The 106,867-nt window shown below is 49.8% G+C and overlaps 1 protein-coding gene, 1 long non-coding RNA gene and 1 other non-coding gene across 3 annotated transcripts; all 3 read right to left on the bottom strand.

The window, feature by feature from the left end:
* Nucleotides 1–7,815: 7,815 nt before the first annotated feature.
* NDRG1 (N-myc downstream regulated 1) lies at nucleotides 7,816–62,962 on the bottom strand. The gene is made up of 16 exons (XM_068984025.1): nucleotides 62,860–62,962; nucleotides 50,549–50,629; nucleotides 46,617–46,652; nucleotides 33,693–33,798; nucleotides 31,853–31,973; nucleotides 28,136–28,198; nucleotides 27,350–27,410; nucleotides 25,861–25,947; nucleotides 23,542–23,598; nucleotides 20,693–20,796; nucleotides 18,909–18,965; nucleotides 18,020–18,071; nucleotides 16,655–16,702; nucleotides 15,500–15,535; nucleotides 12,842–12,893; nucleotides 7,816–9,663 (listed from the first exon to the last, which is right to left on the bottom strand). The coding sequence occupies exons 2-16, from the start codon at nucleotides 50,609–50,611 to the stop codon at nucleotides 9,452–9,454; spliced, it is 1,155 nt and encodes a 384-aa protein (XP_068840126.1). The 5' UTR covers nucleotides 50,612–50,629; nucleotides 62,860–62,962; the 3' UTR covers nucleotides 7,816–9,451.
* Nucleotides 62,963–66,620: 3,658 nt separating this feature from the next.
* TRNAC-ACA (transfer RNA cysteine (anticodon ACA)) lies at nucleotides 66,621–66,693 on the bottom strand. Its single transcript has one exon. It is a non-coding gene; the product is annotated as a tRNA-Cys (tRNA).
* Nucleotides 66,694–67,777: 1,084 nt separating this feature from the next.
* LOC138088759 (uncharacterized) lies at nucleotides 67,778–69,304 on the bottom strand. The gene is made up of 4 exons (XR_011145729.1): nucleotides 69,040–69,304; nucleotides 68,528–68,659; nucleotides 68,014–68,155; nucleotides 67,778–67,870 (listed from the first exon to the last, which is right to left on the bottom strand). It is a non-coding gene; the product is annotated as an uncharacterized lncRNA (long non-coding RNA).
* Between the last annotated feature and the right edge of the window lie 37,563 nt (nucleotides 69,305–106,867).

Here is a 106,867-nt window from a genome sequence, read left to right as displayed (position 1 = left end):
GTGTCCCTACATGCATTCAGAAGATCTCTTTCTTCCAAAGATACATGACAGTCTAATTTTTATCAGCCAAATCTGAAATGCCATAGAAAAAGAGACATTTAATATCAAAAGAAAGGCACGTGTTTGTTGAAAGAAAAAAAAGCCCGAGTTCTTTCGTGAAGAGAATTTTGTTGTTGTTCAGGTGTTCAGTCGTGTCTGACTCTTTTTCAACCCCCATGGGCTGTAGCCCACCAGGCTCCTCTGTCCGTGGGATTTTCCAGGCAAGAATAGTGGAGTGGATTGCCATTTCCTTCTCCAGGGTATCTTCCCAACCCAGGGATCGAACCCACGGTTCCTGCATTGGCAGGCAGATTCTTTACCACTGAACCACCAGGGAAGAGAATTTACTCCATGAATAATCTTTCCTGTAGGTCCACGTGGATCATGTTGGATTTTTGTAGAGTGAAATCACTTGCCACCCACAGCTTCCAAGGACCAGGTGAGGGCTGACCCCTTTTGAAATTCAGCAGACACCCAAGAACTAGGTTCTTAACTGAATTTGCTTCCCAATTCAGGAAAGTGAACGTGGCTTCCAAGATCATAGGAAGCCTGGATGAGGGACTTGGGGCTTTCATCCCCAGGATGGGTGAGATGGGGTGGCCAGAATGCCCTGCTTTGAGAAATGAATCTGTCCTGTGCAGGCCCTGGAGAGGAAGTCTCAGTTTCACGCTTTGAAGTCACGGGGAAGGAGACAGAGCCGTGGTGCGACCTGCTCCAATAAAAGTTACCAGTCATGATGAAAAAACACCTCTTTATTGAATGCTTACTTGGTGCCAAGCTGTCTGCTAACTTTTGAATTATCTTACTAATCATGGCAGCAATTTTAAGCAAGCATCTCTTCCCCATTTTATAAATGGAAAGTCTGGGACTCAAAGAGGCTGGGAATCAGCCCTCAAAAGTTGAAACCCAGATCTCTGCTTATTCCACTCTGGGCTTGCTCTGGGAGATGGTGAAGGACAGGGAAGCCTGGCGTGCTGCAGTCCTTGGGGTCAGAGATGCAAAGAGTCAGACATGACCGAGCGACTGGACAGCAACAAGAAGTTGATTTTGGGGAGGCCTCCAGGCAGAGCCTGAATGAGGCCTGTTGGAGTGTCCACTTCAGTCCCTTGTAACCCCATGTCCTGGGATAAGGGAAAGGTAAACGAAAGAATAGTCAACCTTTGGTGGAGAAATTCACGTAAGTGCTTAGAGTGACTATGTGTTGCATGCATAGATGAGCAAGAAAAAGGAGACCTGAATTTACCATGCCACTAATGCGTGCTAACCTTTAGCATAAGCATTTGGTGAGCACTTACCAGGCTTTAGGCTAGGTGCTTTACTGCGTGCCTAATTTAATCCTCAGAGCAAGTCTAAGAGCTGCGGCATTATCATCACTTCCCATTTTAGAGATGGAGCTGAGGCCCTTAGAAAGTATTTGCTCATTGTCTTCACAGCCAGTGAACTGCCAACCAAGGTTGCAAACCGAGGTTAGTCTCACACCTGAGCCATCTCTCCTGATGCTAAGCCCAGTTAGCCTGCCCTCCGCCCCCACACCCGTGCAAACCAAAAGGCATCAGACAAAGGCTTACTGGCACAGCCGCAACATTAACTTTGAAAACGATTCAGAGAGTGATCAAAGAAAGCAGATTCAAACGATATGATTATCTAGGCTCTCATTAACATTTAAATACTGTGTATTCCTACAAATTGCGGGGAAGTAATGCAACCTGTGACTATTACATTAAATTAGGTCACTGATTTTTAAAGACTTATCTTGACCCAAAGTAACTGAAGTAATAACTCTGCCCAGCTGGGAGTCCTGAATGGTCAGAATGGCCTGCTGTGTATTTCTGCATGTGTGTGTATGTGCATATGTGTGTGTGCATGCGTGTGTGTATATCTGTTTTCAAACTATGACTTAATATTTAAGGATTCCGACTGCCATTTTCAGGCCCCCTGGTGGCTCAGACGTTAAAGAATCTGCCTGCAATGCAGAAAACCCGGTTTCGATCCCTGGGTCAGGAAGATCTCCCAAAGAAGGGAATGGCAACCCACTCCAGTATTCTTGTCTGGAGAATCCCATGGACAGAGGAGCCTGGTGGGCTACAGTCCATGGGGTCACAAAGAGTCAGACATGACTGAGTGACTAACACCCACACACACACTGCCATTTTTGTAAGTGACTAAAAAATACATATGAAGAAATGTCTTAGAATTTCCCCATACAGGGAAAATAGCACTTGGGCAATCTGTCATGTTTTTCAGCATTCCTCATTCTTCTCTTGATCTATGTCACACAGAACATGTTTATCTAATGTGAAGAGTTTTCATTGCTCTAATTCCCTATTTATAGCTTTTTGCCTTGAAGCAATAAATCATCAGCAAAGTGACTTACTGGACTGGGTGAGTTTTCCTGTATTTTCAGTTATTATGAGGCAATGATGGAACACTGAACACTTTCAGTAAATGTGCAGATGGTGGACATTAGGCTCCCAGATATTTTATACATGGCAATAAAAATGGCTAAAAGTTTGAAAATGCACTGAAAAATGGGAATTCTGATATACAGAAAAGACCAGGGGGACAAATGTGTTGAGATTGGAAAACATCTCATGTAAATATAAAATGAACATTTGGCATTCATTCACTTACTCATTTATTCAATGTCTTTTTATATTCCCAAGTACCCTGTGGGTGGGCTTCCCCAGTGACTCAGTGGTAAACAATCTGCCTACAGTGCAGGAGCTGCAGGAAACTCAGATTTGATCCCTGGGTCTGGAAGATCCCCTGGAGAAGGGAATGGCACCCCACTTTAGTATTCTTGCCTGGAGAATCCCATGGACAGAGGAGCCTGGAGGGCTCCAGTCCATGGGGTCCCAAAGAGTTGGACACAACTGAAGCCACTTAGCATGCATGTATCCTGTGGGTACCTGGAGGTCTGGGACCGTGACTGCATCTTCTAAGCCTAGTACATATCAGGGCTTGGGGAGCAGGGGTTGATGGATGGATAGAGATCTACTGGGCTTCCCTGGTGGCTCAGATGGTAAAGCATTTGCCTGCAATGCGGGAGACCCAGATTCGATCCCTGGTTCGGGAAGATCCCCTGGAGAAGGAAATGGCAACACACTCCAGTATTCTTGCCTGGAAAATTTCATGGACAGAGGAGCCTGGTGGGCTACAGTCCATGGGACTGTCACAAAGAGTCGGACATGACTTTTCTAGAGATCTATTGCCGGGTGCCTTGGGAACCAGGGGAGTGAAATGAAGTGTAAGGAAGTTTGCATAAAGAGGAAGAGGAAGCTGCTAAAGGCTGGCTTATTGATAGCAATGAGAAACATATCACCCTGCCAGAAAAGGAGACAGAATTAAGAACCAGATAAAACCGTAGAAGCAGTTCACTGCCTGGGTGGGACTAATTAACAGGTGGACAAACGTCCCTGCAGGCAATAAAAGCGATAAGGTCCTCCATGTTGTTAGCCCCAGGAACTAATCCATGTTCTATAATCTGAAGATGCCAACAGGTGGTTGTGTGAGTTATGTGCTCAGCCAACTGTTTTCAAAGGCGAGAGTGATATAGTCCATTTTAGAAATGGCTGCAGAAGCCATTTCATCTCTGTGAGCTTTTTATCTGTGAAGTAAGGATAACTCAGCCTCACAGATAAAAGATAAAAGGGGGAAAGAAACCATAAAATATGCTAAATATGACTGTTATTAGTGATACCATCTCTGCAGGCTGTCCTTATCATGAAGTCACATGGTCGGTGCTTTCTGCAGAGGGCGGGACATTCAGGAAATTTTTCAGAGCAGGAATGAGGAAGGGCCTTTTCGTCAACAGTGAGTTTGCCAGTCAATGGATTTAATTTCAAAAGACATAGCAATTCACCTGCTACAACCACATCTATTACTAGGAATCCCTGCCGTGTGTACGTGGGGTAGGGGCCAGAGTAGCATGAACTAACCTCTAACCGCAACAGAGCAGTGACCCAGTTCTATCCCTGCGCCAGGAAAATGCCCTGGAGGAGGAAATGGCAACCCACTCCAGTATTCTGGCCTGGAGAATCTTATGGACAGAGGAGCCTGGTTGTCTACAGTCCATGGGGTTACAGAGTTGGACACGACTGAGCACAGTAGGGCAGGGACCCAGCCAATGACCTGTAGTGAGGTTGTGTCAGCAGCTGTGTGTGAACATAGTATTTCCTCCGACCCAAAGGTGGGCCTCCCAGTTGGCACTAGTGGTAAAGAATCCACCTGTGAATGCAGGAGACACAAGGAACACAGGTTCAATCCCTGGGTGGGGAAGATGCCCTGGAGAAGGAAATGGCAACCCACTCCAGTGTTCTTGCCTGGAGAATCCCATGCAGAGGAGCCTGGGTGGCTATAGTCCTTGGGATCATAAAGAGTCAGACACAACGGAACATAGCATAGCAAAAGTGGACCACAGACCCTAACATCACCAGTTGAAGTCATCTGGATTTTTCTTATCACAGTAGTGGCAATTATCTCGAGATGCTATTATGTTAATAGTTGATTGGACAGTGAATAGACATCTGAATCAGGCTGATCCCATTCTTCTCATTAAGAGACACAAAGACTTGATTGGTTCTGGGTCCCAGAACCAGAAGGTCAAGTAGCTTTTGGGTTAAGACCATAGTTTTATGCTTTAGAGACACAGGGAAATCTGATATTAGAAAGCAGGAGGCTCATCTCCTCACCAATCCCATCTTCAACTCAGAAAGCCAAACTTCCCCCTTCTGCCCTTGGATTCCATGTGGGACACAGTTTAAGAGTTTTCATGTAGCCCGAGAAGTCCAAGATGGATTTAGGCTACATCTAGGGCTTCCCAAGTGGCACTAATAGTAAAGAATACGCCTGCCAATGAAGGAGATGCAAGAGACATGGGTTCCATCCCTGGGTTGGGAAGATGCCTTGGAGGAGGAAATGGCAACCCACTCCAGTATTCTGACCTGGAGAATCTTATGGACAGAGGAGCCTGGTGGACTGCAGTCCATGGGGTCGCAGAGTTGGACACGACTGAGCACAGTAGGGCAGGGACCCAGCCAATGACCTGTAGTGAGGTTGTGTCTGAGAAGGGGAAGGAGGAAGGGGCAGATGGAGGCCTCTGTTGTCCCCTACAGAGCCTGCACGTGGTTGGTCTTGGTGTACACTTGGTCTTCCAGCTGCTGCTGAAACCCAAGGGTCCAGGAATCAAAACCAAAACAAGCAGCTAGGAGAACATAAATAGGTCCCCAGCTGGCAAATCATCTCTAAATAGCATCCGATACACGCAAACACCTGCAAGAGTTCACTGCTCTCGATGGAAGCCTGAGCTCCCGGGAGCTGATCATGGGCGGTCTAGGGGGCTGTGTGCCATGTATGCGCCCACTGCGATGGTGATTTCCTGCTGACCCTTCTGTGCCTGCGTTTCCTTTGTTCCTGTCTCTCACACAGGCCCCGACACAGAAAAGACATTTACTGTGAATGTAGAAAAAGAATGAGCCTGCATGCTTCTCCCCCTGTGTCTAAAGCAGGGCCCTGAAGCTAGAGGTCCCTGGGCCAGGGATCCGTGGATTAAATCCAGGGGTCGTGTGCTCAGATGAGGGGGAAATGCATCTTTGCTTTTGTCATTGTCATTGTTCAGGTATTCAGTTGTGTCCAGCTCTTTGCAACTCCAGTGACTGCAGCACGACAGGCTTCCCTGTCCCTCACTCTCTCCTGGGGTTTGCTCAAGTTCATGTCCACTGAGTTGGCGATGCTATCTAACCATCTCATCTCTAATAGCAATTTAGCATTTCTTCCTACTTAAATGTGGTCCACAAACCCTAACACTGCCAGTTGAAATCACATGTATTTTTCTTATCACAACTGTGGCCATTTTCTTAAGATGTTATTATGCTCATTACTACCTTGAAATTATATTGAGACCTGCCTCCACATTGCTATTTCGTTTATCAATAAAGAAACGCATGATGTTGTCACAGTTGGAACATTGGGAGAATTACACTGCAAAGTGTAAGCAGTGTCTCCTGCAATGCCATTCGCTGGATTTATTGTATGCATTAAAGCTCTTCCTGCCTCCCTCTCTGACGTGCAGCACACACGGTCACCCTCCCCGCCTTCTCTGCCCCATCACTTGCTCCATGATGATGGAGACTGCAAAAGTGTTGACAGCTTATTACAAACGCTAAGAAACTCTTCAAGGCATGTGCAGAAGAGCCAGTATAGGTAAACAAACAGCATGCTCGCTATTTAAAAGGGAGGAGGGTGTTCAGTGTGGGCTGCATTTAGTGACTTGCTTCAAAAGAACAAGTATGGAAAAGCAGAGAAAGTGATTCGATATCGGAGACACCTAACAAACATGACCTTGGCCAGGTGATCAAGGTCAACCTCATCCCTGTTAAATCACGTTGACCCGTCATACTGACAGCACAAGGCGACGAGGATGCCACTGAGTGTCTGCGTTCTTCATTCCCCAAAACTCAGAACCCCAAGTGAACCGTGAGAACATCAGGCACACAAACCTCAGTCCAGGGTCGTTGTGCAGCCTCTCAAAACCACCAAGGCCATCAAAAGCAAGGAAAGTCTGGGAAGTTCTTACAGACCAGAGGGAACAAGGGAGGCAGGATGAAAACCGACAATGGGGAAAATGGTGAAGTCCCAAGAAAGTATGGAGTTTAGTTAATAGATCAGTGATAACGTGTTAGTTGTGACCAATGAACCGTAGTGACAAGCGACGTTAATAATCATAGGGGGACCTTGGGGTGGAGTATATGCAAACTCTCTGTACTATCTTTGCAACTGTTTGTTAAAGAATTTTTACTTTTTGGCCACACCGCACAGCTTGTGGGATCTTAGTTCCCTGATCAGGGACTGAACTCATGCCCCCTGCCTTGGAAGTGCAGAGTATTGACCACTGGACCACCAGGGAAATCCTCTGTGGTATAAATTTTAAACTAATCTTAAATAAAAATAGAAGATTGTAGTGAAACCTGTTAACATTTTCAAATACAAGCGCAAACAGCATTATAAGTTTATCACTGGTGGTCTTTTCACACACTTTCCTATAATAAAAATAAAATGTAAAAAAAAAATATGTTTCCTTCTTAATTATAGGTTGAAAAGCTTGATTCCTTTGTCACTGTGTTATTTGGCTACTAAAGTGCCTGAAATGGGGCTGGTCTGAACTGAGATGTACTGTGATGTAAAATGAGTTTCCCAGGGGGCTCAGCGGTAAAGAATCCACCTGCCAAAGCAGGAGCTACAGGAGACATGGGTTTGATCCCTGGGTGGGGAAGATCCCCTGGAGGAGGAAATAGCACCCCACTCTAGTATTCTTGCCTGGGAAATCCCATGGACAGAGGAGCCTGGTGGGCTACAGTCCATGGGGTCTCAAAGAGTTGAGCACAACTGAGCACAGACATGAATGAATGTGATGTGAAAATATAGCCTGGATTTCTCAGTAGGAAGAAAAGAATGCAAGGCAGCTCGTTAATTGTTATATTGATTCCATGTTAAAATGTTAAGATTTTGGATATCCTGGCTTACATGTATTATTAAAATTCATTTCACTTGTCTCTTTCTACCTTTTTTAATGTGACTACTTGAAGATTTGAAGTTACATCAGTGGTTCGCATTGTATTTTTACTGGACAGTGATGCTCTGAAGAATTCCAAAGGTGAGGGGCATGTGGGCAGGAAGCCCCAGGTAAGGAAAGACCCACCTCAATGCATGATCTCTCAGGTAGGGGAAAAAGACACAAGCCACTGCAAAGTTACAAATTTATTGGTCTGGAAATAAATACAAATATCTCATTAAGAAACTCTTCTGGAAAGACTTGTACATAACAGCTTCTTGTTCTGATTCAGCCATTTCTGCCTCCCAGGTGGTAGGTGACAGGTAAACTGAGTCATAATCCCCCAAGCTGCCTGGAAGGCTTGACTACTTCCTCCCAGTAACCACCAGGCCCAGGTGGCTGATGCACGCTCTTCCATTCATCCTGATCAAAACTTGCTATACGAAGATCCATGGTTAGCCAAAATGAGATTGAAAGGCAGTAAGTAGTACAGGAACTCGACAGCTATGTTGACATTGCCCAGAAATGTCAGTGGTGCCACCCTGCTCAGGGAGAAGTTAGAGGGGCAGGGAAGAGAGGAAGGCGGGAGAGAGAAGGAAATCCCATGGAACACACATTTCAGACTTCGTACATCTTTTGGGCCACCACTCCCCATGTGAATCACACCCTCCAGCTGAAGATTCTGGAAGGTCACCAGGTCAGAAACCTTTGGCAGTCAAGTTCAGATTCACCCCCACATTGTCAAAGACTGGAAGCAGGATTTAACTTAATCACACATGATTCCAGGGAACCAGATGGGATCGGCTGAAATCACAACTGCACTGGATTCCATCACAACCACAAGGAATTCCTTACGTCTAATCACCAAAAATGCCACCCCACCCCAACGCCCCTGCCCCAGTGCTGCTGCCTGGAGACACATCACAGCCAGGCCCAGCTGTTTGCAATCTTTCTCTCCATTTCAGAGAAAACAACTACAAATCTACACACTCTTCCCCATGAATGAAATAACCACTCGTTCACGTATTAGGGGTAGGAAGTAGGGGCGATGGAGGGGGAGGCAGGCAGCTGATTCAAAGCTTTAAACACACAAATACCAAATGCCTGCCAAGACCGTTTCTTTGAAAAACTGGAAGGTTTTGTCCCCTACTTGTGTTGTCCATTAAAAAATGCCAGGAAAACAGGCTTGTAGGCGTCAACCATAAAAAGTGTATATATGCACAAACGTGTAAAAAAAAATCTATTTCTTCAAGTTAACTATGGAAATTTGCTTTTTCCAAATACTTCGGAGCCTCCATGTCAATTCCACCTCTCTCCCTGCTTCCTGTTTGGCTTTTTTTTTTTTAAAAAAAAGAGCTCCCCACCACTCCCTGCTCTCCCCCTCCCCAATCAGAAAGGGCTTGGTTTCCAGAATCTGGGTCTGTTTTTTCTTTAGTTGGAGAGGAAACAGGAAGTAGGCGGGCTGGGCTTCCAACAAGGTGTCCCTTTGCGCCAGGATGCTCTGGCCAGGCTAGCCTTGGATAGATCGAGTGTTTACTCTGCGCTGGTTTCTGGCAGTTTGGCGTCTCCGAAGGAGGGTAGGAGGGTGGCCTCTCAGCCCCTCGTTTGGGGGAGGGGGGCACTGAGGTGCATCTTTCCCTTTGGTCCACCCCGCCCTACCCTCACCAGAAAGGGCGACCCCACGAACACCCAATCTCACCGTGTCGTCACCAGAGCTCACTTGTACAAAATAAGCTTTGGATTAATACCGAGTTACGAGTTAACGTGCGGTTGGCAGGCAGGGGTGGGGAGGGGGGCCAGAGGAGGGGCAGCTACAGCGATCGGTCCCAGAGTCCAGGGGCGGCCGGCTGGCCCCGAGGCCGCCTAGCAGGACACCTCCGTGGAGTTGGGCCCAGCACTGCTCCCGGGGCCGCCAGAGTTGGGGATGATGTCCAGCCGCGTGCCCTCGCTGGTGTGCGAGCGGCTGCGGGCGCCCTCGCTGGTGTGCGAGCGGCTGCGGGCGCCCTCCAGGGACGTGACACTGGAGCCTGACGCTGTGCGAGACCTCATCAAGCGGGTCATGCTGGCAGAGGGCACTGGAGAGAGAGGAGAGAGCCCAGTGAGGGGGTGGGCGAAGGCCGGAGGCGCTCGCACCTCAGCAACGCAGCCTGCCGCGTGCCCCGCCTACCCGTGGAAACTTTGCTCCTGTTCGTCTTTAAGGCATCCAGCCGCTGGGCCCCCTATCATTTCCGTGCCTACTCGCAGAGGTGAAGAGCAAGGCTCAGGCTGGATGAGGACTGATGGGTCCCACTCTGGCACGGACCCACCAGCTGAGTCTTGATCGCAGCTTTCTGCCACTCGCTTACCAGCTGTGGGACTCGAAAAGTGTCCCTCTCTGAGACCCCGGCCCCAGAATACTACCACGGACCCCCGGGTATCACGCCCGAGTGCGTGCCCACCACCCTGTGATGTCAACAGTCTCTAGAGTCAGGAGGATGTTCATAGTTGGCCCGGCTAATCCCTGCCCGCCACAGGCTGGAAACTGAGGCCACACGGAGCGGTCAGCTGTCACCTCTTCCTGTGGGCAACCTGTGAGCTTCCAGGAACTCTTAATGGCACCATGCATTCCGAAGGACTTAAAATGCCCTTAAACATGGCAGGTGGCTGAGAAGATGGGATGAAGAACCCCACCTGTGCTGGGTTGAAGAGCACCCTCCCAAGTTCACGAGCACCAGAATCTCTGACTATAACCTTATTTGGAAATCGGGTCTTTGCAGATCTGTCTAGATGAATTCATCCTGGTTAGGGTGAGCGCTAATGCGATGGCTGGTTTCCTGCTAAAAGGAGACAGATGCACACGCGGGGAGCAGCTGAGTGAGAACAGGGCAGAGGTCAGAGTGGTGCAGCCACCAGCTAAGGGCTGCTGGCAACCACCAGAAGCTGGGACGAGGGATTGATTCCTCGGAGAATCCTTACAGGGAGCATGACCCTGCCTGCATCTCAGTTTTGGACTTCTAGCCTCTAAAACTGTAATACTGTGAGAGAATACATTTCCGCCGTTGTAAGCAACGGAGATTTGTTATGGCCACCCTAGGAAACTACTCCATCAGCCGACTGAAGCCTCTTTGTCAAGATCACGTTGAATAAAAGACGCCACACACTGAGGCAGTGATAAGTACAAATGCATGGAGGGGTTATGTTATTGGCTCAGTGGGCAATGTTACTGGCTCAATTGGCTCTGTTGGCTCTTTGCCACAGACACTGACAAACAGAATTTATCCTTGCGTACTGAATCTTCTTAAAGAGCCAGCTCCTGAATCCAGGAAAAAATCAGGATCAATCCCACACCTGTTGCTCACATACTGTCTCTGAGCCCCCCCCACCCTGTTCCTTGATCCCACATCTGGGGTCTTACTGAGCCTGCAGGCCTCTGGTGACCCTAGCATGGAGTCATGGATGCTAAGGGCTTGGCACACTAGCCCGCGGCTGTGAGCGGGCACTCGGGAAATAAACGATTCCTTCCCTCGTCTTTGGTGGATGCCTCTAACTCTTTCTGTTGTCTTTCCCTATGATCTGCAGGCTGCTTTCTGGAAATAGAAGCCGACATAGCGGGTGGGGGGCAAACAAGGCCAGCCTCCCACTTCTTTTCTCTCCAGAATGTACTTTCAAAGCAGAAATCCAAACCCATGGCAGGTTCAAGACAACTGAGTTGCAGTTTATGCCTGCAAGGAAAACAAAGCCCTTCTCAAGTTACTGCCTTTGCTGCACACTTTCCCAGAGGGGCAGAGACCCACAGGCAGATGTTTTCTGTTGGAAGAGGTCTATTTGGGACATGGTTCCTGCCTGGAGCATGAAAATCAGGCTTGCCTGCTCTCAGCTGTGCTAGAAACTAAATGTGGCTGAAGCCAATCTGAAGACTGCGGTCAGTAGACCAAACATAACATTACTATTTTAAATGAGCAAACAGTTTAAGCCTCAGGAAAATAAAGGGAAGAAAAAGGAAGTGACTAGACATTCAGACTTCTTAATTAAGAAGAGCACTCGAATTAGAAATCCAGGCAGCAGAGAGAGAGAGCAAAGCCAACCACATCGGGGCTGAAACTGTGGCTGACACACCAACATGTACCAACGGTGGATGCTCCCAGGAGTGTGGTTGAACTTAGGGTTGTCTGTCCCAGTCATGGGACTGCATTGCTGAAAAGGGGCTGTGTGCGTCTGAGAATAAACTGGAACCATAACGCAAAGAGGCTGCAGGCTCTTTAGTTATGCTGCTCTTTATCCTTAAATTCTCAAATCTAATGATTTAGCAGACAGGCTCTGCCTTGATTATAAGTGACTTTATCACCCATTTGCTCAGAGCTTTGCAGTTTTCGAAGAACTGTCACAGATCCCCACTCTGCTTCTTGCTTAATTTCTCAAAGCCTCAGTTTCATCATTTGTAAAATGAGGATAAGAGTATCTCCTAGGATTACTGTGATCGTTAAATGAGAAAAAAAAAAAAAAGGACTTAATGATTCTTCAGCACCACCACCACCATCACCACTCTCTCACCCGGAACCATCCTCACACCACCATCACCATCACCACCATCACCACTCTCTCACCCGGCACCATCCTCACACCACCATCACCATCACCACCATCACCACTCTCTCACCCGGCACCATCCTCACACCACCATCACCACCACCACCATCACCACTCTCTCACCCGGCACCATCCTCACACCACCATCACCACCACCACCATCACCACTCTCTCACCCGGCGCCATCCTCACACCACCACCACCACCATCACTTCCAGCACCATTGCCGTCACCACCATCACGCCCACCACCACCACCACCACCATTACCGTCACCACCATCCATCCTCACGTCACCAGCACCACCACCACCATGACCAGCATTACCATCCTCACAAGTCCCTTAGGGAAGCATGTAATCAAAATTAAAAAAGATTTTCATGGTTTCATGGGCTGTTGTCTTCTTGGTCCTCAGAGGGCTAGTCCTCATCCACACCTTAAAACATTCCCTGGTGTGAAACAGCTTCTGTTCACCAACGGAGGGAGAATGAGCCACTAGGGTATGAGGAGACACTGGAAGCTCTGCACTGCGGCCCACCCTCCACGCCCCTAAATACTTCTTCCCGGACGTGCCCGGCATGCGAAAAGCTAAAGCTGCCCACGGTGACACAGTATCCTCGGCCCAATCCGTTTCCAGTTCCCACCGCTGCCCCTCGGCCCACCCCCTGCTGGGAAAGGCCATACTCACTGTATCCCATGCCCTGCACGAAGTACTTGAAGGCCTCGGCCAGCTTGGCCGGCTGCAAGAGAAAAGAGCGAAAGTGCAGTCAGAACCGGAGGTCCGGATCACTCGGGGCCATCAGGACCCAGGCCTATGGTCACCTTCATTAAAGAGCTTGGCAAAAGACGGAAACACCACGTGTTGACAGGACAAAAATACAAAAGGAAAGCAAAGAACGGGATGATTATGGAGAACAAACTTAGCTTTGGCCAGGAAGAACGTTCAAATTCACTACATAGCTGGAGGAACTTAGTCAAGTTACATGACTGGTCTGAGCCAGCTTTCTCACCTATATAATATGGGCAGAGTGCTACACCTGCAACTGAGGATTTCTGTGAAGAATATATCATTGGATAAACTGATGTGTCCAGAACAATGACTTTATGAGGTTAGTACCATCTTCATATACATTCCATAGCTGAATAGATTTGGAGAGATAAACAATCCATCCAAGGTCTTCTGGTTAATTAGTGGGCCTGCACATTAATCCAGGATTTTCCAAATCCCATAGCAGCTTACTCTCACCCCAGTAGCAGGCAGGCTGGTGGCTGGCTGGATGAAAGGATGGTGGATACATGGATAGGTGAAAATGAAAAAATGTGGATGGAAAGAAGGAGGGAAGATGGATAGATGAATAAGAGAAGGATGGATGGTCTTAAAGAAGGAAGGATGCAAGGATGAAAGGAAAGGAAAAATGGAAAGGAAGAAGGATAAGATGAGAGGACGGATGGATGGATAGAAGGATGGATGAATAGACAAATCTCTTAATCAACTGGGCTACTTTAAATAAAATGAGTTGGGACTGCTGCAAACATACCCAGTTTGACCAATTACTCTCAAAGTTTAACTAAACCAGGAGGTGATGTTTGGGCAAAGGTCATATTTGAAGGCTAATTAATTCCAGCTCTCAAATGTAATGTCCTGGGTCTATTCTCACACCCTTTCACTTCACTGGTGAGCCATCATCAGAGTGGCCTTGCCCACCTCCACCAACTCCTGCCACTGTTCTCAAAGAGCCAGGTGATATTTAAAGAAGAATCTGTGCTAAAAGTGCCCTCTAGGAGTCGCGGGATGATAAGATAAAAACGAGAGTTGCCAGTTGGAGCTGCAGGAAGCCAAGGGCATCTGTGTTCAACATGGCAGACAAAACAGGAGGATGGGCTTGGAAACGAGATCTCGGCCCAAACTCAGCTCCCCTGCATGCCCATAGGCAATCTCTGCCGTCTGATAGCCTCAATTCCCCTTCTGTGGCTGCAGTAGAAGGCACGCTCTTCCTCTCTCTAAAGCTTATTGCAGGGATTGAATGGAATGAAGGATGGGAGTGCCCTTTGTAAACACACCCAACTTGCAAGGGCAGGAGAAGGCAGGATTACAGAGCCATTGGTTCTTGTTGGGCTGCTCTCCTGAGGGGCTGGGCTAGTTCAGCTCCTGCCATGACATTTAAAATGTGTTTTGGAACTTCTCTGACGGTTCAGTGGTTAGGACTCTGCGCTTTCACTGCAGGGGCCACAGGTTTGATCCCTGGTTGGCGAACTAAGATCTCACACCAAAATAAAATAAAATAAAACCTGCTTTAATTATGGCTAGGGTTAGAGTCTTCTCATTTCAAATAGAGAAAGGAATAAAGGAGGGAGAGAGGAAAGAATAATGGTGCCCCTTCTCTTCAGCCAATTTAAGTTGCACTGTCTCAGCAGGGTGTTGTGCAGGCTGCGTGGATAAATAGCCCATCATAAAATAGTGTGCAACTATTAACTCTTATTTACATCTAAGCAGGCTCTACTGGGAACCCATCTGTTCCCTCTGAAACTGAACCATCCCATCCTTCTCTGGCTACTCCCAGCTATTAAATAGGCAAAACCCAACAGCAGATACGAACGTGACAATACTTTGTTCTTTGCCAGTAGAAACAGAGAGGGACACTGGAGAGGGAGGCTAAGAGAGCCACACAAGGCCACTTGTGCCCGATTACTGCTGCATGCACACATAGACACACACATGCACACAAAGACACACATACATATACACGAGTGTGCACACACATACACATGTGCACGCATGCACACACATGCATGCACCCACAGGCACATACATTTACGCACGTGCATGCACACACACATATACACATGTGCGTGTACACACATACATATGCACACACATACATATATACATGTGGGTGCCCACAGACACACACATGCATATACACGTGTGGATGAACACACACACACATACACATGTGCGCACACACATAGGCACACACACACACACTTTGGCCCATCTCCTCTCTGTGCTTCTTGCTCTGGCCTTGGGCTCCAGCAGCCGATGGCTACGGCCTTTGGTCTTTGGGGTCAGGCACACCTAGATTCTGGTCCATGACTGCCAAGCTATGTCTGCCCAGCAAATCCCTCCCTGCCTTGAACCCAGTGCCATCTGCTCCACAGAGGCTCCTGCAGGAGGATCCGATACGTCCTGACGTGCAAGCACTTTTACAAATGGTAACAGGTCTACAACGTGTCATCAGACGTCACAGTGCGGGGTCAAGGGGGAGCAGGCAGTGAGGGTAAAGGGGGTAACAGGTCCCAGAGACCCCTGCCCTCCACGTGGGGAGTGGGGACAGGTGTGACTCACCTGGGAGATCTGCGGGAGGCCACCGCAATCTGCCATCTAGGGGAGACAGGGAAACCGGTCAGTGCAAGGCCTAGGTGGAGGGCATGCCGACGCTGTGGACTGGCTGCAAGTGGGCATCCACTCTGCCTGCTGCCCTACCCTGGGTCCTGCCCTGTGAGGGGACCTGGGCAGGTTGTGGGTGGGGAAACCCCCGCCTCACTCGGCTAGGCTGCTCTGATCACTAACCATGTCGGCGCTGAACTCTGCCTTCTCGGCACCATCACTTGCAGCTTATGACAGGCCAGGCGCTGTGGTAGGCCCTGTAGGCGGTTTCGCTCTGCCCCTCAAGAACCCTGGAAGGGATGGCTGTCCCACTTTAGAGGCAGAAACTGGGCCAGAGAGAATTGGAGGAACTTGTAAAGTCCTGAGCGGGGTCTGTCTGACCAGAAAGCGTTCACTGCACAAGACCCCATACACATGAGGTCTTTAAAGACCCCTCGGAAGGAAAATGCAACATTCAAGCCTTCCAGTCTGATGAGGCTCCTGGTTGGTCATCCTCAGTAAATGCTGTCGCTTCTGAAGGTCCTATTAAATCGCCACATCCAAAGTCATCGCTGCTTAAAGCCATTTCAGGCACGTGTGAAGATTTATTCAAAGCCTAGGGCTCTGGAGCACTTGGGGAGGAAAATGCGGATGGGATGAGGATGGGGAAACAGAGCTGGAAGTTCTCTTCCAGTGAGAGTGAGTGAGGTTGTGGCCAGCCTGCAGTCCAGGCTCAAGGTCAAAGTCAGCTAACCCGGGGAGGCCCTCAGCCTAATGAGGATGTAGTGACAAGACAAGGGAACTGAGCTCCAGGGGCCCATGAAGCAGGGCAGGGTGGTGCAGTGGGCAGAGTCTGTCTAGAATCAGGCCCTGCCCTCACAACTCCTGTCCATCCCTCTCCAGAGCACCTTGGCCAGCTGCCCGTAAGCTCCTGGACTCCCATACATAGATCTCTTCAACTTTGCAGTCTTGGGTTACCAGCCAGCACTCAGTCGGTGTTGCTGAACAGACAGTCATCATTTCTGTGGTTTCTGACCACCAGTTACACTATAATCAGGCACAACTCAATTCTGCAGAAAATTTTTGGTGTTTCTAAGAAAGAATAAGTGCAATCCCCCATTGTTTTCCCTGTACCTTGAGGAGAGTGGTCTTCGTTGGGTCTAGTTTCGAGTTGCACTCCACCTGGATGGGAAGAAGGAGAAGAAATTTCTAATTTCCTACCTGAAGCCAAAGTCATAAACTTTACCCCCTCCTTGCCACTCTGCTACCATCATCAGAAATTCCAATATTCCTACTGGTATGGAAGAAAGAACACAAGCTGTGGTATTAAACAGATGGCTTTAAATTCTAGCCCTGCTACCATGAGCTGTGTGCTCTTGGACAAGCTACTTAACCTGTCTGAGCCTCAGTTTCCTCATCAATAAAATAAAGAGAGTATCTTTTTCAAAGGGTTGTGATGAAGATTAGCTAAACTGTAGAAGGTGCTACAGAAACAGTCACTAAATGAACGGGCTTCTTTAACCAGCTGCTGCCAATGATTCTTCAGAGTCAACATCCCCAGTCCTGACAACTATTCTTCACATGAAACCACATCCACCAAACTGGTTTCTTTCTGCAGTTTCTCAGTGACCCTCTTAAAAGTGCATCCAGAAGTGGGAAAAATCCTCACTTGTGATGTCCAGGGTGCCTAAAGTAGAATTATCACCTCTCTTAATGTAAGCAATGTATCTTTACTGATACATCCTACGATTATGTCCAGTGGACTTAAGGTTAAATGTTAGTTGCTCATCGTGTCTGACCCTTTTTGACCCCATGGACTATAGCCCTCCAGGCTCCTCTGTTCATGGAATTCTCCAGGCAAGAATACTGGAGTGGGTTGTCATTTCCAGTGGACTAGATTGCATGGTTCATTTGGATGCCCCAGGTCTTTACTAAATGAACATTTGCAGACCCTGGACTAGCTCACCTCTCAAAGCACATCACAATTCTAGACTTTTCCCAATAGCCCCTAAGTCTCCCATGTCCCCAGCTGTAGTGACATTGGAAAGATAGAATCCTTGTTTTACCTTTACAACATCACAGATGGGAATTAAGGGGTGAACTGAGCCCTTCCTAAGCTCTGCTCCCCAGGTCCCTCTCTGCCCTGTCAGATGATAAGGCTCCAACCAGGTCTGAAAGTGCCACCTGACTCCCAAATGGGCAGAGAGTCTCCTGGCCAGGAGTTCAAGTGGCAGCATGCCCATATAAACAAGCCAGTGGGAGGCAGCTCGGCAGGTGAAGGGGCCTGGGAGATGAGTTAGAAGGCCCACTGCCAAGTCACCAGGGAAGGAAGCTGGTGGCTGAGCCCTCTGCCCAAAGTCCAATATGGCATCCAGAAGATGTCACTTGCTCTGATGGGAGCAGAGGAAGGGCAGAGGGCGGGCAGAGAGACTTCATACAAAGTCAACCAGATCTGGACCATAGATTTAAGCACAGAAGCTACTGGTGATTTCTACGTACCACAGCATCCACAGCAGGAGAACTGTCCCCAACCACCAACAGAGCAGGACACCTGGGGGCAGGGAGAGACGGGGAGTTAACACAAGGTTCATTTAAAGATTCTCATGCTCCCAGACCTGCCAGGCTGGGACCAGAATTCTTAAAAAAAAAAAAGAAAAAGAAAAAAAGAAAGAAATTATTTTGTTTTCCCCGTACTCTTCTCTCTTTTGCTGCCTTCTTTCTCCACCCTCTGCTTTATTCTTAGGATAAAATGGGTAAGTAGTCATTTACACCCTAGTATGAATTTCAGCCAGAGAATTTCTATGCCCTGATATTTTATTTTTAAGTACTCCTCAAGGAAGGATGAGTAGGATTTTGCCAGTCATCAAAAACAGAGATAAAAAGGACGCACCTAATTAAGGAAATTGCATGTGCCAAATTCAGGTGTCAAATAATATGGTTCATGTAAGGAACTATAATAAGACATAGTCATTACTGGTGGAATCCAGTTGGTCATACCCAGGACTGTCTTTTCCTTCTAGTTTTATAAAGCACTTCAAACTGGGTCCTGTGCCTTATTTGTCTCCAGACTCTGTGAAGCAAAGCCTCAAACGGTTGGGCGTAGAGTAGGTGTTTCATAAATTCTGTCGGGTGTGGTTATTAGCATGCCTTGTTTGAGATCTGAGGTCCCCCCAACCCTAGGTCTCGGGGACGCCCTACAAGCCAAACTCCTGCACAAACAGATGAGTGAGGCTGGGTCATACCCAGTCCCTGGCTAGAATCCACCCAGGTCTTGCCAACTGGGCTGTCCTAGCACCACGCAGGCAGTCCTGCCAAGCTCAGGGCTAAGATGCTGCCGGCACCGGCCAGCAAAGCTAAAGAGACAGCGCAGAGGGAAAAGGCAACTCACTGCAGGGTGACCGTGTGGGCTCCAGGCATCGGCCGCTCGATCTCCAGGTCCCGCCGGCTGCAGACAACAAACAGATGCACTGTTATAACAGCGTACCCTCCGCTGGATGAAGCCCCCTTCCACCCAGGCAACCCCCGGAGTCCTGCACTGGCCCCTCTGGCAAACAGCCACCCACATCCCAAGCTGTGTGGGGTCCCACCCCAGCCCCTCTGGGTCCACAGAACTGGCTTCAGGGGCAGCAGGACGCATACATTTCCTGTGGACTCCACCTTATTGTCCTCTGGGTTTTTTTTTTCCTTTTATGCACAAATCACATCCTTCTGTGGAGGCTTCCTCATTCCCACCTGTTCCCCAAGCCACAGCCTTCACCTGCCAAATGCTGTCCAGGCTTTTCTTTTAGTCTGAGTCTTACTCTCACGCCTAACTCGGAGTCCTCTACATAGTAACCAAACCATCTCTTTAGAACTCAGACCTGACCCTTTCACTCCCTCCTAATGCTCCTATGGTTTCTCACTGTACAGATGGCCACCAGCCTCTCCCTGCCTGGCACCTCCCAGCATGAGATACCCTTTCCCAGCACTCAGCCCGGAGCTGGTCTGGCTGGATTCAAATCAGGCTCCTCTGCTTGCTAGCTGTGTGGCCTCGGGCAGGGTGCTGAACCTCTCTGGGCCTTCGCTTCCCCAGCAGGAGATGACGGTGAGGGCACCCTCATCATGGAGTTTAGGAGGCATCAGTTCTTTCCTGCAGCGTGTGGGGCTGCGGGAGCTGCTGCTGGTCTCCTCAGTGCCCACCGCCCAGTCAAAAGCCTGCCCACCGCAGTCCTCGCTAGTGTCTGCTGAATGAATGGGTGCTCAGCCTCCGTGTCTTCAGCTACTCGCTGCGAGTATTACCTGGCCCTCATCACTGAGAGGCTGGGAGGAAGGTAGATGGGAAGGGACACAAATGCCCTTTGTAAAGTTGAGTTATTAACATGTGAGGAGACACAGAGCCCAGGAGGCTCATCCCTGACCCCTCTGTGGAGTGGCAGACTGAGTTCCTTGGGGATTCTAGAACCTTTGGCCAACATCAGTGGCCCCAAGCTGTCCCCTTCCCTAGCTGAGCCCCAGACTGTCACCCAGGCATGCTTGAGAGGGCTGCACCCTTGCCAAAAGCTAGGCTCAGTTGCTCCTTACCCTTGAAATGAGTCCCTCACCTCCCAGTAGCCTTTCTGGATTCTTCTCCATGTCCCTCTCAGCTCTCCTCACCTCTGGTCCTTCTTAGGGTCAGCCTCAGCACAGGCACATACATAAATCCACGTGCAAATCGTTTGCCATGTGACTGCATGTCACTCGTGCTTGTACCCCTGGTGATCTGGAGTGGAGTTAAGCTCCTTGCAAAGTACACATGTGCTCACTAAGTCATGTCTGCTCTTTGCAACCCCATGGACTGTAGCCGGCCGGGCTCCATTGTCCATGGGATTCTCCAGGCAAGAATATTGGAGTGGGCTGCCATTTCCTACTCCAGGGGATCGTCCCAACCCAGGGATCGAACCTGCGTCTTCTGTGTCTCCTGCACTGGCAAGGTGGATTCTTTACCAATGTGCCACCTGGGAAGCCCCCTTGCAAAGGATCAATACTCAAAACTCCGGGAGGCACCTGACTTCCCGGAGCCCTTACTGGGAACCCTGGTCCTGTTCATCTATATGCTCCAGGGCTGGTATTAACTTTCTGCTCCCCGCTCCCTTGCCCCATCTTAGTTCTGGACCTACAAAAGCGGCCATCGTGTGGCCGAACAGCACCGGGTACCTGTTGTAGGCGTTGATGAACAGGTGCAAGTTGCCTGGGTTCATGTCGTTCACGATGTGGTGGCGGTAGGTGTGGACTACCTCCACGTTATTCTGCATTTCCTCCTGCGCAGAGAGAGGAGAATGTCGTTTGTGGAAACTATGGCGCTGGCTGGTCACTACCCTCGCCATTCTTCATCTTTTTCAGGTACAAAGTGAAGATGGCAATGCCTAATCCATAGGCCTGCTATGGGCCTGAGGGAAGCTTTGTGAAAGTAGAAGCTGTACCCAGAAGCAGACTGATGTCTGAATATCAACTGCGAGGAGAGTGATCACAAAGCTGGAGGGGCAAGCATGCCTTTCTGGGCTCAGATTTTGGGAGTTCTGATCTGAACTCAGTCCTTCTGGGTCTGAACTTGGCTCCATCACTGTCCTTTTATTGTACAAGTGTTTTACCTCTCTGAGCCTCAGTTTCCTTTAATAATTAAAAAAAAAGAGTGGGAGTGACATCACCTACTTCAGCAAATTGTAGGATTTAATAAAGGTTGGGCTGTCTAGGAAGCCCATCGTAAACACTGATGTGACTTTAGCAATTACTATTAGTTTCTTTTTAATGGAAATAGATGAAAAGAAGTTTCTCATGTTTGCAAAACAAAACTAACCCATGCAATGGGAAGTTGCCAGAAAGAAGCTCAATCTTGATTCCCAAAAGGGCCAACCAGACCTTTGCAGAAGGCCGGCCTCAGCCTTCTCTCTCCCTGGTTCCTTTCTGAATGTGATTTGAGACAAACAAGTTATGAGCTTGTTCTGTTTCTCATTTGTACAATAGAGGATGCTGCAATTTCATGAAAGGGCCTAATGTAATTGACGACAACCAGATCAAGAGTGGGAGGGAGCAAAGAGGGGCCAGCGTCAGCCCAAGGCTGTGTCAAGACAGTCCACGATTACTGAAGCAACAGGGACCAACTAGCTCTTTTCCCAGAAAGAAATCAGGAAAGTCACACTCTGAGGAACTGTGCTGGGGTTACAGATCAAAACAACTGCAGTAAGTTGGGGGCACCAACAGACACCCCAAGTAATTTCAGGTACAGTCAGGCAAAGTTCTCACTCTATACTTGACACCCCCCTTCCAAGAAAATACAGACAGTGGCTCTGATCTTTCCTATATTCCTATAAGGTGCACATTATACACTCAGGGTGGAGAAATGTAATGGAAACTGAAATATAAAAAAACAGGACTTTGGCAGTCTGAAAGGTTGTCCCAGTGATGTGTTCACATCACATTCCTGGACCTTGTGAAGTTAACTTATTTGGAAAAAAAGGTTTTTGCAAATGTAATTAAGTTAAGGATCCAGAGATGAGGTCATCTTGCATTATCCCGGTAGGTTCTAAATCCAGAGATTTAGAACCAGCGTCCTTGTAAGAGAAAGAGGGAGATTTGAAACAGATACAGAGAAAGCTGTGCAGAGATGGAGGCAGAGACTGGAGTGAGGGACTACCCGCCAAGGAATGCTGAAGCTACCGGAAGCCGGAAGAAGCAAGGAAGGACCTTCCCCTAGTCCCATTGGAGGACTGAGGCCCAGCTGATACTTGATTTCAGACTCCTGGCCTCAGAAGTGAGAGAGAATATATGTCTGTTGTTTTAAGATATCCAGCTTGCGGTGCTTTGCTACAGCAGCCACACCAACGAACACAAGGACCAACACAACGCACACTGCAGCAGCCCAGCAAACATCTGCTTCCCCGGGTGTCATAAGGTCACGCTCTCCAGCCGCGGAGCAGGCAGTGGTGTGCAGGCCACATACAGGGGACAGAGCACATCACTCCAGGCTGGACAGGCAACGAGGGGCACTTCAGACCCACATCCGGCCCTCTCCCTCAGCAGGAGGAACAAGGCCAGAGGCAGAGGCTACGCTGGCCAGGGGACAAGGCAGAACCATGCACCACTCCCGTGTCACCAGGGGCTTGGCTCAGACCAGCCTCAGTGCACAACAGCCCATCTGAGAGCCAGGTACCAGCGGAGGCACAGGTGGCCAGCATCCTGCATTGGTTACGGGAACCCACGTTGGAGCCAGACTCATGGGCTCCAATTTCAGCCTCTCTCGCTGGCTGTGAGACCTCACACAGGTCACTCAACCTCTCTGGTCTCAGTTTCCTCCTCCACCACTGGGGGGGAACGTATATATATATATATATCCATAACTGGGAATAAAACGTCTTTCTCTCACGAATCACAGAGTCCCTTACGACTGAGGCTAACACAGTCCGTAGATGTGCTTGCTGTTGGCTTTGTCATAGCCCAGAACTAAAAAGAACCCAACGTCCATCAGTTGGTGAATGGAGACGCAACCTCTGGTCCATCCACACCACAGAACACCACTCAGCACAACAAAGGGATGAACTCTCAATATGCCCATCAACACAGATGGATCGCAAAATAATTAAGTGGACTGGAAGGAGCCAGATTGAAAAATTAAGGAGCCCATACAGTGTGATGCTGTTTACATAAAACTAGGGAATTCTGGCGAGTCTGCAGCGACCCAAAGAGGGTCAGAGGAAAACCAAGAGAAGGTGGCCCCGGGGAGGTCCTGGGGGGAAGCTGTGTTGTTAGTCACCTGGGCTTCAGTGATGGTTTTTACCGGTGTATACGAATGCCAAAATCTGTCACATTTTATAGTTTCAATATGTGCTGTACTTCAATAAAGCTGTTTAAAAACACTTCTGTTGAAGGGAGAGCGAGAGAGAAGGAATGACCTGACGACTGTGGATGAGTCACGACTCGCTGTTTGGGGAGGGTCGGGGGGTCGTCCCCTCGCTCCGCGCCCTCTGCGCAGGGCAGCACATGACTGAACAACAGAAGGCCACACTCACCTTCCCGAAGAGGTGCGACACCACCATGTCTGGAAGGGCTTGGGTCCATCCGGAGATCTGGGAGGACAGAAGCGGGCGGGATTAGATCGCAGGCATTTGTCGCAGCAGCCAGACAGGGTCAGCAAACCCCACTGCCCTGGGGCGGAGCAGCGGCCTGGGCTCCCCCGCATCCAAATCTGGGGTCACCCCCGTGATGGAAGGTGGTCTCCCGTCTCCAGTTACCTACGGGGCCGGGAGCCCTGGCAGACGTGGCCTGGCCCTCCATCCGTTCCTTACTCTCAGAGCCCGGGGCACAGGAGATGTGCAGAAAATGTGTCTGAACAAAGATCTCACAAGTTCCCAGCATTCACCAGGCCACAACTCACCAAGTCCTCAGCAAGAGGTGGCGGGGGGTGCAGAGTAGGGTGTTCTCTGTTGCTTCCAAACACACACTGAGTTGCTGGTCTATACGACAGGATCCGTTTATGCCCAACTATCCTTTCTGTGTCATCCTCCAGATTTTTCCCTCTCAAGCTAGTTTCCTCTCTGAATATTCTGACCTTCTCTTCTTTACCTGCTCCCACTGACAAAGCTAGAGTTCTACAAATGCTAGGCATACAGCAAGAACTCCGTAAGTGCTAAGTATACAATAGGCGCTCCATAAATGCTGGGTATACAGCATTTATGGAGCTGTATATACAGCTAGGTATAAATGCTAAGTATACAGTAGGAGCTCCATAAATGTGTGTTGACCAACTTCAGTGTCAGGCAGGGACTGGTAGGGGAGAGAAGCTCTAGACCTGGGTGTTCTCCTAGCTGTGTGACCCTGGGTTTGGGGGTCGCATCACAGAGCCGCTGGACCTCAGAGGTCCATAACCAGGGTACCGGGAAGCTCAGAGTCATGAGGCCAAGGCGAGGGTTACACGAGGCAACTACACATGTCCCAGGATCTGACCCCAGTGTCTGACACACACTAGACCCCCAGGAGAAAGGTCTTCTTCTACCAGGGCTGCAGCTGAGAAGGAAAGATACAGCGCAAACAGTAAAACCCACAAAAAGCGCTCAGGCCCACATCAGCCAATGGTCAACGGCCCAGCCCCACGTCTGGCACAGGACAGCTACCAAGAAGCCAAACCGGCCCACTGCAATGTCACTCCCTTTGCTGGAAAACAAAATAAAAAACAGGGAGTGTGTTCCGCTCTTGAATATCATGCCAGCGGGAGGAAAGGCCTCCCGTGTCCTGGCAGAATGTTCCAGGAAGAAATGAAATATCAGAGTGGCCAGGGTGGGGTGGGAGGTTGTGGAGGGGCATGACCTCTTCACACTCCCTGTCCCCGACAGCCACCCCAAGCTTGGCAAAAACACACTTTCCAAATGAGAAGCCAGGATAACCCCGGCTTGAAAGTCTTTGTCCTGTTTCCATTGGAAGAGTTTCCCCTTCTCCTTGGCAAATACTAGGGCCTTTATGAAAAAAAAAAACAAAACAATGATCATTTTTAAAAGATAAACAAGGAACCAGCCAGAGCTGAGCTTCCCGAGACAGCAAGGGCCCTTGCCTGGGCAGGGATGTGCCTGTTCTCTCTGCGTTTCCTGCCCTGTGGAGCTTGGCTCCAGGTGGGCACCTGGCACCTGCTGATGGAGGCGGGGCCCGCGGTGAGCCCAGCTCAGGGGTGATCTGAGGACCCCAGAGTCCAAGGGGTCCTCTTCGGCCCCAGTTCTCTCACTGCCCGGCTCTGTGCAACCCTGGGCAACATCCTAACCCTGCAACCCTCAGTTTCCTCCTCCATAAGACGGTCACAACAATCCCCACTCCTGGGATGACTGAGGATTGAATGAGGTCATGCAGATATAGCCACAGAGCATAGAAAGAGAACCTGATAAACACTCAACACATGTTAGCTAATTATTATTGGCGTAAAACTAAGTGGCATCAAATATATATATATTTTAATTAATCATATGTGGGTGACTGGGGTGGCAGACATTTGTCTTTTGTTTTGTTTGTCTCTAGGCTCAGCATCTTACTATAAACCCAACATATGCTACGTCCCCAGTAGATACATCTTAACCCAGGCTCTCCTTATCAAAGCTGGCTGGAGACCCACATCCCACTGGTATTATTGACTTGGACAGTAGTGTCTTGTTGAAATCCGAATGGCACATGGCTGAGATCATGTTCACTATTCAAAGCCAAGCAGAGGAAAGCAGCCTTCTTTGCTGGGGATGGTGGAGGGGGGTGCAAGGAGAGGTTCCCTGCAGTCTGCCCTCCAGGCAGAGTTGGGCACACCTGCCCCTCTGCAGGCTGGGATACCCCTGGCTGACCCAGGCCCCCAGGCTCACCTTGGAGGCGGCCCAGTCCATCCAGCCTTCCGCACACGGGTTCACGTTGATGAGCACAAGGCCCTCCACCATCTCGGGGTTGTTGAGCTGCAATTCAAGGCACAAGGTGAGAGAGACAACCCAGCCACAGGAGAGACTGTGAACTTTAAAATCAAACTAAAGACAGAGAATAGTCCAAGAGGGTCCGTGTGGACCCCCAGAGCAGGCTGATGCTCTGGATGTGCCCCCCAACTTCCAAAACTGAGGTTCCAGCATAGCAGACACTACATGGGACTTCTGAGAGAGTGCAAAGAGGAAACTGTAGGAGTCGAAGCACACAGACTTGGCAGACCTGCCTGGGACAAGTCACTTCACCCCGCTGCCCCTCAGCTTCCCCAGCTGTGAAATGGGCGCATCACACCACGGATGTCATAAATCAGACAAGGTACTCAGCTCTTCAGGAATCAGTAAGAATCCCCTTACTTCTCAGAGATAGAAATCTAAGATAGAGTTGAGCCTGTATTTTGTGGGCTCAGAGCCTAGACAGCCAGACCATTTTGTATTCATGCTACCATTCCTAACCTCTAGAAAGTCCAGCAAATAATAGGCCATCAGATTACATATGGTTGAATACAATGTCTGGTCAGGATACAAAGGACCTGAGAGCCCCAATGTGGACCCCGAGTAATGTCAGTGATGTTCATCATGCCAACACGCGCATCTCTGATTAGTTAAGCATCAGTCAGGGTCCAAGACTTTCCTGACTATAAAACCTGTGCAGCTGTCACAAAGAAGGGCCACAACACAACACTCAGTGATGTGAGGCCCTGGTCACAGTCAGGACGATGATAAAGCATCTGTCTAGTGAGGCACTTCAGTGAAGGTGAAAGGGCCACTGCTGTGTACCTAGGGGCACAGCCCTCACATGCCACGGGCATACAGAACTCTGGACCACACAGCCCCATGTGAACTGTGGTTCTCCCTTGGGAAATGGAATTATGGTTCATTTCTTTTTCCCCTTTGTGATTTTTTTCTTTATTTGTGGTTTTTCCAATTTTCTGCCTTAATCTTGAATTAATTTTATTTAAAACATATTTTTAAAAAATGTTTCTTGTTAACCAACAAGGACCTACTGCACAGCACATGGAACTCTGCTCAACATTATATAGCAGCCTGGATGGGAGGGGAGTTTGGGGGAGAATGGATACCTGTGTGTGTATGGCTGAGTCGCTTCGGCTGTTCACCTGAAACTATTACAACATTGTTAATCAGCTATACTCCAACAGGGGCTTCCCGAGTGGCTCAGATGGTAAAGAATCTGCCTGCAATGTGGGAAGTTCCCCTGGAGAAGGGGATGGCTACCCACTCCAATACTCTTGCCTGGAAAATCCCTGGACAGAGGAGCCTGGCAGGGGCTATAGTCCATGATATTGCGAAAAGTCGGGCACGACTGAGCAACTAACACACTATACTCCAATACAAAATAAAAAGTTAAAACAAGAAAACTCACAGCAAAGCGAGTGAGGATGTAGGCACCTGCTCCAGTTCCCATTCCAATGATGCTCTTCAGCCTAGAAGCAGAAATAAAAATTCACATCCCAGGCAGGGGAGCGATGTGAGGCCGTGCTGTCCTCACCCCCTGCCCTGAGGAGCCCCATCTCTCCCAGCGTTTGTCCTGGGCATTCCTGAGGGTGGCTGGCACCACGCCGCCTTACGTGCCCTGGAGGGCCTGCAATGCCATGCACTCTGTGGCCTCACAGAAGACCACAACCTCGGGAAGACTCCTCCCCTCCCTTCACTCTGCTCCTGACCGCGGCCAGGCTCGGACAGCGCCTGATGGTCATTTACGGGAAGGCCGAGTCCCTGGACTGCCTCTCCCCACCCTTCAGCTGAATTTTGGGTTCTAAAATTTGGAAGGCAAGTGAACTGGGCAAGAACTCTGAGGTGTTATCATCACATGAAAGGCTCAAGGAAGAAGGAAATGAGCACTGAAGAAATAAGGGCCTGCAACACATTCCAGAACATTCCATGGGAAAGAAAAAGCAATAAGAGAAGAGAGGTAAGGAAAGGGTGGGTTGAGTGGCTGCCATCATGGGGTGGATTCCTCAGGGAGAAGAGCCTGACTTGCAAGAAGCACATCGGAGTAAAGAGACTGTGAGAAAGATACTGTCTGCAGAGTGTGACAAGCTGGTTTCTTCCCTATCTTTAAACATTCACCTAGAGTTCAGTGGTGGGGCCAGATCAAGGCCCCAGGAGAGACAGAAGCTCGAGGTCACCTTTCTCTGCAAGCTCTTACCCAAACTGCTGCAGGACTCCCGGGAGCATTTCAGCCAACTGGTCCATGGAGGGATACATGTACCTTGGGAGAAGGCACACAGAGGCGGTTAGCGAGAGCTCGGACCCCGGCAGAAATAAACAGTGCAAACTGGAACACGCTTGAACGGCAGGGACGGTGTGACAACCTGCCTTGTGCACCCAGACTCCTCAGTCTAGTCCCTCCGTGGCCCCTATTCCAGGTACCCCCACAGTGCATCAGCCTGTTCCTCTGAGCAAGGGTGCTCTCCATCCTAATCCCCCCAAACCCTCTGCTTTGTAAAGTGGCCCCTTACAAACTGCTTCCTATGTCCCAGGTCCCACATCGAGCATTAGATGAGCATTGTAAACTCATTTGGCTTCCCAGGTGGCGCGGTGCTAAAGAATTCCGCCTGCCAATGCAGGAGACGTAAGAGATGCAGGTTTGGTCCCTGAGTCAGGAAGACCCCCTGGAGTAGGAAAAGGGCAACCTGCTCCAGTATTCTTGCCTGGAAAATTCCATGGGCAGAGGAGCCTGGTGGGCTACAGTCTACGGGGTCACAAAGAGTCAGACACGACTGAACGACTGAGCACAGCACATAGGCTCATTTAATCTTTACAACAAATCGCTAAGGTTGCTATGATTTCCTTTGTATAAAGATGATCAATATCACTGAAGCTAAGAGAAAAGTGACTTGGTTTCATAGATGAACAGGGACTTGGAGCTCAAAGGGTTTCAAAGGAGGTTCCCTGGCAGCCCTGCCGGGAAGTGTTCCTGATCTTACGGAAACCCCCTCTTAACTTCTCCCCCCAAGAGGTGCCCAGGACACAAGGTGGAGAACGCATACTACCCTGATGGGGTGGACACAGTGGGCTAATTCAGCATCAGGAAAGGAGGCCTGGGGAGTTCAAGGCACGAGACGCCTCAATTCACACATCCTCTGGGACCACAAACTTTGCCGACAGAGGGCTGGAGGAGCTCCCCTCTGTTCCAAACTGGCCCACGACAGCAGGGGCGCTGGAGGGTGATGGTGTGAGGGCTCACACTGGGGCGGTTAGGGAGCCTGCTCCACCTGACACAAAGAGCCGACTCACTGGAAAAGACCCTGAGGCTGGGGAAAACTGAGGGCAGGAGGAGAAGGGGGCGACAGAGGGCGAGATGGCTGGACGGCCGACTCGATGGACATGAGTTTGCGCAAACTCCGGGAGACAGTGGAGGACAGGGAAGCCTGGCGTGCTGCAGTCCTCGGAGGCCCAAAGAGTCAGACGCAACTGAGGACTGAGCAACAACAACAGCAGGGAGTCTGCCGGCCGCCTGGGTCTGACTTCAGGGCGAGGGCGTCCCCTCTGCTGGATGCAGGAAGCAACAGAGGCTCCCATCACCAGCTCCTCAGCAGGGCCTGGAAGGGATCTCTTGCTCCCACTGTGCCCGCCTTTCCAACGGCGACACGAGTGGTCCAACCCCCAGTCCCACACGGAGCCACTTCCCCGCCTGGCTCCTTCCTCTCAACCAACAGCAACCCTATCCACCACGTCACGCTGAACGCAGTTCTCCTTCCCAATCATCTCCCATTTCTAGGCTGGCTCTGCCTCCCCAGAGCTCCATGCCCACACTTACTCAGGAGGCCCCCACATGCAGGAAGCTGACTCCAGAGGCAGGAGGACCAGCCAGGCACCCCCACCCCCCATCCCTGCTTTGCCAACTCAGCGTTGGGATGAAGGGCGTGTACTCTGGAGGCCCGAGGAGACCCCCAACCACAGGAGGCAGACAGGAGCCAGACCTATCCCACCCTCCAACAAGCCAAAGGCTGGAATCGCATGGTGACTTTGGGGAACAAAGACCCGGAACCTTAAACTCTAGGTCAACTGAATAAAAATTCCTGGGAGTGGAGTCAGGGTTTCAGAATATTTTTAAAATGTCCCCATCAGGAGCTAAGAGCCACTGGGTCACCCTAACTCTTTCAATCTGGCCAAGCAAAGATATGCTGACAGACCTTTGTCTTCATCTGCTGCTTTACTAAGTTTATAACGTGTATGTTATATCTCTGGGTGTCCCTGCCCTTCCTCTCTGAGAAAGAGTAATGATTTAGGATAAATCGGTGGATACATGTATATGTATGGCTAAGTCTCTTCACTGTCCACCTGAAACTATCACGACATTGTTAATCAGCTATACCCCGCTACAAAATAAATAGTTTAAAATAAAATAGAATAATCTGAAATACGATGAATATATGTAGATGTATAACTGAATCACTGTGCTGTACACCAGACACTAAGTCACTCAGTCGTGTCTGACTCTCTGCGGCTACATGGACTGTAGCCCACCAGGCTCCTCTTGCCATGGGATTCTCCAGGCAAGAACACTGGAGTTGGTAGCCATTCCCTTCTCCAGGGGATCTTTCCAACCCAGGAATCGAACCCGGGTCTCCTGCAATACAGACAGAATCTTTACCATCTACGCCACCAGGGAAGCCCCAACACAATACTATAAATCATCTGTGCTCAATCATTTCTGACTCTTTGAGACCCCATGGACTATAGCCCACCAAGCTCCTATGTCCATGGGATTTCCAAGGCAAGAATACTGGAGTGGGTTGCCACTTCCTTCTCTAGGGGATCTTGCCAAACTAGGGATTGAAGCTGCGTCTCTAGCATCTCTTGCATTGGCAGGTGGATTCTTTAACACTGTGCCACCTGGGACGTCCTGCAAATCAACTATACTCCAACGAATTTTTTTTTTTTTCAGTTAAAAAAAACAAAAAGAAAGAAAGAAAAGGATAATTCAGAACAGTAACCAAAAAAACGAGATCTCTTTGTGGAGACCAAGAAGGCCTTTTCTGGGAGACTTTAAACCCAAGAACCTGTTCCCACCTTGGTTCGATCACACCGTGGCAGGATTCCGCCTCTCCTGTGTGACCCTGACTGTCCAGTACATTCATTAAGCCTGGCCTCAGTTTCATAGCCAGAACTGAAAGGCTGTGCCAGTCATACACCGCGGGGGAGCAGGAATTGTAGACACCCACGAATAAGGTAGTCTGATGTTCCCAAGAGGGGATGAGCCTTAGATTCAGCAGACTGGGCTCAAATCCGATCACCCTCCTCCTCCAGTTAAAACAGTCGCACAGCCTTGAGCAAGGCAGTCAACTCCTCCATGCCTCAGTTTCTCCATCTAGAGAATGGAGCTAGCAGCACCAGTTATATAAGGATTAAATGCAAATAACATTTGCAAATAAAGATGATTAAGCCTGGTCACAGGATGTACTTCATCAATATTACTTCCAACAATGATCTCCCTTTTTCTGCCCAACTTTCTAGTTCTCTCTGCTAACCGTTTCATCTTGTCAAGAACCTCTCCCACTTCAGTCCTGTCTCAGTCACAAACACCTACTAAAAAGTCAGCGTAAACGGGCTGCTGTGAGGCCGGGGACAGGGTGTCCAGAGCGGTGGGGGATGGGAGTTAGTGTATGATGCTTGTGGGGCTTCAGTTTAGGCTCATAAAAAAGTCCTGGAGATGATGGTGGTGATGGCTGTACCACAGTGTGAATGTACTTAATGTCAATACACTGAAAAATGGTTAAACACAGTAAATGTAAGTTATATACATGTTATCATAATAAAAAAGAATAAAGTTAAAACCTAAGGCCTCCCCCCACCGCCTGTTTCCACCCTGCTCGGCTTTCCTGCCCCCCTCCCGGGGCCCAAGGCTCCCTGCTCTTACCCCGTGGGGAAGGACGCAGCGCCGTCCTGCTGGCCGGGGGCGTCCACATGGCAGACGGCAAAGTGCTGGGTGATCTCTTGCATGTCCTCGGAGTTGAAGAGAGGGTTGTAGCAGGTTTTGTCTGGAGAAGAGGCAGGTGAGAGAGCAGAGGAAGAAGTTAGGAGAGAATGAAGTCTGTGTCTGTTCTGTTTCACGCCTACATGGCAGACGGAAGGAACTTTCAAGAATGGTCACCTTTTCTTTCCCACTGTCCTCTGCAGATAAAAGGCTAGAAGCCCGCACACCACAGTGAAGAGTAGCCCCGCTCTCTGCAACTACAGAAAGCCTGCACAGAGCAACGAAGACCCAGCAGAGCCAATAAATAAAAATTTTTAAAAAAGGACCTAGCTTGGGATCTGGTACAGATGGTTATGGCTATGCAGAAGACATGTTGGAAAAGAAGAGATTGATAAAAGAGGAATGAGAGTGAAGAAGGAAAACAGTTTTCGGTGACCGACATCATTCCTAGCCTCAAGGTATTAAGAAGCTATAGCGGGAAAAAAATGTCAGTCAGGCAGTCTGCTGATCAAGAATTGAGCAAACACCTAGCTTGCAACACACAGTAGACTAGAAAGGCCTATACTTTCCTCCCTAATCGTCACAGTACCATTTCTGCTTTCTGTAACTGTAATATTAAGCTGATCTTATTCCGGGCCCCCTCCATCAGTAAAAAGCCCACCTTTGGTAGCACTTCCTGGTAATCATAAGAATCCACAGTCTAAACATTCACAGCAGCAGCATGCAGAATAGTCAAAAGGTGGGAGCAGGGCAAATGCCCAACAGCTCAGAACAGATAAGCAATCCGTAATGGGTCCACACCTCGTGGTCTCATTCAGAGAACAGTACTAATACATGGTACAATGTGGACAAATTAAAAAAAAAAAAAGCCAGATAGGAAGACCACATTTTGTGTGATTCCACTGATTTAAAAAATGTCCAAAGTAAGCAGATCTTAGAGATAGAAGGTAGACTAGTGGTGGCCAGGGGTTGGAGGGTATGGGAGATTGGGAGGGTGACAGATAAAACGACAGGCTTCCCTGGGGGCTCAGACAGTAAAGAACTTGCTTGCAATGCAGGAGTCCCAGGTTCAATCCCTGAGTCAGGAAGATCCCCTGGAGAAAAGAATAGTTACCTACTCCAATATTCTCACTTGAAGAATTCCATGGACAGAGGGTATAGTCTAGGGGGTCACAAAGAGTCAGACATGACTGAGCAACTAACACTTTCACTTCACTTTTCAAAACTGCTCTAAAACGGTGTTGGTGGTTACACAATCCTGTGAAAATATTAAAGTCTACAGCTTGCTTTCGTTAAAAGCAGTCCCTGTCACACAGACTGATGCAGAGGGTTCCTGAGTTCCCAGGCTCTCCAGGCCCCTGGGCAGCACACTCCAGGCTTGTCCAGTCTGTAGCAAGAATTCTTCCCAGAACATCTCCAGGAAGTCCCCTGCATGCTAAATTGCTTCAGTCGTGTCCAACTCTTTGCGACCCCATGGACTATAGTCCTCAGGCTCCTCTGTCCATGGGATTCTCCAGGCAAGAATACTGGACAGGGTTGCTACTTCCTGCTCCAGGGAATCTTCCCAACCCACGGACGGAACCTGCATCTCACGAGGTCTCCTGCATTGGCAGGTGGGTTCTTTGTCACTAGCACTACCCGTAGTGAGAGTTCTTCCCAGAACAGCTCCAGGAAGTCCCAGCAAAAGAGAAAGAGCTGGACGCCCCCACACCCACCCTTCCTAGCTGACCGTGTCCCCCAGCCCTGGTGGGAGCTGGCTCACCCAGAACTCCTCGGAACTTACGGTTCATCCCAATGTCGTGGTAGGTCAGGATGACGGGCCGGTTCCCCTTGGGGGTCCCACACAGCGTGACGTGAATGGAGCCATGCAAAGTCTCGATGTCCTGCTCCTGGGGAGAGAATAGGCAGACCGGCCTGTCACGTGGGACCCGAAGCCACGGTGTGGCTGTAATTACTGCCTACAGACACCCAGCATGTGCCATTGCGGTTTGCAGAAGCTTCTCATTTGGTCCTGGGCTTTGAGTGGCAGAGCTCTCTCATCACAGAAATCACTCGCAGAAGCAGAGATGGATGAGGGGTGACCACAGAAACCCACCCCTCCCATCCCTTGTGGTCAGTGGTCGCCAATCTGAAGACCTTGACTCAAAAATAAAGAAATACACCCAAATTCTCAGGTTCCACCTTGAGAGCGGAAAAGCTCATTATCTGTGCTTCTAACAAAAACTCTCTCCCTTCTCCATCCATCCCTGGCTGAGTGATGCAAGGTCTCACAAGGCTTCCTCTTTGAAGATACCTGAAGCATCTCCTGGGCTTTACCCTGCTTCTATGAAATAGGAATAATAATAGAGCCTCCTGGGGAGGGTGAGTGCTTTACAGGGGATGATACTGCGTGTATCAGGCTCCCTCCTAGTGCCCAGGCCTGCCCTCAGCACAGGGGTCCCAGCCTTATGCCCCCCAGCCCTCTCTTCCTCTAAGTGCTTGCATTACAAGAGCTGGAAAAATCCACAGAGGATGCAGTATGGTCCGGCCCCCAGTGGGGGCCACAGGTCATCTGCCGGGCCCAGCCCTGGCTCTAAAGCCACCGTGGGAACAATGGTTCATTGTGGGGGCTGCATTCTCCATTGTCTCTTCAGCTGACCCACATGGTGCCCTCTAAAAATAGGCCAGGCCGGGCAGTGTCCCCACTGGCTTTGGGGCATCAGGGTTCAAACCCAAGCTCGGCCTTTTCCCAAGCCCTCTGAGACCCTGGAGATCCATCTTATAGACAGGAGGGAGCCGCCCAGCAGAGGAGATAACCTTAAACAAGGAAACAGCGCCAGGTGAGAGGGGGCTGTCCCGGACAGGACTCAGGGCAGAGGAGTTAACGTCCTCTTCCTTGTCGCAGCTTCTCCAGTGGCACAAATCTGCTTCTTAGCCACCTCCCCAAATGGCCTGCAGATTTCCACGGAGAAAGGGTGACTCTGCCCTGCACAGGGTCTGGCCTGGAGGAGGTGCTTAGAGATTTACGCAAAGGAGTCAATTCTAAAGGAAATTAACCCTGAGTATTCATTGGAAGGACTGATGCTGAATCTGAAGCTCCAATACTTTGACCACCTGACACAAACAGTTGACTCACTGGAAAAGACCCTGATGCTGGGAAAGACTGATGCTTGGAAAGGGCAGGAGGAGAAGAGGGTGACAGAGGATAAGATGGTGAGACGGAATCACTGACTCAATGGACATGAGTTTGAGCAAACTCCAGGAGATAGTGAAGGACAGGGAAGCCTGATGTGCTGCAGTCGATGGGGTCCCAAAGAACTGGGCATGACTGAGCAACTAAACTGAACTGAACCGTAGCCAAGGGTGGACAGAAGATTCAGTTCTGGCTAACGAGATGTCAGCAGAAGTTTCTGGGGCTTTGAGGAGAAACTTTTTTTAAAGAGTCAGACTTGGCCTTTTGAGTTTTTCCTTTCACCTGTCTACCTGCCTACTACTTGGAACACAGATGTGATGCTTGGGGATTCAGCAGCCATCTTATGAGCTTAAGGACAAAAGCACCATGCTCAGGATGACAGAGCAGGAAGCTGGAAGAAGGGTGACATTTGTAGTCTGCTATACTAGTCCTCTGGGTCAGCACAAATATCAAACCTTACCCTGTTTAGGGCACTGTGTGCTGGATGACATTAATGCCAATGCTACACTCACCCTGTGACCCTGGCCAAGTTACCAGACTTCTCTGAGAATTCCTTCCCTCGGCCATAAACTGAAGTCAGTAACAAACCCATCTGCTTATGGAGATGCTCCTGAGACTAAAAGCGTGGTAGGCACTGCACATTGCAATGTCTCCCTGCAGACTGGCTGTTCCAGTTGCCTCCCCAGAGACAATTACTGTCAAGCTACAAAGACCAGCTCCCAGGGTTTAAATCAACTGGCTGGATGATCTAGGAGAGCTCTGAGATCTGCTGCCGCCACCTCCCTCCATAATCCGCCTGCTCAGCAGGCCCTGGGGAGACACTGAATGCGCTGGACTCAAAGAGGATGACACACTTACCCAGGCTCTAAGTCAGCTGGCGCGCTAAGCTGCCCCTCCCCTCAGTCTAGCAAGCCTCGGTCAAGGGACAGCCTGCGGATGGAGGGCACCCTTGGGAACAACAGGCAAAGAAAGCTGGTTTGGGGCTCATAAGATGCAGCATTAAGTCAAGGCTTGTTGAGGCAAGAAAGCCAGATCATGAGAACAGAGGCTCAGGAGAAAATGCCAAGGGCTGGCCCCACCACCATCTTTTTGTGAAATAAGGTACCCTCCCCTCTTCTTCCCGGTCCCCTGCCTGGGCGCACGGTGGGGACGGGTGGGCCTGGCTGAGCCACTGATCTTGCCCTGCCCACTGGGTAAGGAGCACGTGAGTTATGAAGACTGACAGGGGAGGGGTGCATTGCGGAAGGAACGCAATCGTATTTGCACAGAAGGACCCCATCCACTTCTGGGAAAGCTCTAAAAAGCCAGGTCTGGATCCTGTGCTCCTAGGACAGCCATTTCACAGAAGACAAAAGCCAGTCCCGGGGGCTGAAGCCTAGCACCCAAAGGTACACAGCTGCAGGCCACTGAGTGAAGATTCTGAACAGACCCCTGGGCTTCTAAGTCTTGATCTCTGGCCCACTGGGACATCTAGAAGAGAAGGAGATCTCACAGAGGTCATGCCCCCTCCATTTCTCAGCTTTCTTCAATGTTGTCATCACATCAAGAAGCAGTCAAGAAGTTACAGTCAGGAAATGATCTGCAGTGGGTGAAAGGGCGACGGCCTGGGAATTCAGCTGGAGTCTCCAAGGAGGACAGCCTCTCTTGGATTACAGAAAGAGGAAGCGGGGAAGAAGGGCCATCCATGGAGCACAGGAAGGGACTTCCCTCATGGTCCAGTGGATAAGAATCTGCCTGCCAAAGCAAGGGACGAGCGTTTGACCCCTAGTCCCAGAGGATCTCACGTGCCAGGGGGCAGAGAAGCCCGTGTGCCAAAACTACAGAAGCCTACAAGGAGGAGCAGCCCCTGCCTGCCTCAACTGGAGAGAGCCTGCGTGCAGCAAGGAAGCCCTAGTGCAACCAAAAACGTAGGATCAGTTCAGTTCAGCCGCTCAGTCATGTCTGACTCTTTGCGACCCCATGGACTGCAGCATGCCAGGCTTCCCTGTCCATCACCAATTCCTGGAATGTGCTCAAACTCATGTCCATCGAGTTGGTGATGCCATCCAGCCAGATGATACGTAAAACAAAAAAGATTCTAACACATCTCTTTTCGAAAACATAGTCAAACAGAATCCTTGGAGTTAGTTCTTGGACATGAGTGTGCCTTCTCTCCAGATTGCTGGACTCCTGAATAAAGTAACCTTTCCTTTTCAACCAACCCTTGTCTCTCAAGGATTGGCTTTTGAATGGCAAGCAGCCGAACCCAGGATGCCAAACCTGTCTTCAGTTAACAGCATCACAGCAGATTTTTTAAAATTGATTTACTGCTCTGTTGCTCTCCTATTCTCCCCAATATTCAGAAGTTAGAAACATAAATTAATAAAAAAAAAATAGCTTATGTAGTCACTAAAAGAAAAAAAAAGATCCCAGTGCATCTTTAAAAAAAAAAATAGGAGGCGTGCGTGCTGAGCCTGAAGCAGTGACAGAGTGCGACTGTCATGACCCCTTGGGGACAGTGCTTCTGCCCCCATTGTTACAGATGAGAAGACGGAGCCCCTGGGAGGTCAGACAATGGGCTGAAGACACAGGGCTACCAGAGGCAGAGCTGACCCGCACCCGCCCTGTCCAGGACACCTATTTATTCCTCAGGACCAGGAGATGGGCGTGTACACAATGTCAGTCTGATGGCCTGGGCTGGACAGACCTGGCGAGCCGATCGGAGCCCCACCACGGGGCTGCTGGCAGGTGAAGCGTTCCCCACCCCTCCACCAGGACAGTGTTTCCAGGAAACCCGGGAGGAGGGCAGAGAGGTTAAGCCTCACTTGGCGCTGACCCAGATGTGTGCCACCGCCATCTGTCACACTGTCTCAGCGGCTTCCTCGGAAGTGAGGCTAGGGGCAGGCAGGGACGGGAAACGGTGGGTTGAGGATTTCCAAGCCTCTGAGTTCTGCCCACCTTCAGTCAGGGGGCAGGAAAACAAGAAGCAATTGTGTGCAAAGAAAGACATTCATAAAAGGTCACCGTTTCCATTTTCCCTGTGAGTTGATCTGCTTCCAAGAGATGGGGGGGCGGAAATCAACGTCCCTACAGGTGGGAATCAGACACCCCCCACCCCTCCGCAGGCCCAGCTCCACCAGACCGGGAGCTCCAGAGCAGGAGCGAGACCCCAGGAGACCCTCCAGCCCCCACCCCTCCTGCCCAGCCTCCTCCATCCCCTCCACCCCCAGGCCCTGCGGGTAACATCAGCTCATTGCCCGGAGATCCCTGGTGAGCACACAAACACAGATTCCCATGGAAACCACATCAAATCAAACCATCCAAATAACTAAAGATCCAGGTAGAAGGAATTAGAAAGGGCAAATCCACCAAGAGGGGCCAAAGGAAGTGACCCAGCCCCTGGGCGTGGGGAGCTACGAGCAGTGAGCTGAGATCTGCCTGCCCCCACCAGCTCGAGGGACTGAGTCAGGCTTTGCCATCTAGCTTATCATTGTGTGACCCTAGGCAAATCCCTTACACCCTCTCTGACCCTGTCCTTTCAATGATGATGCCAACAATACCTCTTGTAAAGGACTGTTTTGAGGGTTGAGATGATGCAGGAAAAGAGGTCAGCACAGTGTGTGACATACAGCTAGTGCTCGAGACGTCAGCTCTTACAGCACCCGAATAGACAGAGGGACCACCTTTAAGACTATCGCAGTAGTACCCTCTGACCAGTTTCTTAACATCTCCAACGCTGGTCTCTTACCTGCAAAGGAAAGGTCACTTCCCACCTTAGCAAGAAAGCCCTGAGACAAAGGGAGGACACACCAATACCCCCCATCAGGGGCTTTCCACAAAGCTTCCCCACCTGCAGCAGAAGGGGCAGGTCTGGACCATTAAGAATCTGCCAGCTCTGATAGTCCCGGATTCTAGAATTCTAGCCAAAGAAAATAAACCAGAACTCAAAATACTTCCACTTTCCCTACTCATCAAATTTGCAAACACTACTGCTTAGGCTGATGCCAGAACCTTCTCTCCCGAGCCAGATCAAACCACTTCCTTCCTGCAGCCCCAGCACCCCAGGCCAGCAGCCCACCCAGCTCCATGCTCTGAGGGCATCAAATCTCAAGAACTGCTGGCAGAACATCACATGCCTGGCCGGGCACCCATCGACCTGCCCTAAAACAGCACCCTGGACAGAACAAACTGCCCATTTAAGGTGACATCAGCCAGCATGAGATAAGGCCCAGACGCCATCTGCTCTGGAGGCTAAGCTGTCTCCTGAGACAGCAGCCGTGAGGCTATTTCTCACTGAGGACCTCTGGGCTAACTGCATGTATTTTGATTTGTGCACACACATACACACAAAGTTCTTGACCACTTTGGGAAAGGAAACGAGTCTGCCCCCATTTAGTTAAAACGCTGAAGCACCAAATATTCTTGAAAAATAACACTGGCTGCTTTGGGACACTCACAGTGAAGAAGAGCAGCCTCCTTTAACTCAGCCCCCAAGAACTGCCCAGAAGGGACTGCATTCCATGAGCCTTAAGGACCAACTAAATGAACACGTAAAAGTGGACTGCTGTTAAGGCACGTTGATGGTCCAGTCCTTACATCAGGACCCCGTCCAGGGTTTAAACATAAACCCACAGGAGCACTGTTTGGATTAGCTACCTGGACAGGTCTTTTCTGATAAAAAATTGCAAAGGTGTACTGACACCTAATCCATGAAACGTAGATTGGCCATTCTAGGGGTTAGTCCTGCAGTACATGTCCTGGTTGACAGAGTTGATCTGGGGCAGAGTTGGGTTCAATGGGGCCCCTTCACAGCTCTTGGCCATGGGAAAGCCTCGGTTTCCTCATCTGTCAGGCAGGCGTGAGGGTGCAAGTCCCAAAAGATTCCAACAAAAGAGCCTGGGAAGGCCTGGGCCTGGCCTGGCTCATCAGAGAAGCTGAAGCCCACCGCACGCAGGAGTCCCCGTGTGAAGCTGAGGTCAGGGTGTGCAGGCGAGTCCCTGGGCTGGGACGCCCATCAGCTACCCTTGAGCAAGCTGCTGTCAGTCTCTGCTCCTGGCGCAGTGAGCTGTAACCCGTCAGGACCCAGAGAACATCAGCCTTTACAGTACGATGCGTCTTCTGAAGGATGCCCTTCAGAAGTGACTCACACCCACGGTTTTAGAGACTGCTGGAAATCTGCGGGAAACCTTCATAAACATTGTGAGTCAACCGGATGCTGCGGCCAAATCCAAATGAATATAGTTTCATCCAAAGATCTTTTCGGAAGCAACCTTGACAAAGCATCACTTGGTACTTGGATTTAGCTCAGATATTGTGGGTGCCCCACTCCACCCCACCTTGGCTTCTAAGGACTCAGGAGGAGTGGCTGCAGTCTCAGCTTTATCCCCAATCCCCCTGCCCCGTGACCTCAGGGAAGTGACTGAACCTCTGTGCACTCAAGCTGTCCATCTGTCAGAAGCAGACGGGGTTCGTTGTGAGCAGCAGGAACGCCAAACGGGCAGCTCACTCAGAGCGGTGCTGAGCAATATACTCCTTTAGAACTGACTTCCCTGGAAATGGGGTCACTGCCTGACACACTCGCCCCTGTATCCCCAGTGCCAAACAAGATGCCAGGCACAAAGCAGGCATTTGTGAAAGGGACAAAGGCAAGCACAGTTGGAAAAATGCCTCCAGCTCCCAGGAGAGCTCTGGGATCCAGTGGGAGGGCTCGGCCCAGGCTGGTGACCCTCATCCTGCCTCCTGGGCCCCTTGCCCAGGCTTTCGTCCTCTGTGGTCTTCAGGTCCTCACTCTGCTGATGTCCAGAGGATGTAGAACCCCACCCCGACCCCGGCCTAGCCACCCTCAGGTCCACTGGTGCAGACGGGTGGGTGCAGATGGGTGGGTGCAGACGGGTGGGCACCTACCCTTGTTCTCCACTCTGCCTCCCACCTGTGCCAGGGACGGGAGCAAGTGGCAGAGCTCTGCAAACGGTCTCGAGTGACACAAAAGTGACGAATTATCTTCACAGGGAACAGGTAAACTACGTCTTCGAGGTTCCTCCATGACTAAAATTTTAGAAATCTATGGCCCACAAAGAGGTCAAACCAGTCCCTCCTAAAGGAAATCAACCCTAAATATTCATTGGAAAGACTGATGCTGAAGCTGAAGCTCCAGTATTTTGACCATCTGATGCGAAGAGCCAACTCACTGCAAAAGACCCCGATGCTGGGAAAAGACTGAGGGCAGGAGGGGAAGGTGTCGACAGAGGATGAGACGGTTGGATGGCATCATTGACTCAATGGAGCTGAGTTTGAGCGAACTCCAGGAGATAGTGAAGGACAGGGAAGCCTGGTGTGCTGCAGTCCATGGGGTCGCAATGAGTCAGACACCACTTAGCGAATGAACAACAAAAACGATAACCAGAGGACCCAATAATTTCACTTTTGGGTACGTACGCAAAAGGACTGAAAGCAGAGTCATGAACGGATGCTGGACACCCATGTTCACAGCAGCACTAATCACAACACCCAAAGGACGGAGGAAGCAACCCAAATGGCCACCAGTGGATAAAAGGATAAGCAAGATGCAGCCTAGACATAAAACAGAGCAGTAGGACTCAGGCTTAGAAAGGGATGGTGTGCTGGCACTGGCTACAGAATGGACGTTACATCAAGTGAAACAAGCTCATCACAAAGGACAAACCCTGAGTGATGCCACTTACATGGGGTACTGAGAGTAGTTGAACTCCTAGAAACAGGAAGCAGAATGCTGGCTGTCAGAGGATGCAGGGAGGGGGATGGGGAATTAGTATTTCACGGGGACAGAGTTACAGTTTTGCAAGATGGAAAGAGTTCTGAGGACTCCCCTGGTGGTTCAGGGGCTAAGACTCCACACTCCACGCTCCCAATACAGGGGGCCTGAGTTTGATACCTGAGTCAGGGAACTAGACCCCATGTCACAAGTAAGAGTTTGCGTGCTGCAGCTAAGACCCAGCATAGCCGAAGTCCATGGGATTTTTCAGGCACGAATACTGGGTGGGTTGCCATTTCCTCCTCCAGGGGATCTTCCCTACCCAGGGATCGAACCAACGTCTACTGCATCTTAAACAAATAAATATTTAAGAAAAAAAATCGGAAGAGTTCTGGGGGTTGCCAAGGGGTAGGAGGTGGGGTGAGGGATGGATTGGGAGTTTGGGGTGAGTAGACGTATACAGTTGTGTATATAATGGATAAACATCAAGGTCCTACCGTATACCGTATAATGGATAAACAGCAAGGTCCTACCGTATACCATATAGGGAACTATATTCAATATCTTGAGCGAAAGCAAAATGGAGAGGGAAAGAAAGTGAAAGTCACTCAGTCGTGTCTGACTCTTTGTGACCCCAAGGACTATACAATCCATGGAATTCTCCAGGCCACAATACTGGAGTGGGTAGCCTTTCCCTTCTCCAGGGGATCTTCTCAATCCAGGGATCAAACCCAGGTTTCCTGCATTGCAGGCAGATTCTTTACCAGCTAAGCCACCAGGGAAGCCCAAGAATACTGGAGTGGGTTGCCATTTCCTCCTCCAGGGGATCGTCCCAACCACACATCTCCTGTATTATAGGAGGAGTCTTTGCAGCTAAGCCATCGGAGAACCCCTACGTTACATATGTATTTCAACACAAAGAAACAGTTGGAAAAACCGGGTGTGTTATTGGGCCAGCACTGACTAGGAAACATCACACCAGGTTCCCTCTACACAAGCTGGAGTCTTGGTCCCCATGTGGCAGATGGGGAAACTGAGGCCTGAGGGAGGTGATGCATCTTTCTCTGGGCCAGGCAGCCAGGAAAGGGCAAACCTGGCTCTCGAATACGCCGAGTCTGGTGACTCTATGGCCTTGACCCTGGGGGAGACGGACATCACAGGGCTGCAGAAAGACAAAACCACAGACCTGATGGCTGCTTCCTGCGGAAGGCGGGGACAGGGACAAGAGCTGCCATTTCAGTGACAGAGAAAGTAGATTCATCTCCCTGCCCAGGGCCCCGCCAAGCCCAGCCCAGCCCCGAATGATCAGCCAGATCCTGGGACTGCCGCCCCAGCCCCACGGCCCTCGGAGCCCACCAGACAGCCAGGGCCACGGCTGCCGTAGCTGTTGCGTCTTTCCAGCCTTTCCACCCTGGGACCCTATTTTCACGATGGTGGGAAATGGCCAGACGAGGATCCGATGTCATCCCTGTTAGCTCCCCCACCGCACAGCATTGCACAAGCGATTCCCCTCTCTCTGTCCTTCAGTTTCTCCAGCTGTAGAAGGAGGGTCTGGATGAGCTAAACCCGGGATGCCTGGAGACAGTCTATCTACCTTGCACTGTCCCTGGTGCCCCCACGTGCCCAGTGTCCCGACACAGAGACCAGTGGACAGAGCTCTGACCTGAGGGTGGGGCAGACAGAGACCTCGGCCTGTGGACCACACAGTAAGAGCACAAGCTCCCTCTCTGCTTAGACAGATTTGGGAGTGATGCCCAGTCCCACCCTCCAGCCTCAGTTTCCCCATCTGAGCGATGGGGATAATGGCACTTCTGCTTATGCTATTGTTGAGGTGTTAAGTGAGATACTGGCTGGGGAGCCTTTAGTAGAGGGCCTGGCTCACAGGAAGCATCGCTAAGCCAGCAGCATCAGGCGATGCAGAACAGGAGGCTCTCAAAGCTGGGAGACAGAAGGCCCGGGGTCTGGTGCCACCTTCCTCTCACTGCAGGGGGACCTCAGGCAAGTGACCAGCCCTGATTCTCCTCTTAAACCAGTGCTATAAAGAGCATAACCGGAGGCCATGTCCCATGAGACCACACGCTCCTTGAGGACCAAGGGCTGTGTACTGGGTGCTAAAGCAGCCAGTGAAGTGAGGGGTTCAGGGCCCCCACCCTCTGATGGCCTCGAAGGGCAGGGAGCTGATAGTCTGTGTCACAGCGGGACAAAAGAACCAGACACAGTGGGTGATGGTGGGGGTGGGTGACTAGCCTTTGTCCCAGGGCCTGAGTTACTCATAGCCTCCACTCCTGGCTCAAGTCTCAGACCCTAAGGAGCAGCCCCACTCATCCCATGGCCTTCTCTAGGTTCCTCTGCACAAAAGGTGGGCTGAGCCCACCAGGTGGCCCAGCTTCCAGCTCTAGAGGGGCTGCAGATTCAGCCAAGACCATCCCGCTGATGTTCCCACTCGCAATGACCCCAGAGGAGAAAGTGTGCCTGGAAGTCTATCACATTTCCTCCCATTCCCCAGGTACCTGTGCTGGAGGGAGCTGGTGGCGCAGGAGGTCCCCAGACCCCGGAGTCTAATGGTCACCTCCACACATCCATGCGTGCCTGTAACCTGCATTCTTGCAGAGAGCATGGCCTCTGCTTCCTGAGCAGTAAACACAGCCCTGAACAGCACTTGAGTCTGAGTTACATCCAGGAGAGAGGGGAACATGAAATCCGGTGGGGGGCCCCTGGCTGTGTGACTTGGAGGCACTGCTCATCTGTAATAAGATGATAGCAGAACCCCCCTGCCCCCACCAGGGCTCTTATGAAGAGTAAGTGAACGTATTTGATTAAATAAGGGCAGGGTGCTTAGAACAGTGCTTGGCACACAGTTAGGACTCAAAAGCATCCATTCTTACAGTTGTGTTACAGACGGCGGGTAACAGGCTCAGAAGTTCTGAGTAATTTGCTCGAGGGCACATACCTTGGAAAGGTCAGCTAGAATTAAATCCGGTTGACCTGACTCAGAAAGGGTGGGGGGAAAGATGCTTTTGTTCAGGGTGCCACGATGTCTCAGTTGCAACCTGACTGTGGCAAGTCTCACTGTCTGGGTAGCTTAGTTTCTTCATTCATAAAATGGGGAGATGCCAGCCCTGGTCTGGGCACATCCACTGCAGAGGTACCGGGAGGCTGGGACAGCAGCGATGCTGTAAACCAGGCTGATGAGTCAGGGAGGTGCTCCTGAAGGATGCGAGGGTATCTCCAGACTCAGCTGCTTTTAACCACAAATTCCTAGGGTGGAAATGACCTGTCCTGGCCCAAGCTGTCCCTCTGGCCTGCCCCAGACACCCACTGACAGCGAGAGAGGCTCGAGGGCCCCAGGCTGGAAGGACCTCCCTCATGCAGGGAGCTTCCCTGCCAGCTCACAGAGCCACCTTCAAGCCAAGCCAGTGCCCCTCTGAAGTAAATGGCACATGGTGGCTGCTAACCATTGCTCAGGCCTCCTGCTCATGGCCCTGACACAGACGCTACCCGGAGGCTGTGAAAACAGGTTTCACGGTCAAATTGCAAAGAGCACAGTGCTGGCTGTGCAACCACGGGCCAGGCACACCTAACCTCTGAGCCTCAGCTTCGTAAACTTTAAGAATGAAGACAGTGACCCCGGCTGCCTAATGCTATTGGGGTTCAGTGGGGTGTGCCTGCGGAGATCCGGGGCCACACGTCTGCCTGGGTGTCCAGGGCCTGGTGACGATGATAGTGCAATCGGTGTGTTCTGAACAGGCAATATAACACAGTGGGATGTGTTGGCCTCAGAGGACAAATGGCTGAACAGAAACCAACACCTCCGGTACCCCAGGGGTTCCTGGGGCCCGAGGTCAGGGTGGGCTGCAGGAACAGCCAGGATGACCTGTAAACACACTGAGGCCCACGCACCTCGCCTGTACTCTTTGCATTCGCCTCCCTGACTTCACACCAGCCAGTGTTTCCAACCCCACTTCCTCTCTCCACTTCCTTCCAAAGACAACGCCAAGATTCACAGCCTCTGATGGATGGCAGGCCAATCACTGAAATACGAGATTCAGGAGGACCAGTAAGCTCTTTGTGGGGAAGGAGGTGAATGGTATGATAGAGTCGCAGGACTCAGGATGGGCAAGAAGCCGGGGTACCCGTGTGATGTGCAAGCAGAGGGCCAGGTGAGCGTGCCAGCCTGTGCCCAGCCTGTATGAGGCCCTGTCTTCTCCGGGAAGCCCATGTGACCTGGATGTGCTCAGGCTTCTGGCCCTGCCCCCAGGGCCCGGTACAGTGTGGGGGCCCACGCAGCTTTGGAATAAGGAGTCCAAGACTCACAGTCCCTGAGGTTCTGACCTACCCCTCAGCCAAAAGAGGTCAACCCCCTCTCCTGGAAGCTTGTTCCTGGACAAACCTCCAGAGGCACCACCCCCATCTTGCTCCCATGCCAACCCGGAGCAAAGAGGGAGCCGGAAGACCACAGAGAAGCTGGTTTCACTTTCCCAAGGGGAGCCAAGAACATCATGCTTCCCCCATCCCCTCGCATCACAGGGTCCAAGCCTACCCAACGTCTCGCCATTTCCTCTGCACATGCCTCCCAGCTCTGCCCATCTCTGCAAGGTCAAAGGGGCTGCTGGATCTCTGTCCAGCTTTCACAGAGGCTAACTGGTTCTTGCTTCCTTGGTCAGAACTCAAACCCACTTCTCTCTGGGGAGAAGGAACTGAGTGCAGGAAATCGGCTTCCATCTCTCCCCTTTGCCCTAACGTCTGAACACGAATCTAACCCATGGAAGAAAGGGAAAAGGAGAAGACAGAAGAGGCGAGGGGGAAGGGAAGCCACATCTACTTGCCTGAACATCAAACTCCTGCAGGAGGCCGGTGATGGTCTGTGGAGAGACAAGAGAGTTGGTCAGTTTCATCACTTTCCCAGGGCAGAGAAGTAATGTCCGAACACACAGACCTCCCCATGCCCTGAGTCTATCATCCCGACCCTAGGTCCTCTGTGGAGCCTATTTCTTTCCAGAGAGACTGTTTATCTCAAAGAATAGCAGTCCAACTAAAAAGCAGACACAGCTGATGGATTCCTCTTTGACTAGCACCTTGGTGAAAAAGATCTGAAGGTTTAAGCTAACCACAACTGCCTATAAACTGGTCTCGGTCTCCACGCATGTGCTACACTTTTAAAGCTCGAACTTGATCGTGTCACTGTCCTTACATTTCTTCCATGGCAGCCCACCATCTGGATTAAAATCTATCTCTCATGAGAGGAGAGCAGAGTATTCCCCAACATCCAACAATCCTGACTGTCCAGCTCAAATTCCACCTTTCACCAGAGTTAGTGGCAGGCCTGGCCCAGGAAGATGGGAAAAGGGCTCTCATCCCCCAGGTAGCAGTGAAAGTACAGGTCAAAGTTGGGGCTGGAACCACCCTCAGCCAACACCGGCACCCTTCCTCCCAGCTCAGGATGCAGTTCAAAAGCTGAGCCCCGCTGGATCCACCACCACCCACCATGAAAGAAGACAGCTCAGCAGAGCAGAAGGAGAAAGAGGTGCTGGAAAGGGCAAGGGGATCTGTTGGAACAGCCAGGGGTTGGGAGTTAAAATTGTAACACCCAACTGCTGAAGGAGATTAAAGTAAGGGGCGGGATAGGGAGTGGGCATGAGACTCAAGAAGGAGATGATATATGTACGATTATGGCTGATTTGCATTGTTGTATGGCAAAAGCCAACACAACATTCTAAAGCAATTTTCTTCCTATTAAAAAAAAAAAAAATATATATATATATCAATAGCTTCAAATCTCCTGGGGCCAGGGTTAAGAACAGAAGGGAGTGTGATAAATTCAAGTGGAAGCAAATGGCGGCCAACATACTTTGTGTGTGTGTGTGTGTGTATTGACAGGAGTAGAAAAGCTGCTTCGTACAACCCTAACCTTCACAATGTTAACACGAGTGCAGAGGTCATTCAGATTGAGGATGGACATCAGGAAGAACTTCCCAACAGCAAACCTAATTAAAAACACTTTGCTGAGTCAGTCTAAGGAAATGAAGGGCTTACTTCCATTCAAACCTGGAAAGAAAAGGCCAGTATCTACTTAGAGACAGACTGACATGTACCTTGGAGTTAATAACTTCCTAGATATTTATTTCAGAAATAAAATTTTCCAAGGGTAGCACTAGGCTGCCTAAAAATGTATAAATGCCGTGTGTAAACATGCATGTACCCTTGGACTCAGCGATGCCACTTGGGGAATTTATCTAAGACCTACACGTGTATGAAATGACGGACATGCAGGATCCAAAGAGTCTATGAATACCTGCAGCTCTGCTGGGAACAGTAACGTGGCCCCAGGGGTCCACATACAGGCCCCTGGTCAAACAAACGTGGTGGAGGACTGTGATGCTAGAAAGACAGAAGCAAGAGCCCTACGGACTGGTGTTGGAGAGGTCTTCAACACAGGTGATTAAATAAACAAGGCAAATGTGGTATACTATTGCCTGTGGTTTTTCAAAAGGGGAGGGATAAGAATATGTTAATCTGGGGCTCCCCTGATGGCTCAGGGGTAAAGAATCCACCTGCCCATGCAGGTGACACAGGTTAGATCCCTGGTCCTGGAGGGCCCCACATGCCTCAGAGCTGCTAAGCCCGTCACCCCAACTACTGAGCCCGTGGTTTAGAGCCTGGGAGCCACAGCTACTGAAACTGTGTGCCCGAGAGCCCCTGCTCTGCAATGAGACAACCCACTGCAGTGAGAAGCCCACACCGCAGCCAGAGGAAAGCCCAGGTAGCAACAATGAACCAGCAGAGCCAAAAATCAAATAAACAAACAAAATTATCTTTTAAAGATGCTAATATGTATTTGCATCACCTGGGAGTTTTCCTGTTTCTTTGTGTTTTTCTCTTTTCCCAAGACTGTGTCAAAGATGCAGACAGAAGAGGAAATGGATTTGAAGCATATATAGTGAAAAGTATTGGAGTTGGCCACCCATGGGCCTCTACCTTCCTCCACCTTCTTTTTGTAAATAAAGTTTTATTAGAACACAGTAAGCCCATTGGCTTCCATACTGCCTAGGGCGGCTTCCAGGCTGTAACTGTAAAACTGAGTAGTTACAACAGAGACCATGGGTCCTCAAAGCCTAAGACACCTTCCAACTCATCCTTTACAGAAGACATCTGCAGACCCCTCACGTGGGAATGATATCGAGGATTCTGCAGCTTCCGCTGGTCTGGCTTCTAATCCTATCCAAAGAACCTTGGGAAATTCTCTTCCCATCAAGATGAGTTTCCATGACTATATAATGGAAAATAGAAAGATGCGTCTCCCCTTTATTAAGAAAAGTCCATGACCTGCACACACTGCTGTATTTAAAATGGATAACCGACAAGGCCTGTATGATACATGCAACTCTGCTCAGTGTCATATGGCAGCCTGGACTGGAGGGGAGTTTGGGGGCGAATAGATACATGGAAATGTGTGACTGAGTTCCTCCACTGTTGACCTGAAACTATCACAACACTGTTAATCAGCTATACCCTAATACAAAATAAAAAGCTAACAAAAGAAAAGTCTGCAAAATAGTGGACCTAAGACAGAGCAGCCACGTGCAGTCATAAAGGAATTAAATGAATCAGTCCATTTACCAGTGGTAGCTGGCCTGAGTTTGGCTCCATGCCCCACACTTTGTAACCATGTGACCAACAGAGAAGGACAAATTAACCTCCCGGAAACTCAGCTTCCTCTTCTGTAAAATGGGAACAATCACAGAACCTAGTGTCTAATCAGCCACAGCCCTATCCTTTAATTTAGCAGGAAATAACCTATGAAGTATGATTAGTCCAGAAACCAGCATGCAGGGCAAGGCTCATGTATGTTAATTATTACTTTGGAAAGCATTTAGTTGACCTCAAAGTAACCCCACTTTTGAACCCAAGCTTTACATTTTACAAAAGGTGTCTCAGCATAAGCAGCCACAAAACTCAGTGAGAACTGGGATGTGAACGTGGTTGTAAAATACAGTGTCAACCGTGCAAACGAAAAGGTTTTTCACATCCATCCACAGCCAGTCCAGGACAGATCATGCCAGGCTAGGCTATACGGCAGGGGAGTCTGCTTCCAACAAGGAGGTCTTGTTGACTTGAAAGTTTTGGCCAAAAAAGAGGGTGATAATTGTAGCAACACAAGAACACGAGCATAGCTGGCCCCCTTCCAGGTGGACGAGGCTCTAACCGCTCCACGCGAGTTAGCCTACTCCATCCTCACCCCGGTGCCATGACACTAGTCCTAGGGTCACTGGTTTTTAAAGTTGGAGACCTGGAGCATGAAGAGGTTGAAGGATTCACCAGTGGTCACGGAGCAGCAGAGTGTGGCAGGCAGGGCCTGAACCTAGGCAGTCTGGTCCCTTAGCCACTAAGCTGGGGCAGAGCCGCTGGGCAACGGGCTTCAGGGGCAGCTTTAGAACTGCAGGATGTCAGAGGCAGAGGTGCTTGGAGGAACTCTGGTCCAGTGCCCCTCTCGTTACAAATGAGAGTAGTGAGGGCAGAAAGGCCAGAGGTGGGCGAGGTGCCTTAGCCCTTGCCAGCCAAGCTGGGGCCTGAACTAGAACCTCCTGGCCTTTTGTACTGGACAAGGTGACCTGTGGAAACCACAAAGCAGTGGACATGTGCGTGTGTGTGCGTGTGTGTGCACACGTGTGTGCATGGATGCGTGTTCCTACTGTGCACACATGTATGTCCATATGCGAGTGGGGATGGGAGGGGGCGTATCCAGGGCTTGTCCACTCACCTCCCCTTTCTCCACCAAAGGCTTCACCTCGGCGAGGTCCACGTCCTGCAGCTCCCGAGACATGTCCTTGTTGTCACGCACCTGCACAGAGACAGAGGCCAGGGGGTCAGCAATTCCGACTGAGAGGTGTTTCCAGACAGAAGCAAAACTGAGGCCAGGGAGGAAGCCTTCACTCCCCAGACCAGCAGTTTCTACCTTCCGCCCACCACCCCGGCCCCAGTCTTGCCCCTGGGGATGGAGGGAAGTCTGTTTCCTGGGACAGGAAACTGAGGCTTTTGGACAACTCATCAGTCAGTAAAGACTCTGCCTGCAATGTGGAAGACTCGAGTTCAATCCCTGGGTCAGGAAGATCCCCTGGAGGAGGAAATGGCAACCCACTCCAGTATTCTTGCCTGGAGAATCCCACGGACAGAGGAGCCTGACAAGGCTACAGTCCATGCAGTCACGAGAGGTAGACACAACTTAGCCACTAAACCACCCTGGCACTCAAAACCAGGCCCTGACACCCAGGCCAGGCCCACCCACCACAACAAGGACAGATGTTTCTCTCTGTACTTTAGAAGGAGACCCACGTCACTGCCACATCCCGAAATCAGAGAGCCCCAGCTTGACAAGCAGAAGGGGACAGAAGGTCCGGGAGGCCGGCCACGGGAACCATGGTGCTAGCTCCCTTCTCCTTCATCCCCACACCAGTGGGATGTCCCCAACAGAGGGACGGCCACAGAGACAGCCCCATGTTCATCTCTGGGCAGGGTACTCTGCTCCCTGCTGGGGTGGGGTGGGGCAAGTAGGGAGGAGAAGGGACTATCTCAAGCCAAGATGACAGGACTGAGCATTTGGGAAGACTTTGAAAGAAAAAAGATCTTCAAGGCACAAAGCACTTGATGAGCCAGAGTGGGGGCAGGAAAGCAGGGGTGGGGGGGCAGGGGTGGGGGCAGAGATCAGGGTGGGCCAGAAGGGGCCCCTGGGCTCTGATGCCAGGGCAGCTGCAGGAGAACCACTGGAGCAAGACGGAGCGGAGTTCCAGCGGTGGAAATGCCACCGCAACCGACCGCCCTGGGGACCGAGGCTTGGGGGATGACAGGTCTTGAGCACACTCCCTCCTGGGGGGCTCAATCAGGGACCTGGAGGCATCAGTATTTCTTCTTAGGGGTGAACAGTCAGGCGGAGAGACTGAAGCTCCCCCAGCCCAGTACTGGGGTGAACTGCAATGAACCCAGAAGGAGGGGTAGGTGCTGCGGGCAGAGCTGAAGAGATGGGAGTGAAGGAGTAAGTGATGGGAGACCAGGGACCCCCACCAGGTCACAGAACCAGACCTTCTAAATCGGGAACTGGGTGAAAACCTGCTACTTTTCAGGGCGGGGACCTCGCCCCAAACTCTCCATGGCTCCACAGATGTAACAGCCAGCCAGAGAGCACAGGTCTCTGAACTTCTCAATTTCAGCTCCTCTGAGGACCCAGGTCCCTGCACCTAGAGGAACCCTCTTTGTAAAACACCTCTCAGGGGTCAGCGGGTGACAGAGCGGGGCCACCCCACACGCCACCTCCCCCACGCCAGCACATGGTACTCCGTGGGCAGATCCCCTGGGACGCTCTGGTCTGGGCCCCCAGTAGATAACCAGCCCCACAAGAATGCCTTTATGCAGCCTCTGGAGTCTAGGCTCCAGAACATTCCGAAAACAAAGTCGGTTTTATATTCGCGAGCATTCCTGGGCAGCTGCCAGCTCGGAGGCAGGAGGCATGAAAAGCCAAGGTCTGCCGGCCTTGCTAACTCAGCGTGTTCACGGTCCCGAGACCCTGGCCGTGAGACACCTCGCCTACACAGGCCAGGGAGCCTTCCAGAGGCTCACAGCTCTGGCAACGCTAAGAGCTTGTCACAGGGGCTCCTTCAGAACCCAGAGGTGAAGTCAGGGTCTCTGGCTATTCCTGGGCCTCCGTCCCCACCTGCAAGCTCCCCAGGACAGGTAGGTAGCCTACCTGGCTCATTCCCTTCTCTCCCTGCAGCTCCTAGCATCACAACAGACAGAATAAGCAGACAGAAGCACAGCCTTTATGCAGCTTCACAGCAACTCATCACTCAGTTGCGTCCGACTCTGCAATCCCAAGGACTGTCGCCTGCCAGGTTCTCCTGTCCCTGGAATTCTCCAGGCAAGAATACAGGAGCAGGGTGCCCCTTCCTCCTCCAGGGGGATCTTCCCAACCCAGGGATCGAACCTGCATCTCGTGCATCTCCTGCGGTGGCAGGCTGATTCTTTACCACTGCGCCACCTGAGAGGCCCACATTTGCGTTTACATTCACTCTTACGTGGTTTAGTAAACCACACGAGTGAAATGCCTTGAAAACAGGTCCATGTGTATTTCAGGCTGCAGCTCAGCCCAGTGTGGTCAGGTCTCCTTGGCTGGCTTGACTCCAGTGTGATCCCACTGGAGGATCAGCCTTCACCTGGCCTCTCACCCTCCCTCAGAACCAGGAAGAGTTCAGGTCCAGCCTTCCTGGCTTCTCAAACATGCTCCTGGAGAAATCCCTTTACCCCACACCTTCTTTTCCTCCTACAACTCAGCTTCCCAGACCTCAGGAGACAGTGGCTTGAAAACCAGTGAATTCCCCTTAAAAATCAGCATTTGAGAACAGCTCCTTTTTGGAAGCTGGAGGAGGCCTCAGGGAGCCCCACCGCTTGTGTGCTCAGGGTCCTGGGGAGACTCAGAGGGGAGCTCACAGAGGACTATCACAGTGTTTCTGCAGACGAGGGTGCTTCGGTCCCCTCATCTGGCGAGGTCCGGAGACATTCTTGATCGGCACCACTGGGAGATGCTGCTAGCATCCAGCTCATGCAGACCGGGGCGGCTGCTGACCACACCATGGGGGCACAGGGCACCCACAACAGAATTATCTGGCCCCAGGAGTGAAGCGGCTGAAACGCCCTGGGCCCAGACCAAGAAGCAGCCAGTGAGAACCCCAGGGCTCTGAAGTCTGCAGGGCGACCAGATAAAGCAGAGGACACTCCAGGTTCTCCTCGTCCCCGGGGAATGGGCGTGGGTAGGAGGCGCGGTTCCCGCAGGCCTGGGGCAGCCTGTGGCTCATAACTGTAAGGGACACGTCCCGACAGGCGAGCTCAGCCAGGACCTCCAGCCAGGTCACCGCCTGCGATTTCCAAGACCACCCAAATGGGCTGTAGAAGGTGCACCTTGAGCCCCGGGCCCCACCCCTCCAATTCGGCAGACTTAGGCCCCTTGAGGCCCCTTAACCCCGTCTCTGTTGCATCCATCAATAAACTTTGCAAACTTTTGTCTTAGATGCTGTGGGTCTAAAGGAAACCTTATAAGGAAGTTCAATATATAAAGCTGTTTTTAAGAAGAAAGCTGACATGTTTTAGATAAAGCCAGGGACACCTCGTGTTCCCCCTCCCTATCGTCTGCCCCCCACGAGGCAAGACCAGCCCTCAGAGCCCTTCTGAGCTCCAGGAAGCATGTGCTGTAGGAAGGTTTACTCGGAGGTAGTTTTCCTGCACAGCAATTGTATGTGCCAGACACTGAGTGAATCGAGAAAGGACCTATCACAGCTCTGTGATGAGATCTGACTATGTAACAAGTCAGGCATAGACAGGAGGTGACCTGGTTTGGGTGCCAGGGCTGGTGCCCCCTGCCCTGTCCCCTTCAGGCTCCACTCAGAGGGTGCCCACACCTGGGGTCACCCCCCGCAGCCAACCTGCAGCCCCACTGGGCTCAACAAGCTCTCTCCCTGAGTTTGAGACCAAGCGCCGGATGCCAAGCCTGCCCTTCTCCACCGCCTCCTGCAAAGTCCCAGCACAGGATGTAGGGCTGCAGAGGGCCAAGGCAACCCTGCAGGGGGCGGAGGGTTGCAGGTGGCAGTCCTGCAGGGGGCCAGGCTGCACCGGGCATGGTGGTGGAAGCCTGGGTGCCTGACTCCCAGCCCCCTACGCCATCCTGTAGGGTGGACTCTGTCTCAGCACAGAGGGAAGCCACTCCACACAGGAAATGAAGTCGGGACAGGTCTCCTGCCAAAACCCCACTCAGTGCACACAGCAGGGCTCCAGGTCACAACGCCAGCTGCCAGAGTGATTTATACCACTTCTTCCTTTCCCACCTGCCTGCCCAGAGGAATTCTGAGAAAATCAATATTGCAGAAGTGAAAGGCAGCCAGGAGTTAGTGGGGAGGTGGGGGGAGATCTGAGGGTCATACCTGAACATTACCATTGATTAGTTCTGCGATCTAACCTCTGAGCCTCAGTCTGCTCATCTGTAAAATGGGCATAACAACTCCTGCTCCCGGCGAGTAGTGGGGGGCCTTCAATGCAACCATGGCACACAGAATCGGGCAAACAGCTGCTTCATTAATCAGTGCACTTCCCTGGTTGCCTCAGAGACCCAAGGCGATCTGTGGGGACATGGTCTGTATTTTAAACATTTTTAATCCCCGAGTGGCCCAGCAAGGAGGGGACACAGAAAAAGGTTCAGCAGGTGTCACATGGGTTTCCAGCAATCAGACCCAATGTGCCACCACTCGGGTCAATGAGTAACAAAGGCCCAAGGGGCAGGCGCGGGTTGGGGGGGCAGGCAAATACCTTTCCAGTTCAACGGACCCAGAAGCCAGTCAGCAATGAGCTGGACTCCATGGGTTCCAGCAAAGCCAAGACTGAGATTTGCTCGGAGGAGCGAAGAAGGTGACCTCGGGGACTGGGAAGGCAGCGGGCGAAGGCATCTCAGGCTATGAGGCCACGTGAGAGCTGTTAGTCGGTCACCCTGAGAGCGAGGGGATACACAGTGCCTGGGATTCTCACAAGCCCTGATGGAGCAGCGGGAACGCTGTTTAGGAGCTGGGGCGTGGGAACCCTGCCCCTCCCAGCCACATGACTGTTCCCAAGCCATTCATCCCCTCCCTGGGCCTCGGCTTCCCATCTACAAAATATGTGGCAAGTGTTCTACAGACACCGTTGTTCTCGTTTAGTTGCTAAGTCGTGTCCAGCTCTTGTGACCTGCCAGGCTCCTCTGTCCATGGAATTCTTCAGGCAAGAATACCGGAGCAGGTTGCCATTTCCTTCCCCAGAGGATCTTCCTGACCCAGGAATCGAACCTGTGTCTCCTGCGTTGGCAGGTAGACTCTTTACTGCTCAGCCACCTGAGAAGCCCTCTGTGCACATCACATAGTCCCCAAGACCCCGGACGGATGGGAGCCCAGGCAGGAAGGTGCTGCATGAAGACGAAAGGGAGGTGCCCCTGGGGTGCTGTGAGGGCCTCTTGCAGCATGGCTCTGCTCAGGCCATCTGCCCTGGGAACCTGGAGGACGCTCTTCTCCCAGCCTGGACCTCCTCCTCGTCCCTAAGACTGGAGTCCTCCACCAGCTCTGGCATTCCTCCAACAAGCCACCTGGAGGGGGCATCTGCCCTTCCTCTTTGGCAAATTCTGCTGGGCTCCTAAAGCCCCTCTGAGGCGGGGGCGGGGGGCGTCTAGCACAGAAACACCCAGAGTGTGCTTGGGGAGCCCCCAGCCTCACCCTCCACAGACACAGACAGTGACAGCGACAAGAACTTCACGGTGCCTCCTAGGCTCCAGACTCCATCTCCCCTGTGAGCTTTCCAGTAGCCCTAGAAGGTGGACCCCATCATGTCACCATACGATGGGGAAATGGAGGCACAGAGAGATTAAGAAATGGACCTCAAGTCACCAAGCATCAAGACGGCACAGTTTAAAAAAAACAACGTTAAAGGGGACAGTTGACCATGAACCCAGCTTGCTCTAAACAGACACACATCCGAGTGCCCAGCCCCAGGCAGGAGGCTCTAAGGATGGGCCCCGTGCTCCCGGGAGACTTCTCCTGTGTGGATCAGCTGGCAGAGTCATGTGCTTCTCTCCCACCATGCACAGCCCCCTTGAGTCACCACCAGAGGCCCAGGCTGCGGACAAAGTCCACATCTTAGACCTTCTCCCGTCACAACATGCAGAAGGGATCCGCCATATTCAATACTTGAAAAAAAAGGTTCACTGCATTATTCTATTTGTTCCAGGAGGAGGTCCCTGGGAGAATGTGGATTGGATCACCTCGGCTTACGAATGGGTAATCTGAGGCTCAAACGCCAAGGCCTATGTGACTTCCTAAAGGCCTAGACTCCATCCTTCGCAGTGGGTGCAGGTGGGCAGGGCAGGGGCAGGCAGACCACAGCCTCCCGGAGTCCTCCAGTGAAGCAGAGAGAGAGGGGAACCAGGAACGACTGTTGATAAGCTTGCATCGATTGTGACTGTCAGCCACTGGCCCAGATTTTGTCCCGTCCAGAACACGCCCGGTTTCCAAGCCACGTGAAAGCAGTGTTTTTTTTCCAGCACACTGAGCTCTTTATAGGACAGAATTTAAAAGGCAGGCAGGGGATCAATGGATGCTGCTGATGTTCGCCATAACATCCTCTCCGAGTACAGGCAACTCCAGAAGGTTTGAGAGAATAGTGCCCCGTCTGCATTAACCTCCAGAAAAGTAGCCTTGGGGCGCACCTTGCCTCCCCGCACCTTGCTATGGACATGTCCTTTGGTCCTTTCTTTGCCAAAGAGATTCTGAAATCAAGCTACCAGGCAGTCCATGTTTTCTGGACCTTCTGAAACCCAAGCCTTCAAGGAGGGTGAAGAAGCTGATGGCTTCTCAACGTTTTTCTTATGCCATCAACCCAGTAAACAATATGACAGGACTCACTGGACCTTCTAGAAAGTTCCCCAGGTGAGGGGAAGGGAGGTAGAAAACAGGGCTTTCAAAAGTCAATAAAATGAAAAAAGACGATCAGACAATCAGAATTCCTTCAGGAGGCCCCGGGTGCTTCTGCTTGGAGGCTGAACCTCAGCAGCATCCAACAGGCTGTCTGATATTGAAAGAATAAAAAAGAAATCACTAAAGAGAAGGCACCCCCCAGCTGCATCCATTTCCTGGGTACCAGGCTGGAGACCAAAGGCAACTTCTCTGTCTTGGGCCAGAGCACAGAACTAGCAAGAAAGTCTGGGACACAATAGCAGGAAGAGGGAGGGGCCTGTACGTCGTCTTCACCCCACCCGCTTCTCCACAGCATGACCCAGGACCTTCCTGTCGGTTCTCCGTGCAGGTCTGGGAGCCCAGCCACCTGTCTGGCAGAGAGAAGACCAGACCGTCTGCGGGGACGCGCAGGATAACGGAAGTCTAAAGGAGGATGCTGGGTGGGTGAGAGGCTTTTTCTGTGAATCTGCAAGACAAACACAAGCAGCGTGGGAAGGTCTGTGAGATAATGTATAGAAAGCACACAGAGAGAGCCAGTGATAGCATGGGACGTGGAGGCAGATTCCTCCTACACAGCCCTTTGTCCCCGAGACGGGACAATCGCCACACTGAAAGAATCTTTCCCCGAATTGGTCTTGCTGCTCTTACCCTCTGGATGACCTTTCCTACACAAGAGGGCCCACTGTTATTTCCTTAGTAAATGGAGGTATCCTTTGGACCAACATTGCTTCCCTGGTGGCTCAGACTGTATAGAATCTGCCTGCAATGCAGGAGACCTGAGTTCAATCTCTGGGTCGGGAAGATTCCCCAGAGAAGGGAGTGGCCACCCACTCCAGTATTCTTGCCTGGAGAATTCCAAGGACAGAGGAGCCTGGTGGGCTGCAGTCCATGGGGTCACAAAGTCAGATGCTACTGAGCAACTATACTACTACTACTTGAACCAATATTAACTGATTGCCTACTAAGTGCACTCTCAGGTTTACAGGAAAAGGGTAATTAAGCAGACACAACCCAGAATGATCCAAGAAGGGTACCCCACCCAGTCGGCCTGCCTGGAGGGGGAAGTCAGGGAGGACTTTCTGGAGAAAGCAGGCAAGTTCAATGACTAACCAGAAGAGGGGAGGAGGGGAGGGTTCCCAGTTAAGAGAGTCCTCAGAATTACCTACCTCTTCAGAATGACTCTCACACTCACATTCAGAGAGGGCTGCCCAGAACCTTAAAGCCAATAGGTGGAGTTAGGGGTAAAGATGGGGGGACAGAATGGAGCCCTGTTCTTCCTAAAAAAGGTCCCCATCCACCTCTTTAAGCAGAGCAGTACACGGGCATATCGTTTATATGTACAGGGCTTTCCACAGGTTTAAGGAGGAAAAAAAAATCTATAAAACAAAAGATGAATCCCCCAGACCGCTAAGCAGTCCCACTTCCTACCATCTCAGTTGGAGGAATGCCTCTACCGGAATGGAAATGCCTGGAGATGGAGCCCGGGTGGGCAGGTCTTCGGTAAATATACGGTATGAAGATCAGGACTGGGTGGAAGAGAGAGCTGTGTGTGGATCCACACTCTGTAATCGGGTCTATTCGGCAGCGCCAAGTCAGAGTGCCAGGGTTGCCAGGTCTCGTCTCATAGGGCGTCTGCCCTGGAGCACTGGTGTCTGCACACTCGTGATCAGGGCCCCCCACTCCTCCCGCACACCCCGCTCCAACAAGCCTGGACTGGCACAGCAGGGGTCAAGTGAGTGTCCAGGTAATTGACCTCCGCCAACTCCGCAGCAGAGACCCCCAACCTGCCTGTGTCTGTCTCCAAATTTAAAGAGAAAGAAAGGGCAGGGCTGGGCCCAGACTGAGATCAGGGAGTCAGGAAAGGCTGCCTGAAATGAAGCCAAGAAACCAAGTCCAGGTTCCAAAGACGGATCGAGGAGGGCCTGGGCAGCCTTGAAGGATAACGCTTCAGGGAATGGTCCATGGTGGCCCACGGGTAATGGAGCCCCATCACTTGATTCTGGACAAGCAAGGGACCTGCTCAAGCCTCAGTCTTCTGATCTGAGAAATAGCAAGGATGGCTCCTGTCTCAAAGGAACAAGGAGATGCCTTGAAATCACAAGGCAGTTTAACCGAATAAAAGCTACTTACTCCAGACCCTGGAGATAGGAGAAATGTGGCTCTCTTTCTTTTGCTCTCCCTCAGCCATCATTCTGGAGCAAATATCCTCCTCTCTGGCAGTACACTCTAGCCCAATTCAGCCCAGAAAGGGCTGAAACAATGCAGATCCCTCGCCCATCCCAGACCAACCAGGCCTGGAAATCTGCATTTCAGACAAAGTTCCATTATATTTTTATGCAATCTGCACAAGCTTAGCTTTCTGTAAAAACTTCAAGAAGCAAAACATGAATCCAGCATTTGCAGGCCTTCCCCAGGCGATGCCTTGAGAATGCCATTTGTGGAAATGATTGACCACAAGTTCCCTCATTGTGGCCTCATGGGCAAGTACCGTCCTCAACTCTTGCCGTAGATTAACTCAATTAACATTTACACGTCCCAGAGAGACAGTACCTGTTATTCCCATTTTTCAGCGGTGGGGGGGAATCTGAGGCCAGAGCTCTGGCTGGCCTCTCTGCTCTTTTCACTCTTGCCTTTTTGCAGTCACCCCAACATGCCATCATGAAAAAAGAACAAAGACTTTCAGGTCTGACACTCTGGGTTCTCAGCCTGCACCTCCCACTTCCAGTCACATAGCCCACAAGCAAGTCCCTTAAACATTCTTGGCTGTGGTTTTCCCATCCATTCAATGGAGCCAAGACAGCACAGGCAGAGCTCTCATGAGGATGAGAGGGGCTGTGGGATATACCTGCTGATTCGGAGAGAGAGAAAGGTCCTGTCCCTTCCCAGCCCCCTCTGCCTGAGTCAGGGCCCCTCCCTGCTAGAATCTTAGATGCTGAGTCATCATCCTGGCTTCCCTTCTGAAGCACAGGGCCTTTTGAGTCACGCTTTGGATAGGATTCTCTGGATCCTGGAAGAACTGCAGCTTCAGGCCATCAGAAAAACACAATGAGATCTTTCTTCCCCATCCGTGCTGAGGCCGCTTAGGAGATTTTAGTGCGCTGAGGGCAGGGGACGTGTGTGTCTAGGGGGCAGGGCGGGGAGGGCTTTGTTCACATCTGGGGTCCAACCTGGACAGCCCAAATCTGGGCCACCACCACTCAGCAGAGCTGCAGCCCTTTCTCACTACGCTGATTCTGCTCCTGTTTCAAGAACTCCTGATTCAGACTGAAAATCAATTGACCCATCAATCACCCACATTCTGTCTGGAAAGTTTCCCTGCCAGAAACACAGTGAGGATCCAACTCATTTTCTGACAGCAGAAAATACATCTCTCAAGACTTGAGACCCCTGTTCACCACCTTCCATCACAGCCAGGAAACTCAGGCTGACTTCCAGGTTTGGCTCCTTCTCGGCGAGTCATTCCCTGCCTTTGGGTCTCAGTTTCCATCTGTAAACTGGGCAGAAGTTGGACCAGGAACTTGTGTGAATTTTTAATTTCTCCAAATTATTAAACCAACAGATAGCAAGCCTGGATTTGCTTCTCAGGAAAAGAGACCCCAAAAGATCCTCCAAGGTCTCCTTGGAAAGCGTAGTCACATGCTATCACCAAAAATTTAACTGCCTGAGGGACCACAGAGGAATGGGGCCATTCAGTCGATTCAGTGTGTGTATTTGATCTCCTCCCAAGGGCCTGGCCCTGGGCCAGGTGCCAGGTGCCAAAGCGAGGCAGGGAACGCCTTCCTTCTCGCTCTGAGAAGAGTGACAATGATGAGAGACAAGGTGCCACAAAGCTACTAAGTCCCGGGTCTGGGGATATTTGGCTTCGCTCCTGACTCCAGAGCACTGTCCCTTTAAAGGTATCCTATCACTTCGTGACCACCCCTGTGCCCCCCTCCTCCCCTGACCCCCCACCCTGGCCTACCCCAACAGTTACCACCACAGAGGGCTGGGGTCTGCACCCTTGTCTGCATTTCTGCCCTGGCTGGGGAACCCCTTAAGCCAGGTGTGGGGGGTTGCACTCTCTGTACCTTGCTTATTTCAGTTCACCTTTGTGAAACTCAGTCAAGATTCCAGCATTTCTATCCAGGAGGAAGCTGGGCTGGAAGGTCTGCCTTGGGACTGCATTTTTCATGGCAAGAACACACTCTGTTTCTTTAGGAGGTGAAGTATGGCTGATGGCTAAAGCCCTCCTGCCTGGCCACTGGCTGAACTCTCTCTGAATCTTTCATCTTTCCCAGTAACTCAAAGGAACCAAACAAACTCAAGTGCCCAGGACATTTGGGAAGAAGAGATGGTCTGGGCACAAGACAATGGCGCCCTCCCCAACTAGGTTTGCCTCCCTCACCAGCTGCCGGGCACCTCCCCCGTCCAAGCCACAAGTCGGTGCTGCCCCAGACCTAGAGGGATGTCTCACAGCAGAGGCGACAGACGGGCGAGTGGGGGAGGTGGGGCGGAGTAAGGCAAATAGCCACTAAATCCCAGCTTCAGCCACTAATGTGACCCAAGCGGTGACAGCGCTTTTCCCCCGGAGCCCCCTCGGTGCACACGCCCTGCCCCCTGCTGAATCGAGACCGCGGCGGATCTCCCTGGAAGGGCCGAGCAAATCCAGCTGTTCTCCTCCCCCCGGAGGGCAGGAGAGAGAAGGGAAGCTGGGGAGAGTGGGCGGAGGCGAAAATGACGCCACTCGAAGCCCCAGCCAGCGCAGAGCGGCCAGATGCCACACGACCCCTGTGGTCCAGGCCACCGCTTGCGCGCCGCCACAGCGCCCACCCTGGGCCACCTCGGGGGGCGCACCCTGCCCAGCGACGCCCGCCAACCCTCGCTCCCGCGCGTGTCGCACGCGCTGAAACACTAGGACCCTTCCCCAACACACACACACGCGCGCGAGCGCGCCCGCGCGCGCGCACACACACAAGCGTGCTCCACCTCGACTTCCAGGCTGAATGGGCCCCCGCCCCTCAGACACACACTGGTTGGGGGCAGAGTCTGGGAAGCAGACACACCCACGTCCCCTTCTCGAGCCTCGTCCTTAGCGCCGCTCACCCCTAGCCATCTCCTTTCTACAGGCGCACTCAATCCTTCCTTCCCCAGACACCCCACTCCAGGGACACACCCCACCTCCACCCTCAAACACACACACTCCTGGTCTCGCCTCCTCCCACGTCCAGCGCGCGCTCCGGCCCGGAGCGCCCGTGTGAGCCGGGAGGGCCTTGGGAAGCAGCGATCAAGGTGTTGGGGCTCTCCACCCTCTACCCCGATCCTCAGGATCCCACTTCCTCAGCTAGGGGAAAGGTGAACCCGGACCTTTTTTTCCCTCTTGCGGCCGAATCAAACACCCCCACTCCATCAGTGCTCGCGCCCCCAAAGCCCCTCCTGGCGCTCGCCCTGGGGCCACTGGGAGACCGAGCGCTTGCAGCTCCGGGAGTAGGGGAGGGCTGGCCACAAAGGGCGGTCCAGCAGAGGCAGGAGCACCCACAGGCGACCGATCCCTCCCCTCCTGGCGGGAAGAGGGCGTCGGGCTTACCTAAGGACGAGGAAGAAAAGCGAAAAGGACCCGGAGCTAGGCTGGAGGCGCCCAGAGGGAGCGAGGAGAGCGGCGAAGAGAGGAGTGCGCTCCAGAGCCGGAGCTGGGAGCCAGGCGAGGTTTGTTTATGCCCGGGAGGAAAGCGATTTTATAGGCGCCGCGGCCCCGCCCCCGGCGCCTCGCCCCGCCCCCGTCCCCCAGGCCCCCTCGCCGCGGGGACACACCCCTCGCCGCTCCCTCCTCCCGGGCGCTCCTCCCGCTCCTTTGGGCGCGCCTGGCCCTGCTGGGGCAGCGCGCGGGGGGCGCCAGCCCGAGCCGCCGCCTGTTGCGCAAGCCCGCGTGGAGGCGAGGCGGGGAGCGGCCCTCCTGGTCCCGGCAGCCGTTCCGCAGCGCTGTCCCTTTCCCAGTCCGGAAGGCCGGGGCCTGGGTGTGTGCAGCTAGCGTGTGTGCACCGGGGATCCATTTGGGCGCGGGTGCGTGTGCTTGGGCGCGCTCGCGCGTGTGCGTGTGGACTTCCGTCTGTCTCTGTGTGACCGAGTGGCCCCCATCTCCATCTCAGAGTTTCTTCTTCCTAGTCCCCTTGCGCCATGCCTGCACCTCCGTTAGGAGCGACTCCCCCACTTCCTCCGGGTCTTAGATCCCAAGTCCGGAGTAGCTGCCTCCTTTGCTTCCTGGAGACCCGCTCCCTGCAGTTCTCACCCCATGACCCTTCCTTGATGCATCTGCTTTCCGTTGAAACACAGACTCTCGCTTAATCACGTCCATCTTGCTTGGGCACCTTCACGCAACCCCAGTTCCCTAGTTCTAAGCCCACCTGCCCTTTCCCACCCTGCGTCCTTCTCCCCACCCCCAGAACCCTGGCAGGAGAGGAAGGTTCTCGCTCCTTCCTCGCCTGGTTCCCAGAACTTGTACTGAGCACTCTTTCCGGGCTTAGCCGCCTTGTCTACCTGTTCCCAGCTAGCTCTGCTTATCAATATCCCCCGCGGAACTTTTTATTTTTTAGAAGGTATGGGCCAGGGCTCCATCCCAGGACGGTTTGATCAGAATCTGAGGGAATGCAGCCCAAGCGTCTTTTAAGAGCTTCCCAGATGGTTCTAATGTGCAACCCGGGTGAGCCTCACTGTACCGGGAGAATATTATTTTATGGGTGAAGGAAGACCCTACTGTTGTCCCCAGGGCCCTTGCCCAGACTTGTGTTTGCTTGCATCTGCCCTCCTCTTCCAGCCCTCTGCCTGATGGTGGTAAACCTCTTCCCTCCACCAGCCCAGATTTTGCTCAAGACAGGGCCCTGGTTCTCCTCTGTGCAGCCCACTGGCCTCCAGGGGCCCTGGTATTTACCTATTCTGTCATTCCACAAATATTTATTGAGCCACTACTTTGAGCCAAGTTCTGCGCTCAGCTGCTGGGGAAAAGGACTGCAAAGCTGAGGAGCCTGAAGATTCAGTTCCCCCATTCACCCAAAGAGAAGGTTAAGCTGGGCTCATTTCTTGGGTAACTGGATTGAGCACCTGCTCAACCTCTGTTGTATACACTGGGGGCATGGTAATGAACAAAATTAGGCCAGCTTTCTTTTACTCCACTCACACACATCTATTTCCCCTTACCTCCCCTATTTCCCCTTTTCCCCATTTCCCCTTACCTCCCCTATTTCGACTCTCAACATTGAGCTGCTCTGTTTATTACCTGGCAAAAGATATAGAGGCTCAAGTTCAAAAGTGGAGTAGGCCACGACTTCCTCAGTAACAAATGGGAGCCCTGGCGTGCGGACTGGAGAAGGGCACTTTGCCAGGAGAAGCCACTTCCACCTCTTTGAGGAAGACTTGGGGGGTGGAGCACTCAGGGCAGTCCAGACCTGCAGCGGGCTCTATCCAATGGTAGAGGAGGCTTGTGCTTAGGAACCCAAGCCTTCTGGAAAACAATGAGCAGAGAGCAAGTGGGCGGATCAGGGAGACAAGATACCAGAGACAAAGAGGAGAAAAGAAGAATTGTACCGGAGTCGGGGCTGGGGTTGGGGGAGGGGCGGGGCGGTGGGTAGCATTTTCTGAGGCCAGTGGCATTCTCCAACCAGGGTGAAAGAAGATCATTGCAGAATCCAAAGCAGCTCGGAAAAGTTCTGAAGGAGGTGTCGTTTAGATCCGTCTCATGGGTCCAACACAGCCAGTTTTCCTTCAGTGCTGCAATACTCTGCTGTTTCCGCAATGCGCTGAGTGCCCAGATGAAGCCGTTTTACCCGCATCCACTTGTAGGAAGGAAGGACTTGGGGGCAACCCTGGATGGGCACCCAGGTAGAAGGTGCTCCCTCTGTGAAGTGGCCCCAGGGCACTGAGAGCTTCTGCACCACTGGTCCCCCAGTGCAGGTCAGCTGAGACAGCAGAAGCTCTCAGAGCCAAACGTGGGTGCAATTGTATTGAACTGTTTAAATGATTTCTCTTTCTCGCTGGTCAGCAACAGAATTAGATTTGCTTAGTGAACGCACACGTGGTGCAGATCCATCATCGAATCAGATTGGATTTTCTGGACTAACGTCCCTGGAAATTTCTAGTTAGCAGCACGGAAAATTTTTTTTTCATAGACTATTCTCACTAGAAGGACCAGAGGCATCATCCATTCCCAAGCTTCTTCCTTGGAGTTCATGGGTACTTGGGGCTGAGAGAGACCTAAAGCTAGAGTTCATGGGAAGAATGCTTGATTTCACCACACGGGTGCTGTGGTCCCTTGGGCAGTTACCCCACCTGTCTCGACATTCATCATGAATGTGGAGAACATGGGTGAGAGGAGCCGCTGGACCTTCTGGCCACAGTGTATGAGTCCCCTGATGCGGTTCCATGTTTTTTAATATGAAAAAGAGTCCCTGAAAAGCTAGCATTCCTTCGTTCTAGGATAGGGCTCCCCTCCATATCTTCCTCTTTTGTGAATCAGTCTAATCTACAAGTACACACTCACAGCAATCAATGACCCATCCTAAGAATCGCCTCTTACCCCAAGTTCCCCTCCAGTTACTGTCGCCTCTTCCTCCCCAAACTTCTCTAAATAGATGCCCATCCACATAGCCTCCACTTCCTCGAGATATCTCCCCTTCCTTTAACTTTTTAGCGATTATCAAGTTCCTCAGGAGTCAGTCCTGGCTTAATAAATCTACAAAGCTCTTTAAGGAAAACAATAACCTTCTTTGCACCCACACACCACTTCCTCGACCCCCTCCCCCTTCCGCTCTCCCCCTCCCCCCTCCGCTCTCCCCCTCCCCCCTCCGCTCTCCCCCTCCCCCCTCCGCTCTCCCCCTCCCCCCTCCCCTCTCCCCCTCTCCCCTCCCCTCTCCCCCTCCCCCTCCCCCCCTCCTAGGCAACTAGGACTTTCATCTCTGCAGATCATTTGTATCTCATCTCTGCTCTCACCCGTTTTTCTGGCCCTAGCATGTTCTGTAATTTGCTGCCTCGGCCTCCTCATCGGGAAGCTGTACATAATAACAGAGCTACCTTCTAGGGTTGTTATAAGAAATACCAGTTAATACACGTAAAGAAAAGAAAGTGAAGTTGCTCAGTCGTGTCCAACTCTTTGTGACCCCATGGACTATAGCCTACCAGGTTCCTCCATCCATGGGATTTTCAAGGCAACAATACTGGCTGCTGCTGCTGCTGCTAAGTCGCTTCAGTCGTGTCCAGCTCTGTGCGACCCCACAGATGGCAGCCCACCAGGCTCCCCCGTCCCTGGGATTCTTCAGGCAAGAACACTGGAGTGGGTTGCTATTTCCTTCTTCAGGGGATCTTCCTAACCTAGGGATCGAACCCAGGTCTCCTGCATTGTAGGCAGATGCTTTACCATCTGAGCCACTAGGAAAGTCAGATAAGAACCTGTGAAACATCCTAGAACAATGCCTGGCATGTACAAAGTCCTTGATAGAATGTTAGCCATCATCATCACCACTATCATCATCTCATCCCATCTCTCCTGGCATCTTTCAAAGTACCCAATTCATTCAGAAAGCCAGTAAACAGTGGTCAAATAAGTGAGCAAAGGCAAGTGTTTCTTCCTGAACTCTCCCTTCTTTCTGCAGCCCTGCTTGGATTTCATGGGGAGGGGAAGGGATCTTTCTGCTTGTTTCGGGAGCCCAAGTAGAAGGATCATATCTGTGGACCTCTGAACATTTTCCCAGTCCTCTGAGAACATCCTTGATGTGTAATGTCCAGCTGTGAGCAATGGGGAAAATCTGCAAAAGGAAAACAATTTCACAGGCGGTTGGATGTTCACTTTTGGTTCAGGGTACATAGTAAATCTTCCATTTTTAATAGACATGAAGAGGTATATATAACTTTAGGCTCATAATAACCAGTTTCTCTTTGCTCCTGGTTTGTAATGATTTGTCAGGAGTGCTGTAACAGCTTACCACCAAAAGAGTGGCTTAAAATAACAGAAATGAATTTTATCCCGGTTTCAGAGGCTGGAGGTCCACCATCAGGGAGTCAGTGGGGTCAGCCTCCTTCTGACACCTCCAGGGTGGAATCCTCCCCCTCCCTCCTCTCCCAGCTCCTGGTGCTTGCAGGCAAGCCTTGGTGCTCCCTGGCCTGGGGCTGCGTCACTCTGATCTCTGCCTCTGCCATCGCGGGGCCTTCTTTCCTTGTGTCTCTCTCTGTCTCTGTATCTCTCCTTGTGACATGGGGACACCAGTCATATGCGCTGAAGGGCCCACCCTAATCCAGTATGACCCCTTCTGAACCTCACTGATTACATCTGCAAATGTAATCATCTGTATCTGTATTTCCAAATGAGATCACATTCTGAGATTCTGGGCTAGAAATTAATTTGGAGAAGGAGTGATGACGGGATTCAACCCAGGGTTTTGTTAATATGTGTTTACCAAATATTTTTCGTGCATTTGCAGAGAGACCTACTTACTGGCCTGCTCAGGGCCACCCTGATGAAGCTGCTCTCTGATGCTCCCGCGATAGTTCTTTCCAGGCTTTCCACCAGCCAGCCCACTTCCGTCATCTCTTGCTTGGCTGACATCTTGAATAACCTAAATCATAGGTCTTGCCTAATTAAACCTTTTATTGCTTTTGCTGCCTGCCAAGTTCACCACTCCTCCCCAGTGTGGCAATGGAGATGCCCCCTAACATGTCCAGGCATTTTTCTCCCTCCTTCAACCACTGGGCTACTCACCACTTTCTCTCGAGCAGACCCTCACGTCGGCACCTCTGAACCTTTGTCCAAGCTGTCTTCTCCTTCTAGAAAGCCCTCCCACATTCCCTTCTCTGAAGTTGTCACTCATCTGGGGAAAACATGGATTTAATCCTGAAAGGACCTGCCCAAGAACAAAGATAGCATGGGGCAGAACTGAGCACTGGGAGATACTGAGAGCTGAGATATCATCAGGTCGTTCACCCCCATGTCAGCGCTTCCATGTCCTGCCCCTGAAATCAGGCACATGGGTATGACTTGCCCTGTCAATGAATGGGAGGGGAAGTGATTTGTGTCACTTCCGGATGGGGACTTTAACAGCTGGCCTGTGATTCATCTCCTATCCCCATCACTCTCAACTCTGGCCACACGGACCATTCCGGGTGGTGGAGGGTCTGTCCAGCAGAACCCAGAAGGAGGGAACTCAGAGCACAGTACCCAGCTGACCAAAATCATCATGTGACAAGGGGAAAAAATAGACCTTGTTGCCGCATACCAGTAGCATCCTGAAGGGGGTTGTCACTGCAGCCCAGCACAGTCCATCCTGACCAGGTCACCCTCCAGCAAGGCTATGATAAACATCAACTCTTCCAGTAAACCTCTCATGCTCCTCTCCAACCAGATTCACCTGTTTAAAGAATCCAGTACATAGTTATTGAGCATTTAAAATCCATCGGGCACTATGTGAGATGCTAGCGATAAACAGATGAAAATGGCATGACTATATAATTGGAGTTGTTAGAAGTGTTGTTAAGGACCAGGGTCTTAGAAGACTACGTGACCCAAAATCTCACCTACTCTTGAGGTTCTAGAAAAGCCCTCCTGAAAAAGGGATGTTTGAAACTGGCAGCCATTAGACTAGGCATGGATAAGCATGTCCTCACCACCTCCTGCCCCCAGAGCTTTGTGTGTTTCCCTTCCTTGTTATTAGTTAGAAATATTTAGTGGATATGTAGCATAAACATAATTTCAAATGGCTTAAGCAACAAAGGGGTGGGGCATACTTACAGGCTCACATAGCAGTAATATTCAGAGGAGGGTTAGCTTCAGGAATGGCTGGATCCAGGGCCTGATGTTATCAGATCTCTGCCTCTCCAGCTCTTAGTATCTTCCAGATCAGTTTACTCCATGTTGACTTTGTTCTCAGGTGGGCTGTTTGCATGTTAAGTCGAAGGCTGTCAGTTAATTTTAGGTTACTTAGTTAGAGAACTCCTAAAGTCTGAAGAGGACCGAGCCCTGGGAAACTTTCCCCATTTTCCCTGAGAGGTCATGGGAGCTTTGAGGAGCCCACATGTACATTTGGCAATCACTCATTCTGAAATCGCTGGCCCTTCATGCTCCACCCACGTTCCTGGCTTGACTGTCTCTACCACCACCTCCAGCTGCACTTTCCAGCCTAACCTGCCTGCCTGCCCTGCCCATTCTGGCTCCTTTATCCTCTGGGTTTTGCTTGTACCTCTGAGGACAGAGCTTCCTACAAAAAGGGGCAACAACTTCTCTGAGTTGGGACTATACCGTCTTGCACAGGACAGGAAAATCTTTAAATAATATTTGCTCATTGAATGGAAGAAAAGAGGAAGGAAAAGAAGGAAGATGATTTGCACTTATGTACAGACAGTTGGCTTAAAACTATTATAACAGAGCTGGACCCTATGGGCCTTCCCAGCACAGACACCCACCCCCCACCACCCATGTCATCCACCTGCCTCTTGACTGTAGAAAAACTTTAGCCAAAGACTAAACTTAATCAGAGAAGTGAGAAAATGCAAAAGCAAAGGAAAGTGATCAAACAAGACCAAATAATAGTGTATCCATTAAACAAAGTCAAGGACCTTCAGTTCCTCCTCAAGGACCACAGATAATACTCTGAGCCATATTCTTTGAGCTGTTTTACAGATACTAAAACTCCCAAGAGGTGGAATAAGTTAATTATACTAAGGCTTCCCTGGTAGCTCAGCTGGTAAAGAATCCACAGGCAATGCAGGAGACCCTGGCTCAGTTCCTGGGTCAGGAAGATCCCCTGGAGGAGAACTTGGCAACCCACTCCAGTATTCTTGCCTGGAGAATCCCCATGGACAAAGGAGCCTGGAAGGCTACAGTCCATGGGATTGCAAAGAGCGACTAAGCACACGTTAAGTGACCGCAAGCACGTAGACCCCAAACAGGTCAGAACTGGAAGGCTGATGATGTTGACTCTCGGTTACCTCACCACCAACCAATCAGAAGAATGTCCACGAGCTGATCACACACCCCACAACCCTTTCCTTGGCATGTAACCCTTTCCTTCTTTCCCTTGTATAATCTCTGAACAAAACATGGAAAGTAGGGAGTTGATTTGCGGGGGACATGTGTCCACCTTCTCCCCAGGATTGCCAGGTTTTCAGTCAAGCTATCTTTTCTTTTTACTCAACATTTATCTGTCAGTATTGGATTCTTGAGCCAGGAGCAAACCTCAGTTCAGTAACATGATCATTCATCATCCAGGTTTAGGAGATAGGATGGTTCTTTGACATTTCCTAAACTTTAATGTGCTCTTCTTGCCTCTGAGGCTTCAGACAACTTATCTCTGCAGGTGCTCGATGGCATCCTGGATGATCCTTAGGATTGTCTTAGTTGATGGAGAAGTTATAGCAGGAGTTGCAGGGCCTCCTGGGGGCTCCTTGCTGACCACTCCCCCTCACCACCGCCACCTGGGACCAGGTTCAACAAATGCAAAAGGATTTTTTTTTGGTGGCAACCATGCAATTTACTTCCCAGACAGATTAGAGAAGAAATGTCACATGACTTTGCATTCCTTGTGTTAAATTAAATCTCAGCCAGCCCCCCACCATTGCTGGACCTAGTGGCAAATTATCCTGTTTGGCTCAGTGTTATTGCCATTAGGAAGGAGTGTTCATTGCTTTATTTTCACCCCTTACAATGCTTTCTGGAAAACCTGAAGGAGTTTTAGGTTCACTCCTTTGCTGGGAGCCTCTCAAAGCACAGCTCAGCACAGCCCTGATTCTGCAGGCGTTGTGCCTCGTTCTTTCTGGACAGGGACTGAAATTTGCCCCTCCCCCACAAGCATTCAAGCAACATGTGCCTTTGCCCACCACCAGGGTCATGTGCAAGAGGAGGGTGCTCTGCAATGGGCCTGGAGGAATACGGTGTAGGCATTCCCCTTGTGAGCTGCAAGGAACCAGACGGCAGATGTAGGCTTGTACCAGGGAGAGTGGGCTGGAGTAGGCTGAGTCAGGTTATTTTCACGGTACAGGGCAGACAAGGCACAGCTGCCCCATTCCTAAGCAAAAGGCAAAGGGATATAGTGGGAAAACCAACAAGCCTTTACTTAAAGAAAACCCAACCAGGTTCACCTGAGCAGGTGGACAGGTTTGTACCTTGTATTCTTTCTACAGGGCTTCCCAGGTGGCACTAGTGGTAAAGAACCCGCCTGTCAATGCAGGAGACAGAAGAGACATGGGTTCTATCCCTGAGTCAGGAGGATCCCCTGGAGGAGGGCCTGGCAACCCACTCCGGTATTCTTGCCTGGAGAATCCCATGGACAGAGGAGCCTGGCTGGCTGTGCTCCATAAGGTCATAGAGTCACGGATGACTGAGGGGCTTAGCACACACATTCTTCCTCCAAGTGCAGAGCGCAGGCTTATCAGAGGGAAGAGCACCTGTTCTGTGGGGAGTGTGGGTGCTTTTAGCCCCATTTCACAGATGAGGAAGCTGAGTTCCAAACTGATACCACAAAGCCATCTAACTCGTGGCCCTGGCCTGGGAAGGTGGCCCTGGTGACCTGCAGGCTGCATGATTGCTGGACAGGGAGCTGGTGACCTGAATAGATTGTCTCCAAGAAGGAAGACAGCCAGGAAGTGTCTGGAGAGGAGAAAAAGTGGCTGCCGAGTACCTCCAGCCTCCCAGGGAAGCAAGGGACAGAGCCCCAGAGCCGCCTGGGGTGCAGCAGGGTGGAGCTCGAGTTGCTCAGTCTGCCCACAGCAGACAAACGAGCCCTCGTTTATATCAAGTCCAAATGCATGTTTGTCCAGGTAGATGCTGACTCAACCTTGGGCACCTGAGCACCAGTGGCAGTGGACCGTGGCTTAATTCTGAGCCTGTTAAAACCCGGGGAGTGCTATAGAATGGGTGTTACTCTCTGAGACAAAAGGTGTTTCAGAAACAAATATCCCATGTAAAACTACTAGAAAATTCAAAGAAACTCTAAATGCATACACACACACATGCAACCAACAAAACAAGTTTAGAAAATTAAAAAAAAGCAAACCACCATGCAGAAACAATCCCTATTAATATTTTAGTGGATGTCCTTCCATTTTACTATGAGTATGTGTGGGTAAATAAATATTTACAATTGTATGATAATGTGTGTGCGTGCTAAGTCACTTCAGTCATGTCTGACTCTGCAACCCTATGGATTGTATCCTGCCAGGCTCCTCTGTCCATGGGCTTCTCCAGGCAGGAATACTGGAGTGGGTTGCCATGCCCTCCTCCAGGGGATCTTCCCGACCCAGGGATTGACCCGCATCTCCTGTGTCTCCTGCATTGGCAGGCAGGTTCTTTACTACTAGCACCACCTGGGAAGCCTGGTATGATAATATTTAACTGCAAATGGATATTTCAATGACAGCATTTTAAAATGCTATCATAGGGAGAAGGGGACAATAGAGGATGAGATGGTTGGATGGCATCACCGACGCGATGGACATGAGTTTGAGTAAGCTCCAGGAGTTAGTGATGAATAGGGAAGCCTGGCGTGCTGCAGTCTATGGGGCCGCAAAGAGTCTTTGCATTTTAAAAAAATCTAACCACACATTAAAAAATTTTTCTTTTTACAAAGTATAACATCATAAAACCGAAAATGGATCAAGTGTGTGTGTGTGTGTGTGTGTGTGTGTGTGTATGCTAGCGTGTGCACGCTCAGTCACGTCCAACTCTTTGTGTCCCCATGGATTGTGACTCACCAGGCTCCTCTGTCCATGGCATTTTCTAGGCAAGAATACTGAAGTGGGCTGCTATTTCCTACTCCAGGTGATCTTCCTGACCCAGGGATCAAACCCACATCTCTTGCATCTCCTGCATTAGCAGGCAGATTCTTTACCGTTAATGCCAGGAGAGACGCCCAAACAAACCTAAGTGTACAGTATATTAGAATAATTATAAAATGAGCTTCCAAGAGTATGACCCACACCGTGGACAGTCCATCCACTACTACCAACCACCACCATCCACAAGGCTATGAGAGCCTTCCTAGTGACACATAGTATTTTTTCTATAACATGGAGGGACCATGCTTCATATAACATGTTCTACATTGATGGACATTCTGGGTGTTTCCAGTTTTCTACTGGGTTGACTATCCTTGTATATGCTTCCCCAAACCCATCTTTGTATAATGCTACAGAGCAAAACCTTTGGACCAGCATATATAGGTACATATATACATACATGTGTGTACTCAGTCACTCAGTTGTGTCCAACTCTTTGTGACCCCATGGACTGTAGCCCATCAGGCTCCACTGTCCATGGAATTTTCTAGGCAAGAATACTGGAGTGGGTCACGGCTTCCTACTCCAGGGAATCTTCCCAGGGACCAAACCCATGTCTCCAGCATCTCCTGTATTGGCAGGTGAATTCTAACTCCACCAGCTGGGAAGCCATATATACACATATAATTTTTTTAAAGGACTTTGTTCAGTGCACTAAGCCACCTTTCAACAGGCAGTGTGAGGATTGGGTCCTGCCAGTTGTGTGTGGGCACATCCTTGGCCCAGGACTGCCTGCCCATCTGATAGGCACACACTGGCACCTCATTGTTGTCTCAACGCATTTGCAGTCTTTGTTTGGTGATGAGGCCGAATGATGTCATTTATTTTATGTGTTTATACTTGGCCTCCCAGGATTAGAAGTGAGAGGTCCTATTATTAAGACATGTCATCTCAAGAGTTTGTCTGTCCCACCTCTGTGTTCATCTCTAAGAAATAAAAATCCCATCTCACCTCCCCTCTCTCTTACCTCATGTCCAGAGCCCTCTTTCAGCTCCCAGGCTTGAAGCCAAACTCTGTATAATGACTTTAGGCAAGGTCCTTGGCTCCGCTAATGGGGAGCTATGGGAACCGGACTGGTACCCCATCTATGAGCCTCATGCTCCTCGACAGACCAGCGCTTAGCAAATGAGAGAGTAATTTAAGAGGAAGAGAATTTGAATTTGTTTTTTTCAGAGACTACCTATTGAACACCTATTATATGCCAGGTACTGCATTAGACATTATGTAAAGGCAATGGCACCCCACTCCAGTACTCTTGCCTGGAAAATCCCATAGGCAGAGGAGCCTGGTAGACTGCAGTCCATGGGGTCTCGAAGAGTCAGACACGACTGAGTGACTTCACTTTCACTTTTCACTTTCATGCATTGGAGAAGGAAATGGCAACCCACTCCATGTTCTTGCCTGGAGAATCCCAGGGACAGGGGAGCCTGGTGGGCTGCCATCTATGGGGTCGCACAGAGTCGGACACGACTGAAGTGACTTAGCAGCAGCAGCAGCAGCAACAGCATTGAGCTGGCCAAAAACTCATTTGGGTTTTTCAGTGAAATGTTACAGAAAAACCCAACTATTTTATTTCTGTTTTTTTACTGCAAAGCAAGTATTACAATCCCCATTTTACACTCAAGGAAAGTGAGGCTCAGAGAGGGGTGGTAACCTGTCCAAGGACCCACAGCCAGGAAGATTAAGTAGTCTGGCTGATTCCCAACAACCTGATGTCTCTGGAAGGCCTGGCACTCTCAGCAGCTCTGCTCAGTATGTGGAATGACCATCACTGTTAAATAGCGCCTTTGTTGATCAGTCACTAAGTCATGTCTGACTCTTTGCAACCCCATGGACTGAAGCACGCCAGGCTCCTCTGTTTTCTGCTATCTCCCAGACTTTTACTCAAATTATGTCCATTGAGTCAGTGATGCTACCGAATCATCTTATCCTCTGCCACCCTCTTCTGCTTTGGCCTTCAGTCTCTCCCAGAATCAGGGTCTTTTCCAATGAGTCAGCTCTTTGCATCAAGTGGCCAAAGTATTGGAGCTTTAGCATGAGTCCTTCCAATGAACATTTAGAGTTGATTTCCTTTAGGATTGATTAGCTTGATCTTCTTGCAGTCCAAGGGGCTCTCAAGGGCTTCTCCAGGACCAAAGAACACCTGGGAAATATTATACCTCAGTCTGAGAATTTTCTTGGAGAACCTCGTCCTTCTTCCATGGTGTTACCATGGCTGTTTGTTGCACACCTACATCCATGCTGATGGAGAGACTGCTTCATACCCGGTGGAAACTCAGACTATCTAACCTGAGGGCTCTTAGAAGGGAAAGAGGCTTTCAATGACTAAATGTCAATTCTACACCAGAGTCCTACACACATCATCACACACAGCAGTCTAACCTCAAAGAAGGTGTATGTCTCTATTTTGCAGATGGGGAAGTTGAGGCTCAGAAAAATCCTGGTCCAAAGATTCCTGGCTAACGATAACAGCTAATATGTATTCAGCACACAGGCCCTGGGGATTGTGATAAACCATTTACGTGGAGTATTCATAATCTTCAACACATCTCCAAGACTCAGGGCACCATTTTTGTCACGTCTACTTCATAAATGGAAATACTAAGACAGAAAAAAAAATTAAGTAATTTGCTCAGGATGGCCTAGCTAGTAGAGCTGGAATCAAACCCAGGACGTCTGGATCCCAAATCTGTCCCTAACCACTATGTCTGGAGGGCTCCCAAACCCACATTCTTTATCCAAACCATCAAGGGCCTTCTAATGCTAGGGGCCCTATAAACACTCTTTTATATTAATATAATGTTGATGGGAAGAGGTGCTTGGTACTTTCTCTCAGTAGTTAGAGGACCTGACAACCAGAGAGAATGCATCTTGTCCTGAGTCCCAGACTAGAGCCTGCCAGGCTCCTCTGTCCATGGAATTCTCCAGGCAAGAGTAGTGGAGTGGGTAACCATTCCCTTCTGCAGGGAAGCCTTCTGACCCAGGGATCAAACCCTGGTCTCCTGCATTGCAGGCAGATTCTCAACCAGCTGAGCCATCAGGGAAGCCCGTCTTTGAATCCAGGCTTCCCACAATCCCAGCCCATGCCACCTCTTCTCAAGGGGAGAGAGGGCATGGCTGGTGATGTCATGCCTGCCCGCCCCGCCAGGGCCGCACTCTGGGAAGGAGTGATGATGTGTTTAATCATTAAGTGAGTAACCGTGGGCAGCTCCCTCTGGCCGATTATTAATAGAAGCTGGGGAAGGTGGGCAGGCTCACCGCCGGGCCAGTGGTTTCTGGCGTCAACTGGATGATTCAGATTTTAGGCCGTCTCTCTTGACACATCTCCTGGCTGGGGGCTGGCCCTCGCACCTCTGGGTCACCCCACTCCCAAGGCAAATTGCTCCTTGCTCCTCGTGTACATAATCTGTTCCCAGGCTGGCTGTAGGAACTGAAGCATCCAGCCCATGAGACCTGGGTTTAAATCCTGGGATAACTTAGCCAAATCATCTGACCTCTTGGAATCTCAGTGTCCTCATCTTTGAAACGGGCATGACAACATCTACGTCATGAGACCTGGTGGAAAGAATCTCATAGCAGACACTCGGGGAACGGCCACCATTAAAATGAGCTAGTCTGAGGCTGCCCTACTAGGAACCTGGTTGCCACGGAGCTTAATGGCCTCTGGCCCTTGGAACATACCGTTCCCTTTGCTGTGAATGTCTTCTCCTGGCCTCTTACTCTTTTTCTCCATGTGGGGCATTACAGTTTTACAAGGAAATATAATTATCACAGGGCTTCCCTGGTGGCTCAGCCGTAAAGAATCTGCCTGCCAATGAAGGAGAAGCAGGTTCGACCCTTGGGTCTGGAAGATCCCCTGGAGAAGGGAATGGCAACCCACTCCTGTATGCTTGCCTGGAAAATCCCATGGGCAGAGGAGCCTGGTGGGCTACAGTCCTTGGGGCCACAAAGGGTCAGACACAATTTAGCGACTGAGCGCGCATGCGTAATTTCCTGCAATGTTAAATAGTAAGTTTCTAGAGGAAAAAACTGATTGTGTTGAGCCTTCTCAACCCAGCATTAAGGTTCCTGGGCTTAAAGCAAGACACAGCCCCTACTGGCTTTTGTTTTGGTAAAGCCTGAGCAAGTAAAATTTTGTGCCAAGAACACCAGAAGGGGAGGAGAGAAGCTAGAAGGCGGAACGGAGAGAGCTCTTTGCCTGGGTGGGGCCAGGGGCTAGTGTTCTGTTAGTAGCCAGCACACTGGACCCCGTGTCTTAAGGAGGGGGGAGGGTGGAAGATCCTCAGCCTGCCCTCTCCAGAGGGTCCAGGTGTCCAGGCAGCAGCCTGGCCCTGAAGGAAGCTTCTGTTACCCAGGTGCCTAGCTGCTCCATAACCCAACCCTGGAACCTTGGCGTGATGATGGCATGTGGACACTGGGTGCCTGCTAGGACTGAGACTGGACATCCCCCAGGGCTGGTAAAAAGGGAGCTGCCAGTCGCATTTGATCTGACTTCAAGGAAATAAGGAAAATGGACCTTTCCTCTGCATCCGAGCGTGTGGCCGGGGATGTGGACACCACCCCTGCAGGGGGCCTCCGCATCCCTGCAGGAGACAAGCGCTCCTGGAGAGAGTGTGCCTGAGGCCACAGGCGGACGCTCATCTGACTGACGAGGCAGCCTCCTTGACGCCCAGCCCTGCGCTTTCTAATTCAATAGCCAGTGGCCATGTGTGGGTATTTCAGAATTAATTCCAGGGAAATGAAAGATTAGCCACGTTTTCAAGGCCTTATAATAGCCCCACATGACCAGTGGCTACTGCCCCAGCCAGCAAGTATTTCCATCACAATAGGAAGTGCTCCACTGATCTCGATGATTCCCTGAGAGGCTGCTTTCTCTCCTCTGCCCGAAACAGGTGAAGTCCTCTGTCCTTTTCAGAGGCAGTTTTAATTATTTCCAATCACCAGTGCGGAAGAGCATAGAAGAAAGCAGAGGGGGCAATGAAAATTTACAAAGAGGAAGTGTTCATACAAATGGCCTCTACCTGGCCTGCGCAGGTATTTGCGGTTACTTTGTTCTCTGAGACACACCCAAGGGTTCCCCTTCTCAGACCTTTCAGGATGCTCTCTAGGGTGAGGTCTCCATTGTCATGTCCCCTCGTGGTGCCGCTGAAGAGGGGTTCTGGGCTGGTAAGATCACAACGAAGACTTATTTTTTGTTTGCAGGGCTGTTTTCTTATTTGCAGTGCTAGTTCTTTGAGAGAATCCTCTCAGTTACCTATGTCTCCCCAACATGCAGAGCCTGGCTGGCACACTGCTTCTGTTGCTGCTGCTGCTAAGTCGCTTCAGTCGCATCCGACTCTGTGCGACCCCATAGACGGCAGCCCATCAGGCTCCCCTGTCCCTGGGATTCTCCAGGCAAGAACACTGGAGTGGGTTGCCATTTCCTTCTTCACAGAGGACATTTAATAAACATTGACAGGGTGGATGCAAACACAGCCGGATGACAGGCTGACTTTGATCTCTGATGTAATTAGATTTAAACTTCATCATCTCCAGGAAATCTTTGCCAACTACAGCCTCCCACTCTGGGCAGAATCATAGATATTTAAGAGCCAGAATTGCTCTCTGTAGGGGTCCAAGATTTCCGCATTGCTTTCTTAGGTTCGGCTTCCCTGATAGCCCCGTTGGTAAAGAATCCGCCTGCAATGCGGGAGACCCCGGTTCGATTCCTGCGTAGGGAAGATCCTCTGGAGAAGAGATAGGCTACCCACTCCAGTATTCTTGGGCTTCCCTTGTGGCTCAGCTGGTAAAGAATCTGACTGTGATGTGGGAGACCTGGGTTTGATCCCTGGGTTGGGAAGATTCCCTGGAGGAGGGAAAGACGTGGCTTTGGAGTTATAGGTAGGAGAGCAGGGAAATCAGTGATCAGAAAATGCGGAGGGTCTGTGGGATGAGTCAAAACTCAGTAGGCAAAAGAGACGGAGAAAGAGGTATGTGGGCGGGGCATTTGGGGCGGCGAATCCCTTGCGTCTGGCCCAGGGCAGGTGCTGGAAGGGTGTCTCACCTGGTTCTCTGACACCCTACCCTGCTCGCAGGCTCAGTCCTGTCCTGCTCGTCAGCCACGTTCCGCACGCAGGCTGCATCAGCCTCAGCAGAGGCAGCTACGCCTCTGGCCCAGGTCACCTGCCAAGCGGAAGTGACTGAGACTCTCACTCTCCTTCCCTTCTTCCTTCCAGAAATCCCTCATTTTCACACTTGGGCACTCACTTTGTTTTTCAGCACTTCCGTCTAGATATTAGAGAGCTATCCCTTGAAAACAACTTCTGACTTCTTCCCAGAAGCATTTAAAACAGCATATCTTCACTCACCCCTTTGCCCAGCAATATTCCCTTCTAAGCAGAGCATTCTGTATTCCACTGAGCGCTAGCCATTGCGAAATGGACAGGGAAACTCTGTCTTTGAAATCTGGTGGGGCAGGTGGAGAGAAATCGTCTTCATAATTATAGTTCACTTGAAGTGAAGTGAAGTGAAGTCGCTCAGTCGTGTCTGACTCTTTGCGACCCCATGGACTGTAGCCCACCAGGCTTCTCATGGGATTTTCCAGGCGTGAATACTGCATGAATACTGGAGTGGGTTGCCATTTCCTTCTCCAGGGGATCTTCCCGACCCAGGTCTCTGGCGTTGCAGACAGACGCTCTACCGCCTGAGCCACCAGGGAAGCCTAGATCATTCTGTGTCAGGTCCCGTTCTGAGTATTGTTGCTAGTTGAAGCCTCAGAACAGTCTTATGAGGGAGATCCTGTTATCATCTCAGTTTTATAAATGAGGAAAACGGGCACAGAATGGGTGTGAAAAGACGTCCCACGATTTGTATTCGTTTTCTAGGGCTGCCATGGCAGAGAAGCACAGACTGGGTGGCCTCAACAGAAGAAATGTGCTTTGGCAGTCCTGCAGGTTAAAAGTTGAAGATCAGGGTGTGGCAGGACTGATTTCTCAAGGCTTCTCTCCTTGGCTTACAGATTGCTGTCTTCCTGTCTCCTCATGTGGTCTTCCCTCTGTATCTCCCTGTTCTAGTCTCCTCTTCTTGTAGGAATACCCATGGTATTGAATTGGGACCCATTGTAATGACTTCATTTTACCTTAATTATCTCTTTAAAGGGGGCTTCCCTGGTGGCTCAGCGGTAAAGAATCTTGCCTGCCTAGCTGGAGACCCGGGTTCGATCCTTGGTCTGGGAAGATCCCCTGGAGAAAGAAGTGGGAAACCACTCCAGTATTCTTGCCTGGGAAATCCCATGGACAGAGGAGCCCGGCGAGCTACAGTCCATGGGGTCGCAAAAGACTTAGCAACTAAACAACAACAACCTCTTTAAAGACCCTGGCTTCAAATATCGTCCCATGCTGAAGCCCTGGAAGTTAGGACTTCACCATATACTGGGGGCCACAGTGGCAGGGCCAGGATTTGAACCCAGGCAGGCAGTTCCAGAACCCATGTGCTTGGGCCATGCACTGCCCGTTACAGAGAATCACCACGGTGGGTGCCAGGGCCACAGAGATCTCCTAACCTGGGATTGCAGCAGACCCAGAGTAAGGCAGCGCCAGGAGGCAGTGGGAGGGGCTGACGGTCGGTGTCCCCCAAGCCCCCCTCAACAGCTCTTCAAACCCTGCTACCCCACATTCTCTGGGAATTCTCAAGCTCCAAAAGGACCTCCTTCCAGGGAATCTTCTCTCACCTGTCACATCAGCAGAGCGGCAGACAGACGTATAAACAGAAGAAAAGTCGCTGCCCCACCAGGACCCTGCTGGGTGCTCCTCCTGAGGAATCCAACTTAAAGAATGACCTTGCAGTGAGTGCTTGTTATCCCCGAGAGGAAACAATGGAAACCCGGTTCTCTGTGCTCCTACCTTTCCCCACGTCTCCGCCACATCTCAGCAGAGAATAGTCTAACTGGCAGGTGTGTATGAGCTGCTGGATTCAAGAATTCTACAGATGAGGATTGAGTGAGGATCTGATAAAGGGTGTGGTTGATTAAAGCCATAAAACCCGATCAAAAGTCAGAGCTAGGGCACCCAACTGGACTGTGAACCTACAGATGCAGGGACCCTGTCTGTCTTAGTCACTCTGAATCCCCTGGATGCAAAACCAAATGAGCAGAAAGTAAACCTTCTGTATATATTTGTACACATTTATTTGAAGAATGAATGAATGGACAGTGAATAAATTAATTCCCAGCCCTCGTTTCTTTTGCTTGTTTTAGTCTCAAATCACTCCAGAAAGAATGAGTCCTATCCATTCTCCTCCTCATCCTCCTTGATGGAACACCAGATTCTAACACAAAACCAGCCAGAATAAATCTGATATCTCCCAGTTCCCCTTGTATAGACTAAGTTTGGGGCAATATTAAGTTTCAAGTACAAGTAGCTGAGCTTGAAGAAATATGTTTAAGGAAGAAAGCATGTACAAATTAATTCTCTTCCTCCTTAATGATGTGTGTGTTAGTGTGTGTGTGTGTGTGCGCGCGCGCGCAAGCTCAGTTGTATCTGACTCTTTGCTTCCCTATGGATTATAGCCTCCCAGGCTCCTTTATCCATGGAATTTCCCAGGCAAGAATACTTGGGTGGGTTGCCATTTTCTCATCCAGGGGAACTTTCCAACCCAGGGATTGAAATCTTATCTCTTATGTCTCCACTAGTGGATTCTTTATCACTAGTGCCACTGGATGAAATGCAATAGCTGGAGCCCCAGCAGCCATGCTGGGCCATGAAGACACCTTAGGAATGAAATGTAGCATAGAACAATAAAGAGAAGGAGCCTGGGATATTGATACCATGGGGCACCATACCAGCTCCGAACAGCTCCTCTGGACACCTTGGACATGAGATAGTAAATTTCTATATTGCTTAAACTTCTGTTATTTGGGTGTTTTTTCCCCCCTATTACTCAGAATCGAACAAAACTATTTCAAGTCTCAGTAGAGAAATCTATTTATCAGAGAGGCCACGTGGAGAATTAGCCAAAATCTCAGGCTATATATTTAAATGTATTTTCTAAAGAATCACCTTGTACAAGTTACTCTGCCTTTTAGGGTTTCAGTTCAGGGTTAGTAATTACTTCTGCCACATCAGATTGGTGGGCAGATTAAAGTGAGCTGCATCGTATAAATACGTAGCACACAGCTCACTGTGAAGCCCTGGCAGTGGGGTGCTCCAATAGAGATCCCACCCTGAGCACCCAGGCCCCAGCATGGACACGGGACTAGAATCAGCTTTTGTCAGATGGTGATGATGATGATAATGATGACGCTTTCCTTTCTGTCACAGATAACCGTGAGTCAGCCTGGCCTTGACAACGGGACAGCCCAGAACTCCTGGCAGAGCCTTCATCAGAGCGCACAGAAGGCTGCCAGGAAGAAGACACTTGGGAACGCCCTTGACTTTCCAGCCTTTGCCAGCTCAGAGTTCTCTAGAAAGGTGGGTGGGCCTAAGGAGAGCTGGGCTGACTGCTGCACCACGCTGCAGCAATCAGAACAACACAAGAGCTAACCGCAAGACTCTGTGCATCCAAATTAAAAAATGTTTTCTACTCTGTGCCCCCAAATTGTCCAACACTTCAAGTTATAGGGACAAAGAGAAATCTGGCTCAGCCAGGTTTAGTTTGGAGGGCTTTGTTCTGTCTCCAGGCTGTTATTTAAAGAAAGTGAAAGTGTTAGTCACTTAGTTGTGTCAGATTCTTTGTGACCCCATGGACTGTAGCCCACCAGGCTCCTCTGTCCATGGAATCCTCCAGGCAAGAATACTGGAGTGGGTTGCCATTCCCTTCTTCAGGGGATCTTCCCGATCCAGGGATTCAATCCAGCTCTCCTGCATCGCAGGCGGATTCTTTATCGTCTGAGCCACCAGAGATTGTAATCGGGCAGGCAATGCATTCTCTTGGTTTACCTGCTCAGGAAACTTGGGGAAAACATTTTCGCTGTTAAACCTTAATTTTGTCACTTGTACAATGGGGATACTAATACCTGCCCTCAAAGGTTGCTAATATATGAAATACATTTTTCCAGCAAGCAGTATGTACTTAGTAAATATTCTCTTACCTTCCCTTACCCCAAGAGCCACAACAGTGGGGCCCTAGAGGACACAGAATTTATTTCAAGGGCACAAATGGAGGAGGATGTGTGCTTGTCCTATGTGACCCCCTGACTTCAGGTGAGTCTGGTGAGGGCAGAACTCACGCCAGGTGACACGGACATCCCAGGTGCAGCAGCACCTATCAGGAAAGCTCTACTCCCTGTTCTGGCCCACATCACACCACAGAGAAGCGTTTCAAGGTGAATTAAATGTCGAGTACTGATAATATGGAAGTGGCAATATCTTTTGATTTTTTTAATTACATGTTTAAATTTTATATTTTAACTTCTTATAGATTCTGAGAAATAGAGCTAGCAAGATTGTAACAGGACTTTGGAGTCTTGTCTAGAATGGATAAATATATTTCATTTCTTCTGCATGGTGGTGGACGAGAAATGGCTGCCTGAGAAACAGAGCTAGCAAGACTGTAACAGGACTTTGGAGTCCTGTCTAGAATGGATAAATATATTTCATCTCTCCTGCATGGTGGTGGATGAGAAATGGCTGCCTGGAGAAATGGCTGCATAGGGCAGAAGTGTGACCATAGACACATGGTCTAGATATTTGCCATCCCTGGGTTAGTCTCTTCCTAACATCTAGTTAAACGTCATGAAGTTAGGTAATAGCTAGGTATTAATAGTAGTTCAGAGACCTTGCCTTGGTGAAGGAGACCTTCCAGGTAGAACTGGAAGTGAAAGATACATTAACACTCAATCGTGTGTTAAGTTATTCAGAATTGAGCACAGAAGACCAAGTACATTGCATACATTGTTTCTGATCCCTCCAACAGCTCTGCAGTGAGGCAAGAGTATACCCATTTTACAGATTAGGAAATTGAGTTTCTGAGAGTTTCAGTAATTTGCCAGAAGTGTACTGAATTAAGTGGCAGAGCTGGAATCTTCTGTTCAGCCATACTGTGTTCCCATGGGGAAAAGGAGTGGCCCCTTCAAATAGACCATTACAGAAGCTCTCATTTCTTCAGGCCTTGCAGAGTTCCCCAGGCAACCCCCTAAGCCTCTGCTTGGCTTTGACTCTGGGACGTAATATTGGCTTTCAACAGACAGCTGGGTGGTTCTTCCGGGGGTTGGGAAACGCCCGTGTTTGGTCCCAGACAATTCAGTCTGAGCCAGACACACGTTCTCCACGGACTCACCTATAGAAAGTCATTTCTCTGCTTGCAGAGGCAGGGCCGGATGCTGACTCAGGTCTGCCTGGATGATGGGGGTTGCTTATTTCAGCAGGACTGGGAGTGTTAAAGCCTGTGTTCTCTCCACCCACTCCTGACCAGTGGGCCGAGAACCTGGCGGGTCAGAGCAGGCTTATGGGGGGAGCCTCTGGTCCCTGTCACCTGCACCCCTTCTTCTTTGTATCGCCTTTGTGCTAATTTTGCAAATGTTTTCATATGTAGTAACTTTGAACGGAGAATACATTTTAATAGCTTAACAAAATAAGCAACATAAAAAGGTACAAATGAAAATTTCCTATTCCTTCTCCTGTCCCAACTGTTCCCTCCCCCCACTGTAATAACCACTTTTGTCACATTTGTGCATGTCTTGTCTAGCTTTGTAGAGAGAACACTCACATGTCTGAACATATATGTTTATCAGCACACTTCTGCTAGGCAAAAGTTAGCATACTTGTATATCATCCTAGAAAGTGTGTAAGTATATGCTCACCTACTCACTTGTACCTAACCTTTTGTGGCCCCATGGACTGTAGCCCCCCAGGCTCCTCTGCCCATGGAATTTTCCAGGCAAGAATACTGGAGGTGGGGGGGTGTCATTTCCTACTCCAGGGGATCTTCCCAACCCAGGGATCAAACCCTTGTCTCTTGAGTCACCTGCATTGGCAGGCAAGTTCTTTACCACTATAACTAGTTCCACCTGGGAAGCTTTATTTCAAGTAACAATATATCCTGAAGCTCTTTCCTCATAAAACATAAAAAAGTTCCCCCTCTTTTTTTTTTTCTGACATTGCATTTGCTGTTCAGTCGCTCAGTTGTGTCCAACTCTTTGCAACCCCATGGACTATATAGCATGCCAGGCTTCCCCGTCCTTCACCATATCCCAGAGCTTGCTCAAACTCACGTCCATTGAGTCGCTGATGCCATTCAATCATCTTGTCCTCTGTCATCCCCTTCTCCTCCTGCCTTCACAGATTACTAGCATTGGGGTCTTTTCTGATGAGTTGGCTCTTCACATCAAGTGGCCAAAGTATTGGATCTTCAGCATCAGTGCTTCCAATGAATATTCAGGACTGTTTGGATCTCCTTGCTATCCAAGGGACTCTCAAGAGTCTTCTCCAACACCACAGTTCAAAAGCATCAAATCTTCGGTGTTCTTTATGGTCCAACTCACATCCATACATGACTACTGGAAAAACCATGGCTTTGACATGACATTGCATAAATTCTGTTGAATGGATAACTAGATTATTTGTCTTCTCTTGATAGACATCAAGTACATTTCCAGCATTTTTTTTTCCTACAAATAATGCTGTAGTAATACATGTCACATAGAAACTGAGTAGGAATTGCTGGTCCAATGGGTATAAACTTTTATAATTTTGCTGGTATTGTCAAATTGTCCTTCATAAAGTTTGAAAACAATTTATATACTCACCAGCAAAGTACCAGTTGCCACCCAATCTCACCAACAGAATTTATTCAGTTCAGTTCAGTTCGGTCGCTCAGTCATGTCAGACTCTTAGCAACCCCATGAACTGCAGCACGCTAGGCCTCCCTGTCCATCACCAACAGAACGTATTATTAATATTTAAATTTTTAAATAAATCTGGTGAAAAATCGTGTCTCAGTATTGTTTTAATATAATTATCTCTTATTTTATGTCAAGCTGTACATCTTTTTTATATTTTTAAAAGCCCCTTGCCCATTTGGGTGGTTTTTTTTTTTTTTAATTTTTGTTGTTTATTTCTGAGAGCTCTTTATTTTTTTGATAAATTAAAAGCTTAGTCTATGACATTGACATGAGTTGCAAATATTTTGCCCTGTTTGGTTTTTACTTTTTTTTTTTTTTTCTATTTTGGTCTTTTGATTTTGCTAAGAGTTTTTGTTTTGTTGTGTAGAAATTTTAAAAACTTTTATATAGTAACATTTATCAATCAATTATTTTTTGAACATTGGATTTTGAACCATAGTTAAATAAGCCTGCTTACTCCATATTTTCTTGTGGTGCTATTATGGTTTAAATTTTTACATGTAAGTATTTTATCCATTTGGAGTTTATTTATGGTAGTACATGAAGTAAGGTGTGTATAAAAGATGCACAGTTGTCTCACTACCCTTTACACTATTTTTCTCTGCTGATTTAAGGTGCCACATTTACTGTATCTTATACGAAGTTACAGAACATATTTGGTTTTATTTATCAACTTTCTCACCTGTTCAATTTGACTACGTATCAGCACTGCACTAATTTAATTAACAATAGTTAAATTAATTTATTATTGAGCTTCCTAACATATTTTAATATCTGATAAAATTAGACCTCTTTCATTGCTCTTATTTTTAAATGAGTTTTCCTTGTTTGCAATATCACCTTTTAGAATCAGCTAGTCTACTTCTCAAACTAAAACAAAAATTTAGAATTCTTATTGACACTGCATTAACGTTAGAAGTCAACCTAGAGAGAATCACCACCTTATGAAAGGGAATCTACCTGACCAGACAGAGCATGGCTTTTTGTTTTTCACATCTACCTTTATGCCTTTCCATAGAGTTTTATACTTTTTACCTAATAGGTCTTGCTTATTTCTTATTTCCAGTTTATTACTAGACATATTATCTTTTTATTGTGATTGCTCATTTACTTTTTTTTTTCCCTCTACTATATCTATTTTATGAGTCAGGATTAGTCAGTCAGGAACAAGAAATCCTGTTAGGTATTTTAGTTCAAGAGAATATCATATGGGAATTAGTTTCAGCCTTACTGGAAGTGTCGAGGAGCAAGAGAAGAAGGGATTTTACCTTGAGATCAGGAAGCTGCTAACGCGGTAGCCTGGAGCTCAGAGCCTGCCCTGCCTCTTGTACTGCCCATGCTGAACCTCCAATGAGGGGCCGCCCACTGGGGTTTCTGGAGTTCTCAGCTGCCTCTCCCACTCCCTGCAACTCCAGCCTCTTGCGAATGCCTCCCACTGAGAAAAACTAATAGGAACAAGGCTGCTAAGAGAGGCTGGAAAGTGTCTTCTAGCTCCCAGAGTTCACACCAGAGTAGAGGAGGGAGGTGTGGAGCTAAGAGATTAAGGTTTTCTAAAAGGTATACCGACTCACTGTTTATAGGTCTGTATAAAAATTGTTCACTTTTATATTATTTTTTATCTGACTGCTTTACTCAATTCAGTTCAGTCACTCAGTCGTGTCCGACTCTTTGCGACCCCATGGACTGCAGCACGCCAGGCCTCCGTGTCCATCACCAACTTCCGGAGCTTGCCCAAACTCATGTCCATTGAGTTGGTGATGCCATCCAACCATCTCATCCTCTGTCATCCCCTTCTCCTCCTGCCTTCAATCTTTCCCAGCATCAGTGTCTTTTCTAAGTCACTTCTTTTCTAAGTCAGTTCTTCACATCAGGTGGCCAAAGTATTGGGGTTTCAGCTTCAGCATCAGTCCTTCCAATGAATATTCAGGACTAATTTCCTTTAGGATTTACTGGCTGGATCGCCTTGCAGTCCAAGGGACTCTCAAGAATCTTTTCCAACACCACAGTTCAAAAGCATCCATTCTTTGGTGCTCAGCTTTCTTTATGGTCCACTCTCACATCCATACATAACTACTGGAAAAACCATAGCTTTGACTAGGTGGATCTTTGTTGGGAAAGTAATGTCTCTGCTTTTTAATATGCTGTCTAGGTTGGTCATAGCTCTTCTTCCAAGGATCAAGTGTGTTTTAATTTCATGGCTGCAGTCACCATCTGCAGTCATTTTGGAGCCCAAGAAAATAAAGTCTATCACTGTTTCCATTGTTTCCCCATCTATTTATCATGAAATGATGGGACCAGATGACATGAATGTTAAGTTTTAAGCCAGCTTTTTCACTCTCCTCTTTCACCTTCATCAAGAGTCTTTTTAGTTCTTCTTCGATTTCTGCCATAAGGGTGCTGTCATCTGTATATCTGAGATTATTAATATTTCTCCCTGCAATCTTGATTCCAGCTTGTTCTTCATCCAGCCCGGCATCATGTACTCTGCATATAAGTTAAATAAGCAGGGCGACAACATACAGCCTTGACGTACTCCTTTCCCAATTTGGAACCAGTCTGTTGCTCCATGTCCAGTTCTCACTGTTGCTTCCTGACCTCCACACAGGTTTCTCGTGAGATTGCTTTACTGGGCCCTCATAATGTTTGCAGTACTGGTTCATCTGAATGTCTTTGTTTTCCAGATATACAATCATAGTTTCTTCAGAGTTGTTGGGTCAGGTTTTCCTTCCCCAAGTCTCTCTTTCTACATTTCCTTTAGAAATGTTCACCGAGTAATTAATTGCCTTGTACCTCCATTGCTACTGTTCAGTTGCTAAGTTGTGTCCAACTCTGCAACCCCGTGAGCTGCAGCACACCAAGCTTCCCTGTCTTCCATTATCTTCTGGAGTTTGCTCAGACTCATGTCCATTGTGTCAGTGATGCCATCCAACCATCCCATCCTCTGTCATCCACTTCTCCTCTTGCCCTCAGTCTTTCTCAGCATCAGGGTCTTTTCCAGTGAATTGGCCCTTTGCATCAGGTAGCCCAAATATTGAAGCTTCATTTTCAGTAACAGTCCTTCCAATGAATATGCAGGGTTGGTTTCCTTTAGGGATAACTGGTTTCATTTCCTTGCTGTCCAAGGGACTCTCAAGAGTCTTCTCCAACACCACAGTTCAAAAGCATCAATTCTTCAGTGTTCAACCTTCTTTATGGTCCAGCTCTCACATCTGTACATGACCACTGGGAAAACCATGAAGACATTAAACAAAATTGATGATCATGAAGGTCCTTGTTTCTCTTGCTTTAATAGGACTGAATCTGTGTTTCCTTTTGAGTAGAGTGACATATGGTGCATGTTAAAGAAATATCCGTCCATTACTATATTATTACTTTTTAAAAATTCCAGATTATTATTGAATCTGTCATGGATTTTCTGTTTCCCTAGAAATAATCTTACAATGTTTTCTCCTAGATCAATTAATATAATACATTATATTAAGAGATTTTATAATATTCAACACTTGCTAAAATATTTAGATACATTTTTCCACATCACAATGTGCTTTTAATGTGCTGCTAGATTTTATTTGTTAATGTATTATTTGGGCATCCAGAACCTACTTCCCTTTTGCATAGACACTTGAAGGGGTTTATGCATGGAGTTAATATTCCCTGAATTTTCTGGACTGCAGCTACCATGTAAATTGAGGGAAACTTGCACTTTGTTGATTCTGGCTTCTTTTCAAGAGTTGTTCACTGTTTTAAAAAATCACATCATTCCTATAAGTGCTGCACATCACCTACAGAACACACCCAGGTTGATCTGTGCCTGTAATTATTCACAGTGATTTTTATTTATGTGCTACTGGGCGTAGTCACTCAGTTGTGTCTGACTATCTGCGATCCCAGTGACTGTAGCCTGCCAGGCTCCTCTGTCCATGTAATTCTCCAGGCAAGAATACCAGAGTGCGTTGCCATTTCCTGTTCCAGGGGATCTTCCCAACCCAGGGACTGAACCTGTGTCTTGTGTCTCCTGCACTGGCAGACAACTTCTTTACCACTAGCTCCTCCTGGGAAATCATTTTTTTATGCATAGATGCAGGCGAGCCGATTGCTTCATTATGTTTTCCGGTATGGTCCTGCCTGAGCCTTTACATATCAAAATGCGTTATCACTGTATCGCAGAACATTTTGCTCTTATTCCTCCTTTGTATTAAAGTTAGAGCATCATGTATATTTTCTTAAAAACAGAACACCTGAGACTATCACAGCATTGTTAAGCAACTCTGCTGCTGCTAAGTCACTTCAGTCGTGTCTGACTCTGTGTGACCCCATAGATGGCAGCCCACCAGGCTCCCCCATCCCTGGGATTCTCCAGGCAAGAACACTGGAGTGGGCTGCCATTTCCTTCTCCAATGCAGGAAAGTGAAAAGTGAAAGTGAAGTCGCTCAGTCGTGTCCGACCCTTACGACCCCATGGACTGCAGCCTACCAGGATCCTCCGTCCATGGGATTCTCCAGGCAAGAGTACTGGAGTGGGGTGCCAACACCTTCTCCGAATAATCAACTCTATTCCAGCCTAAAATAAAAAGCTAAAAAAATCATACATACAAGGAGATTACGCTATGATTCTGATTTCAAGGTAGACAGAATATTTACATTTAAAGGGGGCATGGAGGCGTTGTTGTTATGTAGTCGCTAAGTCATGTCCAACTCTTCCGCACTTCATGGACTGTAACCTGTCAGTCTCCTCTGTCCATGGGATTTCCCAGGCAAGAGTACTGGAGAAGGTTGCCATTTCTTTCTCCAAGTGATCTCTCTGACACAGGGATCAAACCCAGGTCTCCTGCATTGGCAGGTGGATTCTTTACCACTGAGCCACCAGGGAAACCCATGGAGTCGCTAGTTTCTGATAGAAATAAACAGATCAGGAGGAAGAAGCCCCGAGGCAGAAGGTCGTGGTGGAATCTGAGGCATGTAAACACCGCTTCGATGCCTTACAAGGGAAGTTACTTGATGCTCCTCCAGTAATTTCTCCCTGGCCTCCACACTGCACTTTCTCCTGGCCTTTAAGATTCCAGCAATATCAATGTTTCTTTGCCCTTAAAAGGCTTCAGAAATAATTAAGGGTTTTTGCACTTCAGGATACGGGTTGCCTATCTTTGTCCTTTAAAGGGCAAGCGGTCCGGCTGCTGCTGCTGCTGTTAAGTCGCTTCAGTCGTGTCCATCTCTGTGCGACCCCATAGATGGCAGCCCACCAGGCTCCTCTGTCCCTGGGATTCTCCAGGCAAGAATACTGGAGTGGGTTGCCATTTCCTTCTCCAATGCATGCATGTGAAAAGTGAAAGGGAAGTCGCTCAGTCGTGTCCGACTCTTAGCAACCCCGTGGACTATAGCCTACCAGGTTCCTCCATCCATGGGGTTTTCCAGGCAAGAGTACTGGAGTGGGGTGCCATTGCTTTCTCCGAAGGGGTCTGACAGGGAGACAGAAGAGCTCAGTTTGAGTCTCCTTGTGAGGCTCACTTTGGGAGCCTGCCATTCTCTGAGCTTCTGTTTCTCCACCTGTAAAAGCAAGAATTATATTAACAGCTTCATCTCAGAGGGGGCAGTATTTAGGGATCTGAGAAGGACCCTGTGAACACAAGGCTGCTTTCTGCAGAGTCTGAGGCCCCAAGTACTGGAGGGAGTGAGTCAGGCCACTCTGGAGAGCAAGGCGTGCTGGGAAGGCTTCCCTACCCGCTGTGTGATCCACCTCTTCCTCATCCACAGACAAAACACAGGACTTCACTCACCAGATGTGTCCTAAGGCCCATTTGCCCACAGAAGTCCCATGAGATTAATTGAAGGGTAAGCTTGTTCACGGAAGGGGGAAGCACTTTAATTCAGAAAAAATAACCTCTATTCTAATAACCAAAAGAAGGTAAACCCCAAGTGTTCTGCATGTCTAGAAACAGCCTTGGGAGGAAATATGACTCCCAGGGAGGAAGGTGATGGTGGCCACTTCCACGGGCTTTGCAAGCTCCCAGGCAGGATCCCCATGTCTGAGCTGTGAGCAAAAGGCCAGCCCAGAACCATCCATCTCTCACTGGTTGAGCATGTCCCCTGAGCCAAGCCCCTCAGGTTACTCCAGGTCAATGAGGTGTTGGGCACAGAGAAAACCAAGCAGAGGATGACTGAAATAGCCCCCAAAGTTACCAGAGCACAGGGCAGGCCGTTGTTAGGAGGGTCGGGAAAGAGACCCTTTGCTTTAGAGAACCGTTTTAGACTAAAAGATGAATTAGAAGGCGTGGTCGTTCTAGACAGTGGGAACCACAAAGGCATGGATGCACGAGAAAGTACAGTGTGCTTTAAGATTGACTAGTAACAGATTTATTGGGCATACAGCATGTGGGTTGGAAAATCTAGAACTGGGTTTGATTGGGTAGATGGGGGCTGGTCAGGAAGGGCCTTGTGGATTCTCATAATGTTTTTTTTTTTTTTTTTCCTGGCTGCACCATGCAGCATGCAAGATCTTAGTTCCCAAGCAGGGACCAAATCTGTGCCCTGGCATTGGAAGCAGAGTCTTAGCCACTAGGCAGCCAGAGAAGTCCCTCATAAGGAGTTTTGATTGCCCTTTGGGCAGTTGGGAACCACCGAGGAACTGTAATCAGGAGAAGACATAGATTTGTGCTTTCAAAAGAGCATGGCGATTCCCTGGTGATCCAGAGGTTAACACTTTGCCTTCCAGTTCGGGGAGTATGGGTTCGATCCCTGGTCGGGAAGCTAAGATCCCACGTACCTTGCAGCCAAAAACCCAAAACATTAAAAAAAGCAATATTGTAACAAATTTAATAAAGAGTTCTTTAAAAAATGGTCCACATCAAAGGAAAAAACTCTTTAAAAAAAGAGTTTGGTATCTTGTGCAGTAGAAGCACAGAGCAAGGAGACAGCTGGTGATCCTTGTAAAGAGACCATGGAAAGTGAACTGAGACTGTGGCCATGGGGACCGAGAAGAGGAGGCAAGGCAGAAAAGTGCCAGAGAGAACAGAGCAATTGGAGCGTAGTCTGAAATGGCTCTCGCCAGCTGGTCCCCTAGCAGAGAACATTTGCCCAGAGGTATAACTGATACAGCTGAGGCTCTGAGACACAAAACGATGTTGAGTTTTATATGGGTGGCACTTGATGGGGGAGAGTGTCACATGAATCTCTGGACCAATCCTGAGAGCTGGCTGGTCCAGGATATTTGTTCTTCAGAGAGAGAAAGTGGCTTGCTCAAGGTCACACCTCCGGAAACCAAACTGTGGTTCCATCTATTTACTAGCGGGGACCCTGATGGGCAGAAGTGTGAGGAGCCATCCTAGACCTCTCGGCTGCCTGGTGCTGTGTCACTGACATGCATTTCAGCATCTAAGGAAGGGCGTGGATTGTCCTGACCGGAGCCCTGCTTGGACGTCACAGCATTATGAGCCTCACGTGCTATCATGGGAGAAGACACAGAGACATCACTCTGAGCAGAAGGGTCTTTGGTTACCATAGTGACTGGGGATGGTGAGAGAAGCTTCTTATTCTCGCTGTTAAAAAAAAAAAGAAAGAGGTGTGGTTCCTTCTGTGATAAGCTATAAAATGCCTCATGTTCACCCCAGTCTGGATGCCTCTCCGTTCTTCCTTTTGGCTTGCGAATTTCTCACTCTTGCTAAATAGGTCAGTTGAGGTGGAAACATCAATTGTCTGTGCTGTCAGATGCAGAGGTTCCTGCCCAGCCTTCCTCACCTGGCCAAGCGCATGCACACTTCAGAGCCCAACTCAGATGTCCCCTCCTCTTTAAAGCCTCCACCCCATGCTTGCCTGCTCTGTGACCCCTACAACACGCCCTTGGCTGACTGATGAGGTCACTGTCTCTGGATCTGTCCTGCAGCACTGATGTGACCCTGCCTGGCACCTGTTCCCATGGGGTCTCCCCTAGTCTCTGAGTGGTGCATCCTTTGTACCTGGGATGTGACTGCCACCAAATTATTGAAGGAATCAGTGAACACGTGAATCAATCCATGCACAAATTTAAAGAATGCTAGGAAAATACTATAATGAGAACAGTCTTTGGTACACTTTAAATATTTTATTACAATATTTTTATAAAATACACACATTGGATCAAAAAATAAATAAATAAAAGACCCTATAGTGCCTGTTTTAGTTAGTTCAAGCTACTGTAACAAAAATATGATAGACTGGGAGGCTTAAACAACAATCGCCAATTTCTTACAGGTCTGGATGCTGTGAACGCCAAGATCAAGGCCCTAATAGGGGAAAGCTCATTTCCTGGCTTGTCGCTGGCTGACTTCTCACTGTGTCTTCATGTGGTGGGAGAGGGTGAAGAAGCCCTCTGGGGTCTGTCCCGTAAGGGTGCTAATCTCATTCACCAGGTCCCCAACCTCATGACCCAGTTACCTCCTAAAGGCCCTACCTTCTAAAACCATCACGCTTGGGGTTAGGAAATGAATTTGCAGGACACATTCAGTCCGTAACACCACCCAAGGGTGTAAAATGAAAAGTGAGTCTTTTTCCCCCTCCCAAAACCACTTCCCAGATGTCCCAGTCCCCAAAGTGGTTTCTTATAATTTTAGAAAGTTCCCTTTTATATGTTTTACATAAGTGGGAACATGCTGTACAAGTTGATCAACTAGAAGAAATAAAACAAAGCAAAATAAAAGCTTTTTACTTCTGGTAGTAATATCATGTATCTAGATCAGTCTTTATTCAGAGTTTTAGACTTCTATTTTACAGGTACATAATAATTTAGAGGATGAAATGGTAAGATAGCTTCACCTACTCAATAGACATGAACTTGGGGTCGCAAAGAGTCGGACACAACTGAGTGACTGAACTGAACTGAACTGAACTGAACTGAGTAAACTCTTGGAGATAGCGAAGGACCGGGAAGCCTGGTGTGCTGCAGTCCATAGCGTCACAAAGAGTCGGACATGACTATTTGTTATACTATACACACTGTGTTATATTGGTTGGCCAGAAGGTCATTTGGGTCTTTCCGTAACATCTGATGGAAAAACCCAAACTAACTTTTTGGCCAACCCAGTACTTAACAATTAATATGTCTATTTTCTCCAAAGACCATGAAAACGCTTTTAGGGCAGAGACTGTATCTTGCATAACCACTGCTCCCCAGGTCCATTCAATATTTTTGTGGAATGAATGAGTAGATGAATGTCTGAAATATCAGATCTGGACAACATGAGGTAGGAAGGGTTGGCAAATATTTTCTGACGCCAAGTCAGCAGCCTAACCACCAGGTTCATTAAGATATTTACTGCATTGTGTTCTACCAAACCAATGCAACAATTTTAGTCCTCAATTAAAGGGTAGTCAACATCCTTTCAATCTTTTACTATGGAAAAAAACACTGCACGCTTTTCTGAGTATTTCCTTACCAAAAAGTACTGGAAAATCCTAAATGTGGAAATGCTGAATCAAAAGATTTATTATTTTTGGAGATTTTGATTCCATCTTATCAAAATTCTCCTCTGGGAAATCCACAGAAATTTTTTACTCCGACAATGGTCTATGAGTCTTGGCAATATGCTCTTCCATTCTTGGGTGAGGAAAAAATTAGGTGAAATTTAAATGTGTATTTCTTCCATTATGCTGAGTTGAATATATGTTTCTATATCTGTTGGCAGTCTGTGCCTCTTAAATGAATTATTTGTTCTCATTCATTGTCTGTTTTTCTGTTGGGATTTTGTTTAATTTTTCATTGAGGCAGAAGGTTACTTTGGTGTTTCCAATGAACCATGTCTTCTGGTCTTTGTGTCTTTGTTCCCTTCCCCCCTTAAACTTGGGGTGCTCAGATGACCTGCTTCAACTGATAGAATGAGGCAGAAGTAACACTGAATCAGCTTCAAGGCTCAGCCTTCAGAGACCCGAGGCTCTCCAGCTTTGGCTCTCTTTGAAGTCAGCTGCCAGGCAACAAGTCCAGCCACCATGACACCACCGTTTTGTCAGCGGCCCAGTCTAGCCACATGGACAAGCCCCGAGGAAGAAAACCAAGGCTCCAGCCTAGCTCTGGCTTGGCTTCTGACAGCCAGCCAGGTGAGTGGCCACCTTGGAAGTGGGTCCTGCGGCCCATTCCGGCCTCTCCTCAATGGTGAGCAGACACACAGCGGGGAGAGCAGTCAGCCCTGCCAAACCCATCGAAGGATCAACAGCAGACAAATCGAATGGTTATTTCAAGCCGCTAGTTTGCAGTAATTTGTTACACCCCGATAGCGAACCAAAAAGCCTACTATTTACGCAAACCCTATAGATTACAGCTTGCATATGGAAGATATTAAGTGTCCGAAGTCAACCATCATGGTTCATCTTATTTTCTCCAGAATTTGTTTGGCATTTTTATTTACAGCTGATTGATTTGGTCAAATCTGTTCCTTTCTCTCTGCATGGGGTCAGCTTTTCGAGGTCATGCTTAAAGCTCCTGCTCAACTCAGTAAAGTACAATAACGCTTACTGATATTTATGCTACTGCCTTATGTCTTTACTTTTATATGTGAATTTTAACATTTTCATCAATCTAAAAATTAAATTGAAACAGGGCAGAGGTAGAGGAAAAGTGAGCCGGTGCCCAGAGCTCTCCCTGGGCCTGCTATGAGATGCTAGCAGAGGCGGGCAGGATGGAACAGTACAGTAGGCTGAAGGGGGCAGGGGCAGGTGACACCGAGGGGGAGGGTCAGGAATCATCCGAGGTCCTCACCTGCCCAGGTCCTCTGGGCTCCCTCTGTGTGACAGAAGTCCTCGTCCCCAGAGTCCATCTTCTGCTCAGGCTCCCCTGCATCCCCACTGCACGTATCACCTCTCTGTCGCTGAGAAGGTCACCAAGAGTCCCTTTACTAACACCGTCAGTTCTGAAGACAGTCACGTCCAGGCCCAGCTGGGAACCAACTATAGGTGGACGAGGGGACAGTGAACAGCCCCAGGGTGTGGGGCATCTTTCATGATGTCTGGCCTATTCCAGCCTAGCAGCCAAAGTCAGGGAATAAATAAAGAACAAAAAAGGTGTAAGCAGGAGGCACAACTCTAGGTGAAAAGAAACTCAAAATACATCATACACAGTGCACTGTATGGATCTTGATTGGACTCTGATTTGGAAAAAAAAAAATTGCAAAAGTGATCTGGGAGACAATTCTGTATTTTTAACTATGGGTTGGGTATTAGATGATATTAGAAATTTCTCATCAATGATCTCAGGTGAGGTGTTGGAGTGTGGTTAGGTGAGAAAAAGGCCTTTCGTTTTAGAACATATTTGTTGAAATATTCAGGGGTAAGTGGTCATGACATCTGCATCTTACTTTCCAGTGGGCCAGCAAATAAAAAAGCAAAAATAAAAGTAAAATGCAAACAGCACTGAATCTTCAGAAGTAGTTACAAGAATAATAAAAAATGAAATGCAAGCAAGGAGCCAAGGAAAATGAGATACGGTCTCTCTGGGTCCTCTCTTGGTCTTTTATTAAGATTCTCAAGAAAATGCTGGTCTGTCTCAGTGGTAATACAGGGTGTGGGCCCCTCATGGGGCCAAGTTTCAAAGTGGACTGGTGGCAGCATCATCAAGGTCTGGGCATGGCAGAGGGAGGGTCCTCCTTCATGGAGCTGAACTTCAGATCTTATGGATCCTACAGATTCATTGGAAAAGACCCTGAAAGCTGAGTTGAAGGCAGGAGGAGAAGGGGACGACAGAGGATGAGGTGGTTAGATGGCATCACCGACTCGATGGACATGAGTTTGAGTAAGCTCCGGGAGTTGGTGATGGACAGGGAGGCCTGGAATCCTGCAGTCCGTGGGGTCTCAAAGAGTCAGACACGACTGAACGACTGAACTGACTCATCTAGGGTGGCCCTCAGATGAAATGTAAGGAATCTCTCTGAGGACTGTACCAGCCGGGGCTGGGAGCCCGGCAAGCCCACCAGCGGGATGATTTGAATGAAAGGGCGTAGATCCGTGTGCTACTCCTTTGCCCACCGTAGGAGGCCTGCTGGGAACAAGAGCTGTTCCACATGACCTCTCTGCCCCCCCCCCCCCCCGCCCTGTCCAGTCCATCGATCACCATGTCATGCCTCTGAGCCTGGCGATCGTTTTGTAGGGCTTAACTGAAAAAGTGGGACACAGATCACTATTGATTACTGGAGACAAAGAGCATTTTCCCATGGGTCTGGAAAGGTCATTGGCCGTTCATTTACTCATTCGCCCATTTATTCCTCCACCCAAAAACCTGGTGCTGCTCAAGTGCTGTGGACCTGAGGGTTAGAAGATAAATGAGAGCTGGTACTGCCCTGGAAGTACTCACCATCGTCACAAGCACAAATGGTGATTAAGTCCATTAAGGGCTATGCCTTTAGAGGTCAGCATGGCACAGAATAAAGAGGAGGCATCTTACCCACCCCCGCAGGGTGTGGAAAGGAAAGGGTGAAGGCAGGGAAATTAATGAGCAGGGCAGACAGGCTTGGGATAATCTCCGGAATAATCATAGTGATCTTTATTGAGGTTCTTACATCAATGTGGCAGCATCACCTTCTTTAATCCTCTCAACAAGGGTTAAAGACCTGATTCTCTCCCCCCATCACACAGAGGGGACATCAAGGTTGAGAGAGGTCTAGTAACTTTCCCTTAAGGCAAGAGATGCAGATGAGATCTGAACCCACCTGCAAGGCTGCCCACTCATGAGCGAGGCTCCTGCCATCAAACGCCACTGCCTCTGCAAGGAAGGGGAGAGGTGGGGAGGCAGAAACACAAGAGCCGAGATAGGGAGAGATGTCCAATAGAAGGGCACCAAGTTTGGAGAGCAAAACAAAGGGTGCCAGGGCAAGGGTTAAGACCTAAGGGGGCTTTATGAGTTCATTTTGCAGGGGTGGAGACTATTCCTGAGGTTAAAGGAATTGTCAAAGACACACAGCCCCAGCGGCAGAGCAAGAATTCAGGCCCACACTCTGAGCATGAACCCTATGGCTCTGAACCCTACTTGGGTGGCTTGTCAGGTACTGGTTGGTCTTGAGTGGACCCAAGGTCAGCTGGGCAGTAGAGTGGGAGGTATGAGTTGGGAGTGGGGAGCAAGTATCTGGTTTTTTTTTTTTTTTCCTAGTTAAATAAAAAACTGGATAGCAAAAGTGCTGCCTCAGCACTAAGCCCACATGTGCGCAAGGACACATACAAACTCACTGGCTGGGCTGACTGGTTGAACTCCTCTGAGATGAGACTAAAGCCAGCAAATATTTAACCAGGGAAGGGACAGGTATGTGCTGGGCTTCCCAGAGCCCGCAGGACCCAGGCCGAGCTCTGATCCCAGGCACCCCTGAAAACTGCTGAGTGTGGTCCCTGCCTGAGGATGCCTTCCCCTCCCCCTCCTCACCTCCCTGCTTCTGGGCAGCTCCAAGCCTCCATTTCTGGGCCCTCAGTGCTGGTCAGCACAGAGGCAGACATTCCCCATGATCAGGGCAGAAACTCTTTACTGTAGAGGTTTTCAGGGCTAGGACTTCTCTTTTACAGATGGGGAAACTGAGGCCCACAGAAGGGAATCCCTTACCTAGGGTTACACTAACGGGAGAGAGAGAAAGACTCAGTCTCTTGACACCCCGTCTTGGCCTCATCCTTCCTGTCTTCATGTGCTCAAGCTGCTGTAACGAAAGGCCATAGACCAGGTGGCTTAAGCAAAGAAGAATTGATTTCTCACACTTCTGCAGGCTGGGAAGTCCAAGGTCAAGGCAGATGCTGTTCCTGCTGAGAGCTCTCTTCCTGGTGTGCATATTGCCAATTTCCTGCTGTGTCTGCACAACATGGTGAGAGCTCTTTCTCTTCTACTTTTCATAAGGGTGTTAATTCATCATAAGAAGCCCATCCTCAAGACCTCACAAGTGAGGAGTGAGAAATCCCCATGAACTTCAGAACATACACGGGAGCCATGCGTGTGAAGGGGCAGACCACATGCCAGTGGCTGTGCAGGCAACAGAGAAAGCATGGGGCATTGGATGGACCTGGGGGTTGCCAAAGAAACTGGAAAGCTTGGAGGACCAGCTAAGACAAGAAGCTGAAACTGGAGGGATGCGCATGCTCAGTCATGTCTGACTCTGTGACACCATGGATTATGGCCCGCCAGGCTCCTCTGTCTATGGGGTTTTCCAGGCAAGAATACTGGAGTGTGTAGCCATTCCCTTCTCCAGGGGATCTTCCCAACCCAGGGATTGAACCCAGGTCTCCCAAGTTGCAAGCAGATTCTTTAGTCTCTGAGCCACCAGCGAAGCCCTCATTAACCTTAACCAACTTCTAAAAGCCCCTTTTTCAATCATCACCACTTCGGGAGTAGAACTTCCACATGAATTCTAGGGGGACACAAACATTCAGTCTATAGAACTCCCCAAGGTTAGGAGGATACCTTGGGCCCCATCACTTCTTCATTCTTCTGCAAATTCTCTACCCCACCACTCTTATTATCTAAAACATTCTGTTTTCTCCCTGGACTCCAGTTCCCTCCTCAGTGGGTGAGGAATCTTCGTATTTCATCTCTGCAACTCTGAGCTGGCCTGTGCCAGGTACAGACTGGGCACCCGGTGGTGGTGGTGAAGTCACTAAGTTGTATCCAACTCTTGTGACCCCATGGACTGTAGCCCACCAGACTCCTCTGTCCATGGGATTTCCCAGGCAAGAATACTGGAGTGGGTTGCGATGTCCTTCTGCACAGACTGGGTGCTAGATTTGTTAAATCCATTTACCTTTCTCTTTCCATGTATCCCACATTCTGCTTCCAGATTAATGTTTCTGTGGATAGGTTGGGAGAAATGTAGACTGTGGTTGAGCATGTGCAAAGACCCTGAGGCATGAGTGTTCACTACGAAAAAGCCCGGAAGAATTTGGAGGCCAGTGTTGGATGCAGAGAGCAAAGGGGAGAGTCACAGGAAGGTGTGTTATTCTGGGGCTGTCTTAATGAAATGCCCCAGACTGGGTGGCTTAAACAACAGAAATGTACTGCCTTTGGCCACTAAAAGTCTGAGATCACTGTGCCAACCTGGTTGATTCCTTCTGAGGCCTCTCTTCCGGGCTTGCAGATGGTCATTTTCCTCCTCTCTGTGTCTTTACAAACTTTCCTCTATATGTGTGTGTACGTGTCTGTGTCTTCATCTCCTATTCTTATAAGGACACATGCCATATTAGGGCCTCCTCACAGTGACCTGATTTTTACTCTGCCTTTTTAAAGGGCTTCCCAGGTGGTTCAGTGGTAAAGAATCCACCTGTCAATGCAGAAGACGTAGGAGATGCAGGTTGAATCCCTGGATCAGGACGATCCCCTGGAGAAGGAAACGGCAATGCACTCCAGTATTCATGCCTGGGAAATCCCATGGACAGAGGAGCCTGGAGGGCTATAGTCCATGTGGTCACCTTTTTAAAGACCCTGTCTCCAAATACAGTCGCATTCTGAGATCCTGGGAGTTAGAATTTCAATATATGGATTTGAGGGGAGGGGACACAATTCAGCTCATGACAGGCAGGGCCTTGAAAGGACTCGTAGGTCCAGAAAGGGAGTTTGGACTTTATTCTAAGTTGATGTAAGGCCAGCAGAGGATTGGGAATTAAGTAGTAGATTTACTTTTTAAAAAGCTTCCTTGGCTGCTGCATGATGGTTAGAATTGAAAGGAGTAAAGTTTGAAGCAAAGATGGGCCATCGGAGGAGACTGGTTGAAAGAGGACGGTGGGTGCCAGGACTAGTCTAGGGTCACAAAATGTGTAGAATCAAGGTCTATTCCCTGGGAAGTTTGGATTCAACTCTCGCTCAGCTTCTCAATGGCTGGATGACTCTGGCCAGACTCCATGTCTCTTGGGATCTGTTGCAAAGTCTGTAAAATCAGAATCTAGAGGACCACTCACTGCTTTGCCAGCACCCCAGGAGATGATGTGTGGCGAGTGTCCTGTGGATATGCGTTCGAAGGTGGGGTCCTCAGTACACTATCCCCAGGCTGAGTGTCTGTCCCAGCACCCGTGATGGGCATGGTCCAGCCCCCGTGGGCAGCCAGCCTCTGTGCTTCACGGAGTGGGTTCATTCTGACACCCGGAAGCTCTGTTAGATTTTGAACCCTGGGCTGCCCCCTGGAAAATGTCCAGCCTTAAGCCTCCGTCTATGTCTTTGGGTCACAAGAGCCAGTCCACACCAGTTCCAGCCTGTGGTGGGACCCCCAGGAGTTGGAGTTTGAACCAAGCCCCGCCTCCTAGAGACGGTGACCCTGGCTGCCACATCACGCTCATGTCTGCATCTTGCTTTGCTCAGACATAAAATAATGACAGCAATAATTACCAGTTGTGAAGGATCAATGAGATAACACCTACTGCATGGTTAGCACAGTGCCTGGTACATGGTAAACACCTGATCAAGGTTAAAGATTTTATGATCTCAGTTCTACTGATGAGCAAAAATGAAAGTTACTCAAACTCTTACCTGGGAGGCTTCTCACAAGCCTGAAGATGGGGGAAGGGGATTCAGTGGATCTTGTATCTTTATTTCATCTTCGCCTCCAGTGGAAGCCTTGGATGGCTGTCTCATGGGTTGTGGTTTCTATCATTATTAAGGTTGCTGGTTTCTTTTCCAGTAAATACACTCTTACACTGAATACAAGGAATACACTCTTCACATGACCAGCGTCCCTGTGCGTCATGCCATAAGCTGTCATCAAAGGCCCCCTCCCAGGACCCCTCTCCAAGTGATGAGGACTCTACGGTCCCTCCTACTCAGCACGGCTTCCTCCAGACAATATCACTTTCTGTCCCCAGGACAGACTTGCCAGGGACCAGCCTCTGCTCAGCCTATGAGCCTCTGTTCATGGAGACAGAGCTGGAGGCTCCCCCACAACATTTTCTGAGGCACAGTTTCAAGGCTGTAAATCAAACCACAGAGCACAAAACTGATCCCCAGGTGAATTCCTTAAACCCTCCCGGTTACACCAGGAAGCAAGGCTCAGTTTGCAGACGGTGGCCCCGACATTTCTCTAACACCGTTCTCTGCTCATAATAAGGGGAAATGCAGTGTGCCCAGAACCTTCCCCGGGAGCTGGGTCTAGCTCGAATTTAATACCTCGTTTGCTTTTGATGGTGTTTATTTTTACCAATGATTTCGATTTACGACCAGTGAAACAGCTTCTCCACTTAGAATACTGATGCAATGTTTTCCTTTAAATTTTTATGTTTCAGTTTATATAAGGGATCCATTAATTTTTTTTTTTAATGTGAAGTAATAAATTTCACCAAATGTGCTTGGGTGATGGTAAAAATCACAAATGTAATATGCCAAAGACTGCCGTTTGGGAAACATTACTCAAACACAAACATGAATCCAGGCAGGGAAAACGATGTCCCAGAAGGAGACGCCAGGCAATCAGGACGTGGAGAAGCTGGGACCACCCAGGGTGTATTGTGCGCTTACTCTCCTCGGTTAGGGCTTCCCTGGAGGCTCAGTGGTAAATAATCTGTCTGCCTTTGCAGGAGACACGGATCTGATCCTTGGGTTGGGAAGATCCCCTGAGGGAGGAAATGGCAATCCATTCCAGTATTCTTGCCTGGGAAACCCATGGACAGAGAAGCCTGGCAAGCTATAGTCCATGGGGTCACAAAAGAGCCAGACATGATGCAAGAACTAAACAACAAAAACAACTTTCCCCCGTTACTCTTGCCACCAGCCTGCAAGATGCTACTTTCCCTGTTGTGGTTGTGAAAACCAGGTTCAGAGGGGTTCCATGACTTTCCCAAAGTCATACAGCTGAATGATGTGGGGACAGGACCAGATGCCTTGTCCCCTGGGTCAAGTGGGTCAGTCTTTCCACCTCGGCCCAAAGTCTCCTTGTTCAAGGTCCCTTCTCCCCTCCCCTGCACATTTGCGGAGCTGACTTCAAACGCTCTGAGCTGTCTTTTCTGAGCACGTCCTGTCCTTGGCAGTAACTCTGGTCCTGGTCACACTGACTCCACGTAAGACATGGAATTCCTCATTGAGCTGACCCTCCACAAAGTGCTGATCTGTTTCCTAAAACTGCACCAGACTCTATTTTCTCTTGCAAGAGGTCATGTCTGGCCACCCAGAATTCTTGCACTAAGAAGCACCTGCTTGGACCTTGGGACTTACATTAACTTGACTTTGTACCCAGCCCTGTGTGTTGCCTGACTCTCCACCTGAGTGCACTGATACCCAGAGTGCTGCTGGCCTTCCAGCTCAGTCCTCCCCTGCCCCGCCTTTGCCCTGTAATTCCAGAGACGCCTCCATCTCCCTTGACCCTGGTATCTCTGTAGCAGACTGTACCCCTTATCTCTGGGCTCTCTCCTGTTGCTGGAAGCATTAGCCACCAGCGGTCACAATGGGTTCCTTCAAAGAGGTAGGACTGGGGGATGGAGGGAAGGCAAGACTATCTGGTTCTTCTCCAGAGAGACCCCACTCCCAGGCATGCACACCCTTGGCCTCAAGAGCAGGACAGAGGGAAGAGTCTGGGCTGAGAAACTGGAAGCCTCATTCCTGGATCGCTCACTCACTCCTAGGGACTTTGGGCAAGATGTGGTCATTTGGTTTATTCATCTGTAAAATGGGGAGGAGCTTCAGGAATTGCCATCTCAAGGTCTTCATGTGGCCCACAAACACTCTTCTGCTCCGTTCTTGCTTGTGCCCCACCCCCCAGAGCAGTTTAAAAAATCAAAACAATTCAAATGAAAAATCCAACTGTCCAGATGTTTCCTTGAAAAGAGAGAAACTGGCACCACTGACCTCATTCCCTGTAGGACAGGGGTAGCTGCAGTAGGGCTCTGGCCGTCCCAGGGGGTGGGACGCTGGCTCTCCAGACCTCCGCTCCCTACCCGCTGGGGTGCCCCCAGGCCAAGGGTCAGCTGTCTTTAACACTGTTCTGATGGTTTGTTATAAAAGAGGAATAATTCTTGGTATCGCTCTAAGATGAATGAGGGAAAAAGCTGAACACAGAATTTACCTAGGAAAGGGAAATGTTCCCTTTCTCTCCTTCTTTTACCATATTTTGGTTTGGTTTGGTTTGGTTTGGTCTGGCGTGTGGACATGCATGCACACGAATGTACTCACTCATGCACACATGCACACGTGCCTGGCAATGACAGCTCCTCTTATTTAATGTGCAAAGTTGGCCCTTCGTTTCCATGGTCGGCGTCTGCTCCCAAGGCCTCGGAGAAGGCTGCTGCCCGGGGCTGGGAGGGCTGGAGGTCCCTTCCCAGGGGACAGGCTCTGCAGCAGTTGGCTGACCGCATGGCAGCCCAGAGGGTCAGCCGCCAGGAGGCTGAGTCCAGAACACACTGCTTTGTTGTGTAATTAACACACAGTGTTCATTTTTAGGGCCTGTCTTGGGAACGAGAGCCAAGAGCATTCCTATGGGGTCAGAAGGGAGCGTGTTTACTGTCAGGCTGGAGAAGGCACTTCTTCTGATAAGCCCCTTGGGTAGTGCTTTCAAGATCCAGGACTCAGTAGATTCTCAACAGGCACCTAGTGCATGTGGGCCCTGGACCAGACCTGGAGAGCAGGGCCAGCAGTTAGATGGCATCTTGTCCTGAGGGAGCTCCAGGGATGTGGGGGACCTGCCCTGTAAGAAGACCACCCCTGAGGGGTGAGGACAGTGGCAGTGAGGAGCCCAGGGAACTGGAGGCACTGAGGGCGGGGAGACTGGCAATCTGGGGCAGTGGATCCAGAGGAGACAGGAGAAGGGTGAGTTTTCTTCTCCTCGAGGGCTATTTGCAAGCATCTTCTTTTGGAATCACAATGATTTCTTTTCCCGACTGCAAGTATAATTCATTATTTTTTCAAAAAAAAAAAAAAAAAGTGTGTGTTCAAGCATAAACGTTCATCTGAGATAACCAATGCCCAGTGATGGCTGCATACGTTTCTCCTGTATTTTCTTCTAGGTCTCAGCTTAAGACTCCTGGGGCCTACTTTGCTCCAGGCCTGACAGCATCAAATGGTTGCACTTAATCCTCACAACAACTCCATGAGGATGGTGCTACCTGAATGCCCATTTCTACATGGGGAAACTGAGGCACGGTGCAAGTGAGTCACTCAGTCCAGGTTACACAGGAAGGAAGTGGCAGAATCAGGACCCCTGGCTCCAGGTCTGGGCTCTTAACCCTGAGGCATAGGAAGTCAAGATATTCACCCATCCTCACCCACATTCATCAGCTGGTCTTGTTCTAGAATGCTTGGACATAAGCCCCGCTCTCTGCTGCCTTCAACATAATGATTAAGCCCATACACCTACACTGAAGTATTATTTCCCCGAATGGGCTCATGGTGCACTAAATATCCCACATCTCAGGTCAATCTTGTGCCACTTTCACTTTTAACTAGAAGCAAATCTGCTCTTCAGTTCGAAATCTGTTTGACACTCCAAATTCGAACATACTGCCATTGATCTGACCCATCTCTTTATGGTGTTTTTGGGGCAGTTTCCAACTTTCTTAAACACAAGGCTCCCACAGAGACCTTGGCCAAGGCTGATGAGCATTTCGGCTGGACTGGTTCCTGGAAGAGGGACCTCGGGGTCAACGGTGTGGACCCGCAGCCCAGAGAGGTCTGCCAAGCCACCCAGGAAAAACTGCTCGAGGGCTCACTTCCCTCTGCTGGAGCAGGAAGGTCTGAGCCGGGTGGTGTTTAAATGCCTCTCCCGGCCTCCACGCACTTTGCTCTCATCTGTGCTCTCGGATGCCCTTGAGAAGGTCATAAAAATAACCAACAAAGCCTGTGATGTGGTCAGCCACTACACTTCCCAGGAGGACAGGCTGGTTTGGAGGTACTCAGGTGTAAGTTACAAGGAGGGCCCCCTTCCTCCTTGCAGCCCCCAGCCAGCAGGCACAGTCCAGAGAGCAGAATTCAAGCTGGACTTCAGCCTCCACTTCCGCCCCTGTGCAGTGTACACATCACTATAGTTAGGGCAGTGAGCTGGATCCTGGATGCCTAGATTCAAATCCCACCTCTAAGTCCTATG

The sequence above is a fragment of the Capricornis sumatraensis genome, chromosome 11 (assembly GCF_032405125.1).
Source record: "Capricornis sumatraensis isolate serow.1 chromosome 11, serow.2, whole genome shotgun sequence".
NCBI lineage: Eukaryota > Metazoa > Chordata > Mammalia > Artiodactyla > Bovidae > Capricornis > Capricornis sumatraensis.
The sequence above is the reverse complement of the archived record's forward strand: the minus strand, read 5'-3'. Positions and strand labels throughout refer to the sequence as shown.

Bases quoted from the DNA above. Each gene is read 5' to 3' on its own strand.
- NDRG1 (XM_068984025.1), bottom strand. From the start codon at position 50,611: ATGTCTCGGGAGCTGCAGGACGTGGACCTCGCCGAGGTGAAGCCTTTG. The intron at 20,797-23,541 runs GTGAGTGTGGCC...CTCTCTGCGCAG, and splicing joins TGTCGCACCTCTTCGGGAAG to GAGGAAATGCAGAATAACGT. The intron at 9,664-12,841 runs GTGAGTATGGCC...CTCTCTCTCCAG, and splicing joins CGTGCAGGGCATGGGATACA to TGCCCTCTGCCAGCATGACC.